The sequence below is a fragment of the Rhinolophus hipposideros genome (assembly GCF_964194185.1).
Source record: "Rhinolophus hipposideros genome assembly, chromosome: 8".
In the NCBI taxonomy this organism is placed as follows: domain Eukaryota; kingdom Metazoa; phylum Chordata; class Mammalia; order Chiroptera; family Rhinolophidae; genus Rhinolophus; species Rhinolophus hipposideros.
The window spans coordinates 18,619,932-18,764,110 of record NC_138054.1 but is presented as its reverse complement, the minus strand read 5'-3'; the positions used below and the strand labels follow the sequence as shown (position 1 = coordinate 18,764,110).

Genomic DNA, 144,179 nt, shown 5'->3' with positions numbered 1-144,179 from the left:
GGTCAGTGAAGTAGAACCAGTTGTGGCTTCTGTTTCCCAAAGTGGCCTTTGGTGGTGGCCTCTGACACAGCGAGCACGCTGGTAGTGCCAGGTTCTAGTTGGTTTGTTTAACCGAGTCCCCGGGTTTTTAGCTGCCAGAACCTACCGTCACCACTATCCAGGGCCTCCTAAGAGTGTCCTGATTCTCTCCTGTTATTTGGCTGCTGTGGAAAGCTTTCTTTGAACTTCATCTGAGACTTGTTTGGAGTACTTCATACATTTTGAAGGATAAGAACCTCCCAAGAATATGTTCACACAAAATACCCGAGGTATAAAGAAGCATATATGTACATGAGCGGTATTCATTTGGTTCATTAAACCATTCAGTGCAAAGTCTGACAAAGATGAGAGGAGCTGGCCCCGCTGATTAGCTCACTGACCTTGCTTTATTTTCCATACTCAAAATAGCCTGGGAAATGAAAACCTGAACTACTGCAGGAGATTTGCAGTTTTCATAGATTACATTTTTCTCACAGCCTGTACTTTGGACATTATGCCTGATAAGATGATTGTAAACTGTCTTTCTCTTGAAAGTCTATCTTTCAGTCTATCTAGTAATCACCTGGTTGATGATTATGAGAGTCAGAATGTTGCCACTGCTTGTCATTGTCTTCCTCTGGGTGTTTGGACTGGGCTTTGGTGCTGCAGGGGCTCACACTCCTTCTTTATGCCCAGAGCCGTCTTGCCTGAGCCACCCTCTCCATCTTCATCATCCTGTTCCCTCTAGGAGAAATCTGTGTCTTTATCTGTCTCTGGGCCCAGCTATTAGGAAAGTAGGGAATTGTCTGTACTCTGATTAGATTGTTTATTGCCATAAAATAGACATAGCATAACATTTACTATTTTAACTATTTTTAAGTGTATAATTTAGTGGTATTAAGCACATTCACAGTGTTTTGCAACCATCATCATTTTCAGATTTTTTTCATCATCCCAAACAGAAACTCTGCCCATTAAGCAATAAGTCCCCATTACTCCCTCTCCTAGGCCCTTGTAACCTCCATTCCATTAGTTCAGTGCAAAAGAAATTGAGGTTTTCACAATTATTTTTAGCCTTTTAAACTGCAGTTACTTTTGCACCAACTTAATACTTGTCTGTATGACTTTGAGTATTCTAAGTATCTCGTATAAGTGGAGTCACACAATATTTGTCTTTTTTTGTATCTGGTTTATTTCACTTAGCATAATGTTGTCAGGTTCATTGGTGTTACAGAATGTGTCAGAATTTCCTCCTTAAGGCTGAATCATATTTCATAGTGTGTAAACACCTCATTTGGTTTCTCTATTCATTCGTCGGTGGACACTTAGGTTGCTTCCATGTTTTGGCAATAATGCAGCTGTCTACACAGATACACAAATATCTGTTTGAATCCCTGATTTCAATTCTTCTGCGTATATACCTGGCAGTGGAATTTCTGGATTCTGATTACATTTTAAGGTACCACTTTCAGATCTGACTATATAAGTATTCTTCATCTTAATATATCCTAGTTCACTTAAGCATTCTCCACTTATTACATGCTAAAATTATAATTCATTTTTACATCAAAGAAAGTTTCAGTCTCTTTCATAGTGGTCCTATGCTTCCTCAGTCAATGTGTAATTGGATGCCTTTCAGCCAAGATGCAGCTAGATGTGTTCTAAGAAATTTTGCAGTACCCCTTATCCACTGTTTTGCCGTCCACGGTTTCAGTTATCTGTGGTCAACAGCAGTCCAAAAATATTAAGTGGAAAATTCCAGATATTTTGAGAGACAGAGAGTAGAGACCACATTCACATAACTTTTATTACAATATATTGTTATAATTATTCTTATTAGTTATTACTGTTAGTCTCTTACTGTACCTAATTTGTAAATTAAAGTTTATCATAAGTATGTATAGAAAAAAAGCATAGTATACATAAGGTTTGGTATTTGTGGTTTCAGGCATCCACTAGGGGTCTTGGAATGTATCTCCTGCAGATAAGGGGAGAAGACTGTACACCAGGAGATAACTTTAGGAACTCGTGGAACTTTAAAAGACCTGAATTTCTTGGCACTCTTGCATTTTAACAAAAGATAAACAGAGTGTTTCTTTTCAGAATTATTAGGAACTTGACATGACCACTTCAGTTACATATTTGATTCTGACATCTTTTTTATAAGATGATCAATTTACACAAGGGTGTTACCAGTATGGCTGCCTCATCGGGTGCTGTGGGCACAGCAGCTTCTCTTAAGAGTTGGGGCAAGGGCAGGGTAGAAATAACTGACATTTTAAATAAATGTTACTATTTGTACTACCGAATAGCTTTTCCTTCTGATTTTCCTCTCTCCTAGCCAAGTATCCTCTTCATCAGTAAGTAATTTCCACAGCAAACTCACATCTAAGTGTCTCTTTACAAGTGCCTCTTGCCTTCTAAGAGATAACACCGTTTGCTTTTGTTATTATTCTGGTGGCCACCCTATTCTCAGTGAATCGCTGCAGTTAATCAAGTGATGAGGTGATGAACTTTGTTTAAATGCAGTGAACATATATACACATTATCAGTTTTATGCCCCTGCCCACGGGGATATGTTGTTTGTGTTATCTCCTAAGGAAAGTGCGTAGGAAATCTTTTGCTTCCTCTTGTGAAATTCCCAGTGGATTGTCTCTTTAAAGTGATGGAGAAACCAGGTGTATTTACGAGGTGTGACAGTGAAGTTCTCGAACTTTTTGCAACAATGTTGCTAACCTTTTTTGATATCAGAGGGATTCTTCATTATGAATTTGTACCAACTGGACAACTGTTAACCAAGTTTATTATTTGAAAGTGTTGAAAAGGCTGTGTGAAAGTTAGACGACCTGAACTTTTCGCCAACAATTCATGGCTCTTGCATCACGACAATGCACCAGCTCACACAGCACTGTCTGTGAGGGATTTTTTAGCCAGTCAACAAATAACTATTTGAACACCCTCTCTACTAACCTGATCTTGCCCCAATGACTTTTTTCTTTACCCGATGATAAAGGAAATATTGAAAGGAAGACATTTTGATGACATTCAGGACATCAAGGATAATACAGTGATAGCTCTGATGGCCATTCCAGAAAAAGAGTTCCAAAATTGATTTGAAGGGTGGATTAGGCTCTGGCATCGGTGCATAGCTTCCCAAGGGGGGGTACTTCAAAGGTGACCATAGTGATATTCAGCAATGAGGTATGTAGCACTTATTCTAGGATGAGTTCACGAACATAATTGTCTGACCTCATACTTTATGCTGGCTAGTAGACAGGTCTGTTCTACACAAGACAGAATATAATCTCATCCAGGTACATAGCTTTAAACATCATTTTTATTCTGACTTCTTGTGTATCTAGACTGCCTTCTTGCCTTCCCCACTTTAATGTCTAATTGGCCTCTTAAAGTTAGCACATTTAAAACCAAACTCCTGATTTCCTCCACCAAAGTTGCTCTCCTCATTTTAGTAAAAGGCTAAATTCTGCCTCATGCTCAGATGTACAACATTGGTTTTCTCACTGATTACTCTCTTACCCGCACACCTCACATCAATTCATCAGCAAATCCCTCAGCACCAACTTCAAAATTTGTCCTGAATAAGATTACTTCTTAATATCTCTGTCCCCACGAGGCCCTTGCTTCTGTGTTTGCACCTGTCAGTCTCTGCACCTTGGGTATTCTTCTCCTGCATATCTGATGGATAGATTAGAAGCATTTGTTGATTTTTTTTTTCTTTTGGAAAGTATGTTTGAATGAGGAGTGAATTTAATCCTAATATGGAGTTTGTGTGTAAAGATAAATTTTCTTACAAGTATGTCCATCTATCTTCTGTCTTTTTCGAGATTGTCCATCTTACTGTATAGGGGAATTTCGTTAACCTAGGTTTTCTAGGTATTTGTTGCTGTCACTTCTGAACCAGCGAAGTATTCATTTCATACCCACCCACAACCAGCAATAAGAGAGAAAACTGTGCATGGAATATAATAGTAATAATAATGCTAAGTCAGTTTCTGTGTACATATGGAGACCTTGCTGCTTAACAATTTTAAATTTCTTTTTTTTCTGTCTTGCCCTCCCTGATCGAGCTTTTCTTAGATCATAGTGCTGTCCTTCCTATAACTATTTCCCTTGTTCTATTGTGTTTGTAAGAGAGACAAATGTTTTCTTTGAGCAAAGAAAGAATATTTAGTCCAACATAAATGCAAGCTTTATATAAGAGGGGCTATCCTCAGTAGAAATATTTTTATTGTTTATATATTTTTCATTTTACCTGCCAAGTCCTATTACTTCAGTGAGTAAAAATGTATCAAAGTACTGTACTTGTATTGGTTAATTCAGAGAAAAGGAGAACAAAGCACAGTAATACAGAACTTTGTATTAACAACTTTGAGAGCTCATATGGGCTCTCATATAGGCTCATGCCGTGTTTCCCCGAAAATAAGACCTAACCGGAAAATAAGCATGATTTTTCAGGATGCTCATGATATAAAATAAGCCCTACCTCATTTCCCTAAAAATAAGACCGGGTCTTATATTAATTTTTGCTCCAAAAGATGCATTAGGCCTTATTTTATATTACGAGCATCCTGAAAAATTGTGCTATGGGTTATTTTCTAGTTAGGTTTTATTTTTGGGGAAACACAGTAGCATAATTTATTTCAAGTCCAATACTGGAAGTTGTGCAGAGAATCCCAAAAATGTCTGTTGTAAGCAGCTCTAACAAGTATAGTAATTAGTGGCGAGAAAATTCCAAATTGAGTACAGGACCTGTTGGAACCTATATGTGTGACTTCTCGAAGCATGTTAATAAATGGTGTCTCAAATATTATGTTATTAGAAGTAGAATCTCTGCTCACGATGGTATCTTTCAGTGTTAACATTTATTCAGTGATCCTGAGATACTTTTCCAAAAGTTTTCAATAAAAATCATGTTGAGATTCTAGAAATACATTTTAAAGTAAACAATATTTGAGCACCTCCATCTGTCAGCTACTGAGGTGGGTGCAGAAGACACCACGGGACTGAGACATGGCTGACCTGAAAGAGCTTACTGTGTCAACTAAACACTGGCGGTTGTCCCCTGGGGGCTCCTGAGCTTCATACATCTTAGGGAAAGATTTTCGGGAGTTCTGCCCTCGCTGACATCCGAGATCAGAAATGACGACTGCTAGCGTATTCCCAGCTGCGACGCTGGTAAAAGGTGACACGTTGGGAAAGGGTTGATGAACTTTTATGTGAATCTTCAAGTGTCGCTTGTGGAGGATTTTCGTCTGCCTCCTTTTTGTTGTCCTTTGTCATTGTCTAAGCGGCTTATTTGAAAATGCGTGTTCCTAATGCAGTAATTGTGCGGAGGGCCGCCCCTGATCATCATGTAGTCTTTCCACAAACATGAAGAAAATCTAGACTGCCAACCACCAAAAACAAGCAAACAAACAAAAAACCAGGGACTCATTTCCAGCAGCCCCCAGGTCTGTGGAACAGGAAAGAAGTAATGGGATTTCATGTTTTAATTGCAAAGACTTACTGAATTCCAGGGGTGTTTTTTCTTTTTTTCCCCAAGTCAAGTTGTTGTCCTTTTAATCTTAGTTGTGGAGGGCGCAGCTCAGCTCCAGGTCCAGTTGCCGTTGCTAGTTGCAGGGGGCGCAGCCCACCATCCCTTGCGGGAGTCGAACCGGCAACCTTGTGATTGAGAAGATGTGCTCCAACCAACTGAGCCATCCATCCGGGAGCTCAGCGGCAGCTCAGCTCAAGGTGCTGTGTTCAATCTTAGTTGCAGGGGGTGCTGCCCACCATCCCTTGCAGGACTCGAGGAATTGAACTTCCAGGGGTGTTTTTGAACTTACTGTGGTTGATGAGTTTCTCCTAAATGAAGTGCCCTGACTTCATCCATTGTTTTATGAAGTTGTTGTATTAAAGACTTGAGGAGAATCACTGGTTGTTTTTTAAAATTGTGAAATATATCATATATACAAAAGTACATAAAACCCATGTCCAGTTAAAGACTGATGATGAAAATGAATGTCCACATACCCTCATCCAGCTGAGGAATCAGATTACCTACACTTCAGCAAAGGAATGTGGATGAAAGGAGTACTGCCCTTGCAGTATCCTCACTTTTCTGATTTTTGTGTTCATTATTCCTCAGCTTTTTTTTAAAAACAATTTTCATTTAGCTATAGGTTTGCAAACAATACATTGTTTAGTTTTGCCCTTTTGGGGGAAACTTTATGTAAATGGAATCATACTAAATATATTATTCAGAGACTTGCTGCTCTCGGCATTATGTTTTTGAGATTCATCCACACTGATGTTTATAACTGTAGTTCATGTTTTTGCACTGCTGTAAAGTATTGCATTGTACGGGTCGCCACAGTTTATTTTTCCATTCTCTAAGTGTTTCTTTACTGATATTTGGAAAACAATATGGATCCCAAATTCAGCAAATTAACTTGCCATTTAAAGCTTCAAGGTTAATTTCTTTCTGGCCAAATCCCTGAAGCTGGGTTAGGAATTTTCAGGTGGTTTGCTTTCATTAGTTGGGATACTGGTTGTCCTCATTTCTGGAGACCAGGTAGAGAATGAACTTGCGTTGACTTCTTCAGAGATTGTTACTCTTTCTTCTCCTAGGTCTGGAATCAAAGCCCTGTTCTTACAGGATCTTGTGGATGAGCCCTGCCCTGTGACTAGCACACTCCTTGTAGGGCTAATCTTTTTTTTTTCCTGAGCTCTGGGTAGATTGGGGCCAGCTAGAAACCAAAATGTATTAACTAGAACCAAGCTAATCTTTAGACACACTAAAGAGTTTTTCTTCCTGCACTTGGCTTTCCAAGGGCCTTTTCCATCATTTATTGTCCTGTTGCATTGTGCCTTCTACTAAGGGAGTCAGTTAAGGGACATTCCCTATGTTTAGTTTCAAAATACCCCTGTGGAAATGACCAGAGCTTTAATAAAACTTCAGCTGGTTACATTTATTTTCAAATTTGGAAATTTTCCTGGAACGATTATTTTAAGGGGTTACTGGTTTCATTATTATGGTCCTGTGACACTTTTGAAAGTAGGTCTCTGAATCAGTCTGTTTTTCATCCTTCACAAAGTGGAGAGTGAGGGTGTGTTTTTCTATATTAGCTGGTTGTTGATACTTGAGATTTGTTCAGCTTTCCTTAAAATGTGTTCTGTTGAACTGATGTTAATGGTTGCCGTAGAAGGAAAAATGATTCCGCAGTGAAATAAAGTTAAATCAGTGTTTTGCTGCAGGGCTTCTTAGAGCCTTTGATAAGCTGTCATGCTTTGCGAACATTTAAATGGATAGCTAGTAGAGGCAGGAGTTCAAAAACATGTTTGATTATAAAAAACCCCCACAGTGTATCTTGTAGTAATAATTTTCCTCTGAATACTCTGGGAAAGACATCATTAATAGATTTGTCATTGTTTACATTGGTTCCATCTACCTAGATCTCAGGATTGCAGTGGAACTTTCTCGTACCTTAGATGTGTCTATATATCTTGAGGGAGGATATAAACTTTTAAGGGGAAACTTATTTTTAGTTCACTTTTAATTTATATAGGCCAAACAGGTGAGAGAGAGAGAGAGAGGAGAATGGTGAAGAAGTATTTTTGTAAATTGATAGGAAGAATAGGTGTCATCTTTTAAAAGATAATCATTGCCCTTGGAATTGCATTCCACAAAAGTAGGAGAGTAACAAAAAGGGCCCAGACCAAAATTATCTTTTTGTGAATATCTTCAGGCCTAGGAAGATTTGTGCACAAAAACACTAATGAAAATGATTGCTCTTCCCAGTGATTGGAGAACAAAAATGTATCCTTCCTTCTACCTCTCCTCTCCCTTTTCCCCCTCCCTCCTTTCCTCCTTCTCTTTCTTTTTGGTAAGTGGGGAAAAGTAAAGATGAAGATGCCGGAGACACTGGTGTATCTTTTTTTTTTTTAAGGCATGTTTTATAACAGGTGTGTGCGTCCTACTGATTTTGGTGTATCAGGTGGATTTCATTTTGTGCCTTGCTTGGAGTATGTTTTCTTCTGTTTCTGTTCTATGTTCTTTTGGCCTTGACCATATAAAAAAGAGACTGAGACTGACATGAAAACTACATCTAATTATACCTTTTCAACCAAAATACTAAAGCAAAAAACAGAGAAGCTCAATTCTGGACAATTGAAAATTGACGAGAATCATTTTTCCAAAATAATTCCTATTCCAACAAATGTTCTCAACTCTACCTGTTGCTCACGTTCCCCCATGCATAAGTATTTTAATATAAGTTAATTTTCCATATACCTGGTGCTTATTCCTTCAAATAGCAGTCCTGAGCCATTCTGCCCCATTCACCTTGTGTCTTAAGCTCTGAGAGGCCAGAAGCGGCTGGACGGGATCATGAGCATTCGTTATTTTCTGTGTGGTGAAAGGAGCTTGGGTTGTTCTCTGCTTCCTGTCTCGTGTCACAGCGTCGGGCTGTCAGGAGACACCGTCCTACTGTTGCCTCCCTCCACAGCCTTGCATGTTGGCTGTCCTATCTGCTGTGTGCTGGAAAGCTAGATAACGGAGCAGGTCAAACCCGAGTGAGGAAAGCAGCCACAGAAGGAATGCATTAGGAGTGAGACATGGCTGACCCCTCGGGGTGTCGAACAGCTATTAATATTTCTGGTGCCCATAGGCTTTCTTCTGCATACAGGAGGGCTGGGACCCCTGGGGAGAGGAGCAATCATTATTCCCGTACCATGTAAACCCTGGATGAGCCCTTGGGAAATTTGTAGTCAACTAGTTTGCTTTCCAAAACTGAGTATGAATCCACCTTGGTTTGGACATCATTATCACTTTTGAAATTCTCTAATAGCCTTATCTCAGAAGCATTAAGTATACTTTACCTACACAAAACTGGCCATACATAGGTAATTATTGAAGAAGTGTTATGTCGTTATGTGATGAGACGTAGTGTGATGTTGTATTATCCTATTCCCTCTCCATTAGTATGTGTTTGAAATTTTCCTATGCTAATAAAGCATTTGTAAAAATACAACACTGCATATGTATTTGATTGGTCTTCAGACAAACCCCATAGAGTGGAGTTGCCAGGGAAACATAACCCTTGTCTCAAATGTTACTAGTAACCTGGTGATATGAGCCAAGGATCTCATATAATCATTTATTCATTTAACAGATGTTTATTAATTTAATTTCTAACAGTGTTCGAGGCACCGGGAACATAACAAGGAACAAGATAGACAAAGCCCCTGTTTTCATAGCTCTTGTAACTATTAGATCCAGAGGGAAGAGCTATAGATAAGTAGGTAGATAAATAAATAAACTAATAAGATGGTTTAACATGTGAAAGTTGCTGTGAGGAAAACAGCAGTGTGAGATGGCGTGTGTAGGTAGGGGAGTGCAGGCAGCAGCGGCACTGATTTGATAGCAGAGCTGAGAAAGTCCCTCCCAGGGGAGGAAACCCTGGGGAGGGCATTTTAGGCAGAGGGAGCTTCTTGTGCAGACACGCTGGTACACACATCTTCTCTGAGTGATGTGCTCACCTTTAGGCAGGCAGCCGCAGAGACTGGGCAGTCCAGCCAGCTCACCTGGCTCAGGTGCCCACGGAGGCCCAGAACTGGGAATTAGCTTTCCTAGTCAGTAGCTGCTTCGTTAGAGCTATGGAGTAATCCAATAAGCTAGCCAGTAAACAAATCCTTATTAAGAGGACTTTCAAATTAGTGGTTAACCAAAACAAAACAATCACTTTCCTGCAGTAGTAAAATAAATGTACCCAGCTATTTACATAAAAAACAGGCTACCCTTCCAGTGTGACTGTCATAATGGCCTTCTGGGGACATTCTGCATTCTTTCAGTATATAGTTCTGAGATTATTTTTTATGCACGTGTGTGTCTTCAGTAGACATTTATTGTCTCCTGTGTATTGAGCACTATGCAGAGCCACAGGAAAGCACCAGGATGGGTGTGAGCCACCTCTGCCTGGGGCACTCAGAGTGGGGAAGACATGGTTGTCTGTGACCAGGCCACATGCTTACACACGCCAGGCCTGGGGTAGATGACAGTGAGCAAAGCAGACCTGGCATAGCCCCGGCGTAGCTTAACTCAAAGTGGACACGACAGACAGTAAGCCACAACACTGACAAAGTGTGATGGGTGCCGTGAGGAAAACTGATAGTAAATAACAGGAGTTTGGGATGGAGAGGTCTGGGAAGGCCTCCCTGGGGAGGTGACACTCATGGGACGTGTGAGAAAGAACTGGTAGGGGATGGGCATTCCTGGCAGAGAGCAGCATGTGTGAGAACTCTGAGGCAGAAACGAGTCTTACGAATCCACAATGGGGAGAAAGGAGATAGAATGTGGAAAGGTGAGCAGAGGCCATGTCTAGTAGACAACATTAAGGAATTTGGTGTTTATTCCAAGTGCAACAGGGAGCCCTTGCAGGATGTTAAACCAGAAGAATGATAGGAAATTTATTTTCAAAAGATCATTTTGGCTGCAGGGTCAGATGTGGGGTTAAAGGAATATACTAACAAGATCCTGATCTACGTAGGTCTGAATCCTAGCTTGGCCATTTACTTAGTCTTATGGGCAGTTTATTCATCTGAGAAATGAGGCTAATAAATTCCACTTGGTTGTGGTGACAAATGAATAAGATGAGGTGTCCAGAACCATGTGTTATGTACAGAATATGCTCAATAACATTGGTTCCCTCCTTCCCATAGAGTAAAATACATGAGTAGAATGTGCTAGAATCTGTCTCCGGTGGCCTCAGAGACAGTGTCCTTGAGCCCAGTGGCAGCTCCATGAGGTGATGGTTACAGTGTCCAGCGGTGGAACGTTTTGTTTTGACGTTGATCTGGCTCATTCCAGTATTGCGTTAACAGTGGCGGCTTTATTAATAATTTGTTCCAGTTGAGGTGATGAGTTTAATCTAGCGAACAGATTTTTCTCGTTTTCTTGATGCTTTTTGAAGAAGAGAACTGAGTTGGGAAGGCAGTGCTCCTGTTGCTCTTTTATTGTTAGCTCTCAGTTTTATAGATGCTCCTTGGCTTTTGACTGGGTTATGTCCCAATAAACCCCCCACTGTAAGTTAAAAATATTATAAGTCAAAAATGCATTTAATATGGTACACCTAACCTACCGAACATCATAGCTTAGACTGGCCTACTTTAAATGTGCTTAGAACATCTACACCATTTCACACCATTGTAGTCAAAGAAAACGTAAGTTAAGCCATTGTAAGTCAGGTACTGTGTCTCGGGAGGAGAATCTGCTAACCTATTAATGCTTCTTGTTCATACTTTGGACTCTTAGACTAAACACATTTCTTCACCTTTACTTGGACTATCCTATTGTTTTGAGTCTCTAAATATCTGCCACAAATAAAGAGTTTCCTATGTAGTTTTGAGGAGAGCACTTAATTCTCAAGAATTCCATCCTGATGGCAAAAAGGTTTATTTGTTCTTTCTTTTTTTTTTTATCGCGTAAATAGCACATGCAAAGCAAATGCTGTGAAGTGGTTAATAGAAATAGGGGTAATAGAAATGATCTGGACATGGCAGCTGTCCTCAGGGAGTTAGTAGCTTGAATGCAGCCTTGTTGAAGCAATCCTAAACCTTCATGAATCGGTCTCAGACAGTGTAGTTGATCTCTGGGATGCTGACAGGCATTGTAGGAAGGTTACATGTGCGGTACGGTTAGATAGTTTTTGTTTGTGTTTTGCCTAAATTAAATTTTTTTTTAAATCAAAAAACTGTTTCAAGGGCCATTTTTGGTTCGAAGCAAAATTAAGTGGATGGTAGAAATCTCCCATATACCCCCCCTGACTCCACACACGCATGGCTTCTTCCCTGATTATCAACATCCTGCACTAGAGTGGTACATGTGTTACAGTTGATGAAGCTACACTGACCCATCATCATCACCGAGTCACCTAATCATCATCACCTGACGTACACTGCGATGTCCGTAGTGTACATTAGGTAGGGTTCACTCTTGGTGCACATTCTATGGGTTGGGCCAAATGTATAATGACATATCCATCATTACATCGCACAGTGTGTTTTCACTGCCCTTAAAACCCTCTGTGCTCTATTCATTCCCTTCTCCCCACTCCAGTAACCCCTGGCAACCACCGATCTGTTTACTTTCTCCATAGGTTTGCCTTCTCCAGCATGTCACATAGTTGGAATCATACAGTATGTGGCCTTTCCAGACTGGCTTCTTTCACTGAGTAATATGCATTGGAGTTTCCTCTATGTCTTTATAGCTCACTTTTTAGTGCCGTGGTTGCATATAATTTAAAGTCGACTCATGGGTCCTGCCAATGCTTTTAGATATACCTGGGCTCTGGAATCAGACTGTTTCTGATGTGCTGTTCACGATGCAAGTTTTCATCTTATTCTTCCTAATGTAGAGGATAACGTAGTCACGAATGCTCAGCACTGATGCGACTCTTGTCATAAACACATTGTTAGCAGGGGCTCGTGTGCAGCTCCCATGTCTGGATTGGGGATGGGGATGAGAAATGTCATCTTACCTAGTTAGCATGCTTCCTAAAATCTCTTTCGTATTAGAAATGGGATTGGTTAGAATTGTAATTTTCCCGCCTTCATGAGTCAACTCAATGTGACTTTGAAATAAAACTGTTCTGCACAGATATCTTACAGTGTATGTGGGCTGCTGAGTTAGGGGTGTCTTGGGCCCCCAGCCCTCAAAGGGGCAGATCTGGAAGGCTCCACAAGCAACTGGCGTCCGCAGTGACACCTGTTTCTATGACAGATGGAAAGGAGATTATAGGTAAAAGAAATGGCTGAAAGTGGGATTTTTGAATCACCTGTGTTACCCTGATACCTTTAATGGCTTTGCATATGTTAATTTGCTTAAACCTCACAATAACTCTGTTTGGCAGGTGAGGAAACCAAGGTACCAAGAACGTAAACACCACATCCAAGGTCGTCTCACTAGAAAGTGGTACAGGCAAGAATGAGATGAGACCCTGTCAGTCCAGCTTCTGAATCCCTGCTTCTCACCACCATGCTGGACTGGCTCTCATAAAAAGCCCTTGTCCATCTCTACGAGGATTATTCAGCTAATACCCCTGCATTCCTGAAACTGTTGCCTATAGCGTGATGCTTGCTTTTGACTCCCTAATGTAGGAAATTTAAATGTTGTTTACGCAATCATAAGCATGGTGTCATAAGTAGATGCTATCAAGGCACAAACTCTTAACATAAATGGAAAATTAATCTTGGAAATAAGAGTAAAACCAGATAGTTAAATGTATTGTTCTTCCAAACCACATATTAATTGGGGTCAAGTGTAGTAGTAGCAGACAGACTGAGCATTAGCCTGAGAATGGCCTCACAGAAGTGCCTAATTCTTGATTTCAAATCAAGCATTGGTGCTTTGTGCTTCATTTTTTTGAAAACCTGATTGCATGATACTTCTGAAGACACAGCAAGAATGTTGTGCAAGAGCCCTGCTTTGTCTGCTCAGTTGTATTTTGGTTAGCCTGGTGTGAGTTCTGGCCAGGCTTCCCTGACTGGGAATTGCAGCCATGGCAATTAGGAGCGGTAAGTTTGTGAAGAGGCCTGGAGAACGTTCCACAGAGGCCTTGCTGCCTGCATGCTGCCTGGAGGGCTGCGGCCCCACAGCTGTAGTCAGCTGTGCTGGTAGTCAGCAGGAACAATTCAGGTATTGGTTTCCTTGACAGTATTAGGGAAAAAGGCAGGAAAGCTGTTATAGATGGATAGTGATTACATAAAATAATGTCATATACCTTGTAAAAATTTCCATTTGCTTTGTATACCCATTTTAATTTTGGAACTATATATAACCCATCTGAGCATCATTATGTTGAATTAATAGTTACTATGGATATACTTGTGTATCCCCCTCAAGTATTGCACTTTTTTGTAATTGGTTTTTTGTTGTTTTTTTTTTTGGTTGACCAGTTGATTTTTGTTAACCAGTTGGAAATGAAAACTTTCCTCTGAAACTTCTCCTTGGTTTCTGGGCGGTAGTATTAAAACTCTCAGAAGGACCATTTCTTTCTCCTTTTTAATTCCAATCCATCACGTATGGGTACTTTTTAAATGTTAAAAGAGGGTGACATGGCGCCATTTTACCTCTAAAGGAAGGCAAGAGTGGCCAGCACCTTGGAGAGATTCTTATCTCTTTCAGGACCAGTAACAAACAGTTTATGGGCTGCCACAAGTCCTCAGGCTACACTGTGAGGGGTATAGGGCTGGGTGATATTTCTAGATTTTGTCAAGGTAGTAACCACCATAAAGGGGAGGAAACTGTTTCTCTACTCTCAGTACTTCTGGCCATCAAATGTGTAGGGGTTTTCCCACACAGACCAGTTCTTCAATTCTCTGCAGCACCAACTGGATGTCCTATAGCTCAGTTCCATTCTGACACTGTGTATCTGGAATTAGTATCAGATTCCGCAGGTTAAGGGCTCAGTCCCACAAAGCTCCCTACCCACCCCCACTTCAGATGCCAATCACAAGTCCCAGGTAATCACCTGGGTTTCTGATGTAATGGCTAGAAATGGAAGGTTACCATGGCCCCTCCACCAGTTGGATAATTTGCTACCACAGTTCGCAGAACTCAAGTTTACTTACTAGATTATCAGTTTATTATAAAAACATACAGCTCAGGAAGAGCTAGATGGAAAAGATGCATATGGCAAGGCATGGGAGCGAGGCTGAGACCTTCTGTGCCTTCTCAGGGCTTTCCACCCTCCCAGCACCTCCACATGCTCAGCAGCCAGGAAGCGCTCTGAACCCATCCATCTATTAGGATTTTATGAAGGCTTCATTATGTAGTCATGATTGATTAAATCATTCACTATTGGTGACTGGGTCAACCTCCAGCCCCTCTCCTCTTCTCCAAGGTTGGGGTATTTAGATTTTAGGCTCAACCTGAATGACATTCAATTTCTTTTATAAAAAAATATTTTTAGCCAACAAAGTTTTTATTAGAAGTGTATTTAGAGTTACTGGTCTCATAGTAGAGATGAACCTGACGTTAGGAGAGGTTGGTAACTCCCAGATTGGTGGGTGAGGCCCTTTAACAGGAGTTCATTGAATACAAGCCATTTGACGTCCACCATGAGGGCGGCAGTCAGTTCTACATGGAAGAGTCACCTATGCGGGTTCCTGCTTAATCAGTGCAGGTGGTGTGGCCCGTATCATTGAACTTGAGTTTTGCTGAGTGGCACACAGATTGTGCACAACTCTGCAGCCAGAAAATGATGAAAATAATTGAAACTTTATTGCATTATATTTACAAACTCTTGTAACCCTAAAACATTTTTGTTTGGATCATCAGAATTTTAAAATAAAGTTAATTATAAAACTTCAATTAATTAGGAAACCTCCATTGGGAATTGTAAGACTTTGCTCTTACTTATTTCAGAAGTTTATTGCTTCTGTTATAAAGTTGACACATTTTTTGTTGCAGAACGGCTTTATTTTTAAATTGCCTTGTCTCACTGTTCATTCCAGTGGACTTCAGTAGTGAAACTGTCAACCTGTAAATGTTCATCCTGTCCTGTTGGGCACATCTTACATTGGTGATATGATTCTGCTCTTTGGCACTCTGTTGGAAATTCAATGTGTTATTTTGGGAAAAGCAACCCAAAGCTGTCCGCTCCTTGGGTTCTGTTTCTGATGGTGACCCCTGACCTTTTATTGCCTGCATTTCAGGCCAGCATTTCAAGTCCTTAAACAGTGCTTCTAGGCTCTTCAGCTAGTGATATGGTGAATAACTACTACTTCATAAACTAATAAAATAAATGTTAAAATTTTAAATATTAGGTCATTTTTTAATAAAGACTACCTTTATAATTTAAATCATTATTCCTGTGGCCACTTTGTCAGCTGTCATGGGAATTTTATTGTACCCGTGTAGCGCCATGGGACCAGATGTCAAGCGTGATCAACCTGATGAAATATGCTGAAGTGTTTGCAGTTACGCAGCTGCTCTTGGCTCTTTGCTAAAAAAAATTAATATCGTAGTTTAATTCTTAAAAGGTGTCCGACTATATATGTTTATCTAATTATTGCTGAGGTTTCTCTCTCTCTCTCTCTCTCTCTCTCTCTCTCTATTTCTCCCTTCCTCCTTCTCCACCCCCCACCCCCTTTACTGTACCTGTTTTCTTAAAAACCTTTTTTTTTTCCTTAAGGGAAAAATTCTTGTTTTAGAAGTGCTCTCAGAGCCAGAAATCACTGTCATTGACAACATAGAGAGCATGTTTTTCCTTAAGATTTTTATGTTATAAATTCCTTTAAGGTATGCCATCTCTGAGGTAAAGGGAATGGCTTCTTTCAGGGCCTGGCGTCTCCTTCAAGGCCTGAGCTGGCGGTTCTGTAGCTGCTGGGTGGTCCTCCCAGCGGCTCACCCTCCACTCATTCTTACCTTCCCAGCAAGGACACTCAAGCCTCAAACACTGTGTATTCACTTTTATGCTGGAGTATTTTTTTTTTCTCCAAAACTGATTTCTGAACATTGAAAACATTTTGAACATCTTGAACATTTTTTAAAGAGTATAATGACCATCCGTGTATCCGATAGTGTGTTCCCATAATTATCAACATCTGCTGTCCTTGTTTTAAACATGTTTCCCTCCATTTTTATGGAAATAAATTTTCTCTATTGCCCCCCCCCCAAAAAAAAAAAAAGTGTTCTTCTTCTTCAGCTCAAGTAACTTTTTCCTAGATGGAGTTTAGTGGCGCTGTGTTGACATTTTGCCTGTATTGTCCAGGAAGGGTGTTTGTAGTAATGACAACAGTAGCATCTGACATTTATTGAGCAATAATTGTGTGCTAATGGTGTGGAGTATTACCGTTGCCACTGCATATAATCCTTTAACAGTCCTGAAGGAGTGCTCTCCTATGCCCATTTTATAGACTGAGAAACTGAAGCTCAGAGGGGTTAAACTTGCCCAAGGTCAACATTGTTAGATGATGGCAGAGCTAGAGTTGTTTGGCTCCATATCCTAAACCCCTCACCACTGTCGTATATTACTTACAGAAATTTGAGCCAGAAGGATGTAATCCAAATATACCCAGACATTAAACCACAAGTCTTTCCAAAAGTATAACATTAGTTCAAGTTTTCTGTTGAGTTTTATTGAAAATGAGAGCAGGTTAAGTAGAATGGTAATTTTTTAAAAGCAGTTTTCTTTAAAGGAATTTTGGGATTAGTAGCTTTTTAATTTTTTTTGTAAATGCATTTGGAATAAAAATTTTAACTCAACAGCATATTAAATATTAAGGTAATTGGAGCCATTTCCCTCTTCATTCATCTCCTCAGGCCTTTTTCAAGGCCTGTGATGGAAGCACTGTATGAAGTCATTCCACACATGCAGCAGGGGCTTCATCCGTACAGATGTAGTGGGGAGGCCGGGTGGGTGGCTCATCAGTCAACAGATCTTACAGATTCTGCCTTCCCCTCATCTCTTTGCTCTCTCCTTACCATCCTGCTTTTCTCTTGCCTTTGCCGTGGTGCCAACTTACATAGAATGAGGGCTGTGGTGGGCGCCAAGCACAGGGTTGTCAGGACATTGCTCACTGCTCACTCTGGATGGTGTGGGCTCAACCACACCCTCCTAAAAAAGATCTGGCCACGCTGTTCTCATTGTACAAGCCATCCATGGCACTTGCTCCTGGAAGAAGTCAAAGTCAGCGTGGCGCTCAGTGCTGTCTGCACTTTGCTTGCTGTCTGTTAGTACTGCTTTGTTGTTCTCAATTACCTCTGTCTGCCTGCTGCTCCCTGAACATATCCTGGACTCTCCAACTTTGTTTTTCAGCTGCTCCCTGCCTAAGATTTGCTCCCAACACATACACGCACATTTTGGTGGCTTTATTCATAGCCCTCTCCAGTGGTGATCAGTTTCCTTCTTCCCAGGGGGACGTGGGAGTTTGCAGCCTACTGCTAACCCCACACTGCCACACCATCCCTTCCTTTCACGTAACAGGCATCCATCCTTTGAGATTCTCTTACACGATCATGAAGGACCTTGACACAGACAGGCCTAGTTGATGCCATTAACCACGTGAATGACTCCCGTGGATGTGGATGAGCCACGTCATCGAACACCCGTCCGTCATTGAGCACCCATGGGTTGCTACGTGGGATCCTAGCCTAGGCTCAAGGAGCTTTCCCCAAATTCTGGTAGACTCCAGAGAGGAAACGTATGGAAGCTGTTAAGAGTGGGGCATGCTGCAGCCAGAGACTGTCTAGGTTTGAATCGTCGTGAAGCTACTGCCAAGTCACTCTGTGACTTTGAGCAAGTCATACAATCTCTGTCCCTTGTATGTCAGTATTTTTCTCTGATAAAGGATGATAAGGAGAGCCCTATAGGGTTATCACATATGTTAAATGCATTAAATCAGGTAGAACTAACCGAAACCTACCTGGCACATAGTTAGAATTCTGTAAGTTTAACTATTAATTAAAGTAATGACTATCCATTGCATGTCACAGATATACTGCTGTGCCAGGGTTAGCGTTTATCACCTGAAACATTCTACCTCTGAAATATTACATCGCACTCATTAACTGTAATCAGCATCTTTGTTCTTTAACCTTATTATTCAGACAACGCATTTTGTACCTTGGCTGTTTTCTCCCAGTCTGTTACCCTCCTGACTTTACTTCCTTTTCTTCCCAGCCCATGCCCTATCTGGTCTTCCCATTGATCCATAGCAGCCCCTTACCAGCCACAGGAACTGTGTTATTCAAAAGTCTCACAGTTAGCAAAATCCATAGGTGACAAGGTCAAAGTCTTATAGGAAATAAGGGATTAGGAGAAAATGAATTTTAAAGTGACACTAAACATGTATCATAAACCTGGTACAGTCCAGAAGGCATACTCTTCCAAAGCAAACCTGATACATTCATGTTAAAAGTCTGTTCTGATTGGTAAGACTTCCCTTGAATGAATGGTCTTCTTCATGTGTTCAGAAAATGTTGTTGTAGCTTCCTATAAACGTTATAATTTGCTGACTCTCTTTTTTCAGAAGTTGTCAAACCAGTCTTTGTCAAGGAATTTAATGTTTTTGGCATTTACATTCTTCTTGTGATAGGTTTGAAAGGCTCTTCAAAATGTCTATGTAATCCCTTCTACTTTTTATAATTCATAGAAGTACCTGTTGTATGTTTTAAATATATGAGTATGTTAACTTGTTGGTACACAAGCATATAAATTCCAAAGTACAGTTTATAATCCTGGTTGAAGATGGATAGACTTTCATACCTATCTGACAGAACCCCAACCCTGTATCATTCTTATGTCACCCTGTCTCTGTTTCTGTGGCCAAACTGGTGAGCTCGGCAACAGACTCAGTTCTATGACTCTCTGATCCTAAGTGGGCTATGTACCCCCATGCTTTTGGTACAGACAGTTCCCACTCCTGGGATCCCATTTCTTTGCCTTGTCAGCTTGGTGACTCTAGTCTGCTCAGTGGTTGGTTTTCTCCCTTGAGAGACTGACCCTCTTTCCCGCTCGATCGTGCCCTCTTTGGGGGCTGCTGCTGTGCACATCTCATCTATTGTCTGAAAGGCAACATGTCTAATTTATATTTGTAACTCAACAAAGTAGCACACAGTGGGTATTCAACATTTGTTGACAGAATGTAGCTCTTTGTTGCTGTCTTTGCAGTGACACTTATCACCATCCATTTAATAGTTACTCATATATCTTTTTCTATCTAAGATGTTCAGCTTCTTGAGGTCAAAAACTGTACCTCATTCCTCCGAATAGTCCTCCAAGTACCTATAATGTTCAGTGCGGAAATCAGTACGCAACAAATACTTGTTTGTTAACAGAGTTCTTGGACAATTTACGTGACGCAGGGCTTAGCTCTCTGAGCTGGAAGTGATCATCAGGGACGTTGTAAAGGTCACGTTCGTAGACTGGTCTTCAGGAGTCAAATGTCATTTAACTGTACGCTATACCTTTCAGATATAAGTTATGGCAATATCCAGCAATCAATGAATACTGACCAAATGGTCAGTACATGGAAGTGAAATTTCTATTTCAGAAGAAGACACTGATCATTGAAGTCTGGTATTAGGGCTTGTGCACACCGGGGTATTTGGCCATCTAAATCCTAAGTGGCTGACTATTTCAGTAGACTGCAGATGATGGGCAAAAGTCTCGTTGATCCAGAAATCTTTCAGTGTGAGGGGAAAGAATACCAGCGACATAGGGTTGTTGTAATACACTGTTTATACTGTTTTATTTATTTCACTCTCGTTAAAATTTGTAGGTCTGTACTACCTACTAAATAAATACTGAGTCTCATTTCAATACCTGGCCCAGTATAGGTCCAACTTACCAACTTACCTTTACCATCTTATTTGGACTGTGTGTGTGTGTGTGTGTGTGTGTGTGTGTGTGTGTGTGTATACTTGAGTCTCATGAAACTGAACCTGCATTTTTGAACTTAGTCAATCTCGGAAAGTTTTGAGGATTTGACCTTTGTTAACATCCCATTGAACTTCTTTGTGTGAAATGCTGGTGTAAAGAAATAATTATTTTTAAGTAAGTCATTGGAAATAGCCTACAATTTTTAACAGTCTCTGAGGTCTTCACTGCTATTAAATGTGAGCAGTCTAGCCCCAAAATTGTGGGATTGTGGGATTGTAGTGGTGCTCAAAGTAAATCCTCATATCTCGTTTATGTTTAACTCACTAATGTAAAAAATTTGTTCTCAGTTCTTAAGATATTTTCAGTCTTACATGAGTATGTGGCATTGGGGACAGAGATCATGAAATTAGTATGTGGCATGGCCTTTGCTATCAAGGGGTTTAAATAATTTTTATTTTATTTTATTAAAGTTTATTGTGGTGACAATTGTTAGTAAAGTTACATAGATTTCAGGTGTACAATTCTGTATTACATCATCTATAAATCCTATTGTGTGTTCACCACCCAGAGTCAGTTCTCCTTCATCACCATATATTTGATCCCTTTTACCCTCATCTACCACCCCCTCCGCTCTTACTCTCTGGTAACCACTAAATTATTGTCTGTGTCTATGAGTTTCTATTTCTCATTGGCTTGTCTTGTTCTTTTGTTGTTTTTGGTTTATATACCACATATCAATGAAATCATATAGTTGGGTTTAAATCTTAAGGATACATGCGATTCAAATGCTGTTCAGACAAAATAAGTGCTAAGCTGTTTAGTTGGCCATAGGAATACTGGAGTGTCGGAGAGGGGAAGGCCGAGGTGGTCTCAAACAATTGGTGAGGAACTGGGAGAACTGAACCCTGTGCTGGGGCTGGGAGAGTAAGAAGATTTGAAAAGGGAGAGCAGGGAGACCAAAGAGAGATTAAAAGCACGGAAATTACATGAATTGCTGGTGAATAAACATGGTGTGGGTGACTTGAAGGGATCCATTCATTGGCTTCCTCATTCGAGGAGAGAGTGGCAGAAGCTCCTGAGTTTTGCAAAATAGAACTACTGTCAGTGTAGAACTACACCTCCTATTTTCTCCTCCAATCCTGGGACCTAGAGACATTATCCTGCTGGCTTTTAAAATGTCAAATTCTGTTCAGTTTCTTTGCAATACACACACACACAATCTGAAAACTTACAGAGGTTCACATAATTAAAAACAAGGATTTTTTGAGGATGAATAAGAAGGTGGGCAGTAAAGAATGGTCTGGGGTACACAGGCCTTTAGCCGAGATTTAGTGGAATGCTGTTTTTCTAATGAATCAGCAGTCAAATCCATGTCTGCCGGTCAGTTTGGTCTGTTTTAAGGGATGGTTTTTGTAGTTCAGTGGATGTTTGCTTAGCCAGGGTTAGTATTCTTTCTGTACTGAGCCATACGGGTATCTCAGCAATAGACTGGGTCTGACTGAGTGTTAGACAGACTTTGTTGATAAGACTTTACTTATATATTTTTTATATTTTACTAATACAACAAATTTATATTAGTAATTATTATATATTATATTTACTTTTATATTTTACTAATATAATCAACAAAAGGCCATAATTTAAGAAATATATACTTAATATTGGTTATATTTCTCATAGATGTTTACATTATTATTCATCCCTTTTCATATGTGTATGAAAACTTTTATCTTTATATTGTAATATCACATTCGTTTTTTTCAAAAGATAGCATACTGTATTTGATTATAGTATCACTGATACTACTCATATTGGAAAAATTTTTCTTCACAACTACCAAAGAATGATATATATATATATATATATATATAGAGAGAGAGAGAGAGAGAGAGAGAGAGAGAGAGAGAGAGAGAGAGAGAGCGCGCGCGTGCGCGCTTCTGGGCGTTGGGGCAGTAAACTGGTCCTGAGTTTGGATGACTTAGTTGCTTCTGACCTGATTCACACCTCAAAAAAGGTTTAGAATTAATGAAGCACTCTTGTGATATCTTAAATGACTTAGTTTGCCTTCTATATAATAAGGATCCTTGTTCTAAACTAAATGACGAGTAAATTTGGGTCACAGCAGATGAAGTTAGTGACTTCCCTTTTTCCCCTGCTGCCAAGTGTCCATTTATTCTTAAAAACCGGTCCTTAGTGAGCAACACAAAAGATGGAAGCAGAATTATATTGGCATTCCCATATTGTGTGCTATCTTTCTAAGTGAAAGAGATACACTTTTCGAGTACTTAAAATGCTGAAGTAGGATTGGCTTCCTAAGAAGAATAACGAAAACCATATTGGAATGTAAACGAAGAAAGAGTAGCTTTATTATTGGACAGCTAAGGAGGTGAATGTTCTACTGGTTACAAACCAACATTTTTTTTTTTTTTTATGCTGGTGATGATGATTGTTTAGCTATGGCATGAAGGAAGCACACGAGAGCTCTGGGGTGATCCCTGGGGTTCCTGTTAGCATGTCCCGCCCTCTGCAGTTTACTTGGTTCATTATAGGCTAAATGGGAAATGTATAGCTTAACTTGGTCTATGCTGTTTCACACGATTGCTTTACTGTGATCCAAGTGACTTTTCTTTCCTTTGTTAAATAAAGCAGCGACTTCAATAGCTTTTAGAAAATAAAGAAGCAAAATAAGAGAAGGCTTAGTCAAATATTCTGCCTGCTCAGAACAGATGCTTTCCAGAGCAGTGTTCCACTTAAGGAAATTTCCTTGGCAGAAACCTCAAGTTTTATGTGTAGAGCAGAGATCCATGGCTTTCTTAGAATTAAAAACACTCATGCATTTTTATTATAACATCTATAAATGTTTATCTTGTTTTAAAGGGCAGACACACAGAATGTTGAGACTTGTTTGGAAGCTGCGAGAGATACCAGTTTATCAAGATAGAGTTCCCCTCTAAAACGTGAAGACAAAAATCACATTCCCCTTGTGCCTAACTGTCCAAAGTTATGACATAAGGGCTCATTTTCTTTCAGCTAATTCATGGAATTTCAAGAAGGTGACTTTTCAGTTTTATCATTATAGGAATGTGATGGTTTTCTTTCTCTAGATTTAAAAGTTTAGAGTTATCTACCTGACTGTGGAATCCATGGACAGTCCTTCCTTGCTGCTGAGCCCTGGGTTTTATTTGGGGCCCTCAGAGTTCTGTTGGACCCAGTGGTGGAGAAAGGGCATCATGTTATTTGTGTCTGTACTTTTTGATTTCCATGCCCTCTGCCCTGGGACATCCATTTTCTCATCCTCATGATTCCCTGTGAAAAAGAATTAAAGCCACTGGAAAAACTCCCCCATATCTATTTAACAATAGTTTCACAGTTATGAATTGATGATATTGGAGATTCCTTAAGAATAACCACATCAGGAAGGCCAAGACCTATCATAGGATCACATACCATAACAATCATATTTCAGCACCTTAATTTTGTACACGAGGAAAACATCTACAAAGGAAGTCAGCCTAATGGTTTGTTACTTTCAAAACTATTTCTCTTTCAGAATTTTCTCCAGGTGCAATTTCAGTCATTTTTGAGATATTTACATGTAAAAATAAATGTTAAAAAAAACGCATACGTGGTTGATGATGGGGGAAAGATGTAACTGTTTTTAAATTTCTATTCAGGATTAAAATACGTGAAAATTGTCATCTAGAACCATGATTGTAAATGGGGGAAATAATATATTTTAATACCAACTTGAGAAAAATTTAAATAGGAAAATTGATTTAAATGTATTTGACCACAGTATGATTGCAGCATCTTTGTCTTGATGCTCTTTTGTTGGCATTTTTTAGAATCATTAAAAATATCTCTGAACGACTGTATCTATTCTGTTAAACCAGGAAAGAAATTCATTATGCCTACACTATATTTTTGAGTAATTGTAAGAGTTTATCACTTCAAGCAGTGAAGTGAATTTGGCTTCTGATTTTTATGATGTAGAATATCTTTCAAATCATGTTATGGCAATGCTGAGTTTTTCTTTTCTTTTTTCTCTTTCATTGGTTCCTTCTGATGTGGCCGCTGTGTTGACAACCCTCTCTACTTCTGCTGCTGAAATTTTTTGTTTCCATCATTAAGGAAACCTCCTAAGGTAAGCACCGATAGTGGATTTGTCATTCATAGTGGCGAAGTGTGCAAAAATCCAGGATTTTATTCATCACAACAACCCACATGGAATACCTCTCCCCTTGAGAAGAAAGATTGGCATTCTAATGTAAAACTTAAACTGCGAACAAACAATGTTGGTAATGATATTAAATTAGAATGTTCCTCTACATTTACAAAGCACTTTCATACATTTCGTTCTTAGTATTAATGCTCTGGTCCTGTCAGGTTACTGTTTCGATTTTATTGATGATAAAATGAGGCTCAGAGAGCTGAAATATTAATAACAGGTCCTAATTCACAGACTGGTAAATGGAGGAACGGGAAATGTACAGTATCATCACCTAGAAAACGGAAGGACAAAAATGGTGACATCATAGAAGGATTATTGTCTGGACCAACCATCTTTTCTGTGTCCTTTTAAGAATAGTTGATATCATCAAAAAAATTCTCCAAACTTTGACATAGTTTCAGCCGTCCACCAACTCTGTGTGCTCCACTGGAGTTTCTTGTCAATCACAAATTCCACTAATTGGAGTCACCCCGCCTTGCTCTGGCCAGCCTTCGGTGGCATGTTTACCAGTGAGAAACCTAAAAGTTAGAGAGCAGGGGGAGAAAAAGAAGGTGAGAAGCAGGGGATCTGAATGACCAACTGCTAAATAATTGAAGGCTGATTTTATTACCAGTGAGCATTTTGTTGGGTATCAAAGGGACACTTAGTGCCAAAATGAAGGAGAAATTTGACAAGCCCCTGATAAATGATGCTGGTTATATCTTTGGTTTCTGAGATGTGATCATGACAGGCTGTATCCACACACATTTTATGGTCAGAATCTAACACGTGTTGGGTGAAGGTAAGGAATCCAGAATAGATTATGCTTACTTGCCTCTGGGATTAGGAGGGAAAATCTGATTTAGCTTTTGGGGTATGGAAACCCACTAAGATGCTAAGTGCTATCTTTTATATTAATGAAGGCAATATAGGAATTGCCCTTAAAACGAAGAGTTTCAACTCCAGCGAGGAAGGCACACATCAAATAAATAATAATGAGATCTCTTAAGAAAGAGGAAATATGTAATGTTATAGAAGTATAAGCATTGGCATCCTGGCCAAATCTGGGGGATTAGGAGGTTCTCTCTGAGCAATTATAGATGTGGATATAGTCCCTAAGATTTGTAACCAAAAATATGACTCTGCTTTTTTTTGTGGGTTCCCCTTATTTATGTGAGTTCCCTTAAGTAGCTCTTGCTTCCCTTCCTGTTGGTTCCTGGAGATTTCTGAATAGTCAATCTTGTGATAAATATTTAATTCTTTCCCTGCAGAAAAAAGGCAATGAAACCATAATCAATTCCTTATGTGGCTACTTAGTAAAGAAAAAGCACTGAAATGAAAAAGAGGCACAAAAACACATTTTAAAAAGTCACTAATTGCTTTATATACAGAAATGTTCTGGCTACTTTCTATTCAGAGTATATAGTTTAGTGGTTTCATTAGGTACCCTGCTGATAGTTCCTAAGAAGTGTAATGAAAATTCAAAATAAAATGAATGCAAAATGATCACATTTAAATATATACAGTGTTTCCCTGAAAATGAGACCGGATCTTATATTAATTTTTGCACCAAAAGACGCATTAGGGCTTATGTTCAGGGGATGTCATCCTGAAATATCATTCTGGGGCTTATTTTCCAGTTAGGTCTTATTTTCGGGGAAACACAGTGTATGTATATACATACATACATACATATATATATATGTGCATGTCATAAAACACATCTGGGAAGTATAAAGACTATCTTGAAATCAAATAAGTTACACAACAGTCAAATTGTTTAAAAAGATACTCAAATAGATAAGGTCTTTTCTTGCAGAAACTGGAAGTATTGAAAACAATGGGAAAGGGAAAAACGCTTTTAATGATGATTATATAAGAACAAAAGTTTATTGATTTAAAACAATGAGATTTTGACATGAATAATTAGCACAGGCATCAGAAAAGTTTTTTTTTTTTTTTTTTTTTTTTAAGATTTTATTGGGGAAGGGGAACAGGACTTTATTGGGGAACAGTGTGTACTTCCAGGACTTTTTTCCAAGTCAAGTTGTTGTCCTTTCAATCTTAGCTGTGGAGGGTGCCATTCAGCTTCAAGTTGTTGTCCTTTCAGTCTTAGTTGTGGAGGGCCCAGCTCAGCTCCAGGTCCAGTTGCCGTTGCTAGTTGCAGGGGGCGCAGCCCACCATCCCTTGCGGGACTCAAGGAGTTGAACTGGCAACCTTATGGTTGAGAGCCCGCTGGCCCATGTGGGAATTGAACCGGCAGCCTTCGGAATTAGGAGCATGGAGCTCTAACCACCTGAGCCACTGGGCCAGCCCTCATCAGAAAAGATTTGGTAGTTCAGTTTAACAAATAATTATTCATACCTGATCTTAGCATTCTAATGGGGGTTAGGTAAGGAACATATGCACAATATAAAATAGAATCAATCTTGTTAACGGCTACTAGAGGCAGAATATTTGTGGAATTCATAATATGTTCTGACTTCTGCATAGCTGAGGACAGATAGGACAGGACAAAATGTTAAAAACCTGTGCTTGAAGCCATTGGAAAAATACCAAATTAGTGAGGAATCATCAGACCAAGATCCAAGGGAAGGTGGCAATTTGGAGAGGTTAACCTGGTGTTTGAGTTCATGCCTTTCAATTAAAAGCAGCTAAAAGGCAGAGCAGTATTTCTGACAGCACTGCAGGACCTAAGGAACCTAAGGGCACAAAAATGTTGGAGTTCAGGGTCTGCCAGAGGTGGAGTCCTTGGTAAATGACTTGAGATGACAAACTGAATTGAGAGGAGCCTCGGATGGGGTATAAAGGTACAACAGAAGCAAACTAGTCCTCACATGGATTGCTGTGTGGTTGCAAGATCTTTGCGTGATCTAGAAAATCTCAAGCACTAAAATTGGATCAAAGCGATCCTAGAATTCATGTCCCATAGGAACCCAGCAGAAGCAAATGTAGTACTGTTTAATGATTTCATAAATGGTTTTAAATATACAATGCCTAGCACAAAATAAGAGGTAAAGCGGTGTATGACAATATAAGGCAACATGAACAAGAACTAGCAGAAATAATACAAAGTAGTAATAGACCCTACTTCATATGTTCAGATTGTCAGGCATAAACTTTAAAATATCTGTGCTTATTATATTCAAAGAGATAAAGCATAAGGTTATTGGACGGGACTAGAAATTATAAAAAGTGACAAAACAGATTTGGAAAATAAGCCAGTAGAAATTCTCACTCTGACAAACCCCAAACCAAAATTAAAAACTTAATGTTAGGTTTTAGTAGCAAAATAGATCCAGCTAAAGAAAGAATTAAATAACTATAGAATGTAGGTGACCAGAAAATCAAGTAAAATCATGTATAGAAGAGACAAATGGTGCTGGAACAACTGGATATCCACATGCACAGAAATGAATCTAGGTACTGACTTCTGCCCTTCACAAAAATTTAATCAAAGTAGATCATAGACTTAAATATAAACTGCAAAACTATAAACTTCTAAAAAATAAACACAGGAGAAATTAGGAGATCTGCGGGTTGGTCATAACTTTTAGATACAACACTAAAAGGATAACCCTTAAAAATAAAATTGATTAGTGGGATTTTATTAAAACTAAAATCTTCTGTTCTGCAAAGACACTGCTAAGAGAACAAAAAGAAAGCCTCAGACTGGGAGAAAATATTTGTAAAACACATCTGATAAAGAAGTGTTATCCAAAACATACAAAGAACTCTTGAAATTCAACAGTAAGAAAATGAACTACCCAGTTAAAAAATGGGCAAACGACCTGAATAGATGCTTCGCCAAAGAAGATGTACAAATGGCAAATACACGCATGAAAAAACATCAACATTACATGTTATTAGGAAATTGCACATTAAAACAACAATGAAATGTCACTACACACCTATTAGAATAACTAAAATCCAAAAATCTGACAATACCAAAGCTGGCAAGGATGTGGAACACTGGGATTCTCATTCATTGCTGGTGATAATGAAAGATGGTGTAGCCACTTTGGAACATAGCTGTGAAGTTTCTTACAATGCAAAACCTTATAGTATTGAGCGATCATGCTTCTAGGTATTTACTCAGATGAATTGAAAACTTCTTTCCACACAAAAACCTGCATGCGAGAGTTTACGGCAGCTTCATTCATAATTGCCCCAAACTGGAAGCAACCAAGCTGTCTTTCAGTAAGGAAGGGAGTGAATAAATGAACTGTGGTACATCTCTACAGTGGAATACTGTATGAGTTATCAAGCCATGAAAAACATGAAGGAACATTAAATGCATATTGTTAAATGAAAGAAACCAGTCTGGAAAAGCTGTAATACTACATGATTCCAACTATATGACATTCTGGAAAAGGTAAACCATAGAGACATTAAAAAGTTAGTGGTTTACCTGGGTAATGCCCATAGCACATGGCAGCTACACAATGTCTATTGAATGATTGAAGAAAGGAAATAAAGAAGTACAGATCTGGTAGGGCAGAAGGACACTCAACAGTTTAGCAGAAAGAAAGGTTCAAGTTCAGCTACATTAGTAGTCACCTTCATTAATGGACAGAGCCACTTTGCTGGAATCGACGCCAGAGAGCACTCTGACCTGATTCCATTCTTAAGACCCAAATGGTCTTCCATAATCCTGAGGCTGCTCTTAGCCTGATCCCAAAGGGGAATTGCCCGCTGGACCATACAAATCTCACCGCCAACTTGGATTCCTTTGTCATTAATTTGTGTTTTGCTAAGGAATGTTTTTTCACATAGTCTGTGTTTGGGCAATTGTTGAAATTATGTCTATGTGGTGATGGTAAATAATAATAATAATAACAAAAATCACCTACCTGCAATATTGTGTATAAGGATTTTGTGCATTTTTACTAAGAAATGTTCTAAGGTAGGAGTGCTGTTTAGGAGACAGGAAGGGCTGTCATTTTGAATATTTGGTTAAGTTACCACTGTTGTTACCTGTTATGCAGGAAAGGTCTCACGTTCTTTATATGCAAACTTGGAACTGTACTATTAGTTTTCGATTTCTATTAATAACTATTAATAGCCACGTTACATCCAGCACTTCCAATATGCCAAGCCCATTTTAAATCCAAATTAAAATGTAATGCAAACTTGGGTGCCTTCAGAGAGAAGACAAATCAGTGATTGCCAGGAGGAGTGAGGAAAAGAGGGATGAATAGGTGGAACATGTGATTCTTTCTAGGGCAGTGAAACTGTATCGGTGGGTATATGACATTACACATTTATCAGAACTCATAGAGCTGCACAGCTCAAAAAGTGAACCCTAATGTAAAGTATGGAGTTTCATTATTAATAACATATCAGTATTGATTTATCAATTATAACAAATATAACACACTAATGCAAGTTATTAATATTAGGGGAAACTACCAGGGAGGTGCTCAAGAAGAGCGGGTACATGGGAACTCTCTGTATTGTCCGCTCAGTTTTTCTGTCAACCTGAAACTGCTTTAACAAATAAAAAATTATGTAAAAATAAATGTAATTTGTCATACTAACAGAATAAAAAAGAAAAATCATATGATCATCTCAGTGCAGAAAAACAGCATTTGACAAAAGTCAGCACTTACGTATGAGACAAACTTGCAGCAAGCTAGCAGTAGACAGAAACCACCTCAACATGGTAAAGGGCATCCATTAAAAATCTATAGCTTTCATCATACTTAATGGTAAAAGACTGAATACTTTCCACCTCAGATGGGGAATAAGGCAAGGAGATATTTCAGTTTCTCACACGGATATAGCCACTTCTATTCAGCACTGACTGGAGGTCCTAGCCAGTGCAATAAGGCAAAAAGAAATAGGAGAAATTCAGATTAGAAATGAGGAAGCTAAAGCATCTATATTTACAGACAATATGTCATATACTTGGAAGATATTAAGAAATCTCCAAACAAGCTCTTAGAACTTATAGGTGTCAAGGTGACAGAAAAAAAAAAAAATTGTCGAAGTGTAAATTGTATTTCTTTATACTAGCAATGAACAATTAGAAAATAAAATTGAACAAAACCCCAGTAACTTATAGTAGTTTCAAAAATATTAAATACCTAGTGATATACTTAGTGAAAAATACACATGGCCTTTTATTAAAACCCCACGTATATTTGGTTATTTTATTGTAGACAGGTGTGCGAAGAGATGGAGGAAAGAGAGTGTTGGTTGTGTTCAGAAAATGACAAGGCATGGAGTCGGACTAATGGTACATCTAAGGGGAGTCCTGGGTGACTTATCTAGGAAGAAGATGAATGAAATCCAGCTTTTGAAGGCCTCGATGCCAGGGTTGGACCTTGATACCTTCAGTTTCAGAACTGTCTATTTTGAAAAAGCAGTGGCGTAGTTGGGCTTCCCTTTTAGAAGATTAATCTGAAAGCAGAGCACAGAATGAATTTGATTTGGTCAGTGGGAAGGCTAGAGCTGGTATTCTATAAACTGTGCCAGAAAAGTGGTAAGAAGAGCCTGCACTGCAGCAGTGCCATGGGAAGAAATATCAGAGCGTTGTAGAAATAAAGGATCCAGGACTTGGATGCTGACAGCATATGGGAGAAGACAATATAGCAAAAAGAGTCAGAGAAGACTGACGTTTGAAACTGAAAATTCAGCAGGAACAAAGAAGCAAGAGCTAGTCTGGTGCAGGGAGAAGCTGATAGGTTCAGTTTTAGAGTGGGTGGAATTGGAAATGATGGCGAAGCATCTGATGCAGGTGCCTAGCAGGCTGTACGAGGTTTGCGGTCTCTGCCCTAAAGGGTCACATGCATTCTTGTGGGGTGAGATAGGTGATGAAGGAAGGGACATCGGTTACGTTGTCAAAGAAGACAAGGTTAAGTGAAACAGAAGATGTGAGGGAACAGCGGCCAGCGCCTTGGGACCCGTCCTGCACTGGGTGTGGAAAGAGGAGGAAGGGTCCCCTGATGATGGGCTGCTGCTGGGGAGGGTGGCGTTGGAGAGGCTTTCGCTTGTTCTCCCCAAATTGGGTTTCTTCTGTTCTTAAAAGTTACTTTTTCTAGTGTTGTGTTAGGGCAAGAAACAAAACAAAGAGGATATTCTTCTAGTTGACTTTGAAAAGTTAGATAGAAAATATTTTATATAGCTTGTGTACATAACGTTAAAATAGAAAGGGAAATTTATACAAATTTACATTTGTATAAATTGTGTTGTACTATATATTTGGATTTTTCTCTTTGGTGTTACTTTGTAAATTTGTAACCTAAGTGGAGAAACATTTATTTCATTGTAGGCCAAGTGCATGCCTTCTAATTCTTTAACCAGTAGCATATTCTGCAGTGTTGTAGTGTGTTCTATTTTCCTTTAAAAGAAAAGTGAGCTTTTAGAGACACCTGCTTTATGCTTCCTTGTTAGTTTTTTTTAACTGCCCCCACCCCCCCACACACAACAAAGAGCCTTTGTCTCGTGTTTTTCCTTATCAGTGACTGTAGTTTTGGGTCCAAGGTTTTTGTCTTAAAGGTATTGCAAGCAGAGGTAAAAGGGAGAAATTGCTTGTTTGTTTAACCACTTTCTCATAAACTTTGGATTTTGGCAGGAGGGAGGGCAGAGGGAAAAGGTGTGTGAGTGGAGAATCACTGTGTTACTATGTGCTTTCTGTGTTGGAGAACAAGAAACTGTCCTCGGTGGTAGTAGCTTTGCTTTCAGAAGCTAGTTCCCGGCCTCCCCAGTGGCTGCTCCAATGTCCAGCACATCCTAGCATCCTTCACCTACCATGCTTTTGTCACGTCTGGCATAAGTGTCTTACCTTCCTGAGGAGCCACATTGAATGCATGCAGAGAGAAACAAGTGAATTCTTCCTCCTTTTTCTGTTTCCTTCTTCCCTCCCTTGAGCATTTCTGTGTGCCAAGTGAACACTGCAGAGCTGGAAATTTCTCACTTCACACCATTCATACCCTCTTATTTAAGACCAAGGAGATGGATGTTTAACGAATGCATTGGCCACAAGCATCCAGTAGGAGAGCTTGGCTCCACACCTAGGCCTTCTGAGTGCCAGTGTTGTACAGTTTCAAACACTTTCTAGTACACCACATGGTTGTAAAGCCATTTTTCTACTTTTTGGGTTTTGTGGGGGCAAAAGTGGGGGGAAAGAGTAAGAAGGGTTTGGGGAAAATATAAGTATCTGTAAGATCACTTTGTTTATGATCATATCCTTTTTTTACTCTGTTTGCGTATTTTTTCCTCATGATCATTGTGTTTAATATGTCAGTGTATGATTTATTTGAACAATCTGATCTTGTTAATTAAATTCACTTTAAATGTTTTTTATTTTATTTACAAGTGAGGTTAGGCACTACTGAACTTCCAGGTGTTTAATCACTCTTCTGTTTACATAAATTTGTTGACAAAATTGTGAACAGAAGAAAACGACATTACAGCGAAATAAAAAGGTTGGTTTTTGAAGGCAGTATCCTTTAACGAGGCATACCGATGTACTAAACACCTGGCTTTACAAAAATGACTGAAAAAAGGAGGGGGAAATCTTATTTAGTACAGCTTATGCTTTCTGAAGTAAAGTTTCTTTCAGACTTGTTTTACCGTCTGTGATTGCCATCCTTTTCCGTGGCCTCTACTGCTTTGCTCTGGGAATTTCTGAAAACGAAGTGTTGGCCTCGAATTTGGTTAAGTTCTACACTTGTGCTGTTCAGGACAGCAGCCATCTGTCCACAGGTGGCTTTTGAGCATGCGGTGTGCGCCTGGTCTGACGTGAGGTGTGTTGTTGTAAGTGTAAAGTACACCCCAGATGTCAAATACTTAGTGCAAGGACAAAAAGGAAGATAAATATTTTGGCTGATTGGGTTTAGTAAAATGTCTTATTAAAATTATTTTTATCTCTTTATTTTTTCAAGTGTGTTGACAAAAAAACATTTAAAATAACATATTTGGTATTATATTTCTATTGCCAGCACTGTTTCAGTCCAAACACGTGGCTGAGCAGACGTCTCAGCGTCCACCCTAAGGCCTCTGGTGCCTCTTTCCCCAGTTCAGTGCAGCCGCTCTCCCGTCGTCCCTTACATTTCTGCCCTTGTAGCTGGGTCCATGCATGCTGCAGCTGCATGAACTCAGTGGCGGCATGGCCTTCCTGCTGTGCCTTTTTCCTGGGCATCATTTTTGCTTATCCATTTAAATATCATTAATTAGATAAATATTAATTGAGGACATCTGTGAAAAGTACTGTATGAGGAGTTTGTGGTCTCAAGCGGTTCCTGCTCTCTAGAATTTATAACGTGGTCAGGAAGATTAAACACATATAACATTGTAAGGAATGGAAAATAAATTATGATAAATGTCATCCTTCATCGTTTCCGTACTTTGTGACTTCAGAGGAAGAAAGGCTTCTTAGCTAAAAGTGGGGCTTCATGTGTGACTAGGGTTTCAGAAGGCAGCAAACACGGGTTAGGAAGCAGCATGCATGTGAGGGACAGAAACAAAGTAGTGGATGTTAAAGGAAAACTGTTTCTCTACTCCCTACACTTTCGACACCAAATGTATGGTTTTCCACACCATGCAGCTCTGCAGTTCTCTTTGGACGGCAGCTGGGTGTCCTACAAGTCAGTTCAGTTCTGACATTAACCAGAGGTAGCTCAGATCCCGCACGTTATGGGCTCATCCCACATGACTGCCCTTATTTCAAACACTAATCATAAGTTGTGGGTCCCCAGGTTACCCACACTTCCATCTGACTGCTACAAATCAGGATTTCCCAAGACCCCTTCCTCAGGTTCGATAATTTGCTGCAATGGCTTACAAAATGCAGGGAAACGTGTACTTAGGTTCAGTGGTTTATTATAAAGGGAACAGATGAGCAGCCAAGTGAAGACATACTATCGCAAGGTCTGGAAGGGTCCCGAGCCCAGGAGCCTCTGTCTCTGTGGGGTTGGGGGGCCTCGCCCTCCTGGCACATGGATGTGTTCCTCAATCAGAGCATGAAAGGACCAGAAATGTCACAGACTGCATTTATTACACCCCATACCTGCCCCTCAGCAACCAGGGAAGCAGATTTTAAAATTGAATGATAAAGGATTAAATATGAAAGGAATGGAATATTTGAAAGAGTTAGAGTTGAGTTTATGCTAAATGGAAGCTCATGCTCTGTCATGATATTGGTCTAGGATTTGGCAGAACTAGTTTTTATTTTCAAATTCTTGAAACTTTGGATGGTTTTTAGGGTACTTTTCCTTTCAGTGCCTTTTTCCATGGGAGTATTGATATTCACAACTTTTTTCAGTCCTATAGTCAGAGGATGATCAAGCCTGGTTACTTCTTCATTTTACATGTCTCATATTTATTTCTTCTTGTAGTAGTTGGGAGTCTTTCAGCGAAAAGTGATAGGAATTCAAACTAGATGAGCCATGAAAATGACTCTGAGATTTCTCAAAAGGAACTCAAGGACAGGAAGTGGCTAGGGTTCAAATACAGTCACTTCACCTTATCTCCCCATGTTCTGTCTCTGTTCTCATATGTGTCCCCTGCATTTCTCTCTCTCACTGCAGGCCAGCTGTGTCTGCTTTTCTGGTCCACATGCTTAGGAACATAGCTTCAACATATCCCAGATTTTATATCATCACTTATTAATGAAAGACTGGTTTGACTTCCTTGGTTCCTAATCCAAAAATTCCGTCAGACACTTGGGACCAAGTGTGATCAAGGGATTATGGAACTGTGAGTGGTCCAACTTGAGCTGCTGCGTACATCTTCCCTGACTTCTCCCCTGAACATTATATATATATATATATATATGTTTATATATATACACACACACATATATATAATATATATGTATAAAATGAATTTATATGCTATATTAAAACATGGCGGCAACCCATGCGAACCAAATGGCTGGAGTGGAGGTTAGTATGGTTCTCCTAAGAAAAGGTGCTATTTCTAGAATAAATGAGGTAGGGTGTTCTGGGAAAAAAAAAAAAAAAGAGTGACTATTCAATACAGCTCCTCTCCATCCCCACTGAGCTTGGGTATTAGAAACTTTTACCTTCATCATAATGAGTTGCTAATTGGCTTCTTTTTCTCTTGTCTTATTACCTGTTCAGTCTGTCTAACACATTGCTGTTAACCGTGGTTATTCCAAAGTAGAAATACAACCCTGTCATTTTCCAACCAGCTGAATTCCAGCCTTTTTAATAAGGCACCTAAAGTCTTGCATGATCTGGCCTCAGCTGGAAAAGAGGTTTCTCTCTTTTTTCTTCCATTGCTCCCTGATGTTTGCACACTACTCCAGTCACACTCAATCCTTCCTTAGCTTTGTTACTTGTTAGCTTCACCCTTTACTTGAAATGCCTTTCCTACTTGTCTTTTCAACAGTTACCTTTCAGAATTCAGCCCAAGCTTTGCCTCTTCTAGAAACGTTTCCTAGGCCTCACCCCACTCCACCCTAACTCCACCCTGCAATGTAATTATTCCTGATTTGTATTCCTGCCAAACCCTATGTTGACTTCTATGTATTATTGCACTCTTTCCTTTCCTTGGTTACTTCCCTGTAATAGAGTGTGAGATCCTTATAACTACGGCACTCTTATTTCTGTCCTAACTAGCTCATAATAACCACTCAGTCCTATTAAATGGATTCAAAGATGAATTAGTTGAAGAGATACTTCTCCGTACGCCTTTAGAAGTTCGAACTGCAGTGCACTGTAGTACTTTGCACAGCATAGTTGTTTCCTACAACAGATTGTGAACTCCCTGCCATCATGGACAGTGCTTGTAGATGTGCAACCGAGGCTGTTTGCGTGCTTTGCGTCTTTAAAATGCTTTTGGCATCTTCATTGTCAGGCAATATTGACAGTTTAAGACATTGTTTGGTATGGATATATAGGCATGTATAAAGAAGATGAATAATTATAAAAGAGATAGCAGTTACTTGACAGCTTTTTAAATGGGATGCTTGTATCTGTCATTGGAACTCGGCAGCACAGAGGGTGATCATTCTGGTGCCTAGGAGCAGATATGGTCAGACACTGGCTGGAAGCAGTGTTGGCAGAGCTGCTTTTGCAAATAGCAGTGGTGAAGACAGTTCCGGTGATCAGACAGGCTTTCAGTGTTGGGCTTTCCTTTCAATTTCAGTCTAGCTTTGCAGAGATGAATGAAGTTAACTCTTCTTTTTTCATGACACTTCCCATCTCTGATATTAGGAAAAAGAGATGAGAGAAAAGTGTTGAAGCTTGGCATTAAAAGGGAAATTTTAACACGACATGAATATAATTTTCTTTCTTTTTTTTTTTTTTTTTTTGATTTGGACTCAATTCTCATAACAGTGTGATGCAATGTTAACACATTTGGTACGTGTATTTTATATTAATTGTACTCTCAAATTGACAAAATTGAAAAGTAGCCACAATACATTGGACATTGGCAAGGCAATATTTATAAAATTGGAGAAATGGGGGTTTGTGGAGAGATCTTGGGCTCAGTTCTCAAAGCAGATAGTAGCCAGAACAAGCTGTTAGTAGCAGCTGGGTCTGCAGATGTGAACAGTGGATTAATTGTGCAAAGGGAGAAGGATGATAGGGTAGACTGAGAGGAGAGAGACACACTCCTTCATGCAAACAAAGCAAGTTCACATAGAGTGGGGTTTTATTTCAGGGAAAGCCCTTTTGATTCTGATTTTGGGAGCTACCATGTTTCCCCGAAAATAAGACCTAGCCGGACCATCAACTCTAATGCCTCTTTTGGAGCAAAAATTAATATAAGACCCAGTCTTATTTTATTATAAGACCGGGTTAATTTTTGCTCCAAAAGAGGCATTTGAGCTGATGGTCCGGCTAGGTCTTATTTTCGGGGAAACACAGTAGGAAGTAGTGTGTTTTGCATTAATGCTTTTGACACAAACTGAATGAACTATAGCAACTCTTCCACTCAATGGCCATATGGAACTTTTTGGCCTTTTCTCTTTTTTCTATTTGGTTCAGCAAATACTGAGCACCTGTTGACCGTGTCTATACCTGTAGGGAATAAAATGAATTAGTACAGTCCTTGGCTCTGGAAATCTCCCAGCTTGATGAGAATATAAAGCATTTAGGATGGTGCCTGGTACATAATAAATACTCCATACTGTGCTATTAAGTGGGAGAGGAGCCCATCAGTAGATACTGTTAATACTGATAACATCGCTGCCGTATCCTGAGTTACCACTATGTACGAAGCATTGTATTAGTAGACATTTTGCTTAAATTCCTAGTCCTAATTTTATGTAAAATGCGCAGTTTACTTTGGTAAAGTGTGTATTAGACAGGGGGAACTATCAACTAAAACAACACAGAGAAGGGAATAAACACTTTTCAGAGAGGAAGTGGAACATTGGAGAAGGTGACATTTAGGTAGGTCTCAAAGAATGATTTGTAGCTTATTGGGCAGGGAGGTGAGGAGAGGTAGGGGATTACACAAAAGAGGAATTCTCTTCTATGTCTACGTTTTCTTTTCTGCTTTGTCCCTCTGGACTTCCCACTGTACTTAATATACCCAGAGGATTTCTTGGTCATTGGTGGAAGCTCTCAGAGCTGAAGAGATGGCCGACTCTTGACATAGCATGTAGATAAATAGGGGAGCTTGCTTCTGTCTTGTAGAATTCAGTAAACACACAATCATGTGTGAAGGGTGGCACCAGTCTTGTCACTTCCACAGGTGAAGTAAAAATGGAGACTTTGAGGTAGTACTGTTGTGTTATCTACCATACTGCAGTGCTGCTGAGGGATCCATACTTACTGTGTATTTTATTTTGAGCCATCCTATGTGAAAACACAGATTTATAAGATTATTTAATTACAAGGTAATTCACCAAAAAGTTTCTTTAAAAAATACATTCTCACAGTGTTTTTATGGTGGAATGATGGATAGTAAAAACATTAGGAAAACCAAGGTCTTGTCCTCTAAGAATTAATAATGTAGCAGAACAAAGGGCACTGTGCCCCTCCCCTCCCCTCGCCCCCTCCAATCTGGTTAGACAGGTATGAAATTCATAAAATAAGGAGTAGTGTCTTTAAGAAAGGTGCATAAGGGAGTGACATTTGAGATGATGTTGAAAGGTTTTAATAAGGAGAAATTGAGAGAGATGGGCTTTGACTCACTTCATAAAAAAATCTGATGTATGTTTGAAGATAGTTCTTGGCATAAAATTAAATTATCTTGAGAAAAGTATTGGGTTAGTCACTTTCTTCCTGGAGAGGGGCTCTGAGAGGTATTAAAACGATTTTGGGGAAAAAAAGTGCTTTTTTAATTTTCAAGAATAATCGTCTTGTGTTTTGTCCTTTTCATTAGCCTGTAATTGACTAGAGGACAAATGCCTCATACACGTTTGGAAACCGAGAGGTGGCAAATAGGTAAATACCTATTGATTGCTTTCTGGATTAAACATTTTACAAGTGGAGAGCATATTAGGGAAAACATACAAGTAGAAAGACTGAATGAAAGGCGATAGAGGAAATTCAATTGAAAATTCCTTTACATTTGGTTTTTATGGGTCAGAAAAGTGATGACCAGATCACATTTCTTAGAACACTGATGCCTTCTGGTTCTTCAAGAAACACAGAAGATTCTTTCTTCCATTTTTTTAAAATTGTAAATTGAATTTTGCTGAAATGCCATCAGAGATCAGACGTTTAGGTAAAAGTGGAGTTTGACTATGCTGCATTCTGCTCCCAAGTCCTGGAAACCCCTTGCCTCAGAATGTATCACTCCACACATTTCCCTTAGTAAAAACAGTTTGCAGTTACTTTACTAGTTGTTCAGTGGTTCACAAAGATGCAACACTAACATTTTTTAAGGGAATGATGAAGGTGGAGCAGATATAGACTGCAAGCTGCAGGGAATTAAATGCTGGTATGAATTTTACAAGTTGCAAATGAAGAGGAAGCAGTGGGATTCTGCGAAGGTGGAGTCACATTTTATTGAAAACAAGATAATGGTTTCAGATTTTAATAACTGGACAGCATCTGTACTTTTGGCTCTTTTTCTCATCAAAGGCTCTTGGAAGGTATGGATGCCTTTCCACGAGAAGTTCTCATGGTATTGATTGGCATTGATGAGATACGAAATTTATACTCAGTTTCCAAATTTATTATTTTTTTTACTCAGTGGTATGCATTAAGACGTCCCCCATCTCCCACACTTCAGTTAAGATACCAGTGACTTCATAATGAATAGATGAAGTAAGCTTTTAGGAATTCTAATGAAATGAGTTAGAAGTCTTATTTGACATATTTCTCTAATGTGCTGGCTTTGAAAAAAAAGATTTCCCGTCTTATTTTAAGTGGTCGGTTTCCAAGGCACAACTCTCAAGAAAATGGCTTAGTTATCTCTTTGAAATATCAGTGGAATATTTTGTGTTGGAAAATCAAAATTTCTGTATAAAACCTAAGAAAATCATGTCCCCTTTTGTTGCAAATCTTATGTCATTAAATTATAAGTTAAGTTTGGCCATGAAAAGAAAGATAACAGTTTGTAAATAGTTCACAGTACTAACGAGATTGCAAAGGAAATGAATAGACTACCTAATAACAAGAAATTATTTTAAACATCTTTAAAACTGTCTTAGTAGCATTCATAATAAATAATTATTCTAGCAACAGTTAAAGAAACAGTTGTTCTCATTTCTGTGCCAACTGCACAATACACGGGATACGGCCATACTTGTTTATCCTTGTGAACCATGGAAGATGGTGCCGAGGGGTACCCCAGTGCTCGTCTTGTAACCAAATCTGTATTTGACCGTTGATGGAACCAAGTTCCCCCCAAACATGCATCTGAAAGTAATGAAACATTTAAACATGTATCTTGACGTTTGAACCTCTGCTTATTCATAACAGTTCTCACTCACATCCACTCTGTGTTCTTGTCTGCATTCCAGCTCCTTCTCCTGGTATTATGTTTGTTTATTGAAAAAGATATTACAGCAGCTGCTCTGTATGAGGTACCGCCCCAGGCACTACGAGGTGCTTGAGATGCTGTCCCTGCCCCCAAAGGCTTCACCTTTAGAGTGGAGGGGAGACCTACACTGAACAATGGAGGGATAAAATAGGTCCCATGTGAACTCGTGCCACAGGAGCGACCACGTGCTGTAGGATTTCACAGAAGGGGTGATCACTTGTGGCATGCATTAAAGAAAAATATTACAAGAATTTTTCTATTCACTTGCTTTGAATTTTTAGGGAAGTCCCTCAAATTTCTGGGCTTCCATTTTCTTACTGGTAAATGTTTAGTAAAATAATAACCATGACTGATTTCAGGGATGAACATTCCAAAATGCCTGTGATTAAAGGTTGTGAAATTTGAGATATAATTCAGTTCAGGAAGAGGCCAGTATTTGGCGGGCAAGGAACAGTTGTATCTATCCGTACTGTCAGGGTCCTTTTCTCCTCTTCAGGTTTTTAACATTTGTCTGAATTCTAGGGGCAAATTTTTTAAATGAAAAATTTTTGTTTTTTTACGAGTAAAAACAACCTTAAGCTATTAACTGTTGGGAATTGATGTTGACATAGAATTTGGAATGATTATTTCTGAGTGATAGGCCCTGAAAATTTGAGGTGGATTTTTAAAAAATTTTAAGTAGCATTACTGTGAAGTGTAAATCTTTTCATCTCTCAGGAGAAGTGTTATGCAAAATATATAACCTTATATGCAAAATATCAAACTATTAAATAGGTAGTTATGGAATTTAAAATATAGGAAATAAATGATTATTTCACTTATGTAGCAACTACTAACAGAAATTCATTGAGTCTCTAGAGGAAAACAGTAATTTAAAAATTGGAAAATAGCGTCTATTGGCCATTTAAGGAGAGTGGATTTAGGTCAAAAGGAAAAGAAAATGTCCTGGGAATGAATGTTAAATGCTATAGGATGCCATTAAAAGGAGGTTGTGGAATCTCCTTTTCTGGAAACGTTTAAACCAAGACAGATCTTCATCTCTCAGGGGAAGTGTTGAGGTTTAGTCCTGCCTAGGGGCAGGAACATTAACTGAATTATGCCTGTGTGGTCTCTCGAGTTTTTGGGACAGCCCTCTGAATGCAGTAAATATTCCTTACTCTGTTGACTGAAACTGTTGTTTCATAGTTGTTCATTTTAGCTTTGTTTATTATAAAATCAGGGTGACTGTATAAGTAACAAAATTGAATTTGGACTTGAGATTCATGATGTAAGCTGTGTGCATATCTGAATCAGTTTTAAAAGCATTAAAATATATGTAGTGCTGAAACTGTTCACAGGGTAACTTAATCTTTTGATGATGTAGAAAATACTTGCTTTCATGCAAGGTCTCAATGGCATTAATCATTCAATAAATAATTATAAAGCAATTGCTATGAACGAGTCAGGTATGGTTCCTCCTCTCAAGGAACTTAGTCTACCAGTGGAGATAAAATATATGCACAGAGGATATACATGATAAGTGAAAAGTAGAATAATTGTGATAAGTATCACGAAAAAAAGGATTAAATAGGGTTATGAGAGTTCAAAGAATGGAAACTAATACCTTTGGATTGAACCAAGGAATGCTTACTGGAAGAAAAAGACATTGAACTGGGCCTTAAGGAGTATGAAGCATTTTGAGGGGTGAAATGAAGAGAACTCTGAGAGAGGTAGGGTTGTACCTAGTACTGCCTAGGTGCTGATAAATTCTGCTGAGGCATAAAGAAGTCTGGGGACATAGGCTGGGAAGGCCTCCTTGTGGCTAGTCTCAGATGTCAGGTCAAAGAGCTTGGGTTCTGTTTGCTCAGTGCTTAATATCCCTTGGAAATGATTAAGCATTAAAAGGTCCCTGTCCATGGAAGGTTTATAATTTGCTGTTTGAACTGCAAGGGAAAGAAAAGGCTGTAACAAGGACCCCAAGAAAGTAGCTGCTGAATCATCTGGGCCATAGTTTGCTGAGAACTACGTTGAGAAACACTGATTTCAAGGCATATTAACCGGTGTTACTCAAGAAAGCGTCTCCTCACCAAAATTAATTGGAGAAATTAAAAGTTAAACAGCTAAATGGGTTTATTTGCTGGGGGACTTTTCAGAGCCTTTAATATTGAGAATCTCAAACAGGTCAAAAGGTACAGCACTTCCAACATGATTTCGTATTTTTTCATGAATTGTCTCATGAAACTACTATTCCTTGGAGTACACTTAAGGGAACATTGCCCTATGCATCTGATGATGGCAGGAACATGAGTGGTGGTCACATGCGTGGGAAACGATGAGATGACAGTTCTTATGGCACATAGTAGGCATTCAGTAACTGTACAGGAAATTAATGCACGCAAGAGTGAATGATTGATATCTTAACAATACTTGGTACCAGATTACATGCTGAAGCAGAAGAAGGAATGGAGTCCAAAATGGGAATGTGGGAAGTTTTGAGCTTTGGTTATGCTAGAAAAGGTAGCATCATGGAAAGTTAGAGGAATTGGTTTAAATGAAAGTTGATCACTTTAGTGTTTCTTGAGAAGCTGTGGGAGCTCCAGCTGGAGGGTTACATCAAATGCTGGTACTGTGGACTTGGGAGAGAAGTTATTGTTTTTTGTCACTAAATTTATCATTAATTTTTTGTTGTTAAGACAAAAAATTGTGCTTGTTTAACTTCCAGATAAACAGCAGTGTTCATATACAACTAACTCTAATACAAGAAGATAACCATCAGTTTAGTCTAAAAGATACTTCAGGGTTAACAAAGCAACAAACCTTTGGTGTTTTTGGTTTTGGTTTTGTTTTGTTTTTTAAATCGGACAGTACCAGTACCAGGCATCCTCATCTTCATCAGTGAATTTTATTTTTTGCAGTCTGCTGTACTCATAGGAATTAACTTTTAAGTTTTTTTTTTTATTTATTCAGGTATTTGCCTTTGATTATTGCTTTTGGTCCATGGATGAATCTAATACTGCAAAATACGCTGGTAAGTTGACTTTCTTTCTGCAGTTGACAGTTGGGCCTCTGGCCTCTTCTTCCATTACATCTATTTTCCTTAATTATTTTGGAGTTCTGTTTTCCCCATAAAATTCACACTCATTCTTTCCCATTTAGTGCATGGGCTTGGAAGTCAGTAAAGATATGATTTCCGGTCTGCTCAGCCACTGCTTGCTGAGAAGCCATGGCCGGGATTTTTTTCAATCTCATTAAGCTTCAGGTTCTTCAACTGTAAAGTGGATATTAGTATCTTCGGAGGTACTCCAAGGAGTAGAGATGATGGGGAACCACATCAGGCCATAAATGGTACCTGTTGTGATTGTCACATAAGAAGAGATTTAGCGAGTCGTGCCTTTCCTTGTTGTTAACTTTCAGGGGATGCACTACTCATTTATATAAACAAAGCACAAGTGCTATTGATTTCTAGGACCCACTCACGTCCTGAGCGTTCTAAAGCAGTCAGTGGTAGTATGAACTAAAACTACACCTTCCCAGGGCAGCATTGCATCCTAGCCCCACATTTTGCTAGTGTTCTTTACTTGACTCATTTTATCCCTATTCCATCAAATACAAATGACTACTAATTTTATTACTTGTGACCATTGGTAAATCTTAACTTTTCCTAAGAGTTATTCACAATTACTTTAGCTTAAGAGGGAAGTGTTTTAGGGAAGGAAGGCTTTGATTCCTCCCCTTCTGATTGTGTCCCCTTTTCTTAGATACATAGGCTTAATGGGTGTTTTTCTCTTTATGTGTACTTACAAGAATATCAGCTGAATGACTTTCCCATTTAGGTAAAAAAAAAAAAAAAAAAAGGGAAAGAAAAACAGGGAAGGATGGAGATGAGTAATGTCTACTTACAAAATTGGGCAAGAAAATTTCTTATCCTTTAGATTTCCCCATTGTACAAATACTGTGACTGACCACCTTGGAAAAACCAAACTTCTTGCTTGCTATTCTCTCAGGTTTGTTTACATTGTAAATAATCTGTCTTCATTGTAAATAATCTGCCTACTAAATAGTTACTAGTATATTGGTTGGTTGGTAATTTGATTTCCTTTCTCTTCATTAAAAAAAAATAGCAATTCCTTCTTAACTGTGAACAGAAACATTAAAATAGAAGCATTTATTCTCTGATGGGAAATAGAGGAAATGGAGAAAGGGAAAGCACAGGTTTTCCGAAACCAACCTATTTGTCAGGCTCAATGAATAATGGCATCGTTGATACTGAATCAGATCTCTTAAGGCAGCTCTCAAAATGTGGAGGGACAGAGAGGTGGGGGAGAGGGAGAGAAAGCTAAGTGCGTGGATTGAAAGAGCAAAGAAACCATTCTAAATTTCATGTGGTGTGTAAAATGTTAAATTCTCAGTTGTATTTATGTTATGCTACCTATTAAAAGCTATAGCAAGAGCTTCAACTTGCAGGCTTTCCAGTTTGGAAATATAGTAGTTCTACAGATAGTATGTGTAATGGCATTGCAGTGAGTTGGTTGGAGTGGTGGAAGGCTGTGAGCTCCTAAGCCAGACTGCCTGGGTTCAGATCCTAGCTTTACCACTTTGTACCTGCGGAAGGTTGGGTGAGTTCCTAATCTCACGTTACTTCTGTTTCCTCATGTTAAGTAAGGATAATACTTCTGATCTCATAGGGTTGATTTGAGGACTCAGTGACTTGTTCATTTAGTACTTGGCACACAGGAAAAGCTCACGTAATATTTATTGTCTTTATCATTGTCAGATTGTAGCAGGAGTAAGGGTAGTTAACATCAGATCTTTGGAAAGAAAATACATTGTTCTGGTCTTTAGAAGGCCTGGTTTTGCCACAAGCTGCTAAACTTTGGGGATCTCTGCTTCCTCATATGTAAAAGGAGGAGGTAGGGCATAGAATGAGCTCAGATCTCCTTCAGCTCTCTGATAAAACATGAATCAGACATTTCATGCTGGCCACCCAGCTGTTGAAGTGGACTTTTCAGAGGCAAATCAAAGGCTTATTTGTTAAGACATTTGAATTGCATTGAATCATGCTTTGAGACATTTTACATTTTAAATATATTATCTTGTTATTACTACCTTTTGGGTTGATAGTCATAATAATGCTTGTCTGGCACATAGTTCTTAGTCTTTAAAGCAAAATCCTTGTGCCAGGGCTAAGGAAAAAAACAGAAGTAAACTACAGAATTCAGCACCCAAAACATGGAATTTCTGCATAAACCCACATCTTCCCCTGCAACCCACATATACATGCATGTAGACATTGATCCCCATTTAGAATTATAAAGTTATTATATTACAGTGAATACTAATAAACTTGAAATTGTCGTAGCAGATAATAGGTTTTTGTAAATGTTTGAATCACTACTGATTGCAATTAAGGCATTCTCAACAATAATTCAACACATTTGCCTGAAATGTGTCATATTAGTAAATAACAATGGCTTCCAGTGATCTTGCTTTTAATTTTTTTTCTTGTAAGGGGGTTATTTTTCATAAACATATTTTTCTGTAAACCTTTATACCCCAAATAAAAATCAGTCTGGTGTGGCATATCTGGGGAATAAATGTGGACATGGTCAGTTTTGGAGACATTCTAAACTTATTGACTTAGAAATTATGTAACAGTTCTCACCATATGGCATGTTGCTCAAATTTGCTGAAGCCATGTGCTTTTAGGCACTGTCAATACCCTACAATATAGGAGAAAGGTTGCACTTCTGCTTGGGTAGCTTTCTACTGAGAGGGCACAGCTGAGCGCCTCTGAGCCATGAGCTATTGCTGTGGGGAGAGCAGCCATGTTTGATTCCATTCGCCGGATGCCAGATTTTATGTGCTCAGAGGTAGAAATGATATCTGTTACACTCTTTAACCGTGCATCAACATTTACATTCTAAAGGCTGGCAGTAGGCAAAATAGAACTGATTTTTTAGCAGAGTTCCGAAATAGTTGTTTTAGCACGTTGTCCCGATTCATTATTTTACTATTCAAGTATATATGAAGCACTCTTCAAGTGCTTTGCATGGAGTAAATACTCAGAAATTGTTAGCTGTTAGATTTATCATAACTGTCGTTTTCCCTATGCTTATGCGAAGCAGTAGTGGTTGATTATTTGAAAAGTTTGTTAGAGGTTCATTATAAATGATATGTGCCATCTTAAAAGACATTTATGAAACAATCTGACTGTGGAATCCTTCTAGATTTTTCTTTTACAGTCTTTTATAAGGTATCTCACCCATACCTAATTTGACAATTCTTTTCGAGATTCAGCTTTTATCAACTGTTCCTAAGTATCCAACTTAGTTTTCTTAGATTCAGCAACTTTCTTTTTGCATTTGTTAATTAAATTATGTAATTACGGAGAAGTACAACCGAAATAAGCCAGTTTAGGAGCAAACACAACTGACCCTTTATAAGAACATAACTCAGCTGGTAGGAGTCCAGAGAGTGGCCTCCCAGCTGGGTGACTTAGCATGTGATGGGCGTGTGTGGGCCATATATTTCACAGATGGAAGAAAAAGAATGTTGGATAATTCAGAGACTTGGTAAGTGAAGGTCAGTTAAAAAAAATTTCTCTGAAATACATGAGTTAAGCTAATATTGTTACATTTTTAAAAGAATAGGTAGGTGTGTGTGCTTCTGTTTTTTCTCATCTCTATTTCCTGTTTTGTAATCCCACCCAACCCCACCTTCTTCCACACTTTCCTTCCTTTGTCCACTCTGTTCCTTAGAATATTTATTGGCAGCCAGTGACATCATTTAACTATATTTAAGACATCATTTAGGTATATTTAGAGGAGTAGATAATAACAACAATAGGCAATACAGATCTGGGCACGAGGTTCCTAGCACAGTGGGTATCCGTTTACCTGCAGCCTGTCATTTTATCGTTAATACACCCAACCAGGTAGAAACTTTATTGTCCTCATTTTATATGAGGAAACAGGTTCAGAGGCTCTCCCACCTGTGAGAGAGATAAAGCAGTGATAAATGTGGATTTTGGTCAGTGACAATGATGTGTGGAGATTCTGTGGATTCTACTGCAACCCCAGGCTCTCTTCTCTTCTTCCTCCTCCCAGGAGAGGCTGTGTTAAGGAAATCAGATTGGAGTGCTCTGGTTTGGAACCTAGCCAGCAATAACACTAATGGCATCGTCCCTTCTGTCAGAAGTTCTCTGGAGCCCCGAATGCCTGTGTTTGGTTTGGGCTTTGTTTTAACCTCCACTCAAGTGCTGTAAACTGTGTATCGCACAGTCCAGAGGAGATGTTGTGCCAAGCCTGCTTCATAGCAGAGACAGACAGTGTAAAACTCTCTCGAGCAGGTAGTGATGGAGAATGTTGACTGTTTAATAGTCGTTTTTTGTGAAAATACCCTCCTGAGTAACTCCAAAATGCATTCTCTACTGGACAACCCTCACAAGTAAGGTGTTTCTTTCCTTCCTTCTTCCTGGGCACCAAAGCCTGATGCCCTCCTCAGTGAGTCAGCCACTTTATCGGGCAACAAAAAGGAGCCAGGCTGCACCGCCAGCTCATGACTAGTCCCAGCACTGTCCTGGGGGCTGGAGATGTCTGTCTGGGTGAGTCACCCATGCCATCTGCAAGTAAGACTCCCAGGGACCGCAGTGCTGATGGCTCGTGGAACCTCTATCCTCATGGCCCAGTTTCTTGGGGTTCTTTGGCCACGTCCCTTAGTGACAAACGTCTATAGTTGATTAAAACTTAAACCTAGTGTCACCAAGTCAAACCTTAGAGCCTTAGTTCCTTTATCTGAACTCTGGATTTTGGTCATTGAACTTAAACCAGGTTTAAAGTCACTGCATGTGACAATTTCTGAGAGTTTCCTTATTTGAGGGAGGGGTTTACTGAAACCTCATCCAGGTTATGTGTTCCTTACCCTTCAGGTGTGTGTGAAGAACCTGTCTGCTCTTGTACTGTCCAGGTGCTCTGATTCGGAGCTGGGCTGCTTGCCAAGTTCAGACTCATCAAAATCACCATGGCTGTCAGCCCTGTTTAGAAATGAAAAACACCCTTACAAATGAGCAGGCCCAAGAATTCCAAATCACAAATATTGAGCTTAACTATTTTTCCCCCCACTCTGACTTCAATGAGAAAAGAAGGAAAACTGGAGACTGTTTAAACTGATAAAATTATCGATTGTGTTAAAATCTTGAATGTCCTTCCATGTAACTACTTTAAGAAAATGAAAAATATTCTGGGTGTATGTCATGTCCAGCCTTGTATTGCCCTATGTGGTGTTTTATTCAACCGAGATCTACATGAGACTTCCTTATTTAATGCAGGTTGCAAGTAAGACAGGGATATACCCTCCCATTTTGTTCTCGCATTTCCTAGAACATAGCCCACGGTGATGTTTTACCCTGTGCCTCTTCAGTAATCAGATGTTAGGCATATTAGGCAGGTGCATTTTCCCTCCATCCCTTCTGTGCTATGCTATCAGGGCCCTGCTATGTAGAGAGAATTTCCTTGGTTACTTGGCTCCCAAAGCACATGTCTAGTAGCTTTGTGTGCATTGCTGCTATTCCCTGTAGGGCCAGAGTATGCACAAGTGTGGAGACTCAGGGTGCTGGCTTTTCAAAGATCTGTATTATATGTGACTCAGGGCTGGATGGATCAGGTAGATAACTTTGCAGAAATTACATACAGGAGCCCTCTTTACTGTTCTGACATTGTGTTATGGGTTGCTTTGGGCATGCCTGTGTCGTAAGACTTCTCCACACAGTTATAGGAGGACTAATCATAAGCCCTACAGAGAAAATTGGCATCTTGGTCATGGTTACTAACAAGTGAGGTCAGGTTTGCCCTGTGGGTTCCCTGCACCAGGCACGTGGAGCTGACATCTGCAGAATGGCCACCTCCTCTCTGGCATCGGTCCTGCTGAAAAGCCACAGGCTCTTGGGATTGACATTATGGCTTTGCTCAGCTTGTCAGGGAGAGAGACAACCACCCCTATATCCTCCTGCCTCCCACCAGATTCCTGAGCTTTCCCTAATGTGCAGGTGCGCGTTCCCTTATACAAACAGCACTTCATTCTGTTTAAGTGTGAACTGGAAATGTTTAGGGTGGGGGTAGTGCTTCTTTGGTGTATTCCCTGATTCCCACTATCCAGCATTTAGCAGTTCTTTTTTGTGAACTGAGCTTCAAAAAGCAGTTGACAAGTTATTTTTTCCTATGCTGAAAAAAGGGGATTGCTGTGTTTAGAAAATAGAAATGAACAAAGCAAAAAAGGCTTCAGTCTTTTAGATAAATCAGACTGTCCTAACTAGACCTTATAAGGGTCTTGACATTCAATATTTTCTCTCTCTCACTGAGAGTAGTGTAGCCACCATTTGTGTTTCATAGAGAGCCGATCATGTTAAGGACAGGAAACTGTAAAAAGAGTCTATGGTACATTTTTACACTTTGGTTGATGGTCTGGCCTTTTAAAATAGTTGTTTCTTATTGTACCAGTGGTATCCTGAAAGTTCCCAAACTGAAAATTAAGTATAACTCCTGCCAGGAATTCATACAGCTAAAAAGGCACCAGAATATAAAATTAAGAGATACTCTATATCATGTTTCTATTCACAATTTTATTGATATGATTTTATCTTGTTTTTCCTCTTATACCTTTCTGAGATATCTTAATGTTTAAAAGAATGATCAGTATTTTTCCTGCACTGGAAACATGGGTTGGCATATGCTGGCCCAAATAATACTACTGTTCCTTCTTCCTCTCCTCATCATGACCCAAAACACACATGCCCTTAACACACATTACCTTCACATACACACTGAAGACACACACCCCAACACACACACACACACACACACACACACACACACACACACACACTTTTCTCTTAGTGGAATTTTAAAAGTGGGACTTCTAGGGGAGCTGCTAGAGAAATAGCAATAAATAATAATAAGTGATTCCTTTAAAATTTATTTTCTAAGAACACACTTCTTTCATCTTTTTAAAATTAAATTTATTGGGTGACAGTGGTTAGTAAAATTACATAAGTTTCAAGTGTACAATTCTGTATTACATCATCTATATATTACATTGTATGTTCACCACCCAGAGTCAGTTCTCCTTCCATCACCATATATTTGATCCCCTTTACCCTCATCTCCTTCCCCCACCCCCCCTTACCCTCTGGTCACCACTAAACTGTTGTCTGTGTTTATGAGTTTTTGTTTCTTTCTTTGTCTTGTTCCTTTGTTGCTTTCAGTTTTATATCTCACATATGAGTGAAATCATATGGTTCTTGACTTTTTCTGTCTGACTTATTTCGCTCAGCATTATAATCTCAAGATCCATCCGTGTTGTTGACATAAATGGTACGATTTCGTCTTTTCTTATGGCAGAATAGTATTCCATTGCGTATATATCACGTCTTTATCCAGTCATCTATCGAAGGACACTTTGGCTGTGCAGATGTCTTTTATCTTTGAAATTGAATTGCATCAGAGAATTGTTACAAAGGTGGAGGAACTTTTTTAAGTAAAGTAATGAGATGATCACCTGCTTCTCTACACCAGAATTAATTATAGGTGACTAAATATTTAAGGGATGATTCTAACAATAGATATTAATTACAATATATTCTAGACTTATAATGGCCAGGCCCTATGTTAAGGGTTTCACCTGTATTGAGTTATTAAATTGTATAGCAACCTAGTAGGTAGCAACTATTATTCCTGTTTTACGAATGAAGACCCCGAAAACTTGCCCAAGGTTATACAGCTGGTAAGTAGTACAGTTTAGAAATAAAACTGTACAAAATAAAAACAACAATGCTAGAAGAAAATGTGGGTGAATGCCTATATAATCCAAAAGGATTATGGAAGCATAACATATATCACAGGTGAAAATTATAAAGTGAAAGATGAAAGATTTGAATATGAAAGACCAAAGTTTTTGTACAACAAAGAACAACATAAGACTGAAAAGTAAATGACAGACTAGGGAAAAATATTTACAACATATGAGAAACCAAAGATTAATATTCTTAATATATGATGAGCATAAGTAAAAAAAAAAAATCAATGACTAAACCAATTGATTTATAAAAATAAACATAGGACCCAAATATTCAACTTATTGAAGAATGAATACAAATGGACAATAAACTATGGAAATGAACATTTTAATTTAACAAAACGAGAGGGTTCTTTTCCTTTTCCTATCGACTTAGTCAAAATGTTGAAGTTGTAGAAAAAAAGGACTTCCCACATTGCTAGAGGACTGAGTATTTGATTTTTTTGGAGTTTTCCTAGTAATGTCAATAGAAAAGTGTACAAAGATAAATATGTAAGAATAAATATTACAGAAAAAAGAAAAAGGAAATAATCTAAATACCTAATAGAGAACTGATTGCATAAGTGAAACATACCACGGAAAGCTAAGCAGTTATATAAAGAATGTTAAAGTTGAGGCATCTTTGCAGAGGTGGGAAGTGTTCATTATTTCTTGTCTTAAAAAAGAATAAATTTCTCTTGAGGCATGAAGCCATATAAAATGTATTCCAGTCTCTCTAGAATCCAGTCTTGCTTAGATTTATAAAAATACATGAGCCTGACAGTAGTTCTTTGTATTTATCCTTTGATAAATTGTGCTTCAAGTTAGTTATTTAAGGATGGAAAGGAGAAAAGTTCTTTCCAGAAACACAGAATAATTGTTTTCTATTTTTTCACATTCCATTTTGTGTTTCCCAGAATTTTCCTTTCCCTGTTATATTAGTAAGTAAAATTTTATTAAATATAGTAAACCTGAATTATATTCTGTCAAGTGTAAAAACCCAACTAAAAGAACTTGACTTTTTGGAAAGCATATGTATGTATTTAGTGGAAATCAGAGAGACAATTTTTTTCAGGACGTATTATTTTGTTTTAAGGTTCAGGATGTCAGCGTGGGTGTCAATAAAAGTGATTCTTATCAGATCATCCAATTAATAGATGCATATTACATTGACATGTCTATTAACACCGCAGTGCCTTATTTAACAAAGGCTATTGTAGTCTTTAGGGGCTCATTAGACTTTCAGAAACAATCCTACTTTGACCAAAGTTAACCTCTAAAACAATTAAACGTTTCTTTTTAAGTTCAACAAACAATATTTTGATACCTCAGTCATCACTAATGAGAAAAGGGGCCCCCAATTCAATACATATTAGTCTGAGAATAGCAGTGTCAACACAGAAATAAGGCAGGAAGAGTGCATACTGTGTGCCAGGCAATTTGCCAAGACGAAACACCTCCTATTTTCAAAGGAGCTCACAATGCAACGGTAGAGAAAAAATATAGTGCAGTGTGATGAATTCTGAGAGATTGTAGAAAATACCATGGAGGTCAGAGAAAGGAGCGATTGATTCCCAGTGTCACGCAGCATAAGTCACTGATTATGGATGGGCATCAGCCTTCACATTTGGGACCCAATGCAGAGACCCAGGCCCTTCCACTCACTAGTGACGTGATCTTGGACAAATGACTTCCTCTTTCAGAGCCCCAGTCTCCTTATTGATCCCAACCCATTCCTGCCGTATCTGGGTATTAAGGATTCAGTGATATAAAATACATAACATGCATTGCAACCAGAGCAGTTAATAAAAATTGATTCCCTTCTTTGTTTTTAGTAGCATAAATAATAAAATTATACAAATTAAGGAAGTCAATTCATATCTTATTTAGTATTTGCAATAATTTGGACATTGGCCTAAACTGAAATTTATTCTCATGTTTTTATATCCTGAGGAATCCTTGGATCATTTGGTTTATTTTTCATGTAATTTTAGTATACAAATCCTGGGTTTGCTTGTTTTTTCACTTGACACATCACAAACCTCACAAACCTATTTCATGTAGCTCTATAACATTCTTTCTTGTTTTTCTCAACTAATGATCTTTAGTTTAAAAGGCCATTCATACCAAGGAAAAGGAAACATTGTGATTTGCCCTTGAAAGAACATTGAGAGAATAATTCCTCATTATTCCAGCCTTCTCCGCATCAGAAGCAGAAACCAGAAGTATTCCGTTTCTCTGCTCTGGGAAGATACCAGTTCCTGATTGGTTAAGGACTTCAGGCTCTGTGTAGACATGGTCAAAGCTCTTTGACCACTGTGCTTCTCTGCAGTCAAGTCCTTTCATCAACTCAAGCTCTTGCTTTTTTTCAAGTTACTAAATATGAATTGAAATCATGAATTACAGTCAGGATGTTGGACCTTGCCAAGTCTTAAAGCGTCTTGTCCCCACCCTCACCCCACTCCCTTCCTGGGGGCTGGTTAACCAGTGTGGAAGATCAAACGTGATTGCTCCATTCGTCTGCTTGTGCCAAGAAAGCGGTGCTTTTAGAATGCTTTCTAATGGCACTTGGTCTGGCTGAGGACCACAATCCATCTCACAAGCCTGAGCATAGGCTGTGTTTAATTCCCGATCTTCTCACTACAGGGCTCAGCTCCAGATTCAAGGCTTGCCTCTTGGCATTGGCCTTGGGAACACATGTGGAATAGGGAAGATCCTTTGAGAAAATGTGTGAGAAAAAATACTGATGTGAATAAAATATCGTCAGATATTTTCTTAGTGAGCACAAGACTCGTGTTTAGTAGATAATAATTTTGCCAATACCTTATTCTCCTCAGAATATATGTGTGTGTGTGTGTGTGTGTGTGTGTGTGTGTGTGTGTGTGTGTGTGTGTCTTCACAACAAACCTGTTTGTTTAGGAAAGCCTCTTACGGTTGCACTGTTGTTGTTTTTTTTTTTTTTTTTTTTTTAAATAATCCACATATTCCGCCAACATGTGTTGAATACCTGTTAGGTACCAGATTCTGTGCTGGGTGGTAGAAGTCAGAAATAGAGAAATAAGGTATACAAATTTGGTGTATGTGTTCTTTCAATCCTTTTTTTTTTTGTTACTTTAGCATCCATAGATCTCTGTCTCTCTGTCTCTCTGTCTCTGTCTGTCTGTCTGTCTCTCTCTCTCTCTCTCTCTCACACACACACAAACACACACACACACACACACACACACACACTCACACTATTTGACATACGTTTTTACATTATATATACAGTCCAAACATGACTTGTTTTTACTGAACAGTGTTTTTGAATTCTAGTATTGTTTATACACATAGTTTTTTGTTTTTCACATGACCTGCAATATTCCATTGGATAAAATAGTCACATTTTACTGATTCACTCACTAATGGGCATTTAGCTTGATTCCAACTTACAGTATTATAAATAATGCTGCATGAGCATCCTTTTCCAGGAGTCCCTGGAGGTAGTGTGTCTCTAGGGTAGATGCTTCAGAGTGGGTCTAAGAGTGTGGGCGTATTCCCATTTGTAGGTACTGTGAGGTTTTCCTTCAGAATGGCTGTATTTGTTTATTCTCCCATCAGCAGCTTATGAAAATACATGTTTCCTCAATCCAGCTACATTTGATGTAGTCAAACTTTTATTTTTTGCCAATCTACTGGTCGAAAATATTATTTCTTGTTCTATGTTTACACATTTTTAAGTGTCCCATTCCGCAATCCACGATACATCACAGCATAACAAAGGACTGCTAAACTCAGATCCAACTTTGGAGAAAAGAAAAACACACACCCAAAAGCTTATGTTATGTTGCATTATTTCCAGATGTAAAAGGAATTGTAATGTAGCACAAAAAGGTTCATTGGACTCATTCTTTCAACAAACATTTTATTAAGCATTTTGTACTAGGCACCAGGATTACAAAGATAAACAGATTATAGTCTCTGACATCAATCAGGGAGTTCTCATTCCAGAGGAGGAAAGAGGTACTTAAACCAGTAGTTTCTGCAAATGCTGTAATAGTGAACGCTCTAAGGACTCGAAGAGCACAGAGGAAGAAGAATATCGTTGTAATTCTCTTAATGATGGGAAATGAATGTCACCAATTTCAAAGGGTAGTAAATGCCACCATAAGTATTTAGAAAGATTTTCATACTTTTACTGTTTAACCAGATGGTAAGATGCTATCGTAGTATATATAGTACATGACAGGAGACCCCCAAGAGCTGCAGTAAGCTCTAGTAGACAGGCTCCCGGAGGGGAACTTGTCTCTGAACCCCCAATGGAAACATCGGTGAGCGGACCCTGTGCTCAACACACAATGGACAGTTTCTCAGCACCTGGCAGGTACTTAGCACCATGCTAGATGCAGACTGCATGCACATACCAAGATGTGTATGACCTGGTTCCTGCTCATTGGAAGCTCAGAATCCAGGTGAGAAAACCAGAAAGTTCATTTTTAATGACATTTTTGTACTAACTCATGAGAAGAAACTAAATCAAATTTAAATGATGCTTTCATATGGCCTCCTGACAATGGGAAGGAAACTTTAATGCCTGGAGAAATGTCTTAGAAGGGAGTACTGGGTAGAATCATAAATTGATCCAGGTATAGTTTAGAAGAGTAAATGAAATTGCATACATTAAGCTCTTAATACTTAGCCCTACACATAGGAGGCATGCAATACACTTTTAACGTCTTTTTGGATTGAGAGAATGCTGGTAACTGGGACTCAGTTATTAATGCAAATATGTCAAGAAAAGCATTCTTTTTTATTTTTTTATTTTTATTTTTTTCTTAGGTCAAGAAGTGGTTTTCAAGTGCCTTGGGGAAGGAATTCTTGAAAAAGCCTTTCAAGGTTATAATGCTTGTATTTTTGCATATGGACAGACAGGTAAGTAGTGGCTTTTATTTATAACCAGTGATTAAATGTGCATTTCTTAAAACACAGACATAGAAAACACTTTGGGAAGCAACAAAAAATGCCTCTGACTTTGTGGGTTTAACTGAATTAGATGATCAAAAGTAACCCTCTTTCATTGTTAACGAGTAAAGCTAGTTTCAAACTAGTAAATGTCATTTTCCTAAATTATAGTTTTAACCTGTATTTGAACTAGAAAAATAATTACCAGTTTCTTAGTATAAATGTTATAGTAAAAACCTATTTTTTAAAAAAAGACTCTTAGATTATCCTACACAGAGAACTTTCACTAGTGTACAAGGTGATGATAGATTGCTGTCCCTAGGCTTGTGGCACAGTTGGTTGAAAAAAGCGAAACAAAAACATACTAGTATCTCAGCCATGAACTTGCTGAGCCACCAACTATAAAGATGGAATAAATCAATGAATCATAACAACACTGCCTATATTATCACATCACGGGACAACTGGGAGACTCAGATGAGAGAATATATGTATCAAAGCACAAACAAAATATTTTGTGGATAAATACTGTTAATGTTACTTGATAATGTATAGTTGAAATTTACTATACATACTAGCTTTAGTGGTTAAATTTGTACACATCCCCCTGGTATGAGGTACCTTCTGGATCTCACAATGAGAGTCAAACTGGAGGCAATGAGTGTGATAGAAGTAGTCAGAGGGCTGGGTTTCAAGGCCAGGTTTGCTACTTCTGCTGTGTGACCTTGGCTGATACATACAGATATCTTGTATGGTTGAAGAATAACATTTTGCTTCCTCTTGTGTCCTCCTTCTTTCTGCTTGTTCTTCTCCAGGCTCAGGAAAATCCTTCTCCATGATGGGCAATGCTGAGCAGCTAGGCCTCATCCCAAGGCTCTGCTGTGCTTTATTTAAAAGGATCTCTGTGGAGCAAAATGAGTCACAGACCTTTAAAGTTGAAGTATCCTATATGGAAATTTATAATGAGAAAGTTCGGGATCTTTTAGACCCCAAAGGGTAAGTTAGTGGTTAAAATTAAGCTTGTACTAAGGATAATAATTTTAAATGATCCTAGAGTTGAAATTGCAAGTGAATATACTTATTCGAGCCCTTGGTCACTACTCTGGTTTCACTTCAGTTACTGAGAAATATCAGCTCTCAAAGCCTGTTGGCATACCCAGTGTACATAGTTTGTCCAATATTCTTGTATAAAGTTGCTTCTGGATGCCATTTAAAAGATGTTTTTGCTATTGGTGTTATTTCGCCATCATGATTTATTCATTAAAATTAAGTTTAAAATGACCCATTGGTCCTTCCATTTATGTCAGAAAGCAGCACTTCTAAATTAGAGATAAAGTGGTCGAAGCATTGAAATGACCCAGCCTAGTCAAGTTGTTCTCTTCCCGGGCTATGTATACATTGGAATCATCTGGAGAGCTTTTTAAGGCTACAGTGGCCTGAGCCCCACCACAGACACTAGGATTTGATAGGCCCAGCGGAAAACCTAGGTAACTGTATTTTTTAAAAACTAGGTGATTAAAAAATAGATGAGTTTGATTTATAGAAGAAGGAGAGGGCCATTTACTTTTTTCTATTAACATTTTTTTACTGATTTAAAATAATATGTATTTATAGAAATTTTAAAAAATGGCAAAATGAAAGAAGAAATAAAAATGACCTATAATCCCACCATTCAGAAATAACCAATCTTAATACTTTAATGCATTTTGATTCTGTGTTTCAAATTTGTGTGTGTGTGTGTGTGTGTGTGTGTGTGTATGTTGAAGTCATTCTCTAAGTATAATTCAATATCCTGAATTTTCTGTATAACATAATGGACACTGTCTCATGTCATTAAAAAATATTTTAAGTGCTTTTACCAGCTGTATAATCAAAGATACAAGATCAAAATTATGGGTGGCAGGGAAGTGACCCAATCATAGGAAATGTATATATTTAAAGTTATGAATTATTTAATGCATATGAGAGAACATTTATAATACACGCAAGGTAAAAAGAATAATAAAATCAACGATTGCCCTCTTCACCGTTTGGCTTAATAAATTTAACATGACCTGTAGTTTTGAAGCCCCCTATATGTTCCTCTTGGATCCCATTCCATCCCTTACTCCTCTCCAAGGCAACTACTACTATGAATTTTATGTTTCTCATTATCTTCCTCCTCTTTAGAGTTTACACATAATTTTGCGTAATTTTCAACTTTGTCAGTGGCATCATAGTATATGTATCCTTTGGTAACTTGCTATTTTTTCCCCCTCAATGAGTTATTTGTTCTGATAATGGAGTAATAATACATTAAATTTTATTGCTCTTTAGTATTCCATCGTATGATAATACCGTAATTTATCCCATCTCCTGTCTTTTGTGTGGGTGTCATTTACTTACCAGTATGGCGCTCCTCCGAGCAGTCTAGTGTGTACGGTTCCGGTTTGCAGTGCAGGAGTTTCTTAGGGAGCATCCATGGGAAGAACTCTGGGTCACAAGATGCTGACTCTTCAGCTTTATTAGGTACCGCCAAACTGGTTTCCAAAGGGGTCGTGCCCAGTGTACACTCCCAGCAGCAGCGTATAAGAATTCCAGATGTCAGACTCCATCATAAGCACTTGCTGCTGTGCTAGACTTGCTTCTTCGTGCCCACGAATAGCATTAAAGACTCTGGTCGTGCAGGCGGAGTGAACTGAGGTCTGGATCCGTGTGCATCAGAGACGTGCCCTTGGTCCGCCCTGTTTAGAGTGCAGCAGCATTGCTTATTGTACTGAATTTTCATCCTTCAGATAAAGTTTCATCCTTCAGATAAAACCTACTTCATAAGGTTATTCTAAGATTAAGTGGGATATCTCTTAACGTTCTTAGGGAACAGTGCCAAGACTTTGCGAAGCACTCAGTGGTTCTTAGCTCCTTTTTTTCCACACTCGAGTGATGCCAAGTATTCACTCTTGATTTGAAAGGTGATTAATATCTGATGCCATGAAAAATGGTGACATATACAATATGGTCATAATGTATATAGCTTGATTTTAATCTCAATTATCTGTTGATAAGCTATTCAAAGGAATACCAAACCAGGTTTGCCATTTAAAAATTCAAAAAAAAGCCCCAAACTCTTCGCCAGTAGAGCCAATTCTAAATGTTAGATAAATATCAGTAACTACAAACAGCTGCTGTACTATAATACCACTTTCTGTGTAAAATTGTCAACATAGAAGCAGCATAAATCTATACAGACTTGCAAAAGTAAATTAAAAATAAAACACTTTAATATTATTCACTACTTGGTCAAAACTTTAAAATATTATATCCTGATATTGTGCTTATTTGTAAAATAACCTTAAGGTTAAATTTAGTTGTGTCGTGTTCTTTGTTTGGTTTTCTTTTCTTTTTCCTGCTATATAAAAACTGAAGTTAATTTACTAAAGCAAGTTGGCCTAACCTAGTATTCTGTGTGCCGGCTGTTTAGTTTGGGAGTAGAGATAGAATTTTTTAAATAGTAAGTTACTTTAAATAGAAATCAGAGTATAAAAGACATTCCTTATAATAAATGCTGTTTTGCTAATCTAAATAAAGTAGGATATTTTATTTCTGGGATATTTTTTGATCATTAAAAAAATTCTTTTGAAACTGCAGTCTTGGTTTATGAGTACTTAAAAAGAAAGAAAAGCTTCCCAAGTTTTTTCTGATTCATTCATTCCTTTTTCCTTCCTCCCAAAGGAGCAGACAGTCTCTTAAAGTTCGAGAGCATAAAGTTTTGGGACCATACGTAGATGGCTTGTCCCAACTGGCTGTCACTAGTTTTGAGGTAAGTGGTATTTTTTTTTTAAATGTTTAAATAAGTGACAGTAAATCAAAGAGTATAAGTGATGTTGAATATATTTTTATGTGAATGCTTTATAGCATACTGATACCATTCATGATCTCTGAAACCCAGTATCAGCACACCCCAAACAGGAAAAAAGGGCCTTGAATTACTCTTCTACCTGCTTTGTTGTGAAGGTTTCACAGTGCAGCTGAGAGGCCCAACGTTTTGAGCTTGTTGAGTATTTTCACTAATACCACTCTGTTGAAACTGTTCTCCTTAACGTTGCCATTGATGTCCTTCTAGACAAATTTGGCCAATGTAAACATATTCGGTAGTTCATTCAACACCCTCTCTTTGACAGGGTCTCCTACTTTCGTTTCCATTACTTTTCACTCTTCTGTTTTTCTGAATCGATCCTCTCTCCATTGATTGACCTGTTTCATTTTCCTAGTCCTTGATTTTAATGCATTCTTACCTCCTGACTTGATGTTTTACCCTTGTTTCTATTGTCATTGCTTTGGAAATCTCATAAAACAAACGGCTGTCTGTTGCTGAAGAATGCCAGCGAATGACTGAGTGATTACACCCCTATGCTTACGTGTGCTGTCTGTGTGTTGTGGCTGTCCCATCCTCATCTCAGCCTGGTACGACTAAAATTAACCTGTGAGGTAACTCTCTCTAGCCATGTAAATGAAGACATTTTTCAGATAGGTACTGGGCATATTGGGGTGGTCATTTCGTAAGTTATGTAAGTGTCTAATCATTGTGTTGTACACCTGAAACTAATATAATATTGTATGTCAACTGTAATTGAAAAAAAATTTAATTAAAAAATAAATGAAGACATTTTTAGTGTTGATTAAACCAGAGATAGTGTAGTCATCACTATAAAAACACTTAGATTTTATAACGAACGGAGGCTCTCTGGCATAAAGTTGCCAAGTCAGCACTGGTTCGTAGCTCAGTGTGATTGGAGTCAGTGTCCATCTCATCCTGTCACTTACTAGTAAGAACCAGGGAGCTTGTGATTTGTATCCCAGCTCTGCCTCTTACTAGGTGTGAGGAGAGTTATTTGACCTCAGTGAACTTCAGTGTCCTTGTATGGGAAATCTATAAAATACTTTTTTTATAGGGTTTATTCATCAAACATCGTCTGAGAGCCCATAGGTTCCAGGTGTTCTAAGGCAGGTGTACAGAGGTGAATAAGGAAAACTTCCTGTCCTTGGAGAACCACAGTGTTGGAGGGGGGAGGCAAATAAGTAAGCAACAGCTAGGTACACAGAGTTGTTAAGCCCAGAGAATTAGACTAAATTAAGGTAACCACTGTTAATGTGGTTAATGTGAGTATCTGGAGTGCTCAATAAATATTAGCCCTTTTCTCCCCTGGCAACTTACAAGGAGGGGGTACTTAATAGAGAAAGAAGACACTTGCAGGTTGGACAGAATGGGGGGAAAATTTCACACACTACTAGAAAGTGCTGAGGGAGGTGAAAGCGCAAAACATGCTTGATGGAGGAACGATACGGAGGTTTTTATGGTAGGGTGGTGACGAACCGGTCAGCGTTCATAATTAATACATATACCTGGTGGGCAGGACTGCGTGACTATGTTTTTGCCTCTAATATTTTCCTTATGCTTTGCCTCTAGGATATTGAGTCACTGATGTCTGAGGGAAATAAGTCGCGGACAGTAGCTGCAACCAACATGAATGAAGAAAGTAGCCGCTCCCACGCCGTGTTCAACATCCTCATCACACAGACACTTTATGACTTGCAGTCTGGGGTGAGGACTGGGTAGCTCCTTCGGTGGCAGGAAAAAAACTCAAAATATCTTCAGGGGAGACGTGTTTTATGGTTGGGTTCATCTGCTGAGAATTTTATGCCTGCTCTTCTGTTTTCTAGATGAGCTACTTGGCTTAAATCATTGAATTTCTTAGGTCTTTCTTAATATATAAGTTTTAAAAAAATACTGGATTTCTTATGTGCACTCCCTAAAGAGCACGATAATGTCACCATACAGCTTTTAATGTGTATCCTTTCATACTGAGACTCCCCTAAAACAACTGAGTCCACCTCATAGTTATTAAGGGATATTAAAGAGGAAACCACAACATTTAGCCTAAAGAATGTTTTCTCAAAAGAATAGGAATTTGACCTGAGTGTACAGGAATCATGTACAGTATTTCCTCATAGGCACATAAAATCTCCATCTTTATGGCTGTGTTCTGGAAAGCCAAGGGTGCTTCCTACCCAGTTGCAAAACAAAATGCTACATTACCACACCAATTAAAAATTTTACTCTGAAATCGCTAGGCCAAATAAAATTTCTCATCGTTAAAAATCTTGCTGAGAAGTTTGCCCTGTTGGAGCGGATGATTACTCAGGTGACAGTGCTGATGTATATGCAGACATCTGTGTGGTGTTTGCATTCATGGATGTTTTTTCTCTCTTGTTTCCTACAACTAGAACTCTGGAGAGAAAGTCAGTAAGGTCAGCTTGGTAGACCTGGCTGGTAGTGAAAGAGTGTCTAAAACAGGAGCTGCGGGAGAGCGACTGAAAGAAGGCAGCAACATTAACAAGTAAGGTGGCTGGCGCTCGCCTGGGGCATCACATCTACCTCCTGTGTGCCTGGGGGGACTTGCTGCAACCTAAGGAGCCAGGCGCTCTGAGCAGAGGTGGTTCAGGGTCTATGCCGCTTCAGTAAACTGGGTTGAGGGAAAACAGCAGCTTGCCTGTAATGAGATGCGTAACGTTTTTTTAAGTAAAGCCACATGGTGCAACCCCACACACACATTGTACAAACATTTAGTGTATTACTGTAGCTGATGTAGCCTTAGATCAATGCAAATCACAATTTTGTAAATCAAACCATGTAGTAAATGAATTTGGGGAACTTAACTCTGAAAAGGAAATCTGCTTTGATTCTCTTTGTCAGGCTACTACTGTTTTAAACATCAATACTTCAGAATAAAAATGAGCAGTTATTGAATTCCTGCTATTCTGCAGTCTCACTGTTTGTTATGGGTGCCTGCGGTGTGGCCAGTGATTCAGTGAAGGCTGAACGAGAGCGGTGGTGCAGGACGTGTGGGAGTTTGCCAGGGAGACAGGGAGACACAGCCATTCCACATGGAGCGTGCAGCAAAGGCGCAGACAAATGAAGGACCTGTGCTTTCCACAGTGCAGGATCCCAGATGGCGCCTGGGACGCATATGAGAGGAAGTCACTCTGCCTTCCACACGTGAGGTGGCAGAGTTTGCATTTAAGAGGGTGCACTCAGGCCAGGCCGCCTGCGTTTAACCCTGCCCCTCCCACTTATTAGGTATATATGCATATATCATGGGCAAGTGATGACACCTCTCTGTGCTTCATTCTTCTTGTCTGTACAATTGTGATAATAATGGCACCTACCTGATAGAATTGTTGGGGATTAAATGCCCATAACGTGCTTAGTTAGAACAATGCCTGGCACGTAGTACGCACTGAATAAATATTGTTTTTATAATTCATATAAACAGCATAATTGTTATCTTTATTCCAAGTTCAGCAGAAGGTAGTTTAGTTTGTACTTGTAGTATTTTTCTGTTGAGACATGTAACTTGAGGTTTTGTTTAGCACAGAAGGTAACAAGAGATAACATATTCAGGAACGTGTTTGTGCAGCTTGCATTTTTAAATATGTTGGCCCATTATAATCTTAGTATACAAAAGTTTAAAATTAGAAGTAAAATATTGCCCCCTCGATCAGGTGGACACAGCCACACTCACTGCAAAGATTGCTGTTTTAGGGAGTTAATCTTCCAGTCATCCTGTCTCCTGCTCTGATAACAAAGGATTTTGCTATATTTCATGACAAAGCGTTACAGGAGCCCAGAATGGCACTACAGCTCTGCGTTCTGAAATCAGCTCAGGAACCAGGATGGGAAAGCAGAAATGGGAGTGTGAGGGAGCAAGTATTGAAGAAAAGATTGTTTACTGGTGCTGAGGCCTGCCAGCCCTTGGCTTGCTGGTTGGGCTCGTGGCAAAACACTGGAAATTCTGTGCTGGAGATTTGTGGGTATGGCCTTGATGTGCCATGATCACTAACTCCTGTTGACCTCTTAGGATAGTGCCCAGCACATAGCAAGCTCTACATAGGTGTGTGCTAATAAAATAAAATAATACAATAAATTGCACCTATTGCCTGCGAGTTCCACAGATAGCTTTTTAAGCTTAAAATCAGTGCCCAGTTGAGTGCTAAAATTAAAGAAATCTCTGACATGTTCCCTAAGCTTTCTCTTGGCCTCCTATTTGGGCTTATATTGGTGGCCCATTAATAGTCCTCGTAAGCAGACCTGTCAGGGACATCACACAGACCGTCGTGTCTGTTTAATGGGCTATGGATTTAGGAGCTGCGTCTCTCCTCAAGCCCTTACGAGCCTTAAAGTACACATATTCCTTCATCTGGAGAGCTGAGGGGCTGTGTGACTGCGCCACCATGGCCTGGTCGGGGCCTGGTAGGTGCAGGGTATCAGTACACTATCTTCATAGGGAAACACATCTGAAAAATCAGTCTGCTACTCCACCTGTCTGTGGAGGGGGGAATGAGGACACCTTTCTTGTCTTCTGGAGACTGGCTAGGTCAACTTTCCTGAGAACTCATTTAGATCACAGAACACTCTCTCTAATGTCCCAAGCAGTGTCATTGAAAATGATTCCATTTTATTCTCAGCGATGGCCAGTCTTTAAATGCAAACAATGTCCATCTAGTGAGTATTATTCTCAGTCTCATTCCATTTCAGTTACTATGGTTAGTAATAAAGCATATACTAAACATTTCCCAAATGTGTCCTACCAAAGCTATTCTAGGGATATTAATAATATGTTGCTCCTAGGATTCTGTTATATAATTTGTGTTTTAATACAATAACTTATAAGCTTAATATTTCTAATGTTTCATGTGACTCAGTCCTCTTTTTCTTCTTCTTAAGTAATTTCCAAGACTCATGTTCATTTCCTCTTGGAAACCACTTTAAATGGGTATTGCCTGAAAAACTGAACATAAACTAGTACCAAGGGAGAATAAAAATGGCCTGCTTCTGTCTGTTATGTAAGGGTGGGTAGGGGGTCCTTGTTAGTGGACCAGTTGTACTTTTCAGGGCCCAAGTATGTGGGGGAAAAAAGGTCTGAATAGACGTCTTTACATTTAACATGAGAGACCCATAAAAAACAGCAAAAATCTTCTCCTTTGGCTAGAGTAGCTACATCTTTTGGGGCCTGTGCCCTTGTTGCCTCAGTATTTCCAAAAGCATTTTTGTGAAATACTAGTTCCTCAGGTGGCTTTGGGAAGAAAAGAATCTCTGGACAAATAATTTTGAGAAAGGCTACTTGTAAAACTTTCCTTTGGAGATAGACAGTGCTGAAAGCTCTGAGAAGTCTTGTGGTAATGAATCCCATATAACTTACCATTCCCTGAACTTATTGATGACAGAATTCTCAGTATAAGTTAAAATCTCCATAACAAATGTCCAGAAGAACTTGTTTTTGGAAACGTTAGTCTATACTTTATTATTACACCACAGCAGTTGAGATGGAAGTGAGATTGGGAATGATACTCAGTCGATGAATGTTGTTTGATTTGAACGATTTCCATCAGCCATCATAAAACAACGGTGATTGGAAATGAGGCCTATGCTATAGGTTGTTACGGTTTTCTTTCCTGTCAGAGGATGGCACAGTCTCTTCCCTATATTTTGCCTTTCGTATTCTTTGCATTTCTCCTTCACTGGTAAGAGTAGGAACTTCCTGGGGAAGAGTACTTAACTCAAATCCACGAACTTCATCATCTTTCCACTAATTCTTTAAAAGCAAGGTACTGCATTCTGCTGTAAGCAGCAGAAACCAGCTAAAGTGACAGCGAAATGATGCATTCATTTTTCTCACTTGGCAAGAAGTCCAGAAGCTGGAACAGCACCTTAGAAATGCTGTCAGGCACATATCTCTGCTGACCTCAGTGTGTGCACGTGTTGTCCTCATAACCTTAAGGTGATTCTACCATTCCAGGTGTGTCCACCTGTATTCCAAAGGAGGGAAAAGGACCACTGGCTTCTGTCAGCTGCTTAATGTACCTTTTCTATCAGGAGAACAATAGCTTCCTTGGAAGCTCCTCCCAGTAATGTCTTCCTACATTCATTGGCCAGAACTGTGTTTCATGGCTTCCCCAATTTGCAAAGGACACTGGAAAGTGGAGTTTTTAGCCTGGCACATGCTTCCCAGTAAAATAAGATTCTGTTAGTAAGGAAAAGGGGAAAATGGATATTGGGCCAGCACCCACAGAGCATACCAAAACCACCATTGAATCAGTCCTTTTTAGAAAGAGGTCCATGTTCTTCAGTATATTCTACTCTGCAAATACTTACTGAGTGCTTTCTATAAGCCAAGCAGTAATTGCATGGAGGAATATGTATGGCAATAGAGTTGTCACTGCCCTCGAGGTCATCACAATCTAAGTACAGAGAGATAAAGAAATAATACAGGCATGCCTCATTTTATTGTGCTTTGCTTATTGCGCTTCACAGATGTTGCTTTTTTTTTTTTTTTTTTTTTTTTTTTACAAATTGGAAGGCAAGACCCTCCACCAGCAAAAAGAGTATGACTCACTTTATTAGTGATACTTGCTTTATTGTGGTGGTTTGGAACCGAGTCTGCAATATTTCCGAGGTATGCCAGTAAACAGCTAACTGTGGTGAAGTTTAATAAATACTGCACTTAACAATCTTAGAAAATGATCATTGGAAAAAATAGGTAAAATAACATATTTGAAATAAACCCTAGAGAGTACAGATAACTCATATCACATCATATCCATTCCTACCGCGTTTCCCCCAAAATAAGACTGGGTCTTACACCATATTTCCCTGAAAATAAGACTGGATCTTATATTAATTTTTGCTCCAAAAGATGTGTTAGGGCATATTTTCAGGGGGTGTCTTATTTTTCATGTACAACAATCTACATTTATTCAAATATAGTCATGTCATCTTCTGGAACATCATCATAGCATGCTAAATGCGTCCATCTGACTGACAGTCTTAACTGGGGCTTATTTGCTGTATAGGTCTTATTTTTGGGGAAACACGGTAAGAACAGGAATCTGGTAGGTTGGAATCTGTAGGTTGGAGGAACATGCAGAAAAAAAAAACCCTGGAATAGTTAAAAGAATTGTCTCCAACTGAAAATTCTATTTTGATAATTGCAAAATGTGAAAAATGCCCTATATACTATATTAAAGTAGAAATATGTTTTTGCTTTATATTGAACTCCTACTTTCCTTTATTGGTTACATGTCACATGCAGTTTCCTTTCTGAAAGTTGTTACCTTTGGGAGGAATACTTGCTGATTTTTTTTTTTTTTTGATTAATCCAAATCATTCCCCATTGGCCTCACCCCTAGCCCCAGGTAACTACTACATCCGTCTCTATAGATTTGCCTGTTCTGGATATTTCTTATAACTGGAATCAAATAATATGTGGCTATATTTTTTCCCTAGTGTTTTGATAATAGATTACCACAAACTGGGTTGCAAAATTTATTTTCTTGCAGTTCTGGAGGCCAGAAGTCCAAAATCAAGGGAGCAACAGGGTTTGTTCCCTGTGGGAGCTCAGAGAAAAAATGTATTCCCTGCCTCCGTCCTAGCTTCTAGTGGTTGCAGGCATTGTTTGGCTTGTGGACGCATCACTCTAACCTCTGCCTACGTCTTCATATGGTGTTCTCCTGGTGTGTCTTCACATGGCCTTCTTATTCAAACTGCAGTTATTGGGTTAGAACCCTCCCTAATCCAGTGTGGTCTTAACTAATTTCATCTTCAAGGACCTTGCCTCCAAATAAGGTCACAGTCTGAGGTTCTAGTGGGCATGAATTTGGGACAGAGGGGCATTATTCAACCCAGGATGGTGGCCTTTTGTATTTGGGTTCTTTCACGTAGCATAATTTTTCAAGGTTTATCCATATTGTAGCATGTATCAGAGCTTCATTCCTCTTTTATGGCCAAGTAATCTTCCATTGTATGGACATAACACATTTTATTCACCCCTTCATCATTTGATAGATATTTGGGTTGTTTCCACATTTTGGTTACTATGCATACACTGCTATGTACTCATTTTTGCGTGAACATATGTTTTCATTTGTCTTTGGTTGGACTTGTTTAACTTCTAAATCTGTCAGTTATGATGTATGTATTTATGTCACTTTGTGGTAATGGCTGTTAGTTACCAAAATTCTCATTCACTTTCTGCCTTTTGAATTTGCTTTGTATTTCAGTGACTTTTCAGTGAGTCACGTATGGGGAATTATATTTTGTGGGAAACACACTTTCTCTCCTTTCAACTCAGTTTCAAATCTCTTGTTAATATTTGAAATTAAGCTATCAAGTCTTTTACTTGCTAACCTCCGGCCACTTGGTGATTTGTGCCCTTCCTTGTTTTTATAAATGAGTAGTAACATGTGATTTTTAAAACTATTTTGAGAGCATTTTCTCTTTGTGATATCATGTAGCTTTCTTTGTAATCCTGGGAGATCTCCTGAGGCTACTCTTTTCTGACTCCTAAAGTTGGGATCCAGTTGTTTTCCTCTTAGAAGAGCAATTGGAAACTTAACTGTGGCACAAGAGGATGGCTTTCATCACTCAGTGCCACAAATCTGTTGTCTCTGTGGCGCTCTTTTCTCCAGGTGCAAAGAACATGTATTAACCACCAGGGAGAGCTTAGTAGCCTAGACCAGTGGTTCTCAAACTCTAGGCTCCATCCGAATCACCTGGAGGGCTTGTGAAAGTGCAGATTGCTGGGTCCCACTGTAAGTTTCTGATTTAGCAGTCCTGGGCTGGGGTCTGAGAATGTGCATTTCTAATAAGGTCCCATACCACCTTTGAGAATCATAGGCCTTGACAACTAAATGTGTTTGTCACTTTGGGTATCCTTCAGCCAAGGCTTCTTAAAGTTTAAGAAGCATATGAATCACTTGGAGATACCTTTAACCGGTTCTGATTAAGTAGACCTGGGGAGACTTCCGAGCTTCTGTGTTTCTAACCAGCTCTCAGGTGATGCCAGTGCTGCTTGGAGTAGCGGGGCTTGAAAGAGTTAACCACATCCTCTGCTTGGGTAGTTCTTTCTGTCAACTATAATAAATCTACGTGAAATAAACTTGCCAGCTTTCAGCCGATGAACACTATATATCTTCTACTGTGTAGCAGAAGGGGACTCTGCAAGTTATGTGGTGATTCTGGGAAACAAAATTGAGGCCACAATGGTCCAGACTAGATCTAAAGAGTAAATGGTCCAAATTTGTAACATAATATTTGGAGTAAATTAAAATTCTCCAGTGTTTTCTTTTAAATGTACATTTCCAGGTTCTGAAATGTATGTCACAGGTTGTGTGAGCAGAATAGATTCGTAAAGATGTTCTGAATTCATTCTTTTAAATCAATGAAGTTACTTTTTGTTTTTTTTCCTCAGTTTCTTGGCAAATTAATGTAGACTTGATTGTATCAACTTTAGGGCTTTATTGTTCTGCATATTTTATACTTACTACATAGAAGGATTATTGTTTTATGAAAATAAAATAAACATGTCATAAAACTAATTTAAAAATTTTTCTCTTGGCAGATCACTCACAACCTTGGGGTTGGTTATATCATCGCTGGCTGACCAGGCAGCTGGCAAGGGTAAAAACAAATTTGTGCCTTATCGAGATTCAGTGCTCACTTGGCTTCTTAAGGTAATTCACTGTTCCAGTATTCTTTTCCAACTAAAAATTGGCTGTGTCAGAGGTGACAGCTGAAAGGTGTGTGCAAAGCTAACTAAATATACAGTAAGCAACGACAATACTGTACTGTTAACCTAATTCCTAGGAACACCGAATGAAAACTCGTTTCTATTGGTTTCTATTGCCTTTTATTTCATTATAGTGCTGTTGGATGGGCATTACTCATTGTTGTGACTATAGAGGCCACATTTCATCTTGCCATAAAGTTATTTATGAAATACAAGCCCATTTCCACATAGCATTTTCTTCACAGAGAATAATGTCATACATGCATGTTTACTGCTTTCATCATACATATTGTGCATGGAATGGGCCTTGTTTCCAAGATTCTATTTGAAATATTTTGCAGGACAATTTGGGTGGCAACAGTCAGACCTCTATGATAGCCACCATTAGCCCAGCAGCAGACAACTATGAAGAAACCCTCTCCACATTACGATATGCAGATCGAGCCAAAAGAATTGTTAATCATGCTATTGTAAATGAGGATCCCAACGCAAAAGTCATCCGGGAGCTGCGTGAGGAAGTCGAGAAACTGAGAGAGCAGCTCTCCCAGGCTGAGGTAATGTACAGCACAGGAAATGTTGTCAATAATACTGTAATAACCATGTATGGTGACAGGCAGGTACTAGACATTGCAGTGATAGTTGCATAAGGTATATAAATGTCTAATCACTATGTTGTACACCAGCAATATGGCATTATAAGTCAACTATGATTTAAAAAATAAATTAAAAAATCAAAAACCAGCCCGGTGCTCCCTGTAGTTGAAGTACTCTGGCCTGTGATATCTGAGTGGTAAAGACATGCAGGCTTGCTTGAAGTTCTAGGTCATCTCCATGTGGTTCAACATCGTGGTGTCAATTGGTGTCTACTGCACACTAAGCATTGTGAAGACAGCATGAGTAATGTAAGGCTTCTGTCCTACAAATTAACAGTCAAGGAAGCAGACAATTGGGAGAGAGTTGCTGCTACTGCCTGATTATTTGCTGTAGTAAATCAGTTGACCATTGAGGACACAGAACTCTTCCAGTGTGAAATCCTAAGAACCAAATGTGCTGTTTTTATTAGCCCTGTAGACTATATTTCCAAAGGGCCTTGCAGTTTACAGAGAAGTTAGTTAGTGTGTCATCCTCTCCTTAAGTCGTGGAAGACAGCATGATCAAGGATAATTAAAGGTTAGGAATAATTCAGAAATCTTTTATTTTTTTTTCATTTGTATCAGCTCCTGGGAGGAAACAAAATCAGTAAGTTGGCATTGCTGCCACCTTTTCTTGGCTTTGCCCATACTTTAGTAATCACACCCTCTTCCTAATGGCTGTTGCTTTATGTAAGTTACCGGGTAAGGTGCTGTCTCATTTGAAATAGGTAATGACTGAGATGGAGGCGAAGTACCTTAGGTGAAGTCAGAGGCTTCCTTCTGCATGCCAGGACTTGGGTGTGTACCTAAGGCTTTTGAGTTCACATTCCTTCAGACTACCCTCTTCTGACCCCACTTCAGTTGGGAGAGATTTTAGTGTGGGGAAAAAAATAGTAACAGCCATTATTTATTGAGCACTTTTGTACTAGGCACTGTTTAAATCCTTTTTATTGACTTATCTAATCACAAAAGTCATCAATGGGAGATAAAACAAGCAAAAGGAAGTGAAGTCAGGGATCTGAATACTCCATTAATTGGTGATCCTGGCAGTTGCCTTATAACTTTTGTTTACATGTCTTTCTCTTCTTCCAGGGTGTGAGCTTCTGTAGTTCAAGAAGCTGTGTTTTATTAACTTCTTTCATCCCTAACCCCTAGTACAATACTGATACTGGAAGGCACTTAGCACAATGCCTTGCACATCCTAAGTGCTCGATAAATGTTGCTCTTTTTGTGATTAGCATCATTATAATTGTCATTCAGTACATCGTGCATAAATTTTTTAATTGATGCAAAGAATGATAGCAAAATACCTGAAAAATCAAAATGCTGATAACATTTGAAGAGAGTGACCCAGGGAGGAAAGTGTAATGCTTCTGGAATTTGTTTAAAGGTGTATGATTTATTTCTTTCCTCTTGTCTCTGAATCTGCATTTCCACTGTGACCATATACTTGGGGCCAGTTGGCCAGAACATTGCCTGGCTGAAGGAGAGAGGAGCCATAGAGGGTTCACCCAGAATGTTCACGTGTACCCTTTTACCTAGCAATGAATGTCACTGTAAGGGTACGTTAATATTGTGAGGCTCGGCATCCCTGGCCAGCTTCCAGATCATTGTCACTTCAGCTTCTTGTCCCAGCTCTACCATCTTTCTGGTTCATAAGGTTATGGTTCTCTCTAGAGGCTCATGTTGTTATAGGGTGTCAAAACATACTGTTGCCAAGTAAAGGCCTCCCCAAATTTTCAAGCTGCATATGTCTGTCTTTAGACCCCTTAGTTGTTCTCACTGAACAAACTTAGAGGGAAATTATTGCTCTTTTAACCAGATGTCCTGCTTCCAAGTGAATAATAAATATGCTAAGCTTATATTACCATCAATATGTAAAGTAGTTTAAAGGGCCCTGATTGAAATTTTAAAATGAATGAGAAGAATCGTCACCTTCCCTGGTAGGTTAATATAACTGGAATGTCTTTATTGGTGATGTGCATTGATCTTTGTCACATTGAAAAAGAAATCTACTTAAGTAAACTTTTTTCTTACTTTCTATTTTGAAGATGAATTTTAGCCTCTTTTAAGTCTTTAAATGTGAAATTTAAGTATGATGGATAAAATTACTCTGTCATGATTTGTATCAGTTTAATTCAGGGCACTAGTATTTCTTTTTCTCCTTCAAATAGTAGCAGCCATCTGCCTCTTATATTTCACTTGATTAATAAAGGTCCAAAACCCACCCTGACAGTGTACAACTTAATTGCTTCCAACAGACTGTTGATAACTGCTTAAGAAGGACAATAAATGATTGTCTTGCTTATAATAGTGGAAAAAATTAGAAAATCAGATAGCTCTGGTTTCATTTTAAAGGCTATGAAGGCCCCTGAACTGAAAGAGAAGCTTGAAGAGTCTGAAAAGTTGATAAAAGAACTAACAGTGACTTGGGAAGAGAAGCTAAGGAAAACAGAAGAAATCGCACAGGTAGCTGGGTAATTTAAACCTAAAATATTGTGATTCTCTTTTATTTGCTATCTTTTCTGTATCGTGAGTCACTTGTCATCCTCAGAAAGTCCTTTGATAACCTGTTTCTGCTGAACTAGACACTGTAAAAATCAGTTTTAGGTGCTTTGTATCTTTTATCAGCTACAATTTGGTTCATACACCGGGGGTGCCAAAAAAATGTATACAAGTGGTCAGCGTTGCTCAAGCAGTAGTTTGCCGTAATCAGAAGTGTCTGGACCCTGATGGTAATCACGTTGAGCACCTCTTGTAATTGCAGAAGTCAAACGTGACTTTTATTCATCTTTTGTTATTGGTGTATATTGAGTATTACAATTTTAATCCAGTTTTCCTTTCTTAAAATATGTTTACTTTTTTTGGTACCCTCTGCGTATTTGCTAGAAGTGTTGGAGAATACTGAATTTGAACAGACATGATACAGAAAATATCTTTAATGTTTCCTGCTTTTTACATTTAAACAAAAATCTGTTTTGTGATTGTAGATCTCTTGGCATAGCACATGGCTACCTGACTGACAAGAGAATTTGTAACATACTGTACATCATAGTTTTTCCAAAGTATTTGATTCTCTGGGCTTGTTAGACAATGCCATATGAACTTTACTTGAGATAAACTATAAAACAAGGACTAATTCTGCATGTGTATGTGGCTTATGAATCTCTACACTATGCATTTCATAAATATTTTAAGCTCAGTGACCACTTGGAAATACTAGGCCATCCCAATCAAGTAGCTTGAAAGCAGTAACTGGGATCTAGTCCAGCTGTTTGCTTATGTTTCTTGTAGATATCTTTATCTCTCTCCTCTCTTTCTCTTTCTCTCTCTCTCTCTCTCTCTCTCTCTCTCTCTCTCTCTCTCTCTCTCTGTCTCTCTCTGTTGCTTTCTCTCTCTCTCACGCACACACAGACACACACAGACACACTCAAGCACACACCTAACTTCCTATTCCTCTTAGTTGCTTTATGTTTTGCCATAGCACTTAACAACATTGGAAATTCTATGTATTTACTCATCTGTTTTTTTATGGTCCATCTCTTTTCACTAGATTATAAGTTTTCATGAAAGAGGGGCATTATTTTATTTGCTGTAGTATGCTCGGCCCTAAATCAGTACCTGTTACATAAATATGTCTTGAATGAATAAATGAGTGAATGAATGAATGAATGAATGAATGAATGAATGAATTCAAGGCGCTCTGCAGTAGGGACCCACTCTGCTTTTCCAGCCCCATCTCTCACTGCTTTCCCACATTTGCTAGGGGTTCTTGGCCCCTGAACTCCTCCAGGATGCCCAGAGTCTGTACTCTGCTTTCCTGTGCCCTACCCCAGCACACCCTGCCCTTTTCTTGCTACTCCCTCATTTCTTCCTGTTGAAATTCTTCTGATTCAAAAACCACCTCCAGTGTATTCTCTTCCTTAAGCCTTCCTGGTCTCCTAACCCATCCTGTCCTCCCTCCTGTGAAGCCCGCAGCGTGTTCCTCTCCCGCGGCATAGGGCTCTCTTTTGATCCCAGTTACATGGTCTTTCCCCTCTACTGGACAGTAAGCCCCTTAAGTGCAAGGTGGTGGCTGGTTCCGCCTTGGTGTCCCCAGAACACTGTTGCAAGATGTCACACATTTTAGGCTGTAAGTAAACTTGGTTGAGCTGAGCGGAATGAGTAATTTCATTGGCATTGTCCCCAGAAACAGTGACTTACACTTTCCATGGATACATCTGGTGAATAGAGCAACAAATAGAGTTCCCAGCTTTTGTCTGCTTTGTGCACAGGAGAGACAGCGACAACTTGAAAGCATGGGGATTTCCCTGGAGACGTCTGGTATCAAGGTGGGGGATGACAAATGCTACTTAGTCAACCTGAATGCAGACCCTGCTCTCAATGAACTTCTGGTTTATTATTTAAAGGTAAGAGGTATATAAATACGTAGCTACCATCCTGAGTCAGTCATATCCCACTCCCAATTGGATCTGGATGCCTGGCCCCATGATTTTGCCTTTTGTATCTAGCTTAGCCCTTGTTAAAAGTAAGAGGATTCATGGTACAGTCAGGCCACCACTGAGAATGAAAAACAGCTGTTTTGTATTGTCCTGGGGCTTTACAGTTGGGGCACAGGTGGGTCACTGAGAGTGTCAAGGTGATCCCTGGCTGTGGCGACAAGGATTCTGGGGATATCTGGTTTTCGTCACAAAGATCCTGAGACGCTCTGGAGAGTCACAGTTGTGCTCCTGGGTAATTGTAAGGAGATTTCAAGATCAGCATAAGGCTAGAACAAATGCTTATGGTAGATTAGACAGCAAGGGTTCTTTTATATCTATCTTTTCTAGACCTCCATACTCAGGAAATAACTTTTGGTTCCATAATCACTGTCAAGTGTGGCGATGGGATGTGGCCTTTTGGATTTGGCACTTTGGCGTCAGGGTATGCCTCTGACCACGATGGATGGCTTATTGTAGCAGTTCCCAAACTGTTTAGCTTCAGGACCCATTTATACTCTTTAGAAATGTATTAAGGACTCCCAAGAACTTTTGTATATCTGAGTTATAGTGTCTGTATTTACTATATTCGATACTAAAGCTGACAACATTTAAAAATACAAACATGTGCAAACATTCAGTCCATTAATCTTCATAGCCATGACATCACACATCATGTAGCCTCTGAGAAACACTGCATACTTGTGATAAAATAAGAGCACAAAACAAATAATATCGTAGTATTTTTATTCCAATAGTTTTGACCTTCTGAGTCTCTTGAATGGTTCTGTGAGACCCCAGAGGTTCACAGACCCTATTTTTAGAAATGCTGGCTTATTTTGTTAAGGGAGAAATAAGACATCTGTTTGCATTAGGGTATCCCAAGTGACACAGGACACTCAGCTCACCATGAGCGCATTTTTAATCTTACAAACCATTTCCGAGTTATGGTGGTGTATAAATATATGTATGTATGTATTTAAATAACTGTCAAGGATTAGGGACCTAGGGACTTGAAGGCAGCTTGTACACACTGTCCACACACTAAATCTCTAAAAGCAGAGAAATTATCCCCTTGTGAAAGGTTAGATAGGCACCTTGTTCAGATCTGCTAGTGAATATACAAAACGCAGTGGGGAATAAGCTAGAATTGAAGCAAAGAGTTCAGTCTTCTGTCATCCTTTCTATTCTACTTTTTCCAGAGACATAATATGGCACAAATAGCCCCCGACTTGTTGCGAGTCCACTAACACTTAAGGTCTGTTCAGGAAATGATTAAGGGGTAAGGAATTGTTTCTGAAATCTTAGTTTTGGAAGAGCAGGCCTTCCAGTTTCTCTGCTGAATAGGGAAGTATTGTTATCATAGCGATTAAATGATTTTTAGAGTAAAAGGAAAAACAAAGGGTTCACAGTCCACATGTGTGAGGTTTGAGGTCCTTAGAATCACGCCAGTCTGTACATTGTACAACCGGCAGGCCTTACTATTCTGTGTAATATTAGTATTAGATGCTCAACTCTTTTTAACATTTTAAAAGTTACATATTTTAGATTATGCCTTTTGATGAACTGCTTTTAATGGTTCTTAAATTTCTATTGCTGTTTTCAAGGCACTTTTGCTGTTAACTCAGGTGTTCCTTAAAAGAATCTTGTTAAGTAAATTGATAATATTGTCCCGGTTTTGCAAAAAAAAAAGAAAAGAAAAAAGAAACTGAAGCTCAGAGAGTGAAATGGTTTGCCTGGGGTCACATCAGTAGTAAGCTGTCAAATTAAAATTGGAACTCAAGGTATTCTGTCAAGTCCGATTTCCTTATATTTTAAAGCAGAATCTAATCACTGTTGATCAGGGTATTTTTCTCAATCGTGTTTAAACATTTTTTAAAAATTTAGTGTGTTAAGGTAAGCTTTTGACTTATGTTCCCGATATCTTAGATCTCCTGTCTGATACGTTTAATATTATCATGCGTTTGCTTTTGGGTTATTGAACTTGATCATGATAAATTTTTGTTGAGTTACTTTAAGTGTGGGTGTTTTTTTTTTAAAAAGATTTTATTGGGGAAGGGGAACAGGACTTTATTGGGGAACAGTGTGTATTCCCAGGACTTTTTTTTTTCCAAGTCAAGTTGTTGTCCTTTCAATCTTAGTTGTGGAGGGTGCCATTCAGCTTCAAGTTGTTTTCCTTTCAGTCTTAGTTGTAGAGGGCGCAGCTCAGCTCCAGGTCCAGTTGCTGTTTTCTAGTTTCAGGGGGCGCAGCCCACCATCCCTTGCAGGAGTTGAACCGGCAACCGGCAACCTTGTGGTTGAGAGGACGCATTCCAACCAACTGAGCCATCCGGGAGCTCAGCAGCAGCTCAGCTCAAGGGGCCGTGTTCAATTTTAGTTGCAGGGGGCTCTGCCCACCATCCCTTGCGGGAGTGGAGGAATTGAACTGGCAACCTTGTGGTTGAGAGGACGCGCTCCAACTAACTGAGCCATCTGGGAGCTCAGTGGCAGCTCAGCTCAAGGTGCCATGTACAATCTTAGTTGCAGGGGGCGCTGCCCACTATCCCTTGCGGGACTCGAGGAATTGAACCAGCAATCTTGTGGTTGAGAGCCCACCGGCCCATGTGGGAATCGAGCCGGCAGTCTTTGGAGTTCGGAGCATGGAGGTCTAACCGCCTGAGCCACCGGGCCACCGGGCCGGCCCAACTTTCTTTAATACTCTGTTCCTAGGACCACTCGAGGGTGGGTGCAGACACCTCTCAGGACATCCAGCTCTTTGGTATAGGGATTCAGCCTGAGCACTGTGAGATTGATATTGCATCTGATGGCGATGTCACCCTTACTCCAAAAGAAAATGCAAGGTAAGAAAGTAAATGGCTGCCTAACATATGTTGTGTGCTTTAGTTTTAGAAGAACACCGCGCCTTTCTATCTATTTGCTTCAGTTTTACCAAAGTTAAGGCTACAGTGGGTCTGTGGGAATAGCTTTCCAATTATAGAGAGTTGGAAAGCAGCATTTCAAGCACCATGTTTGGAATAGGCTGCTTTGACTAGCTAGGTTGTTTTGGAGAATATACTTCTTTTAGCTGAACTTCAATTTCCTAATGTGGTAAGTGGGGCTGATAGTAGACAGAACGTACCATATTTTGCCATGATTATGCACACCACATTTTTTGCCCAAACTTTCAGGGAAAAACATTTTTGCTTTAATTTTTACTTCAAAATTTTATTTGTTACATTTAGGTGCTTGTTTTTTGTATTATAAAGTAATTTTAGCATTTATTTTTAAACATATTATGGTATAAGAAATTTCATGTAACAAATAATTGCAAAACACAAGAACAGATACAAGGTACAAGATATTTTATATACTGGTAACAAATGTATGATATTTATGCATCATAGAAGGCCAAGAACTCTTCGTTGCTGCAAGTTCGTCGTAAGTTCAACAAAACTGATTATCATATTCCAAGGTATTATTTTGTACATGGATATCGTTATTGATTTTTAGAGTTACACTTTTAATTCATAATCATAAATAAAAGAATTAAGAACATATATATTTACGTATAAACATGTAAAAACTTATAGATACGTATAAACGTATAAAAACTACATAGATACGGAATTAATATTACTCATGTGTAATGCGCATCCTTATTTTCCCCTCAAATTTGGGCAAAAAAGTGTCTATTATACATGGCAAAATATGGTAAATCACTTGTCTCAGTGCCTTACACATGTGAATGTTGAATAAAATTAGTTGTTACTCTGTGTAATGCATTATGTAAAAGGCAGTTAATCAGATAACTCCATTGTTTTGAAAAATTACTAAACCAGGCTATAATATGTAAATTTTGAGAATTGATGGGATAATATATTTACTTTTTCATTTCTATGAAATGATGTCGTAAATTTTTTAACAAAGAGGTATAAAGTTTAAATGAAGTTCTAAAACAATATTCATTAATGCATAAATATTGTAATTCAGAGAAATAATGTTTATGAAGAAAACATTACATTTATTTCAAATTATTGTTAAAATGGGCCATATAAATTTCTAAGTGATGCATGAAATTTTGTGGGTCTTATAGTGATATAATTATTAAGATATTTAATGGTGAAATACTATTTACTTATTCCAAATTCAAAGAGTTTCTTACCTTATACTGTATCCTCCTCTATTAGAAGCTCTGAATTGTTTTCATACTCTCCTTTTTTCAGCTTTATTGAGATATAGTTGACAAATAAAATTATATATATTTAAAGTGTACAACATGATGATTTGATCATATTCTCTTCTAACACTATGTCTGTAAATCATTTTAATCAGCAAATTTTTTTTCTCATAGCCAATTTTGATTCCAGTTTTTTTATCCTACTCTTTTCTTCCCCCCATCCTGCCCAATGTCCTTCTTTCCTGGAACCCCAGAGTAGTGGTTCATTCATTTAGTGTACTCTGCTTCAGGCTTTGTGCTGGGACTGCCCAAGTATAGGAACTTAAAGCCTGATGGAGGAAAATGTATAGAAGTTACTTTTATTATATAGGACAATAAGTTATTTTTCTAAAGTATTTTTTATAACTTGCAAGTCTGATTACGGTGGAAGTGTACGGTGTTTGTAGGACTGGAGAAAGGGAGATCAGTTAGGATATATTTTATGGTATGGTTATAGGACCACAGCAAGTGCAGTAAAGGTAAAGAACAAAATGTATTTGAGAATTATTTGAAAGTCAGCAAGTTGTAGTTATCTGCTTGGGGACAGGATGGGGACTCAATCAGTGAAGGAAAAGGAGAAGTCAGCAATGATTACATGTTTTTGTCTTGAGAGATCAGATAAATAGTGGTGCTGCTGAACCAAAATAGGGAATACAACAGAAGGAACACGTTTGGATGCTGACAGTAATGAGTGGTAATGAATTCTGTTTGGGATACTTTGAGGTTTCCTCGAAATACTGATGTGGCGATATCCAGTAGGGTGTTGGATTTAGTGCTGTGAAGCTATACTAAAGATACAGCATTGGGCGTTACCAGTTTTGCCTGTCGTGAAAGTAGATCTAGAGTTTGTAGTTGAAGGATTAAACCAATGTTTTCGGATGGTCTGAGGATAATCCATGAAGGAGCCTTAGACAGGGGAGCAGGGAGTAAGTAGGAGTCAACAGAGACTGGGCAGGATATAACCATGGAAGCCAAGGGAAGAGAAAATTTTAAGGAAGGAGAGGTCAAAATAGAAGCTAAAAAGATTCAATTGGGTGTAGCAATTAGGAAGACACTAGGAACCTTGGGATATTTAGGTCCCACTTAGCCATGGGTATAGAAGGAACAATGCTAAGAATAGATAAGGAAGGTGAGAAAGTGGGTCAAGAATTGTGGTTGTGAAGATGGAAATGGAATTGAGGACAGAGCAAGAGAAGGGCATGGGGTTAAGAGACTGTCATTATTTCTTCAAATCTGTACTCAAGTCCACTAACTAATTCGTTCTTTAGTCGTGTCTCGACTGCTGCTTAGCCATTCTGCTGAGTTCTTAATTTCAGTGTCTCTATTTTTCACTTGTAGAGCTCCATTTTTTATGCCTGGTCTATTGGTAGTTTTGTTTTTACTCCCTTGTATGTGTTTAGTAATTTTATTTTTACTTATTGTCTTTATTTGTGCATTCTCTTGTCTGAAGTTGTGGGGACTCAATCCAACTCTTTTGTATCTGCTGATAATCTTGCTTCCTAAAGCAGTTCATGATTTCTTAGTTGCACTCATCCTCAGCAGTTTATCTGTAGGAATTTTGTGGCCTGGGTTAGGGTACATAAATTTATGCAAAGAGGTTTTATATTTGTTTCTTCCAAGCACACCAGGCATATGTCCAACTAGAAATTTTTATGCTAGTTTCTTGGCTTGGGTGCATTACCAAACCAGGCAGTTTCCATAACTTTCTCTTTTTTTTATTATTGTAAGAAGAACATACTATAAACAGCAAAGTGAGATGTTTATATGTGTGTTCAGTGTGTGTGTGTGTGTTTGTGTGTGTGTACACCTAGACAGAAGTCTCTAAAGATACAAATTATCACAAGAGTTAGCAAGTAAGGGAGGCAAAGCTTATGGTGTTCCTCTCTCATTTGTTCTGGAACTGTTTTTAGTTTTATTCTAGAATAATACTGCCCATTAGTTGTTTCTGAGATAATGGAAAAGGTCTATAACGGCTAAGACCACTTCGGTAACCACTAGCTAGATGGTGCTCCTGAGCCTTGAAATATGGCTAGTGATAATCAGGAACTGAGTATTTTAAGTCATAATTCAGGTTTTAAAGATTGCCGAGTGACACATTTCTATGATTGATCATCTGCTATTCCTAACATTTCTGGAGGGCTTTTTAGATACCTTAGTAAACAATGGGCAATATTTTTCCTTAAAAAAGTGACTAATGAATATTTTTTTAGTTAGAAGCGATAGGTATTCTATAAAACTTTTCAAAAAAACAAACAAAAAACATCCTTTTGATAAATGTGTATATACGTATATGTATACATATGTATATATGTGTAGACTGATATATATATATATTCTGATTTCATTTTCCCATTTTGCACATGAATAAATAGGTTCATAATTGCAGACAGGTGGGATACGGACTTTTGAAGCTTGAGTTACAAAGTTGAGAGTCATTTTGATTGGCAAGAATAAAGGGAGCATGTTAGTATAAAACACAGCACTAAAGTTTTATCATGTTTATTTATGACATATTAAAAACATTTAAGATGCTATTTCCAGAGTATTTTTATAAAGACAAAGCTAGCCGCCAGATTTGAAATATTACTATGAAGGAGTGCTTATTTTCATATGTGAGTCCTACTTATTCCATTACTCTAAGCTTTAGAGTCCTGTAAATATTAGGAGCCAGATGAGATTATATGAGAAAAGTAACTTATTAAAATAATATTCATTATTTTTCCATTAGACTTCACCTGACAGTCCTTTAAACTTTAATTAATTAGTTAATTCTTTCTACCAACAAAACTTCTTTTTTAACTGAAGAAAATATTTATGAGAAGTCTAAAATTGTCAGTGCTAAAAAGTTCTGGAGGACTTTTCCTCTCCCTCTAAAAAATGTCACAGTGACTATGCTTTAACTTTGTTAAAGGATCAGTTGATGAGATCTTGTAATAAGAACGAAACCCTATGAAAGCTTTTGCAGTGGGTTATTCAGGCAGCTGTCTTCACAGCCCCTTGACAGCTGCACGTCCCAGACACGTGGGCCAGTGCAATCCGAGAGACATGGTGTACATCATGTGTGGTGTGAAAACAAAGATGGTCTCCCCACCCTCAGTTGTTTGTTTTGTTTTTATAATCTAGTAACTATTTGGGATTTAAACATAGTATTCTTTTTGTTTTCCCTAATTATTAGGGAAAATTTCAAACATATAAAAGTGGAAAAAAAGAATAGTAGAACGAACCCCAATATGTCCATAATCCAGCTTTAGAATGTACAAGTTGTCCGTGGACAATTTTGTTTAGTTTACATGTCCCCCCCATCACCTCCTCCCTCCCCTCTGAGTTATTTTACAGCAAATTCCAGACATTATGACTGTGCCATAAATATCTCAGCTTGTATTTCTCAAAGATGAGTATTCTTAAACATATCTTCAATATCATCATACCTAAAATAATTAATGATAATTCTTGATTAATCATCATATATCCAGTCGGTGTTCACATTTCCCCGCTTGTGTCTCATAAGTGTTCTTTTTCAGTTATTTCTTGAAATCAGGATCCAGATAGGATTTAACCTTTGCCATTGGTTGTTATGTCTCTTAGGTCTCTTTTAGTCTGTGGGTTCCCCCTCCCTTTGTTCCTCCCTGACCCCCCACTACTTTTTCTTTGCATTTTATTTGTTGAAGACCGCTAGTTTCAACACTCTGGTCCTTGAGTTTTCTGTCGTCATTTGGCTTGTTGTATCCCGTGGCATGATTTATCATCTTCCACTGTCCTCTGTCTTTCCTACATTGTTATTTAGGTACAGAAGCTTGATCAGATTCAGCTTACATTTTTACAAGAATATTCCATAGGTGGTGGTGTCTGTCTCCTACAGGAGCACATCGTGTCAGGTTCTCTCTCTTTAAAGGAGATTGGCAGCCCTTGATCATCATTGCTTCCATCATGTGTTTCGATAGTGGTTATACTGCTGCTGTTCCTTCTTCAGGTATTAGTAGAATACGTCTGTTAAGAGAAAGTTCCCCAAGTTATTCTTTGGCTACTGAGGCTGGTTTTTGTGCTCTTTACCATTCAGCTAACATTTTCCCTGATCTTCCTTCAGGTCCTGTGTAAATGGCACCCTCGTGTGTAGTACCACCCAGCTGTGGCACGGTGACAGAATCCTGTGGGGAAATAACCACTTTTTTAGGTAATATCTTTGTGTTCACTAATATTTTCATATACATTTTTTTTCTGTTATCTGAGTATAAAACAAGTTGATTTTCTCTAATGGTGAAAAAACCCACAGAATTAATTTACCTAAGAGGAAACGGCGAGATTGGTTGAAAGACTTTGAAAGAGAAACAGGCCCTCCAGAGCATGACCAGGACGCAGCCAGTGAAGCTTCCTCGGAACCAGACTATAACTATGAATTTGCACAGATGGAGGTTATCATGAAAACACTGAATAGTAATGGTAAGGCCCTCACTCTGGATTCATTCATCTCGGGCAGTTCTTTACCTCACACAGTTCAAGGAGGGATAAGTATGTATAAAAGTAGTGTCATTCTGAAATTTAGACACATAAAATTGCTAATGCCTTAAAAAGGCCATCAGTGAGGGGTGAATTAAAAATTCTAGGGCTTGATCTTCTCACTCAGGTAACCAGGAAGTGGGTGGAATCTCTTCCCTTGTTTCTAAGCCAGTTGTGGTAACATTTCCATGGTCCCAGAGTACTGAATGGCTGTGTTGGAATTCTTTATCAGACTTGTTACTGGGCCTGTCATTTCTGAGTCCTTCAGAGTATGAAAAACCCCAGGAGAGTATGAATCCAGGACTTTCAAACAGAGTCTAATGGAGGGGTTAAGTCACAACATTTTACTACAAATTTAACTGGAAATTATACCCCCAAATAGGCTTATTTAATATGCCCAGGTAACTTTTACAAAAATGATAGCTAAAATAAAAGGTTTTATGGGCTCTTTGCTTGACCTATAGTCCAGCTTGAGGAGAGTGAGGAAGAGATTCTCCTTAAAGAGTTATTTCTAGATCCCTCTTTCCAGAAAGTTTTCAATGTTTGTGTTAAAGTTCTTCCTCTCTATGTGTGAAAGGCAGTCCTTTACCCCTTCTTTCTTCTGTGCTCATACACAATAAAATACACACCACATTCTTTCCTTGCTTGATATTTTATAAATCTGCTGTTTCCTTTTCCTATCTCCCAGTTTCCTCATTGCCCACTTAGTACCTGGGAACTAGAAGCAGGACAGGGAAGTTCCCTTGTTACCAGGCACAAAACCACATTTCTGGGACGAGAACTATTTTACAAGAACACAGTTGAGGCTACATTCAGGAGCACCTGAACCAATTGCTTTCTGGACTTTGTCCAACCTCACGTTCCCATTTATCTGTTCTTTGGCTACCTGGGATCCCTAACTTGAACCAGGGAGGGACTCCAGGAACTCTGAGGGCCCTCTGACAGGCAGCTTCTCCCTGACAGGGTGCTTGGAGAGCATTTTGGTTTTTCACAATTGAGTTCTTCCCTTAAGTGTTTATTTTTTCACTCTGCTCTTTGAATAAGCCTATCTGGGGAGAATTTGAACATGGCTAGTGAATTGTCAGTCAGATCTCTGGCATATCAAATTGGGGATTCTTTTGCATGAAAAAAGATTTTGTCCTTTCTCATTATCTCTATTTAGGGATTTTTAGCCTCAAGGTCCCCTCTTTCTAATTATAAAAATGAATATGAAAAAAAGGCCAGATTGAGAAACAAGTGTAATGTATTAATATGAAGTATATAGAACATCAACAAAAAAAGGAGAAAAAAATTACTTCATGAAAGAAGTTTGGTAATTTCTCTTTTTAAACATTGTTAAGATTAGGGATTAAATTAGCTCCTGGGATTTTTGGCCCTGCCACGTTGCTACTTGCTCGTCACAATGGGAGAATCCCGAAAGACATTCCAAAGTGACACTCAGCCATCAGGATCACATTAACGGCCCATTCACTAATGTGCCTGAGCACCAGGCCTGTGAGTGAGGGTTTTGGAAGTCTGGATGGATGTGGGCTGTGACAGGCCAGTGCAGGCTCCAAATGTCAGGTGGAGAAACATCCATTTGAAGAGGGCTTATTTCTTTCGATGAGGTTACCAAATTCTAGACATCTCTATCCTCTAGCTCTGCAGAGTATCCCAGTGGTATCAATTTAGTCGTATATCATCCCCCACCACAGATTTCTAATTTGATCCAATTGCTAGCTTCTTGTGGTACTCATCGTAAACCCAAGAAACCAATGAGCATTTAGTAAGCATTTGTTAATTCCTCCAGTCCTCTTAGCCAAACCAATTAGTCATCAGTAGCCGGGCTCCCGGTATTCACATGAGTTATCCATTTGTATTCCAAATCAGGCCTTGCTCTCCAGAGTTCATTTTATCTATTTAAAAGTAATGTTTTCCTGTCCCCACCCCACCGCTTACCCAATTCCACTAGTAAATGGAGCTTCCCTCTGTGGGGCACACAGAAAAACTCGGATACAAGTGCTGAAATGCTGGTGGCTGGACAGTGTTGATGCGATTCCCCTCTGCTGTTAGGTGGCTTCCCGATAATAAGCCTGTCTGCCTGGTGGTCATCCCCTTGGTGGTCCTATTTGAAGATTCTCTTCCCTCTCCTGTGGTTTCAGACGAAGCTTCTCCACAAGCGCTGGGATAAAGGTTTTAACTGATTGGCATTAGCGTGAAGGAGCTTGGCTGGTTTGTAGCCGTGCTGCTGATTGATGCTGGTGCTCCATGCTTTGGCAAAATCTAACGTGATTGGGAAGAAGCTGACATTTTCTGCCTGGCGGAGTTACTCTGTATTCGTGATTGAGGAATGTTCCCTTTTCAATTAAGACCCCTGCCTCCCCATGTCCCAACTTCACTGCCTTCCCAGTGGTTAAAAACTCTTTTCCCCATGTATCTGTCAGCACGAAAGTGTTTTTGTTGTTATTGCTACTGTTACTACTGTGTTTCCCCGAAAATAAGACCAGGTCTTTGCTCCAAAAGATGCATTAGGGCTTATGTTCAGGAGATGTCATCCTGAAAAATCATGCTAGGGCTTCTTTTCCTGTTAGGTCTTATTTTCGGGGAAACACGGTAATGACTTAATTACTGTTAACTGCACAGCAATCAGAACATCGTACTTCCAGATATATATTTACCTGAGTTACCTCAATAATAGACTAGGATATAATTTTTGAGTCTCTTGAGTGAATAATGACCTGAAACCCAATTCATTTGAATTAAGAGCGAAAGCAAACCTCATATTTGTAGACAATAATGCCTCTTTCCCAAGGATTCAGAATTAGGAATCAGACACTCATCTGTTTCACAGAGTCAATTGTAGCTGTAAAGTGCAATTAAGGGGGCTGGTGAAGGGTCACAGAGCCTGTTTATTCCATGTGGGATTAAAAGTTTCTTTTTTTTTCCTCCCAAAGGATCTATTTTTCTTCAATTTAGTACTTTGGGCCCCTTGGTGTGAATTAATTCTAATTTTCTTTATCACTTAAATGCCCCGCAAACACCACCGACTACCACTCTCTGCTTTCTATTCTTGAGAACAGATAAATACGTTGGAGTTCATTTCATAGTTACATACCAGGTAGAGAATAAACTGATGAAGAAAAGAAATGCTCTGCCCAAAGTAAATGTGGTCTTTTCTCTCTTCCTAAAATACTGACCTCTTTGGTATCTTGGCCTTCGGCGCCAGGCTCACTGAGTTTTAAAACATTTCATTGAAAAGGAGAAAAGTGATAGGAGAAAAATAAAACTGTGGACAATTCTCTTAGTAGTTGATTGGTTGTTTGAGAACAGGCCAAATAATCTTTGGCTTCTGTCCGAAGGCATATCATAGAGTCAGACTGACTTGCCGATTAGGGTAATGTATTTAAAAAATAGGCTGTGTAGTGATAAAGGCTTGAAACTGGTTAATTCATTTGAAAAGAACATGTTATCAGATATGTCTAAGAGAAAGGTGTTTCCAGACTTGTGTTAGGTTCGGAAGTTAAAACAAACAGCCCTCAGCCCCTGTACCCTGTACATGTGTACCCTATACCCTGTATGGCATGGCCAGATCCAAATCCCCGGATAGGGCTTACTACCCTGTTTCCCCGAAAATAAGTCCTAGCCGGACAATCAGCTCTAATGCCTCTTTTGGAGCAAAAATTAATATAAGACTCGGTTTTATATCATGTTATATTTATATTATATTTATATTATATATATTATATTTATTATATTATAATATCATTTTATATTATGGACTGGGTCTTATACTAAAATAAGACTGGGTCTCATATTAATTTTTGCTCCAAAAGATGCATTAGAGCTGATTGTCCGGCTAGGTCTTATTTTCGGGGAAACACGGTAGGCTGCCCTGGGGCAAGCTTAGGGAGGGATGCTTTGAGTTGCTCTCCTTTCTCTATTTACACGTTGATTTGTGGCCAAGGATAAAGCTTGGTGAGTAGTAGGCTTGTTCATCATGGCAGCTGCTAAAGCAGTTTCCAACAGTTGTGGTGGTCACATTGCCTCTGCACGGCTTGGAACCCTGGGGTGAAATCCCTTCTACTTTTGCCACTTGGGATCATGTGTGTTTCTACACACCACTGACTAACATGTAGAAATAAGGATTAGTTATCTTATTCAGTGTCTTTTAGCAAAAAAATCTAGCCTATAATTTTATAAAATAGTTTGTTTTCCACTTTTCTCTCTCTAGAAAATATTCATAAACACTGAGTTAGGCCCTTGACGATAAAGCTCTATATAATTATAATTGGAAGGTGAGGACCTGTCCTTTACTTTTTAAACCTAAAGCCTAAATAGAGCAAAAATATATACTGTTTGAGAAATATAGTTTTAAAAAATTCTGAGAGAACTTTTCTTCTCTAGCCCTTACATTTAAAATTACTTCAGACTCCTGCAAAAAAGATTTATATTATTCATATTTTTCTCAGGAGTTTAGGGCTATGTCAGAAATTTTAATGCCTTGGAGTACATAGATTTTTACTTTATGAAAAAGATCTTACCTGTTCATGGTCTGCCTTTGTGTAGGGCTTTTTGTTTTGAAGGGGTTGGCAGGGGTGAGGTGAGGGGCGGTGGTGGTGGTTAATTTTCCATTAGACTCTATGTCAGGACTCTATGAAAAAAACTTCTGCTTTGAAAAAATGTTTAATTTTAGAATTTTATGTAAGCAAAGAACAGTATTGCTTTTTAAATATCTGCTCTTTAACAGAGTACTACTAATTCTGAGTAAAACATTAGAGGTTAGAATACCATATTTATTAATAAGTTTATGTCGGCCTCAGCCAGTTAGCTCTGATCTGCAATCACGTGTGATCTTAGGTCAGCTGTTTAACCTTTCAGAACCCCAATTTCCTCATCTTTAAAATGGGAATGATATCCACCCTTAGGTTTATTGCAAGGCTTTCATGAGATGATGCATGCAAAGGGTATAGTTCCTTTACCTGACATATAGCCAGTACCTAAAAGAATTATTGTTATTGTGGTTATTTTTATTAAAACAACTGACCTGTACGGTGCATACCACGGTATTTTTAAATTGCTTTCTACTTTTTGTATTGTTTAACACTTTTTAAAACTAACATGCTGTCTTTTTCTCTTAAGTGCTCATATAGAAAATTAGTACAGTTTATATATTTATTTCACAAACTGGTAGGGTCTTCTGGAAAAGTCAATCAATAGCTATCATCAGATGTTATATAAAATCCTCTTGTCATCTTAATCTCCTACTCTTAGCCTGGAAGTTACATTGAGAGTCAATATGCAGAAATACAACACAAATAGCACTGAATGACAGGCAAGTATGTCCATGAACAAGGAGGAAATTAGGTCCCAGGCTAGTCTGAGAATATGACTACATCTCCTATAGGTCCCCTGTGCTTCAAGGAAATGTTTATGTGATGGTGGTTTTTTTGTTTACTACCCAGATATTCGTAACATACTGTTTCCCTAGTCTACTCACTTAGAAATTCTTCTTTGTAAATGCGATCAGTGCCTTAATCTTTCTCCATGGCTTTGAGTTCATTGGTCATTACCAAGCTAATGTCTTCCCCCAGCCAATTAGCTCTTTAGGATCAAGTCTTACTTACATCACAGCCACCACCAGTTATAGTATGGCTCCTTTGAGCATGACCTATTAGTATCTTCATGCCTATTCACCACATGTATGTTGGTGACCTCTAGATCTGCAACATCAAAAAAAACATAATCAGAAAGATAGCCTATTTTTACAGGTGACTTACCTTCTTAGATATTAGCACCTGAGAAATTATCGGACCATATATTCAATCAATATTTTCAAATATATACTCTGATCTCTAAATTTGCTCTCACAGTAGAGAAATTCAGGAGAAATGAGATTTGTAGTTAAAAATCAGAAATATAAACTTTTTGTCATATACGAAAACTAATGCCAAAATGTGGATAGAAATTGACTATCGTCAAATTCAAATCTTGTGTGGCTCTATCTTTGACACTGCCCTCGATTTCATGATGGTTTTTTTCTCAGTGGATGGGATCCCATCCCCTTCTCCTCTACCCTCTGCTTACATAATAGATTAATGATCTATCTAAACATTAGGGTGAGCTCATCAAATTGAAGAAAGTAACATGGTAGATGTGAAAAATGTTTACATATAGGGAATTTATTTATAATGTTAGTAAAAAGAAAACTGAGAGGATTCCATCTGACAGGGCTGCTCAAGCCTCTCATAGAAAGCGTGCTGAAAGGCCGTATACTGGGGGAGGAACTGGTTCTTGCTGAAAAAGCACTGGCAGGCTACCTGTCTTAGCCACTGCTGAAGACACCTTGCCTTGTCTCTTGACTCACCAGACCCAGTTCAAAATGTGGTTCAGGTCCTGGAGAAACAATACCTGGAAGAAAAGCGGAGTGCCCTCGAAGAGCAGCGGCTCATGTATGAGCGGGAGCTGGAGCAGCTCCGCCAGCAGCTCTCCCCCGAGAGGCAGCCCCAGAGCAGCGGCCCTGACCGCCTGGCCTACAGCAGCCAGACAGCTCATCAGAAGGTGACTCAGTGGGAAGAGGAGAGGTAAGAACGGAACACAGGTGACTCAGATGCAAGGCTCCAGTGCTGTGGGGAGTGTGGGGAAGGGTCATGAGACATGGCAAAGGGGGATAAACCTAGCACAGGAGGAAATCTTAGTCCTGTATCTGGATTGTTAGCAATTGGCTTTTCTTTTAAAGGACATTAACCATCCTAAGTATGTTTACTGTTAGTTGTTAAAGACACACCTGCCCCCCCCCCCCTTACACTTCAGTAAAAATGGTATCAAGTTAGAAGGCTTAGACTGTTAGGTATTGAAATGGAAATAGTTTGAGTAGTTCTTTAGCATAAAGGCCTTTCTCCTTATTTTTTATTTCTCTTACTTTTGGGTCTATTTAAATATAACTTCAATGTTAAAAATCTCCTAAATGTGAATTTTTAAAATTTATGACTTTAGAATACTTCTATCAGAACTGAGGTGGTGGTGGAAGAAATGGTAATAATAACAATAACAATAAGGACAGTAAATTATTGCTAACTACTGCTGTGTTCTAGGCATGGTGCTAATTTTATTTAATACTCCCAATACTCTGTGCCATGGGAGCTATTATCTCTGTTTTGTAGATAGGGCAGTCAGTTTAAAAACACTGCCTAAATCACCCACCTAGAATTTCAGTTACTAGAAATTCATTTACTAAATTTCTAGTAAATGAAAAGGTCAGAATTTGAACCCAGGTCTATCTCTAGACCCATTAATAACTCCTGTCTCATAATTAATAGTAGTAAGAGCACCATCTGACATTCGAAGGGCATTAACATGTATCAGGTACTAAGTGCTTTACATATATTCATCCAGTCTTCACATTTGCTACTATATGTTACCATCTTCACCCTCGTTTCACACATACACATGAGAAAACTGAGGTTGAGCGGTTAAGTGTCTTTGTCCAATGTCATTTAGCTGGTAAGTTGGTACAGTGGGATCAAAGCCAGGGCAGTCTGACTTCAGCTCCTGCTCTAACTCTTGCAACCACGATGCATCTCTCTCAAGAAATGAGATACTTTACTTGAGCCACATCCAGGGAGGAGATGAGCCGTAAGAGGAGGAAAGGGAACCCTACCCTGCGCTAAAAGGCTCACCATAATAATGCATTTGAAGAGAAGAGAGTCAATTACATTTTCCTCAGGAGCTGCCTGCTCATCTCTCTGGATACTGAAGTATGGATATTTATCATGCTTGTATTATTCTTTATATCTTACTGTGCGTGGAAAAAACAGACAAAGCTTAGCAGATGGTGCTTTTTCTGTATTATTGCCTTTTCTACATTTACTATGAACTGGTGGCTTGAAGCAACAGCTAGCTAAAGGTAATTGGTATAATTGTACCCACTAATATCATTTCTATTTTTTTTGACAGCTTTCTTAGAATGTTTATTATGAAACAGACTCTAAATTACATTACCTGCTGATTGACATCTACTTTCAGCAAAAAAGCAAAGTTATCTGGTGAAATAATAGACAGCAAATTTTAAGAAATTCTAAAAAACGTGGAGATATTTTTAAGATAATCTTTTTGTAATGCACACATGTAAATTTTAAAAGAATTTTGTTGTATGATGCTTTATAGTAGAAAGAGTAAATATATTTTAGGCAATATGTTAAATGTACTTTCAGAAGTGATGAGAAAATATATGAATAAAATAGAATGAGGACAAAGGAACAAAAAATATTAGTCATGAAAATAAAACAAAATGAAAAGCACGCTCGTACATGAGATTGTCCTAAGGATACAGAAACTCCGAGATCATAAACTAGAATGCTTTTACATTGCTTTAAAATGTCTAAATACTTAATTTTATTTAAAAAGTTTTATTTGTCATTTTGCATACAGATCTGTTTTAATTATGTGCTAGAATAATAATTTGAAATTAAGGGTGAGTCTTATCCTTTAAAAAAGCAAAATAATTTTTCCAAAATTCTCAACATCATGCCTTTTAAATTTGTAGAAAAATAATTGGGTGATTTTTTTCCTTGATAACAAATACGTTATAAAAGACAAGCCATTTTGACCACTAGGACAGTTGGACACTCCTTAGTATTTCTATTTTAAATTTGATATGCACATTTTAAAGTGTTAAAAATACTTCATGGTGTTTGTTAGTCACTTATTTCATAAAATCGTAGCGTTAGTATTTTCATATTTGTTTACATAATACTTTTTTTTTTTATTAGTTTCAGGTACACAAGACAAAGTAATACTTAGAAGTTTATCATTTATGTCCCTCACACTGTGTGAACACCCCTCCCCCCATCCACTATCCCTCTGACATTGCACAGAGCCATTACATTTCCACTGTCTCTATTCCTAATGCTGTACTCCGCTTCTTGTAAGTATATACATATATATATATACATACATACATATACACACACACACACATGTGTGTGTATATATATATATATATATATATATATATATATAATTATAGTTGGCATTCATATTGTTCAGCTTCAGGTGTACAGTGCAGTGATCAGGCATCTACATCATCCCTGAGGTGGTCTCCCAAATGGGACAAGTGTCCATCGGATACCCTACAAAATCTTTACAACATTATTGATTACATTCCCCAAATTAATTTTCAAAACCCCGTGGCCATCTTGTGGTTACCGACTGTTTTCTAATCCCCTCACCATCCCCCTTATGCCCACCCCCCCTCCCATCTAGCAACCCTCAGTTTTTCCTCTTATGTCTCCAAAACTGTTTCTGATTAGTTCATTCACTTATTCTCTTCTTTAGATTCCGCATATAAGTGAGATCATATGGTATTTGTCTTTCTCTGTCTGACTTATTTCACTTAACATAACGTTCTCTAAGTCCATCCATGTTGTTGCAAACGGTAAGATTTCTTTCTTCTTTATGGGTGCGTAATAGTCCATTGTATAAATGTACCACAGCTTCTTAATCCAGTCATCTACCGATGGGCATTTCGGTTGTTTCCATGTCTTGGCTATTGTGTATAGTGCTGCAACAAACATAGGAGTGCATAAAGATTTTTGAATTGGAATTTTGGATTTCTCCGGATAGCTACCTAGGAGTGGAATTGCTGGATCATAAGGTAGTTCCATTTTCAGATTTTTGAGATACCTCCATACTGTTTTTCATAGTGACTGCACCAATCTGCAATCCCACCAACAGTGCACAAGCGTTCCCTTTTCTCCACATCCGCGCCAGCACTTGTTGTTTGTTGATTTATTGATGATAGCCATTTTGACTGGGGTGAGGTGGTATCTCATTGTGGTTTTTATTTGCATTTCTCTCATGGTTAGTGAGGTTGAGCATTTCTTCATATGTCTGTTTGCCATCTGTATGTCCTTTTTAGAAAAATGTCTCTTCATGTCCTCTGCCCATTTTTTAATTGAGTTGTTTGTTTTTTTGGAGTTGAGTGAGTTTTTTTATAAATTTGTGATATTAACCCCTTATCAGAGATATCATTGGCAAATATCTTTTCCCATTCAGTAGGATCCCTTTTTGTATTATTGATGGTTTCCTTTGCTGTGAAAACCTTTTTAGTTTGATGTAATCCCACATGTTTATTTTTTCTCCTACTTCCCTCGATCAAGGGGCTATATCAGTAAAAATCCTACTCCGGGTAATGTCTATGAAGTTTCTTCCTATATTTTCTTCTAGGAATTTTATGGTTTCAGATCTTACATTTAAGTCTTCAAGCCATTTTGAATTTTTTTTGTGTATGGTGTAAGGAGGTGGTCCAGCTTCATTTTTTTTGCATGTGTCTGTCCAGGTTTCCCAGCACCATTTATTGAATAGACTGTCTTTACCCCACCATACATTCTTGCTTCCATTGTCGTAGATTAAATGGCCATATAGGCATGGATTTATTTCTGGACTCTCTATTCTGTTCCATTGATCTATGTGTCTGTTTTTATGCCAGTTCCATGCTGTTTTGATTACTGTAGCCTTGTAGTATAATTTGATGTCAGGTATTGTTATACCTCCCACTTTGTTCTTATTTCTCAAGATTGCTGTGGCTATCGGGGTCTTTTATGGTCCCATATAAATTTTAGGATTATATGTTCTATTTCTGTGAAAAATGTCATTGCTAGTTTGATAGGAATTGCGTTGAATATGTATATTGCCTTAGGCAGTATGGACATTTTAATATATTCCTCCTATCCATGAACATGGTATGTGTTTCCATCTATTTGTATCTTCTTTCATTACTTTCTTGAGTGTATTATAATATTCTGAGTACAGATCTTTTACTTCTTTGGTTAAATTTATTCCCAGGTGTTTTATAGTCTTTGGAGCAATTGTAAATGGGATTTTTAAAAATTTCTCCTTCTGATGTTTTATTATTGGTATATACAAATGCAACTGATTTCTGAATATTAATTTTGTATCCTGCTACTTTACTAAATTCATCTATCAGCTCTAATAGTTTCTTGGTGGAGTCTTTAGGGTTCTCTATATATAGTATCATATCATCTGCATGTAATGATAATTTTACTTCCTCTTTACCAATTTGGATGACTTTTATTTCTTTTTCTTGTCTGATTGCTGTGGCTAGAACTTCCAGCACTATGTTGAATAGAAGTGGAGAAAGTGGGCAACCTTGCCTTGTTCCTGATCTTAGGGGGAATGGTTTTAGCTTTTCCACATTGAGTATGATGTTAGCTGTGGGTTTATCATATATGGCCTTTATTATGTTGAGATATGATCCCTCTATTCCCACTTTCTTAAGGGTTTTTATCATAAATGGCTGCTGGAGTTTATCAAATGCTTTTTCTGCATCTATTGATATGATCATGTGATTTTTATTTTTCATTTTGTTTATGTGGTGTATCACATTAATTGATTTGCAGTTGTTGAACCACCCCTGCATACCAGGGATGAATCCCGCTTAATTATGGTGTATGATCTTTTTAATGTATTGCTGAATTCTGTTCGCTAGTATTCTGTTGAGGATTTTTGCATCTATATTCATTAGAGATATCGGCCTGTAGTTTTCTTTTTTTGTGGTGTCTTTGTCTGATTTGGGGATCAGAGTGATAGTGGCTTCGTAAAACGTGTTTGCGAGTCTTCCCTCCTTCTGGATTTTTTGGAAGAGCTTGAGGAGAATAGGTGATAATTCTTTTTTGAACGTTTTGTAAAATTCACCTGTAAAGCCATCTGGTTCAGGGCTTTTGTTTGTTGGGAGATTGTTGATTACTGATTCAATTTCCCTGGTGGTAATTAGTCTATTCAGGTTTTCTGTTTCTTCTTGAGTTAGCCTTGGAAGGTTGTACGCCTCTAGAAAATTGTCCATTTCTTCCAGATTGTCAAATTTGTTGGCATATAGTTGCTCATAGTAATTTCTTTAAAATTTTTGTATCTCTGCGGTGTCTGTTGTCACTTCTCCTCTTTCATTTCTGATTTTATTAATTTGGGTCCTCTCTCTTTTTTTAATGAGTCTGGCTAAAGGTTTGTCAATTTTGTTTATCTTCTCTAAGAACCAACTCTTGGATTCATTGATCTTTTGTATTGTTTTTCTGGTTTCTATTTCATTTATTTCCGCTCTGATCTTTATTATCTCCTTCCTTGTACTCCCTTTGGGCTTATTTTGCTGTTCTTTTTCCAGATCCCTTAAGTGTGAAGATAAACTGTTGATTAGTGATTTTTCTTGTTTCTTTAGGTAGGCCTGCAATGCTATGAATTTCCCTCTGAGGACTGCTGTCGCTGCATCCCATAGATTTTGGGTCGTTGTCTTTTCATTTTCATTTGTCTCGAGGTATCTTTTGATTTCTTCCTTGATCTCCTGGTTGACCCATTCATTATTTAGTAACATGTTATTCAGCCTCCTCATGGAGGTGTGTCTTCCAGTTTTTTTCCTGTAGTTCATCTCTAATTTCATAGCACTGTGGTCAGGGAAGACAATTGGTATGATTTCAATTTTCTTAAATTTATCAAGCTTGTTTTGTTGCCTAACATATGTTCTGTCTTGGAAAATGTTCCATGTGTGCTTGAGAAGAATGTGTATTTTGTAGCTTTGGGGTGAAATGCTCTGAAAATATCGATTAAATCCAAGTGGTCCAATGTGTCATTTAAGGCTGTCCTTTCCATATTGATTTTCTGTCAGAAGACCTGTCCCTTGTTGTCAGAGGTGTGTTGAAGTCCCCTACTATGATAGTGTTACTGTTGATCTCTGTCTTTATGTCAGACAGTATCTGTTTTATATATTTAAGTGCTCCTATGTTGGGTGCATAAATGTTTACTAGGGTCATGTCCTCCTGTCGGATCAATCCCTTTATTATTATATAGTGCCCATCTTTGTCTTTTAATATGTTCTTCATTTTAAAGTCTGTTTTGTCAGATATAAGTATTGCAATTCCAGCTTTTTTCTCATTTCCATTTCCATGAAATATCTTACTCCAACCCTTCACTTTCAGCCTGTGTGTGTCTTTTGATCTGAGGTGTGTCTCTTGTATCCAGCATATACAAGGGTCTTGTTTTCTTATCCACTCAGCCACCCTATGTCTCTTGATTGGAGCATTTAATCCATTTACATTTAAAGTGATTATTGATAGGTACATAGTTATTGACATTTTTAAATTTGTAGTTAGATTGTTTTTATCTTTCTTCTATTTACAGAAGTCCTTTTAGTATTTCTTGCAATGCTGGCTTGGTGGTAATAAATTCCTTTAGCTTATTCTTTGCTGGGAAGCTCCTTATCTCTCCATCAACTTTAAATGATAGCCTTGCTGGATAAAGCAATCTAGGTTGTAGGCCTTTGTTTTCCATCACTTTGAGTATCTCCTGCCACTCCCTCCTGGCCTTTTATGTTTCTGTAGAAAAGTCATTTGATACTCTTATGGGAGTTCCCTTATATGTAACCCTCTGTCTTTCTCTTGCTGCTTTTAGGATTCTCTCTTTGCCTTTAAGCTTTGCCATTTTAACTATAATGTGTCTTGGTGTGGGCCTGTTTGGGTTTATCCTGGTTGGAAATCTCTGCACTTCCTGGGCTTGTATGTTGGTTTCCTTCATCAGGTTAGGGAATTTTTCGGACATTATTACTTTAAATATGTTCATAATCCCTTGCTCCCTCTCTTCACCTTCTGGTATTCCTATGATGCGCATGTTGTTGCGCTTGATGTTATCCCAGAGGTCTCTTAAACCATCTTCATTGTTTTTTATTCTTTCTTCTTTTTGTTGTTCTATTTGGGTGATCTCTGCTAACTTGTCTTCTAAGTCACTGATTCGATCCTCCCCTTCATCTAACCTGCTGTTAATTCCTTCAAGTGAGTTCTTTATTTCAGTAATTGTGTTCTTTTGTTCTAGGTGGTTGTTCATTATGATTTCTACATCCTTTTTTATGTCGTCTCTAAACTCTTTAAACATTCTTATCATCAGTGTTCTGAAGTCTGTCTCTGATACGTTGGTTACCTCTGTTTCATTTGGTTCCATTTCTGGAGTTTCCTTCTGTTCTTTTATTTGGGACATGTTTCTTTTTTTCTCCATTCTGGCTGACTCTCTGTGTTTGCTTTGATGTGTTAGGTAGATCCCCTAGAGTTCTTATTTCTTGCTGGGTTATCTTATGTAGTATGTGTCCTTTATATTTGACTTGCACTACTTCGTTCTTCTCCTCTGCAGGTGCTCCAAAGGTGACTCTTGTGTTGTGTATATTGTCCTGTTAAAGAAGATCTTTAATTGCTTTTTGGTTGTGAGTAGGTGGAGTTAACTCCTAGCTGAGTAGTTGTGAGACTTGGCTCTGCCCACTGCAGGGTGTTCTGCTGCGTGAGGGTTGAGCACTTAAATGTGATTTGGCCTCTATGGGCTCTTGTGCCTGCAGAGAATTCCCTCTGGGTGTGTCACTTGTAGGTCAAACCCGGTTTTACTCTGGTTTGGTCTGCAGTTGGCCTTTGGGTATATTGAATCTTGTGCCTCTTAAGCTGGGCCCTGGTAGGGCAATTTCAGAACAAAGCAAATCACCAAGCACCACCACCACCACCACCACAACAACAACAACAAAGAGAAAATCAAATACCTTCACATGTAAAAACAACTGACAACCCCTACTCAACACAGGCAAAGATATCAAAGATACAAAGACAAGACAAAACAAAACAAAACAAAAAGCAGCGCCAGTCTTGGCTTAAGCCCACCAAGTAATCTCCAAGTTATCCTCTGGAGATTTGGTCCGCTGTACCAAAGAGTCCTCTGCGTATTGTGCAGGCGGAGCCCGTCACCTCATGCCCAGAGTGACATTGGAACTGCAGATGTAGATGCATGGGGCTGGGGGGTCTGGATGGTAGTTTCTACAAAGTCAATGCAGTTTCTGCCCTTGCCTGCACATATGCGCACTGAGAGGAGCACCACCTGCCCTGTGTTCACTTCTCTTGAGTCTTAGGGCACTTCTTCCATGTGTGTGTGCGCGCACGATTTGTATGGAGGACAGGAGATTTCTGAGCTGCTGAAAGCCCAGAGCTGCATCTGCTGCTTACTGCTGATCCCTGAGAGTGCCTCCCCTGTTGTAATTGCCCCACCCTAAGCAGGCCAGAAAGGGTGGGGGTTGGGGATGGAGGGGTCTTGTCTCTCCCAGCCCAGCTGTGTCACACTCTTTCTCCAGGCCAGAAAAGGTGGTGGCTGGGGGTGGAGGAGTCTCTTCTCTCCTAGCCCAGCAAAAATCACACTCTTCCCAGCCTGTTCCCTGGGTCAGAGCTGCACGCCAGTCTTCCCAGAGCCTGAGCATTAAGGCTTCTCTGTAATCTGACACTACTCCTCAGTTCAGGGGCCAGTTTAAGTCTCTGGAAAGGCGGGATAGAATTAGAAGAGCGGGGGGGAGGGGCCCAGGTATGGAGTTTGTGTCCTTTGTCAGGCCTAGGGCTCCAATGGAGATCTCACTGATGTTATTGCCTCAAATGCTGGATATGCTGCCCCCTTGGCCAGAGAGATCAGCTGTGGGATGCAGGAAAAGAGCCCCCCTCCTAGCTTTTGTGTTCTCTGTTCCGTCCTGGGATCCCCTGCGTCTGTAGCTGTGGATGCCGGCTGTGTTTCCGCTGCAGATGTGGGCATGTTTCCACAGTCACAGATGCCAGCCGTGTCCCCACTGCCGCAGATGCTGGCCGCGTCTCCACTCCGCTCCCTTCCCTCTTCCCCTGCTTGCCCAATTTGCCCACCTTCAAGTGCTCCTTGCACAAGTCTGTTAGCTGCTCTGCATGATGAGCAGAGTCCTTTGATGGGTTATAGATGTCCTGTTTTTGATAAGATCCAGAGGAGAATTCAAAAAGTTCCCCCCCTCTGCCGCCATTCCTATGACGTCACTCTATCCTTTCTATTACCCCCTATTTACTTTTCTATATACTGAAGATTACAAAAGAAAAAAAGAAAATTATGCAATGGAAATGGTGGTTTGCTTTTATTTTTGTTTTCTTTTTTTGGTTGCTTTTAATTGTAGTGTTTTTCAGTTAAATGTCAAAAAATATTTTTTTACTTCCTGTAATTCTAGATAGATTCTCTTTGAGGTTCAAATTCTTAAAAAGAAACAGTAAAAAGGATGATAGTTTGAATAATGGTTACAATATCGATTTCACCAAGTGTCACTGGGTAAAATTAAGATGCCATTAATGGTGTATGCATATCTAAGAAGCGGGGACTCTCACCAAGTGAATATTGATGGCTTGTAAAGTATTGAAGAACTCATACCTAAGCTAATGTTGAAGATCTGAGAATCAAGTATATTTAAGAACTAGTGAGAATTGCAAAGAAGGCTGGAGATGTAGTTCATTCTTTCTGTAAACTTAGAATGCAGTGTAGAGTAAGATTTAAATAGGTGAAAATAAAATTATAATAGTAAATTTGAAAACAGTTTTATTCAACAATAGGAAGTGTTACAATCACATAGTTATTTATTTGTTGTTTGTCTTGTCCACTGGAAAATAAGTTCCAGGGGGCAGGGAGTTGGTTTCATTCATTGAAGTATCTCCAGCTCCTAGAAGGATGTCACATTTTCAAATGTTACATAATTTTAAAAATGGTTTTTAGTTACATGACGACATATTTGCTCCTCATCAGTGGTTACCAACAGATAGCGCACAGAACCTTGTGGGGAGGAGGGAAGTATTCAAGGTGATTTGGCAAAACTAGGTTGGAAAATAATGCCTGAAAGGAGTTTTCTACCACTTTCTAATAATATGACTCCCTTAAAAACAGGACTTTAGTTTTCTTTTGTTTTAGATTTTCTCATTTTATTTTCTGCTATACCACAGGGATGAACTCTTCCGTCAGAGCCTGGCAAAACTGCGCGAGCAGCTCGTTAAAGCCAATACCTTGGTTAGGGAAGCAAACTTCTTAGCTGAGGAAATGAGCAAACTCACTGACTACCAAGTGACTCTGCAGATCCCTGCTACAAACCTCAGTGCCAATCGAAAGGTAAGAATGAGAGCAGGATGTGCAGTAGTAAATACTGTAAGATGGATTCGTAAACCTGACATCCCAGAAAACACCCATGAGGAGATCCTGATGTGAGCCTGAGCATTCATTCTTTGTAAGACTTCCCTATAGACCTACTCTTGTATTTATGCCCTTAGTTGTGTTATCATCAGAATATGAGAATTTTGGTTGCTTGAGTGACTGGTTAATTGAAGTGCTTCCTTTAACACTAGAAATATATATAAGTAATCCCACCTGCGTTTCTCTTTCATGTAAGTGCCCCCCTCTGAAATAGGGGATGGGTATGTGTTTTGTTATAGTCCCATTTTAAGAGTGAATTCTTCAAGAAAGGAAGACTGGTATGTATGATACGTGTCTTTAAGTGCACAAACGGATGCTCTGTAGCCATTTGGATGTTTCCCATCATTTATTTTCTTTTAATTTGGATGTTTCCCATCACTTCAACTTGAAGAATTTTTCCTTTACGGAGAAGCTTTAAAGAAAAGTAGTTTTTCATCCATTCATTTTTCCCTCCAACAAGCAAGCCAGAAATGAGTCAGGGAGTAGTATCTCATCAGGCTGTCTGGGTTTTAGTCATTTGGCCAAGTAGTTCTCCTTTGAGAAATATATTCTAAGCCCATAGTCATAGAAGGGAACTTAAAGTTTTATTTGCTTTTCGTACAAAGATGCTTATCATAGTGTCATTTATAATAGCAAAAGTTTAAAGCAGCCGTGATATTGAACAGTAGACTAATTAGTCATATAAGGAGTATATCCACATAATGGATTGCTGTCTTACCATTAAAAATCACGTTTATGAAGAATGATCATAATGTAAAACTATGGAGAGAGAATTGTGATAGGAAATTTATCTTATTGTTTGGTTCTGATTGTGATAAAAAACTAAGTATGTGCCTGCGTATACACAGAAGATGCAAAATAAACCAAAATATTTTGTAGGTGGTAGAAGTTCATCTTCTTTTATATACATTATGGTTTTTTTTCTAAACTTGCTATATATTGCTTTAACAATCCAAAAAGTTATAACAAGATTTGTTTGTTTTTCTTCGTTCTGCAGAGAGGAGCAATAGTGAGTGAGCCAGCTATTCAAGTGAGGAGGAAAGGAAAGGGCACCCAAGTTTGGACCATTGAGAAGCTGGAGAATAAGTTAATTGATATGAGAGACCTTTATCAAGAATGGAAGGAAAAGGTTCCTGAGGTAAAAGTGACAAAATGTAAAGATTTGGTCATGTTAAAAGCAGAGAATATAAATGATTTAATCATCAGAACACACACACACACACACACACACACACACACACACACACACGCATGCACACAAGCACCAGTGAATATTTGTAGTGGTACTTGGACATTTATATTAGAAAAGTAAAGTAAAAGTGATCTTGAAAAGAGTGCTAAGTTGAATCAGTAATATATAATATGTGATCCCCACACAGATAGGAACTAAATGAAGAGAACACGTAGAGGATCCTTACTTGCCTGCATTTGACTACATTCAGGTGAAATGAAGTGGAACAAAGTAAATTTTGCTATTATGTCCGTGTTGTGAAAACTCAGATGGATGGAGTCAACATGGATCTTGTATTCCTTAGCATATGTTCATGCTCCCCTAGCTATGATGGCGTCTGCGTAGATTACTAAGAATAATTTTAGAGAACATAATTCATTTTTTGGACATTAGTAAGGGGAAAGAAAACTCAGCAAAGGAAGTGAGGCAAAGGGAATAAAATGATACAGGCTGCAGGTGGGGTGTGATAGGGAAGACGAGGCAGTACCTAAGGGTCGTCCACACAGATACCACTTAATTCCCCACCTATGTGCTCATTTTGTTATTTTTATGGACAGGATCCTAACTTCTTTACAACTTGTCTGAATAAATGTTTTAAAAAATTTTAAATGCGAGTTTTAAATCATGTAATTTATATCATATTATTTCATTTGATGTTTTGTTTTCTCCTCTCCTGCCCACCTGCCTCTCTTATCACTCAGGCAAAGAGACTCTATGGGAAACGAGGTGACCCTTTCTATGAAGCCCAAGAGAATCACAACCTCATTGGCGTAGCTAATGTGTTCTTGGAGTGTCTCTTCTGTGATGTGAAACTTCAGTATGCAGTCCCTATCATCAGCCAGCAGGGGGAGGTAATGAAAAGCCAGCCTCAGAGAAAATGATGGTTCAAATTTGGGTTTTTTTAAAATTTAACTTACATTCTTGAGGTTGATTGAGAAACTAGGGAAAATATGATCCACATCTTTTTCCTCCTCAAATATTAATAGAAACTATTAAAATTAAGTCATAGTTGTAAAAGTTGTAAGATATTTTATATTTGTGGTTCACAAGTTTTTTCTTTGCTTTAAACAAATTAGAACTCTTTTGGAAACCAGATTCAGCTCTGTGCCCCAAATTCATTTCTGTTTTAATCTCTTACCTTTGTGATACACTCCAATTCTCTTTCGGCCTCTAAGTGGTCTTTAAGAGACACAACTTGAGAGGATTATTTTGAAACCCGAAGTACTCAAATAAAACAAGCTTCATCATCCTACTGTTATCCCTTTTAAACTCTCATATTTCAGTTATTTAGATATACTGGCTTTGTGTGGGCCTAAGACATTTCAGAAAATGTTCAAGTTCAAACTTGTATTTTTTCCATTTTTTCAACTAATGTTTTAATTTTAAATTTAGTAACACCCTTATTTCCTAGCTTGTCTTTCAATAACATGCAAACTTGAAATATGGTTATTTTTTGTGATTTGAACCCAGAAACTAAGCTCTAGGTCCCGAGTTGTGGTGTGTAAGCACATAGCCAACCTTTTGCATGTGGACATTCTGTTCTAGAAGACCAGTGGGCTAGAGTTGTTTCCAGTCTTAAAAGTTGGCACAACTCCTGTGGCAAAGGGATGCAGTGGATGAGTCCCCAGTCAGAGTTCTTAAGCGAGGGTCCACGGTGGACTTGGAGAGTTCCATTAATCCCTCTGAATTTGTATTTAAAATGTATTTGATTTGCAAAAAGCACTGAAAAAATTTGAGAACCACCATCTTGTAACTATTTCTCTTATTCCCTCCCCTCTTCCTACTTCCTACTTTAAGCGTTTTTGTTTGTTTGTTTTTTAAAAACAATTCAAAGGAATTCTTTCCTTGTAACTTCCTGGCTTTGTATATGCTATTTCTCCTGGAGCAGCTCTCCCCCCATCGTGGAGCCTGTCTTCACCCTGCTTTCAGTGCCATTGTGAATTACAAGCTCGTTCTCTAGTCCCAGGAGAATAGGAACTCCCTGAGGCCAGTGGCCATGTCTGTTTGGTTTACTCTTGTTAACATAGCATTTAGCACAGTTTCCAGCAGAGTTAGTGCTTGATAAATATTTGTTTAATAGATAAATTTATTCCATAACAACCAGTACATATCTCTGTTATAGCAGCTAGTCTACATTTTTTCTTTTGTTTCACTAGATCTTTGCTTCTCTGTCTTTCCCCACTTGACTGTTGAGTGCCTTGACAGCAGAGCCCATGTCTTTATTTTGATACTCCCGTGAGGCCAGGTACTTATTTGATGAAATGAGTAAGTGAATAAATATATTCGTACATGGAAAATAGGTAACTCTAGGTATAATATGATAGTTGCCTTTAAACTATTCATGGGCTATCCTACAGAATAAGGATAAGAATGCAGATGACTCCAGAAGGCAACTTGCAGGGAGGTAAACTTGGCTCAAAATCAGGCAGAATGATTGGAGGGGCAGCCAGTGGAATGGACTGCGTCTGGGAGTGTTGAGCTTCCTGTTGCTGGAGATGGCCAAGCAGTAACTGTGGAGCTGCTCACCAGGGATATTGTAGAGTGCTTTCTGTCTCAGGTCTGTGGGACCCTTTTAACTCCAGGGTGCTCTGCTTCCTTGACCCAGGTTGCTGGGCGTCTCCATGTGGAGGTGATGCGTGTTACAGGAGCTGTGCCAGAGCGCATAGTGGAGGATGACTCCTCAGAGAACTCCAGTGAGAGTGGGAGTCTTGAAGTCGTAGACAGCAGCGGGGACATCATTCACCGAGTCAGAAAACTGACGTGCCGGGTGAGACGACCGTGACGCGAGGCTCAGATAAATGCCCATTTTACTTCAAAAGCATTTTGTAGAAAAGCTTATGAGTTTTTCATGGGGCATAGGAAAAGTTAAACTTCCTGACAATAAATACCACAGTGGACAGTACTTTTTCAGAAGTATATCAGCTTTTCTGATGACAGTTGCATGATATTTCAACAGTCTATGTATATTTAGCATGCAAAGATTGTGTGTTGCTCCGTGAATTATGCTTTTCTAGTAAAGGTGGCACCTATGTCACAAACTCAGTCATTTGAAAAATTTTAGAGGGATGTGTGCATTTGTTGCCAAGTTTATATATACTGTGGTTATAGAACTATGGTACAAGTTTCATTACAGATGGAACCCTTAATGAAATGATGTCAGATATTTTCAGATGTCAAATGGACGACTAATTTGTTTATTTCATCACTTACATTTTTGAGGTAGTTGACATAAGAAAAGAATACATAGTTTAATGTTTTCTTTGTGGGAGTTATATTTGCTTTTTTTTTCCTTCTCTTTTCTTTTTAATCTCTACAGGTAAAAATTAAAGAGGCCACAGGGCTGCCCTTAAGCCTCTCGAATTTTGTCTTCTGTCAGTACACATTTTGGGACCAGTGTGAGTCTACAGTGGCTGCCCCTGTAGTGGACCCAGAGTTGCCCTCCCCCCAGTCCAAGGATGCCCAGTACAGCGTGACCTTCTCGCACTGGAAGGTACAGGTGCCATTATAAAAGGAGTTACACGGGAGGCAACAGATCTGGGTGTAGGTCAGAATTCTACATGGACTTTAGAAGTTTTCCCCATAAGAATGTTTAACAAACGTAATGCCTTTCTTGGGCCTTTTAACCTCAAAATGTACTGGAATATAATTTTAAAAAATTTAAAAGTATTTAAAATAAAATCTGAAAGACCTCTAATCAAAATCATATTCCCCAGAAGTGTGATCACCAATGACAGTTTGCTGAACTATTTTCTGTGCTTCACAACTTTTATACTCGTATGCATGTGATAAACATATGTTCACACAAATAAATAGGGATTGAGAACATACACTCTCACTGTCGTGTAACATAACTTCTTAAAACACTTTTCTTACAAGAATGTGATCACATTATATATATATATTGCAGAATTGCATCTTGTTATTTTAATATATGTGGATAACTTAACATGAGTTGCTATAGGTATTTTTCATTCTTTTGAATATAGCATAGCATTCTAAGCATAGCATTCTAATGTACCATATACATTGTGAAAGAAAATATAAAATGGGAAGAGTGAATTTTTGGTGAGTATTTGACAGACCTACTTTGTGACATCAGCTATTTTTCCTGGTCAACAACTAATTTCTGACAGATGGACTTTATCCTCTGTGTTATTTAGTTTTTCTTTGGACAGTCCTCAAGAAAAGGTACTCAAGACCTTTTTTTAACTTTCGCAAATTGTGCCTATTTCTGTTTAGTTCTACACTTAGAAAGCAAATCTATATCACCATCTATAAAATTTTACATATGTAAAAACTACTAAGTCTTTCTTTTTCTGAAAGTAAATAGCCCACATTTTTTTTTAAACCTCTGTTTTTTTTTAAACCAATCTGTTTCACAAAATCTTTATTAATAATATTTTGTTTCTGTTCTCACAGTACTCTTTTAAATATTCACCATGTTTCTTTGGATCTGAAAAGGTGCTTATTTAGAAGGATGAACTCTGAATTTTAAGCACGTTCTATTAGATTGGTGCAAAAGTAATTGCAATTTTTGCAATTATTTTTAACCTTTTAAACCGCAATTACTTTTGTACCAACCTAATAGTTAACAGCTGGCTTCATAAATACTGATCTCAGAGCCCCTGGATTCAGTATGTGACCTTGGGATTTTTTTCATCTTTAAAATATGTAGATTATACGTTGATTTTCCTTCAAAAATTCTGATTCTGTCTCCAAATAAAATAAGAAGGTAAATAGTATAAGGCTAAATCTATATAGCACAGCTCTTGCCAGGAATTAGAGTCACAGAGTTCTCTTCACCTGAGATTCCAGTGAGATGCTTATGGTAAGAAAATTGGCTTTATTCCTTGCCTATGGCTTTGTTCTGCATGATTTGCTGCACTTAGTCAATTCAGTATTCATTGCCTCACACTAATCTGTGTTTAGAATGAGGAATTGGGGTGGTAAGAGTTTAAGAGCGAGAGCACAGAATCATGAAGATAATCATATAAAATTTAATTTTATTATTGGCCTTCTAAGCCATAACAAGAGCAATCAAAAGTTCCTTTTCTGATGCGCTGATTAGGCTATGCCAGCTGAAAGTGTAGTCCTGTGGAACTAGGAATGAATGGGGAATAAGGGAACAGAGTCAGCTCTGCAACCCAAAGCGAGCAGTGTAATGTGGGACAGGTAGTGTCTTCACTTATAAAAGAAAAGCTTTGTGGTATATGACCTCATAATATATCTTCCAGAGTTAATATTCTGTGATTCTTTACGGTTTTCTATTAAACAGTAGAGGTGGTTTTTAAGGTTGAGATCAGGCTACTGTATTCCAAAGTGAATCTATATACAGCTGAAAGTTAAAAAGGAAATTTCATAGATTCTTTACGCATAATTCTTCTCCCTCTTTCTTTCCTCCCACTTATCCCAGGACTATGTGGTGAATGTAACAGAAGAATTCCTAGAGTTCATTTCAGATGGAGCTCTGGCAATTGAAGTATGGGGCCACCGGTGTGCTGGAAATGGTAGCTCCATCTGGGAAGTCGATTCCCTTCATGCCAAGACAAGAACGCTGCATGACAGGTTTGTACTTGGCTGTGAGCTTTAGACACAGGGTCAAGGCCAGCACTTGGACAGTAGTTAAGAAAACAGATACTCTGAGCCTGTTTCCTCATTTGTGAGATGGGAATGATGAAAGGAATTACCGGGTATCAAAGAAATTCAATGGGGTAAAGGAAGGCTTTTCAATAAACAAGACTGAAATAACTACATATCTATACTGGGGGAAAAAACACCCAATCTTTATTTCTATGTGACACCATACACAAAACTTAATTTGATAGGCATCGTAACCTTAAATGTAAAAGATAAAACTATAAAACTTACAGAAGAAAGAAGATATCGAAGGATATCTTTTTATAAAGTTGATCGTTTGCCTCTTTTATGATCCAGTGATCTCTCTTCTAGGTATTTACCCAAGAAAAAGAAAACATAAGTCCACAAAGAGACTTAGACACAAATGTTTATGGCAGCTCTATTCATAAATATCCCAAAACCACAAACAACCCAAATGTCCTTCAAGTGAGAATGGATAAACAAATCATAGTATTATTCATATACTAGAATATTACTCAGCAATACAGAAGAAAAAAGACTATTGATAGTCATTTGGATGAATCTCAAAAACATGAAGAATTAAAGAGGCCAGAACTAGAAGAGTACATACTAACTACTACATGATTCCATTAATATGAAGTCCTAGAATAGGCAGAACTAATCTATGAGTTTACATGACTGCTTCAGGGAAGGGTATGGGGGGGGCATTGAATAGGAAAGAGCATGCGCAACCTTTCTGAGGTGAGGGGACTTACACAGGTATGCCTTTGTCAGAACTCATTGAACTCAGTGCTTGAGATCTGCACCACCAAATTCGGGTTACCACCGCAATAGAGTAAATAAGAAGACCTTATACTATACGGTGGTTTTGAGAGTTAAATAAGAAAATCATCTATTTATCATCCATAGCACAGGTCCTAGCACATAGTAAGTGCTCACCGAATGGAGGCTTATTCCTAATACATTCACTGGACAGTGGCGTTGTTGTCTGTTGGAATGTGTTTCTGCAGGTGGAGTGAAGTAACCCGCAGACTAGAAATGTGGATCTCCATATTAGAACTGAATGAGTTAGGGGAATATGCTTCAGTGGAACTCCATCAAGCGAAAGATGTCAATACAGGAGGCATCTTTCAACTCAGACAGGTACTGCGTTTGTTTTTGTTTGTTTCATGGTTTCTCTCTGTTCCGCTCTTACACAGTTGCTGGAATTTTCTGGTTATTTGTCTCTTTGTTCACTAATCTGTTTCCATTCCTTTATCCTGTTCACCTGTCTCTCCCTCCCCATTCCCATTCCTGGCACCCATTTCCACATCCCTTCCTCATCCTACCTACACCTCTCTCTACAGGGTCATTCCCGGAGAGTGCAAGTCACAATAAAACCTGTGCAGCATTCAGGGACACTGCCACTTATGGTCGAAGCCATTTTGTCAGTATCCATTGGCTGCGTGACTGCCAGGTCCACCAAGCTCCAGAGAGGGCTGGACAGCTACCAGGTAAGACAAACAGATGTGGAATAGCATTTAACAAAGATTGATTGATGCAGAATTAAGGCAGTCAGTGATCTGTGATGGAGACCTGCTTGGGAATCGAACAGAACTCTTTGCCTTAACCGTGTATCTGTCCCCCATTCATATTTCCATCCACTGCCTTTTTGTCTACATTTAAAATACTATATTGGCTTAGTGTTGATTCATAATAGTGTTATTTATAAACATTACATTTTAATGCTATAGTACTCATTTACTTTAAGCAGGTCTTATTTTTTATCTGACCCAAAGTATGTTGGCTATGTAGCACTGTTGTCTGGCTTGATCCTTTTTCATTAATATAAAATTGCCCCCATACACTGATGTAATTAACCAGCTGTTTGAAAGCTTTCCTTTTTGTTTAAATTAAAAGTTGTCCTCATGATCCTTTTTGTCCATGAAATCTCTATTTACTAAGTCTTCTGTTTTCATTTAAAAAAAATTAAAACATGGAAACCCCTAGGAATTGATCTTCTTATTACCAGTCACATCTCTTCAGTATTCCTTGAGAATAAACTTTACGATTAGGAACATGTCCGCAGTGGCCTGAAAGAATGCATGTGCTTCACTGGGTCCTGTGTACGTTCACATATGAACTGGGGACTGGGAGAAATCAGACCATTAAGTTTGAGCTCCCTCACTCCCACATGTGGATGGAGCACTCTCCTTGTCATGATGGGGAGGAAATCTTTCTCTGTGAAGTGTGGGCGTAAGTCCAGCCCATTCGGAGAATGATTCATCTTCTATCTCCGCTTCCTTTTGGCTTCATGGCATTCGGGCAAAGGCTTTTCTGAAAGTTGAAAACATTGGCTTGGACTATTGGGCCTTAAGGAAGGAGTCACTTTGTGAGGCACTGCCTTCCCTATCTCAGGCCAGACTTCACACACGCTTGCAAAGCCTGGGGCAGAGTATAAATGAAGGTGTGGGGACAGAGTCTGCTGTTCTTGGAGGCTCCACAAGACTTTTCCTTGTGTGTGGAGTAGGAAGTTGGATTGCCTGTATTCTTATCCCAGTTCAGTCCTTCACTTGGCCGTCACCTTTGCGATGGCTGCAGGGCCTGGGGGAAAGCACTAGACTTGTGTGGGAGACCCAGGTTTTTAAGTCTAGTTTGGCCTCCCAGAAGGCTTACCTTGACTGGGTAATTTAAACTTCGAGTTCCCTTTTTCTCTTCTCTAAAACCATGAGGTAGATGTAATAATTCTCTGAAGTCCCTTTCTGCAGTAAAATATTCTGGCTTAATGAATCTCTGATCTTAGCTAAAACTGAATCGATGTGCCCTAAACCGATTATGGATCATCAGCTGACTAAATGTTTCCATTTGAGGAACATTATAAGGATTGATTATTTGCAATGTTTAAAACAGCTCTAACTTTTGAGTTAAAACTGATTTTTGTCAAAATTTGAGCTCTCAAGTATCAGCCTTTCCTCAATACTAAACATTTTTTGAAGAGCATAGTACCAGTCATGCAGATTTAAACGGTGGCTGTTTTAAAGCTGTCCTTTCTTTCTTCCATGCTCAAGGTCATGTCCAATAACTTATTTTGTTGACATAGCACCTTAGAATTATTCCCCTGCAGTAGCTCAAGTCAATCTAGAATATACTGTCTTCCCAACAATTACATTGTGAAGGCTCAGGCTAGTTTTCAGTAAATAGAAGTATCTCCTTAGTCTAAAAAATAATGACCAATTAGAGCTATTTGTACTTTACTCATTAATATAGGGAATCAATTCAAGAAAAATTACTTCAATGTTAGGCTTGCATTTAATAAGTCCCTTATTCAGATGATAATGCTAGTTACCAAACTAAAACAAAAGTGTATTTTGAAGTCTATGCAGAGAATAATTTTAACTGTATTTAAAGCACTTTTTAAAAGCAGTATATTTTAAAGTATTAACTCTGCAATAACCAAAAAACAAAAACAAAAAAGAAAGAAGGTTGTTACATGGCCCAGCATTCATTTAGAGTAGAACCTGCCTCCATATGGATGAATATTCTCTACAAATGGGATTTCTTTTATCCTTGTTTCTAAGTAAAATTGTCTGAACTAAAACCCTTTTATTTTCAACATGATAATTTTGTTTTGCCGTGTGTTTTTGCCGAAATTATTATTTTATATTATTATTGCAAAAAGTTGCTGTGGGTTTAAGGCAGTTTTGATATATCTCAACTGATTGGTATGGATGCCTGTGTGTATAATAGTGGATAATGATAGACCCATATATTCGATTTAAATAGTAGACTGCTTGTTGCAGTAATCTAGTTTAGAACCTTGTGTGAAGATAGCCTTAGGTTCCCCAGTGGGCTTTCACTGTGATGATTTATCATGGAGAGTGGTGGGGTGCGGGGAGAAGAGCAGTGAACTGAGAGACTGCAGGCCTGCCCCTGCTGTTCTGTGTGGGACCTTGGGTTAAATCATTTCATCCTTCAGGGACTTAGTTACTTCCTGGCGAAGACTCAGAAGTCGAGCAGTGGGATTTCTAAAGTCCTCTCTCTGTCACTGTCTTTCGAAGCCCACTCTAAACCTCATTCAAATAGCTCGCCCAGAAATATGTAGCAGCCATTTGCATAACAGCCCGGCGGTGTTGGTACCTAGTTTCATCTAGGAGAGATCTTGTTTTTAAATGACTCCTTTCTGTATTTTTTTTTTCAAACTTAAATTCCTGAAGTAATTATAGACAAGGGAATTAAATCCACTAAACCTTTTTGAGATTCGACTCAATGTTGTATTTTGCAGGTGTTGTGTGCTGTCCGTTGTAATGTGTGTATTAAGCTTCCAGAATTCTTTTCCTTGTGTGCTGTTTGAGAAACAAAATGCATGTCCTTTGTGTTTCTTTCTTTCCTACCAGAGAGATGATGAGGATGGTGATGATATGGATAGTTACCAGGTATTGCTGCTGTCAGTCCTGGGGCACAGCTGCTGCTAATTGCCAGCCTCCGCAAAGCAGAGGGTGGGGTGGAGGAAGGAGGAGCCCAGAGCAAGAATATGCAGTTTCTCACTTGCTTTTGATTTGCTTGAAATGTAATCAAGGATACACTACTATCTCTGTGGATTTCTCTCAGTTCAAAATTTATAACCAGATCCTGCACTTTTGCTATGCTGTCTAGCTTGTAAAGCCTTTCTAAACAAAACCATTATCACTGTATTAAGTTGATGATCTTAAAATTCATGATGTGATCCATGCATATTTTCTAAGTAGACTGTCTTTCCTGTGAAAAACTGCACTTAGCTCCTTACATCTACCGTGTTTCCCCGAAAATAAGACCTAGGCGGACAATCAGCTCTAATGCATCTTTTGGAGCAAAAATTAATATAAGACCCGGTCTTAATTTTACTATAATATGAGACTGGGTATAATATAATATAGTATAATATAATATAATAATACAATAATATAATATAATATCGGGTCTTATATCGATTTTTGCTCCAAAAGACGCATTAGAGCTGATTGTCTGGCTAGGTCTTATTTTCGGGGAAACATGGTAGGAGAATATCATTATTTTAATACGCCGTTTTACTTTAAAAGACTTTTGTTGGATAAGGAAAGTGAAGACAGTATATGCACACAATTTTTTTGTTTCGTTTTATTTAGCCAGTTTTCTTTTCTCATTAGGGTCGAGATTAGTTACCCCTAACCTGGAGAATTTAAACATCAGCTATTTCTTTTTGGAAATTTAGAAAAAATTTGTGTGCAAATGTGAACTGTTAACTAGTCAGCACTGACTGGCCTGCCATCCTGGAAGGTGCGGGAATGACAGTAGCCGGGGCAATAAACCGAGATGAAATGTTTGGATGTGGTTCCGGGCTCTGTGCCGATTCTCCACGTGAACTTTAAAAGCATGTTTTCCTTGTGTGCCTTCTTATACCTAAAACGTGGGTACATTGTAGGTGGAGCCTCAGAAGTGCTCAAGTGTCTGCTCTTAATGTAATGTCTTAAGGGTTAGACTCTAATTAAGAAAGTCAGAACATTTTGAGTAGAATTGATGGGTTTCTTTCCCTCCTCATAATTTTATTAAGAAAGAAAAACAAATAAGCAAAAACAAACTTTAGGGGAAATACCAGTAACCCCTTGGATTTCAGCAACGCCACTAACTCACTCCTGCGGCTGGCTGTGCGCTTCCTGCCACTTGTCCTCTTGAAGTCCAGTGGCTGCTACAGGGAGTTCTGAAAGCATGGCTGACTGCATGTTGGGCTTTTGCATGGGAGATTTTCGGTTAGCCTCACGAGGGTCATGGTTGGAGGTACAATTGTGGCAGTTGCGAAAGGTTCTCTGCTGATCTATAGTTTGCATTTCAGAAAACACACATTATCAAGCCAATTGAACAATGAACTCTGAAAATGCCTGTCGTTTTCCATTTCATTTGCTGTTACACAGTTAGAGCTCTCTCCATGGTGTCTTTCAGCTTAGAATTCAAATCCTTTAAATGAATCACTGCAATTTAGATACACACACATACATACACACACCCCACGGAAGCATCATCCAACAGCTGCTGTAGTCTGAGCCTCTCTTGCTTTAAGTATAAATTATGCTTTTGGAAATCGAGGGGCTCTGATTTCTGAGTAATGGGATCTTTGATGAGCATGCAGTGTTACTGAGTCCTCTTTGCTTTCTTGCATAATAATCACACAGCAATATTCAGTTGGTCTTTCCTACTGAAAAGCTTCCCAATCAAATAAACATCTTCTTTTAATACAAGAAATAGTTGTCTGTGTACTCTACAGAGAAATGCTTTCCTTCCCTGATGTCAGGAAGAAGACTTAAACTGTGTAAGAGAGAGGTGGTCTGATGCACTCATTAAACGGCGAGAATATTTAGATGAACAGATTAAAAAAATCAGCAATAAGAAAGGTATGTGAGATTAAACTCTTTCCTGGAAGTAGCTTTCTTACTTGTAGACAATGGTAGTAGACTGCTTTCTTCCCTTCATTGAAAAATAGTATTTTTTTTAACCTTGTAATGATTATAGATCTTAGTGAATCATATTGTATAGTGTTGGTTTAAGAAGGCTCTGAAATTGAAAGTAATGAAGTTTCATAAAACTCTCAGTTAACTGTGACATTAAATGTTAAACTCAAATTTTGTTTTAATGACTGAAGATATGATCAATAAAACAGTATGTCGATAATGCAGTATTCCAGGCTCAGAACTTGGGACTGACAGCAGCTAAAAGGTCCCTTGTGAAACCACAACACTTGGCAGGTCAGCCCCAGCTCCTGTTGGCCAGTAGCCATGCACTCAGCTAGTTCAGAGTAGCCTGAAGCTGGCCTACAGCTCCACCCACCACCACCCCATCCAACGATGCAGATTGCTTATGCTGGCAATGGCATCTGGGATTTCAAAGTAGCAGTATTCTCTTAAAAGCCTCAGGCTCTCATCCTGACGTTATGATCCACTCATTGTGGTTAACTGTGCACCAAAGGACACATTGCAGATGTTAATCCATGTCACGTAGAAGTTAGCAAAAAGTCTCCCTCGGTGAAACATCTTCACTCAACGTTCTTGGGGTCAGTATGTGTCTGTGTTCCACCTGCTCGTGAAAACTCACATAGACTGTGCCCAGCTTGCTCCAAAGTTGGATTATGAATAAGAGGATTTCAAAATATATCAAATCCCGTTCATAATGAACATGAAGGAAAATAAAGTTAGTTTTCCAGAGTGAGGTAAATGGTATTTTGTAATCCTCTATCTTTATAAACTGGTGTATAGTTTTATAAAGTGGTGTCACATCCATTATTTCATGTGACCCTTCCAACAAGTGCATGAAGTGGATTCTTGTATTATCCCTTTTTGACAGATCAGGAAACTGGACTCAGCTGTTGAATAGCTTTCCCAAATTACAGAGCCAGTACAATAATCCAAGTCTTCTAATGCCTGTTCCAGCGCCCTTTCTACTCTTCCTGGTTTATGGTCTGTTAAACTAGTATTGTAGTCTCTGAGCACGCCTAGGTGCTAAGGCTTCAATTACAAAGTGTCAGTTCCTTGTTAGAATCGTAGTTGATGTTGAAGCCATGTGTGGATATCAGGAAGTAAAAACCTACTTGGTTTTAATGTAGAAATTGTGCTTTCTCCCTCCGTGTTGCTCATCCCCTCGTTTTGTCCCACAGAGAAAACGGAGGATGATGTGGAGCGGGAAGCACGGCTTGTGGAGCAGTGGGTGGGGCTGACCGAGGAAAGGAATGCTGTGCTGGTGCCAGCGCCGGGCAGCGGGATCCCCGGGGCGCCCGCTGACTGGTGAGTCTTTCTTCTGTGCAAGCCTCACAGGTTGGTGCGGATGGCCTGTGGAAAGAGTCATGCGAGTGACTTTCTAGGGTTGTCGCAGGAAATGTGAAATATCGTGAGCTGCTCCGGAAAGGGCCACTCATCTCTGGTGCTGTGTTCCTTTTGTGCCTCCCCACCACAGCCAGCTTCCTCTCACGGGAAGCCAGACAGCATTTCTGGCCTGGCCAGGAATCAGATACCACACTTCTCCATTCCTCTGCATGAGCAACTTGGACATGGGTAGTGATTTCCAAAAAGTCTCTTACTTTGGCTCCAGAGGAGGGGGTTCCAGGCTGTGCTTGAACAGGGCAGAAAACCTATCTCTTTATTTGCCCTCGTGCTTTCTTAGTTTGATCACCAACATACAGTCACCGCTTAAGCACTACATAAACTACGATCAGTCGATTGATCTGTCAGTCCTGATGCTCGAAAGAAACAGTGTGGTAGCCTAGACTCTGGAGTCAAGTAGGTCTGGATTTAGCTTCTGGCTAGAGCTCTTAACTTGCCTTAACTTCTCTGTTAAATTTCCTTAGCTTTATTCCTAGTCTATTAACAGAGCTATCTTTTTGGTACTGTTGTAAAGATTAGAGATAATATGTATTTAAAATACTTTATTATAGTGCCCATTCATTAAATGGTAAATACTAGTGCTTCTTATTCTTATTATAAGAATATGTCCTAGGCATTAAAGAGAAATCCGATTTCTTTTTAACACAAAATGTATGTGCTCAGATAATCTTGGATCGGCATAGAAACATTAGTGATGTTAACTTGTGTCTGTAATTGATTTCATGATGTTATTACAAAACTAGAAAATCTGAATTGGCAGGCACATAATTTGTAACCTGATGTTTGTCCCAGCAGATTCTCCTCTTGTGGGGGATTCCTATAGGCTACATGCTGTGTGTCAGCCAGCCAGCCACTTGTTGTAAACAGCCAGCTCAATCCCAGTCGTGTTCTGCTCCATGAGGCCCACTTTGGATAGTTCTTCCATCAGTCTCTTTCATTTGAGGTGTTTCCAAACTTCAGATCATCTTGAGTGTTTGGAAAATTAGTGTCCTGGATCCCATTCCTAGTTATTCTGATTTGGAAGCAAAAGGATGGGGACAGGGCTTACATTTTAAGAGGCCCCATGCACTGAGTCTGCTGCAGATGGGCCAGTTTTTGACAAAACACTGCTTTGGTCTGTTTTATACACAACCTTACCTCCTTTCACACATCTTTTATTCTGTCCTCCTTTGAGCTTTTAAAACATTCCCCCTTTTGTTCATTTCCCCTGGGTTCTGACCCTGTCCTTGTGTCCACCCCTCACAAATTCCATCTGTTTTTTTCCATTACTAGAATTGTTTTTAGAAAAGTTTCAAATAATCTTTGTTTCAATTAATTATATGTAATTCATATAACTGGTAGTTCTTCACATAAGTCACCCAATTCCCATGATTTTTGTGATTAGGAACATCAAGAAATGTGAAAATATTTCATGAATAGAACCTGTATTGCCACAGTAGATCTCCTCTGCGTCTGTTTCTCTTTGGTGTCTGGTATCTAACAAGGCGTAAAATGCATATTTGGTTATGATTAAGTTTTGTTCTTAAATTTAGGATCCCACCACCTGGAATGGAAACCCACATACCAGTCCTCTTCCTTGATTTGAATGGTAAGTAGACCCTGACGTTCCAGTGGATATCACATTTAATTAAGGTTTGTAAGCTATTCTGACCCATATGATTTTGTTCCTTAAATCACTGTGCTAATTTCTCATATGCCACGTCAGGTGACATTTTTAGTCCAACCAAATATACACAACCGTGTCATGTAGGATCACTAGAAGACCGATGTGGGTATTTAGCCTTAAAAAGAGAGCACTTGGGAGTTTGAGAACTGCACATAGAAACATTAAAGCAACTATTTATTACTCTAAAACATGAATGCACATAGGAGTGACCTGAGAAAGTAATCACCCTCAGATTCTCAATCTTTAAGCGTTGCCAAGGGCCTGAGAATCTGCATTTCTGACTAGGGCTCTTTGCTCCCCACCTGCAATAGTATTGATACCATACCAGGATCATATTTTCACCCTTCATTAAGGGTTGCCCTTTATTATAGCAATTAGATCAAACCTGGGCGAACCTAGAGTAATGCTTTTCCATGTTCGAGCAGTAAAATTCCTTTTCAAAACGAAATTTTAAATGGAACCCCACGTTCAGAAGACAAAGGCAGGGTTGCTGAGTTTGAAGGTGGGTGGGCTCTGGCAGGTCCTTCTGCAGGATCCTGGGTATCCTTAGTACATAGCCTGAAAACCGCTCTTGTGGAGGGAAGACCAATAGTGGAAGGAGGAAGGCAAGCGGGGCTTGGCTTTGGCCCTTTATTTGGAGAATATGTAAAAGCCTAGCAGTTGACTATGTGCTCGTGAAGTGGTGAATCCTGTTATCGGAGGTGCGCAAGTGAAAGCGGGATGATCACTCCCAGAGATTTGTGCAGGGTGAACCCCGTACTGGGTAGGGCATTGGAAGGAGATGACCTGCAGATTTGTCCCAAGTGCTCAGAACGTTGATTCCAAATTGATAATTTACCTTCTCCAGTCTCTAATTTAGTGCAAGTTATGTAAGTAGGATAACAAACACCAGGTTACAGGAGGAATTAACACCAGAAAGCAGTGAAAGTCTAAGGTGTGTTTATGTAGTGAAAACGTTTGCTCCTAGGACTATGTATAAAATATATGCAGTCCATTTTACAGGAGACTCACAAAGGCTTCTTTTTGGCTCCCATAGTTGTTTCTGTAAAGGATAAAAGGTGTTGTGGATACTGAAGTGTCTATTTCAACTGCAGGATAAGGAATAAAAGAAAAAAATTAAAATATGTTACATATAAACTTCGTCTTTATAAAGCATATTTTAAAATGTCTGGTGCTTAACTAAAAACTTGACTCTTCCTCGCTTTCGTTTCTGTGCCCTGGACTTGGTTAGCGGATGACCTGAGTGCCAGTGAGCAGCTCGTGGGCCCCCATGCATCGGGCGTGAACTCCATCCTACCCAAGGAGCATGGCAGCCAGTTTTTCTACCTGCCCATCATAAAGCACAGTGATGAGGAGGTAATTGGCCCGAAGGTTTTTTTGAAGGGCTTCACGTTAGTGCACATGACTGTGGGCCTCTCTGTCCATTAAACTTCTATGGTCTGGGAACTTCAAAACATAGAACTTGTGTGTTGTCATTCAAAAAAGGTGAGGGGAAATATCTGTGATTCATTTGAGTTGCATTTATATTCTCTCTCCAGTGTGTGATGTATAGCTGGTACACCTGAGTTGCGTCTTGTTTCCATCTCCCCATCCTTCTCTCTATCTCAGGTTTCAGCCACAGCCTCCTGGGACTCCTCGGTGCATGATTCCGTTCACTTGAATAGAGTCACCCCCCAGAATGAAAGGATTTACCTGATAGTGAAGACCACAGTCCAGCTCAGCCACCCGGCAGCTATGGAGTTAGTGTTACGCAAACGGATTGCAGCCAATATTTACAACAAACAGGTAGTAATGGGGTCTGGTTCTGCTTTTGCTTCTGTGATCTCCAAGTTTTCTCCTTCTCCTTATCTCAAAGTAGTGTTTTATGGTGTTAACACAGTGGGCGTGCAGATTGTTACCACGCTGGCCAAGTTCCGGTCTGATTCTCATTTATGGAACATAATGGAGCCTGAGGATAGCAGAGGAAAATGTCCACCACCAAAGGACTTTTCCACGTTGACCGATCTGAGACCCATAATCCCAGGTGGCAGTGGAGCTGTGGCATTTCACTGTTTGAAAAGGGTTAAGTGCCAGGTCCATGCAGAGTAATGACAAACCAGGGCAGAATGCAGTATCCAAATCAATCACTATCTGGATGCCTCCCCAGATCTCATCTCAGAGGTGCTGATCCTGTCCATTTTTCTTCTGATTGTGCCAGGAAAGACTGATTAAATCCTGACGAGATCTAAAGGAAGGCAGCAATTGGAGAGAGAAGCAACTACAAACGAAACCCCTGAATAGGCTGCACATTCTGTAATCTGCCCAAATAACAGCTGGACACTAGTGTCCGTCGGGGGTGGACACAAGGATATTTTGGTTCCCCCCCCCTTTTTTTTTCTATTTTACTGACTATTGTGTGTATTTCAAAAGCATAGTGATTGATAATGCTTTTGCAATGTAAAATACTAAATATCTTGTAGTTTCACATCACTCAACTCAGCTTTCTTTTTCTACCAGAGTTTTACCCAGAGTTTGAAGAGGAGAATATCATTGAAAAATATATTGTATTCTTGTGGTGTAACCTATGAAATAGTATCCAATATACCAAAGGTAAAATATATATATATATTTAGAACTATCAAAATATAAGTAATGAAGAATGTGTTCATTCTCAAAACTTTTAAATCATTTTCTCACTGCAGTTTTGACAAAAAATATTGTTTGTGTACAAATACTATAATCGCCTTCTTGTCGCTTTAGGCAACAGAGGAGATTGAGGACCGGGAAACTCTGGCTCTCATGGCAGCGAGGAGTGAAAATGAAGGCACGTCGGATGGAGAAACATACATTGAGAAGTACACGCGTGGCGTGCTGCAGGTGGAGAACATTCTGAGCCTTGAACGGCTCCGGCAGGCAAGTAACTGAAATGTCTGGACCAGAGGAGTCACCAGCCTTCACCCCAAATGGACCAAGATGAATTTACTGAGCAAACACCTTCTCTCTAAGTCTATCTGAGAAAGAAAACTTGTGGAGCGATCTCATTAGACAAAAGTTACTTTGACAAAATAATAAGAAAAATTAAAATAATGACCACATCATTGAATACCTTTTATATGAGCTCTGTGCCTAAGCAATTTAGCTATATTAGTTTGTTTAATCTACAAGGTAATCCTATGAAGTCCATACTGTTATAATCCCCATTTGTAAGTGAGAAAATTAAGGCTGACAGAAGTTAGCTAACCTGCTCAAGGTTACACAGCTAGAAAGTGGTACAAAGTCAGATATGAACGGAGAATGCTTGACTCCAAAATCCATATGCTTAACGCATACTATCTCCCTAATTTTCGGATCCACATTAACTTCTGTGGCAGTGACCGGACATTCAGGTGAAAATAATCCACAAAGAAATGAAACTGTAAGATGGGAGGTGTCATTTCATACAAACAATAGTTGAAGTTATGGAAAATGTGTTTTGACCAACAAGACTAAGATTGGCATCTGTCAGAAAAATCTTCCTTTAGTGAAAGTCCCACCTGAATTGCTGCATGAGGAAAACACAAACCACCTAAAAGTTGATTGTAGTTTTGCAAGTGAAATATATAGCCAGAGGTATTTCTTCTGCCCACCTATATAAAAAAATCCACAACATATAAATGTCTTTACTTCAGCAGTTTTCCTGGTTTTATTTACGAAAATGGTTTTTGATAGATTAAGAAAAAAAAAATTTAGCGGGTACAAAAAATATTCTAGTTTTGTAAATGTGGGGGACCAAGTAGTGTATAGGATTGAAGTGATCTTCATTTGTGTATTTTTGCAATCATTCACAATGTGCATGTATTACTTTTGTCATCAAAGGAGAAAACTAAATGTCATTTTTGACTTTACAGGCAGTCACAGTCAAAGAAGCACTTTCCACCAAAGCTCGGCACCTGCGGAGGAGCCTCAGCACACCAAACGTGCATAATGTGAGCACACCCTGCCAGGGTCTGCGGCTTGCGTGATGTGTCTCGGGTTGGGGTGCAGCACATGAGGGGACCTGAAATTGGCGTTTACAGGCAGGGTAGAATATTTGGCACTTGTGTGGGCATCCCCAAGTGCCACACCTGCTCCTCTGTGTGTTCTAGGGAAGCACATCAGAGAGCACAGCTATGTAACATCTTACAAATAGGAGACAGAGAAAATGAGAGAGCGAGAGCTATTCTTAGGAAATTTGTAGCTAGTATTAAAAAGAAGAGTAAAAAATTGGGGGAACAATCATGTGTCTTAAAATGGAAAGAAAGTCCACCTATGAAATCTTCTGCGTCCCCCCCCCCCAGAAAAAAAAGAACATAAATCTGAACACGACTCCCTAGATGTAACTACTAATATTTACAAGGGGCAGAGAAAATTGTTAAATGACACCACAGGGATTCAATCAGTAACATCCCGTTTGTGGAAAACTTTACAGGAAAAATGACCTAGCGAAAAGGGAAAACTCATAAATTAAAAGAGATTTGCAATCTATATCATCCAATTGCAATGTATGTACTATTTTGATACCCATTCAAAAGTAACTGTGAAAATGTTTAAAAGAGAGGAGAGGGATTTCTTATTTTTAAGAAAGAGAAATATTTATGGATAAAAGTTTTTTAAGTTAGTAAAAGAAAACAAAAATTTTAAAAATGATACTAAATATTAGAGCAGAATTATAATAAACTTCAATGAAGAAGGAAATAAGATTAGAACAGACGTGTATGGGATAGAAAACAAACAATACAAAGAATCAATAAAACTGAAGTTTTTTGAAAAGACTGGTCAAATGGACTGACTTCTAGTTAAGATTGTTGGGGGCCAAAAAAAAAAAATATGAGAACATACAAATATTGGAAATAAAAAGGGGCTTATTACTACAGAGAGAACAAACAGAGATTTAGACATCATAAGAATAAACCCTGAATAATGTTATGTCAGTAAATGTAAAAGCTTAAACAGAGGAAACTTTCTACAAAAACAGAATAAAAAAGAAGTAAAAAATCTGAATCTAGTTATCACCATAAAGAAGACCTTAACTCATGGAGAGCGAATGACTATGTTCATTGATGGGAATGCACAATAACAAAAAATTGGCACATCTCCTTAAACTGAGCTATACATTCCCAGCATAATTTCTTTTAAGATTTGATAAGCTGATCCTAAAATTCCTATGGAAGAGCACAGTTGAAGGTGCACATACCTTATCTTTGGCCAGAGATTCCATGCTTTAATATATGCTCAGAGATTCTCATAGATACACAGGCTGTATTTAGAACTAAAGGATGCTGAAATAGTTCACATGTCAGTACTGGCAGGATGCAGCTAGACTGGTACTGAGGGGCAGCAACAACATTTATCTCATCATAGTTTGTCATAGAAACAAATTAGAAGGAGTCTGGTTGTCCATCTAGACTAGAAAAAATAGTTAGACTGTTGAGAAAGATCTTAAGTAGTAAGATACCACTTTATATGAATCATCCTGTATGGGAATAGTAAACCCCAGATTTAGGGTAGTCATTGTTGCTGGGGAGGGTGGAAAAAAGGAAGAGGGGACCAGTCAAGATGTTGGAGTAGGTAAATGCTATGTTTACCTCCTTTCACAACTGCATCAAAATTACAACCAAACTACAGAACAGCCATTGAGAATCACCTGAATTCTAGCTGAACTGAAGCCCTGGAACTAAGGACATACAAAAGAAGCCACCTGGACACTGGTAGGAGGAGCCGAGACGTGGACCTGGCTGGTCCCACACCTGCATGTGACCATTAAAAATCAGGAGGAATAGCTTCGCTGTGGAGGTCCCCCCTGGAGGAGCAAGGGGTCCCAGCCCCACACCTGGCTACCCAGACCAAGGTTCCAGTGCCAGGGAGAGAAGTCCCCATAACTTTTAGATGTAAAAACTAGCGGAGATTGTGGCTGAGTTAGACGAGGGTGGCTGCAGACCCAGGTGCTCCCTTTGTTTAAAGATTTTTATTAAAAGATATAGCTAACATACAACATTATATCACTTTGAGGTGTTTATGACAGTTGTTTAACTTCTGTATGCCTAAAGAAGTGATCACCATAAGTCCAGCAACCATCTGACACCATACTATGCTTTCACAATATTACTGACTATATTCCCCATGCTGTAAAGCCACTCCTCTTAAAGGGCCTGCACTCGGACTTACTCTGAGCTCTAGCTCTGGCGCAGGGGCTCAAAAGACACCAGGGACATTAGACAGGAACTGAATTGTCTGGCTTTGGGGCGAGGAGTGGAGGGGCAGCTTTCTCCAGGAGGGAGGAGCTGGCAGAAGTCATTGTTTCTTTGTTGAACTGTTCCCCCTCCCAGTGTGCAGATGCCATATCTGAGTCTCCATCAACCTGGCTGATGCCATTTGCCCTTCCCTGGGAATCCCTGTGACCTCGACCCATATAACTTTCAGGCACATCCAAACTGCTTCCAGTGGCTTTTCCATACAAACAGCCTGCTTTGGCTGATCTTTCCTAAAGTCTCTTAAACCCAGGCAAGTAGCATCTGGCATCAGTGTGTCCTGTACCCCTAGCTGAGCAGCCCTCAGCCCAGCACTAATGACAGCCAGCCTCGGTTTGTGGCTTGCCTCTCGAGGTACCTCCAACTCCAGTGCAGGCAGAGGCCATCTGCAGATTGCTTTGTGGCTCATGCCAGGTGGCCCCAGACAGGGCACAGGCTACACCTAAACTTGGCCTTTGGCAGGGACCCTCCCAGGAGGCCCATGGGATGGCACATCCAGTAGTCATCTTGGACTGAGCCACAGTATTACCCAGTCACCTCTCAAAATGACACACCCAAAGGGCAGACTGTGCAGCCACCAGAATTTTACTAAAGCGAATCCTGCTCCGTAGGGTCACCCTCTGTACCATAGCTCCTGCAGTGTAGTCATGTCATGGCCACTCCTCACAACCAATCAACTTGAGGGTCAATCCCTCTCTTTGATATGTGAACAGCAACCAAGGCTCAGCTACCACAGGGCACACACAACCCAAATATGGGACACACCTGGGGTGAAATTAAGATATTTCATGAAAATGGAAACAACAGCAACCAAAAGCAAGGGTAGCAGTACTTATAAGAGACAACAGAGACTTTAAAACAAAGACTATATAACGAGAGACAAAGAAGGACCCAGTGATTTCACTTCTGGGTATTTATCCAAAGAAACCCAAAATGTTATTTTGAGAGGACGTGTGCATCCGTATGTTCACTGCAGCATTGTTTACAATGGCCAAGATGTGGAGGCGGCCTGGGTGTCTATCAGTGGATGAATGGATAAAGAGGAGGTGGTACATATATACAATGGAATATTGCTCAGCCAGGGAAGGGAATGCGTTCTTGCCGTCTGCAGAGGCGTGGATGGACCTGGAGGGGATTGTGCTGAGTGGAGTATGTCAGACAGAGTAAGGCAAATGCGATATGATTTTGCTTGTATGTGTAATCTAAAGAACAATATAAACAAATAGACAAAACAGAAACAGTCTTGATACAGAGAACATTTTGATGGTTGCCAGATGGGAGAGGTTTTAGGGGGAAATGTCGAAAAAAGGGGAAGGGATTAAGTAGAAATTGGTAGTTACAAAGTAGTTATGGGGATGAGTATAGCATAAGGAATGTAGTCCATAATAGGGTAATAACTATGTGTAGTGCCAGGTGGCTATAGACTAGTCAGGGGGATTACTTCTTAAATTAAATAAATGTCTACCCACTATACTGTACACCTGAAATTAATATAAAGTAATATCGAATGTCAACTGTACTTCAAAATTAAAAGGGGGGTAAAAAGGTTAAATAAAAGGAAGACAGGAGACTGTCATACAGGCTTCACACGTATGTGTGACATATTTCTTTATATGTGTATATATTAAATTTATGTTAAATATATAAACCATATTGATTAAAAAAAATCCATTTTCTTATAGGTCTCCTCCAGTCGACCGGACCTTTCTGGCTTTGATGAAGATGATAAGGTATGTATCTTCGGGCATTGCTGGGTTATTAGCAGACTCTAAATCTGGCAAATTAGGGAATCTTGGGTGTTTTTAAAATACATGGATTTCTCATCTTAATTTTATGTAGAGCATTGTCTCCACATGTCCATTTCCAAGTTCAAATACTTGAGGTGAAATTGCTGTGCGCTCTCAGTGTTACATTGTGGAGGACATAATCTAGCATGATACGACTTTCCATACCAGGAGAATACCATACATAATTGAATGTGTGGTTATGAGTCTACCTCTATAAACGATTTAGGAACATATTACGTCCACCCAAGCAACATCATAATTATTTCAAATGGGTAAAATTAGGGGTTAAAATTAAGGGTCTTTTACAATGTCACCATATTCAGCCAATATTTCTTAAACATGTATCATTGTAAGTTACCAAGCTAGGGACTGTGGATGATTTGGAGTATAAACACAGAATATGTCCTACACAAATTTCAAATCTAGTCCTTAGTGGCAACCAACTCCGGAGAAGTTGAAGTAAAATAAGCTTGTATGCTAGATAAGAGGAGTTTTCTCCCTTCAGTATAGCAACATCTTATGACAGTTTGATGCTTTTAAATCTCAGGTATATGTACAAGGTGTGATCAAACAATACGGTGATGGTTTAAATAAAAAAAATTACACAGGGCCATGAATCCCCCTCAAAATCCCCCCCACCCCCACACTTCAAACACAGTTATCCCATCGTTCTTGCCATTTTCTGAAGCAGTTCTGGAAGTCCTCCTTCATGAGTGTCTTTAGTTGTGCTTTGTGGCTGCTTCAATGTCCTGTATCATTTTGACTTTGGGGAAGAGCCAGAAGTCTCACGGGGCCATATCCAGTGAATAAGGTGGATGAGGACACACTAATGTTTTCATTTGACAGAAATTGCCACATACCAGAAGCTATGTGTGACACGGAGCGTTGTCATGATGGAAGATGATTTACAGCACACTTTAAAGCACACCTCTCAACCGTAGCTCACACCTGACTGACAGCACTGAACAAGTTGAAACTTGTCACACATTGTTATTAAGGTTCGACGTGCTGCTTTCCCTATTGAAGATCCCTGCCTTTCCATTGGATGGCATTCGGCAGCAGCATTCACTGTATTTTGTGATCACACTGGAAAGGCTCTGTGTCACACATCGCTTCTGGTATGGCAATTTCTGTCAAATAAAACCATTATCGTGTGTCGTCATCCACCTTATTCACTGGCTCTGGCACCGTGCGACTTCTAGCTCTTCCCCAAAGTCAGAATGATTCAGGACATTGAGGCAATCAGGACAGTGCAACTAAAGACACTCACGAAAGAGGACTTCCAGAGCTGCTTCAGAAAGTGGCAAGATGATGGGATAAGTGTGTTCAAAGTGAGGGGAGTATTTTGAGTGGGATTACTGGCAGTCTGCATCAATTTTTTAAAAAATTTAAACATTCACCGTATATTTTGATCATACCTCATAGAGTAACCATACCACCAAGTTTGCCTGGAGCAGTCCCAGCTTATGCCTGCTACCCGGGTAAAATTATTAATGGAACCATTTCACTCTGAAAAGTGTTTCAGCTTGTTCTTAAATTTTCCAGTCACCTTATGTGCATACCAAATTCATAAAAGTGACAGCTTCTGGGGATGGAGGAAGATGAGTGGGACCTGTATGTCACTGTGTTTATAATGATTTATTAAATCTTGAACAAATACAATAAAATATTATCATCAGTCAGTCACTCTAGGTGTATCTTGGGTGCGATAGTACTTACCATATTCAGCCCTTTTTTGTGTTTAATACATTTCATTTAAAAATAGAGTACATACTGTGACTGAAAATAGAAAAACCTCAAATCTGATCTTTATTTCTCATTTTAGAGGAAATTAATTACAGTTTGACCCATATTTTAACTTCTAGGGTTGGCCAGAGAACCAGTTAGACATATGTGACTACAGCTCCAGTTACCAAGATGTAGCATGTTATGGAACTTTACCCAGGGATTCACCTCGAAGGAGTAAAGAAGGTAGTGGTGATACTGTTTTTCTGTATTATTTCTTTATAATTTCTTAGAAAAGGCATGGGGTAAAATTCTCTTTTAGATGGCGTGTAATAAAATAGGAGGCTGAAATTCTAGTTTGCTAGGTGATCCGAAACTATCTTCTTGAATAGAACATATTATGTTCACTTACTTGATTTATTTTTGCTTTGTGTCCAGTGTATCTTCCAAATAATACTAGGCCTTTGTGTAACACTTTAGAATTTTCAAATCGTTCTTCATACAATATTTCCTGAGTTGCACATCAATTTTGAGATGCACAGAAATCTTATTACATTATGATTAGACTTCATTCTTTACCAAAAGAATACCACCTCTGTCATGGTTTTGTACTCAAAGGATGTTTTAGGAGAACACGTCTCTTAATCCTAAAGCAATTTTAGAAATGATACCAGAAAGGAGTTTAATCAATGACAGCATTATTATTACCTTACTATATGATCTTTCAGTGCCATGAAGGGAACAGCATTGTTCGGATATGTAAATCGACGCTATTACTTTAATCCTTAGTACTAGCGAATTGGGGAGAAAATATAGGCGGAAGAAAAGAGGCCCGAAAATGTAAGAAATGAGTAAAAGCAAGAAAGAGGAATTATTCTTCCTTAGTCATTTGGAGCAGGGTGGCTTGAGGAAAAAAGGGGCTTACAAGAAAATTTATACAGTATTCATTTGTTATTTATTGTGGCTTTACTTGCTCTCTGCAGTGAAAGGTACAAAAGTTGCCATTATTGATTTTACAATCTAACTGGACACAATACGTATATGTCATTGTCATGAAATAAGTTGAATGACAATGTGCCAAAATGCGTGTGCCAACAGTAAGGGCTATGAGGATTCAGAGACTCAAAATCAGCATGTGTCAAAGTTGGTCTGGTAACTGGCGCTTAAGCTACGTCTTGAAAAGAGGGTAGAAAATTTGGTTTCTGCTTTCTTTGATGACTCTGTGACTTTGTAGTTTTATCTCCATTCTTGCTTACCTCTGTTTTAATTCTTAGCTAAATATTAGCATATTGATTGCTTAGTGATACCAGATATTCCTGTGGCTAGGTTATGCCCTCATTTCCTGTGTACTGATTGAAGTGCTCTGTGCCTAGAAACCTATGCCTTTTTGTCTTCCACAGGTTGTACGTCAGAGAATCCTCATGCCTTAACAGTCAGCCCTTTTAAAGCATTCTCTCCTCAGCCACCAAAGTTTTTCAAGCCCCTAATGCCTGTTAAAGAGGAACATAAGAAAAGGATAGCTCTTGAAGCAAGACCTCTTTTAAGCCAAGAGGTAAATGCTTGACTTGTCCGTACCGTGTAAAATAGAATGGAAGTGTGTTGCCTGTGGAGAAGTAACAATTTGCATTAACAAGTTTGATGCTGCGTGTGGACATGTATGGGTCCACTCCATGGGTCCCATCTGGAGTACCTCTTTCTCAGGCACGCAGGGTCGTGGCAGAATTTCATTTGTTGTTATTGCTGTTGTTTTCTTTGTGTTGATGGCTTTTCAAAGTATTTTTATCTTTCGAGTGAGAAAGAGGTGTTCCTGAGGTGTTTTGAAAATATTAAAGGTTTTTTTGTGTTGTTTTTTTTTTTTTTTTTTTTTTGTATTTGATAAAACCAGTTATGTTATTTGCCATAGAATCTGTATAGTCTTGTCTGATTTCATGGTTGGTTTTACTCCAGCCTGCAAAATTGTTTGCTGCACTACTCACACATAATAGAAGTGTTTGCATTGCTCTTCTAACTTGCACATACTTAACATGTATTTCGGCTGTCATCGTCTTCTGTGTGTGATGCATCTGTGTGTCTTAACCTTTGCAGAGCATGCCTCCATCTCAGGCACATAACCCTGGCTGCATTGTACCCTCAGGAAGCAATGGCAGCAGCATGCCAGTAGAACACAATAGCAAACGTGAGAAGAAGATTGTAAGTTCTGGAACCATTTCTGTCATATTGCCTGGTGGTGGGTTTAAGGCCCTTTCACAGATGATTCAAATACTTGAGATAAAATTAAGATACGCATTGGGTCTGCTTTTGTAAAAGAAAATGTGACCATTGGTACTGAAATTTTGCATGAACGTGGCCATGACCTGTGATTTTTTTCCTAAGTGTTCGTTCTATGTTATTTTATTTATGTTTTGCTTAGTATAAATTTGCTTAGGTAAAGGGAAAGGGGCACTTTTCATGATTCTAGTCTTTATAAACAAGTGTAATTAAGAGATCATCTTAACTAACATTGAATCTTTCTGATGTGCCTGTCCATATTGGCCAGATTCTGAAGTTAATCTACCTAGAGGAATTGCACTTACTTGGAGTAAGTAACTGTGCATTTAGCTGTGGGTATGTTTGCAAGCTTTTTTTCTGTTGCCTGATGCTATTGCCAGGATTGTTCTGTAGTTTGTAGCCAGCCACACTACAACCCATGGTCACCCACCACCGTTATCGCTACATCTCAGGTAGCCTTTTTTAATTTGCTCGCCAAATATATTCCAAATCCCTTGGTGTCAGTCTCACAAATACGACAAATTGTTTTTAAAACACTGTATACCAGGCACTTTGGATTATAAATGATACCTCAAAACAAAAACAAAAACAAAAAAAAACCCAAAACAACTGTATATTCTCAGACCTGGAAAGAATTCTCTAATTTTGTGTCTAGGCTTTTGCTCTCATGTGGCTTTTCCTAGACTTTGAAAAAGTAAAGCAGCTTGGAGCAAGAGGAGGCTGCTCGACGCTGATGTCTGTGTGCTGACTGCTCTATGGGCAGCGTGTGGCAAGTTTCCCTTTTCAGCTCCACATGTCAGAGCCATTGCAGAGGCTCATCAGTAAGAGGCCCCTTAACAGTTCTAGAACATGCTGCTAAAGCACGCCCTGTGAAGCTAACTGGGATTTAATCCGGATGTGCAGTTGACCACTCTGTTGCATGCTGGGAGTGCGAGTGAATCCTAGGACATGACCTTCTCATCCTGTGCACTGAGGAAAGGAGAGGAGGCACTATTTTCCCCTCACCTCTCTGTCCCTGTCCACCACCTTTGCCTCTGTTTTCTCCCTGTCCCTGTCCCCCAAAGTCCTCATCCTAGTTCCTGCTGGAGAAGAGGATACATCAGTCTCCTCTATGTTTTGGAATCTCACTGAGCTGCCCAGTCATCCACTTGGCCACCCCGTGCTTCACTAATAAGGACTACAGCCTGGGCTAGCAAGGCCAGGTGTCTAGGTGGTGACCTTCAAATCGCCTGGCTCCATGGCCGACTGGATGTGTTTGTGACATGGCTCTTACCAAATTTGTGCGCAGGCACAAATTTAAACCCGTTTTAACAATACATTTTGGTAGAACACACCATGAAGAGACAACTGGATGACCATTCAGGTGCTGCCTACCAGATAGTTTCACTGTTCACAGAGTTTGCCTAGTAGATTTTGTTTAAAAATGTTCAAGGGATAGGAAAGAACTACCTCCAGACTTGTAGTAGTAGAGGGTAGGAGAAAGCCAGATTCGCCTGATCCGGGAAGTCTCATGTAGCAGTTAGAATCTGTTTGATGGAACATACCATGAAGTCCACTGCGTAGGGTTTGAGGAATCATTTTTCTTCTGGGATCTTACTTGAGAGATTGGCCTCTATTCTTCTTAGAAATTTGGCTCACTGAGCACTCTTTGTCTCTGAAGCTATGGTACTGTTTGATTTATTTTAGAGCGCTGCTTTTCCAGGGTGTTTTGGTAGATTTTAAGGGTATTGCTTGCTTGATCTGAGCTTCCAGTTTCACTTGGGGAAGCTTTAACTTTATTTCTCCCCTTACAAATGGATATAAACTATTTTATTCCTTTGTTCCTAATTTGCTTTCTTTTCCACTCTTGAAAAAATCTGAGGATGAATCAGTAGTTCAGTCTGATCAAGGGAGTTTGAAATCATTTTTGAGAAGCAATACTGAGACATTATTCCTTTCATTTTTTAGCCCATCTGATTACCAAAGTGACCTGCAATTCCACATAAAATATAGTAAATACAGCTGCTATGCTTGGTTCTTAAAGCACTATTTTGTTGTCTGATCAGTTGGGAAGATGAACAAATATACTTCATGTCTTGTTTGGATAAGATGAAGGCATTGATAAGCCTTTGGAGTCTTTTAAAGTCATGGAGCAGATTGAGAAGAGCAGAAAGCAAAGCCTTTCTCCCTCTTAGGTCTTGCATAGACAGCATATGGTTTATTGCTCCCATTTGCCATCCAATACAAAAGGCTTGTTGAGTGACTTGCCCAAGGGCTCACCGTTAATGAGAGTGTAAGAACAAAAGCTAAGGGTAGCGAATTGGGGGTTGACGCCAGTGACCCCAAGTGCTGCCAGAGGTAATACAGTTTCAGTCACCCTGCTGCTGTTTCTCCAAGGGACTGTCCACCCTTTAGCACCACGGACAGAAGTACCGTGCATGCTCAGCTGATACAGCCCTTCTGAGAACAGACCATCAAGATGTTTTGTCTATAGGCAAATATCAGCTGCATAAAGTAAACTGCAAAAATCAAGTCATGAAGACTGTAGCTGGAGAGAAGCTTGAGAACCTCACTCTGTGAGGTTCTCCACTTTTAGGTGGGGTTTTCATTCATTTGTCCTTGAGACGTAGTAGGAAGATACTTAGTTTAGTGTTCTTTACGATTGATAAATAATATTTCTGGAATAAAAGTCTATCTAACCAAATTCCTTTAACATACAGTTGAAGCCAATTAAGTCCCCTCTTTTTTTACTCCTTAAAGGCAATAACTTGACAAAGTTTCAGTCTTCTACATGTTGGAAAATATTTCATCTATATTCATTTTCTTTCTTCTGGAATTAGTTATCCCTGCTGCTTTGGCTCTTTGGGTCATTACGCCATCCTGACCCCTCTCCCAAATGCATAACTATGTACTGATCCCTATTTGAACTTAATGTCTAGGGGTTTTTGTAGACTCTTCAGAGTTACAAAGGTCATTCTAATCATTGAGCAATATTTTTTTTTTATCTTTGTGAGTTTGATAAATGCATATCTATTTCTACATATTAAAATCGTGATTAAATATTTCATTCAGCAAGTTGTATTTTTGGATGTCAGGCCTTTCCTCAGTCTCCATAATAAATAACTCCAGGCATAAAAAGGGCCGCAACTGCAAGTTACTTATTCTCAGCTTCAAATTTGGTTTTCCTTGGAATAGTAACTTTTTAGTAATTCATTGCATCATGGACTCTTGTCTGGGGGAGTTACATTTCTTTGCCAGCTTAAATCAAAATGAAATATGAGCGATACAAACACTTGAAATTCAATTTTGAGTCTAAACAAGTCAAGAATCTAGAAAATGTAGATGAAGGCTACTGATTCAGATAGTTCTGTCCAATCTTTGCTCCTCTATAAACACTCCCCCAACTCTAGGGAAAGAACATTCTACCCCACCCCTTTTTTAGAGGTGCCACTTAATTTAGAGTGAAGCTCAAAGTAAGATGGCAAAAGATTAGTGTTGCCCAAATTTTTGTTTTGCTGATTTCTGGAACTTTGTTGCTGATAATTGATATTCACCTTTGTTTAATAGCCAAGGAATTATGACTACTGATGCTTTTACATAATTTATATTCAAGTTACTTCAAAAACTAAGAAGTGTTGAAGAGTATCAGCTATTTTTAGATATTTAGCATCTTATGAGATGAAAAAGAAAATATTACTATAAAATTCAGTAGATGAAGTGTATGCTCATTTGTGAACTACCACCTGCCCTATCCTTGGGGTGCAGTCTCTCCCCCCTGTCACCACCCCTTTTCTCTCCCCCACCTCTGTGTCCCTCATCCCACACCTCTCCTGCCTCCCTCCTACCCCCACTCCATCATGTGTCTCTCTGCTGAGTAAGGTTGATGTTTTGGTTCTAGGTCTTTATAGTCACCTGTTATACTGCATGAAATTTCCATCCACCAATGCAGTTGTCCAGCATTATTCTAAGAACAAGACTTGAAAGTCCTAACTCCATCAAGGCAGGGATCCTGCCTGTTCTTGCTCAACATTAGTATTCCCACTTCCTGGGACGATGGCTGGCACATAGTGGGTGCTTGATGCTTGTTTGTTGAATGAAAGTCACGTTTCAAAAGAGAAAAGGAATACGCTCAGTATCATCAGTGTTTACAAGGTTAATTAGAAATGACTAGGTAGTAATATCAATTATTTTTGTTTGAAAATAAAATGCCCATATGTTTTACACTGTTTTTCACAAAAATATGAAAGAATCCCTCATTGGGAAGAAAGATTGGGAGTTCATAACACTCATTTCTGCCTATTTACCAATCTTTATATAGAGAATTCTAAAGCTATTTGACAAAGAAGATTTACATTTAAATCTTGTCTTCCTCACTTTCTAGCCAAATCCTCTCTCCAAGTTTCTCAAAACGCCTCCAAAAGTAATTGTCAGATTGCTAGTATTTTACAGCCTTCCAGTATTTAATATAATACTGAGAATGGGTATTGAAATTGTGTTCTTAGCCCTCTTTCTGTTGGGGCCTTATTTGACTGCTGTTTCTCCCATAAAATAGCTCAGAAACTTTTCATAAATCACCTCACTTGTCTGTACTTGGCTCCCCAAGGTGAGGCTTGTAAGAACAAGTGAAGCTGCAGTTATTCTCTGCTGCTGGCTGTCCATCTACTCATTTAATTAGATAAGGGACAACATCAAAACTGAAAACCAATCATGAGGAACTAATTAAGCCCACTGCACTTTGTTCCATCATTTGTCTTGAAACCAGAGGAGGTAAGGTTTCTGATTAGCATTAAGTAAACACAGGAGAAATAAATCTCCTTTATATTAGGTGATAATGGGTTTGACCATCTCAGAATAATGTGCCTGTATCCACAATAGGGGACAAGATTTAACCAAACTCAGAAAGAAAAAAACAAAAAACATTAAACATGTGGATTCCTTTAATAGTGAAGTATTTAAAACGGGTCTCAACAATACAGTGGCTATAAGGAGCTCTTGACTGACTTCTGCTTCATTTCTGTAGGACTCTGAGGAGGAGGAAAACGATCTGGAAGCTCTTAACAGGAAGCTCATGGGGTCACGGCCTTATGTACCTGTGGAGTTTGCCGACTTCAGTGTTTACAATGCCAGCTTGGAGAACAGAGAGTGGTTTTCCTCTAAAGTAGATTTGACGAACTCAAGGGTCTTGGAGAAAGAAGTGTCCCGTAGCCCTACCACCAGCAGTATTACCAGTGGCTACTTTTCCCACAGTGCCTCCAATGCCACTCTGTCTGACATGGTGGTTCCCTCTAGTGACAGTTCAGATCAGCTAGCCGTTCAGACAAAAGATGCAGACTCCACTGAGCATTCTGGACCATCACTTGTGCATGATTTCAGAGCATCCTCAATCACAGAGTCGACAGAACTAGAGAGAGGCTTGGTAGAGGATAAGATAATCACGGTGCCACTCAAGGAAAACAGTGCCTTAGCCGAAAAGAGCCCATCATCCCAAAGCATCCCTGAGCAAAGCTCCAAAATACTCTGTAGGACTGGCTCATGTTCACAGCAAGATGTGTGCTCCAGGAGAAATGGCCAACTGGCCAGAGAATTCTGCCCCAGAGGAGTGACCATAGAGCACACCACAAGCATCCTTGAGGACCACTCTTTCACAGAGTTTATGGGTGTGTCAGATGGGACAGATATTGATGATTTGACAGATTCTTCCACTGGAGAGATTTCTTGCAGGAAGAACCTAGCAAATAAAATGGATACTAAGAGTGTCTCAGATGGGCCACAGGACTCTGGCCAGAGGCATTCCTCCACAGGGAATGACCAGGTAATAAATTCCAGAGACATTCCTTTGGGTTCTGTGCTGTCACTGAGCACGCCTCATTGTGCCCCAACCCCCAGAAGCCCTTCACTTCAGTGTGTTAGTAGGAAAGAGTCATTCCGATGTTTCTGACAGTGGGCAAGCCCACATGCTGCCCAGCTGGCTTGCTGCGGGGAGCAAGTCTGCAAGTCAGCTGCGTGGTGTCAGAGTGGAAGCATATGGGTTCTATTGAATTCAGCATTCACATACATTCACATGTACAAGGATTCGTCGGTCTCGTTCGTTCCCCTGGTAGCATCTATCGTATTTCACTAAATCAGTGATTTCTTTGCTTATTATATACACCATTAGTTTAGGTATCATTAAGAAAAAATACTTCCAATGAAATTACATCATGTCAGGAATTGTAAAGACTCAACACAATTTCAGAGATGTGAAAATGTGGGGGAAAATAACATGCATCACAGAATTGATAAGGTACAATCATTAAGTGCCCATAGGATTAAAGGTGCATTGGGGAAGTATACAAGAATTCCTGAAGCAGTTGGAGTTTGGGCTTTGGAAGTTACCCAGGTCAGTTTATTATGTTTAACTTTCATATTGGAACAAAATGCAATTTTGCTTTTATGTCTAAGGAAAATAGTGAATTCTGTATATAAATAACAGATTGACCACTTCTGAGCGCTCTGCTCCTGAGTGCCGCCATTTCTTCCCTAAAATTGAGCATCACTATTTTGGTTCAGCACCCCGAGGACAGCTGTGGAAGGGGGTGGGAGTGCCAACAGTTAGCAAAACAAAGAGCTGACTGAACCCAGAAAGCAGCTCGGTGGAGGATAAGGTCACCTTACCCATAACTGTTCTTACAAACCAAACACCCGTTTGTTTAAAAGGCTTTAACTTCCTCTGCACTGACCTTCCAGCAGAATCTGCATTGCTGGCTGACATCAGCTTTTCGGGCCCTCTTCTAACAAGTCCAGGGAGGACTCGGGCCAGAAGTCCACAGGCTCATTCTTCATCCTGGGACTGTGCTCCCGAACCTAAATGTGCACTGAACTCCCCGGGGGTGTCTGTCAGGGAGGCGCCTCTTCACGTTTCCATTCCCAGGTTCACTGCACCCACACCTAAGATTTCGCTTCACTTTGGGTAAAAGAGGAGTGTGGTTAGGAAGAGGCATAACCACCCCCTCATTTCATTGCCTGGGCTATTGAGAACTCAACAAACAGGAATAGAACCTGGTTTTTGCTTTTTGTAAGTCTCCAGAATAGTCTGTCCCGGCCAATGATCTTTTATAAAAAGTGAAATTTATAATAGAAAAGTATTTGTTGTATTAGAGTAAGGTGGGATAATGGTGAATTTTTAAAAATTTCTTTAGTGTTTTTATTATTTTGGTTTTAGTAAGTTTTGACACTGTTACAGTGTGAGAACTTTTTAAGTAGTCAAGTTTGAGTTTTGTTCTCACCTGACGTGACTTAGCATGTGGGGCAGAAATAACTAGTTTTTACTTTAACTTTGGGTCTTGCTGTGCTTTACTTTTCCTAGAAGCTTCACCTGGGGCCAGCTTTCTCCCTTGTAGTGTCATTTCCAGGACTGGATTCCATAATAAACCAGATCCTGTGAGACCCTTAAGGAAGAACCCTAGGGTGGGGTCACCGCCGTCATTCGTCATTCTGAGGGTGGTCTCTGTGGGTGGGGAGGGGCGGTGGGGACAGGAGCTTGGACTCACTGGCTTCTGCATTCCAGGGAAGCAGGCCCTCGACCCTTCCATGAAAGGCAGCCAGCACTTCGTCCGCAGGACCCTGCATCTTTCTGCCAGGTCGCGCTGAGACAGCACCAGCCTCATCTTTCAGACATGCTGCGGCCCAGCGGGACCTCAGACCAGTGTGCAGATGCCATGTGCTTCCTGGACCGCCTCCTTTCCCTTCCTGAGCAGGAAGAAGCAGTGGTTCCTTTGTCACCAGGGTGAATCGACAGCTTCTGCCTTTTCCAGAAAGCCAGAGAACCGAAAATGCTGGATCAATGAAATGGCAGTATTTTTGTTTGCACTTACTACACACCCCACTGTGTAGAAATCTCCACAGATTCAAACAAACTTATTCTTGTACAGTTTTAATCAGTTCTTACTGTAGAATCTGGAGTTGATACCCTAATTTGGTTTTTTTTATAAATAATATATTATGTATATGAAATGTGTGTCTATAATATGCCTCTAATAAGAGACCAACAAGACTGCGCACTAAAATGCAGATAAAAGTGGTTTGTAGAAAATCACAAAGTACTGAACTTTGTTACAAAGCAACTTGGGCGATCTTATGTTCCTGAGCACATGCAAAAGGATTTTATTGCTGAGAACAAGGTTGCACATCCCTCTTTGCAGAAGAGGTTACAGAATGCTGCTCTGTGTAAGCAGAGACCCTACACAGGACTGAACTATTTCGCTGTCCACTCGTGTTTTATGTGTTCATATGCTTTGACTGCAAGTTTGGTGCCACACTCCCCTTGGCCACTAGGCCATGCACTGCCATTCTGTCCTGTTTCCTAAGAAACTGAAAAATCTCACAGCTGTGTTCTTTGGTCTTCCACCTGGGCTGCCACCTGCTGGCCTGCCATTGTATTATTACCCCTGAAAGGGACTGGGGCTCTGCCTCCAGCATTTCTGGCACCTTGGTTCAACCCAGGAGGCAGGTAGAGTGGGGAGAGCAGTATTACTGTAAAACCACAAGACACACCAAGACTTGGATTGGAGTGCAGAGAGAGTGTGGAGTTTTGTCTCTTTGTGGGTTTGTTTTGCATTGGTAGGTTTCTCTGTAGTGTGGTTTTGCTGTTGCTAGCTTACTGAATTCTGGAAAATGCTGAAGAGATGGAGTGAGGTATACCGTTCATGGGCACCCACTTCACTGTGTTTGCAGGAGATGATTGAATACAGATGACCCTGCTGTCCATCTCTTCATTTGTAAAATTCTCCCAGTAATGGAGACATTGTGGGCTCACATGTGCAGAAATTTCTGCAGAGGAACTTTATGTACCTAATCCAGAGATGCCTGTGCCATTGGTCTGGATGTACAGCAATAAATGTGTTGTGAGAGTGAGAGCATGCGTGTAGCCTGCTGGACCTTTTTTCCTTAATGGTTAGCATCAGTAAATGAGTAGGGTAAGGAGATTTTAATGGAAGCTGCTGTTCATGATTTTTGTGTATAGTGAGCTGACTGTAGTATGTTACCATTGTCTGTTTTAAAAAAGAAAAACTAATTTATATCCATTTTGAATCTTATTTTATTTACTTGGTACGTGTGTGTGTGTGTGTTACAATACAGACCGTCTAATTGGGATTTTAAAACAGAAGGTGTATGTCTTTACTGACTCTGCCATTAGTTTGAAATCTGATATTCCACACCTGTATGTCCCATGTCCCTGCTACTTAGTAATAGCCAACATTCATTGAGGGTTTAGAGTATACTCAGCACTGTTCCCAACATTTGGTATTTATTATCTCATTTCATCCTTTCTGCAACAGATGCCATAGATACTATTATTATTAAGTGTCTGTGAATGGAAAACTAGTGTAGAGGGCTTAGTGATTGGGAGAGGGTGGTAGAGCCCGGATTGCACTTGTGCTTCCATCGGTCCGTCCTCTCCTTGTTCTGTCTGGTGACATGTCACAGAGCAGCAAGCCTCTGGAAGGGAGGACTGGACATCTGCAGAGAGCGGCAGTGCTGTGGTGAGTGTCAGAAGTTCCAGACTGACCAATACTGGGGGGCAGTAGCTGTAGCATGTAGGACAGGGTCTGTGATACGTGGCACGATGCTGAAACGAATCTAGAGCAAGTAGCAGAGCTGGCACTGCTACCCATGAAATACCGTGTTTCCCCGAAAATAAGACCTAGCCAGACAATCAGCTCTAATGCGTCTTTTGGAGCAAAAATTAATATAAGACATAAAAATTAATATGATAGAATATGACTGGGTCTTATATAAGACTGGGTAAAATATAATTAATTTTTATATTATATTAATTTTTGCTCCAAAAGATGTGTTAGAGCTGATGGTCCGGCTAGGTCTTATTTTCAGGAAAACACTGTAGTAGCTAAAGGTAGCTTAATATGAAAGATGTGTCTTTTTTTTTTTTTTTCATAAATTTATTTATTAGTTTCAGGTGTACAAAACAAGGTAATACTTAGACGTTCATCATCCATATCCCTCACACTGTGAACCCCCCTCCCCCCATCCACCATCCCTCCGACCCCACACCGAACCATCACATTATATATATAAAATTATAGTTGGCATTGAAAGATGTGTCTTAAAATGGTATTTCAGAGTCTTTTCAGAAAAATCTCAGTTGTTTACATTAGCCTTTTTGAAGTGATCAAGAATTAGATGTAAACTTTTTTGGATAGAAGAGTGTTTTATGTAACTGTGAGGGGAAAGTAGGGAGGGGAAATGAGCCTAAAACTTACTTGAATTTTGTAGAATGGGGGTTGGCGTGGACAGCAGCTATGTATTAATAATATTTACATTATCACAACTACAAAATGAACACATTTTCATTGCCTTTACTAGGGTGAAATCAGTAGTATTTGGTCGTTGATTTTGTCATTACAACTATGGTAGTGTAAACTGCTTTGGGGCATCTTTTATGGGACAGTTAAGTATAATCCTGTGTTTAACAGTTAATTTCCAAAGTACACTATTATCAGTGTCGTCATCTTTCTATATAAGTATTTGAACAAACTTTTTCTCCTAGCAAAAACATAGCCTTGTGTTTCTAGGGCATCACCTTATGGGCAGATTAACTTTATAAAAATACGATTACGATCAGGTTAATCAAGATGCTATCTTCTATTAAACTAACCTGCTCTAGCAGTACTTACGTATAAAATTACAATATTCCAGCTTTAGAAATATATTGGGAAAAAGGACAGCTAACTGCATGATTAAGCTTTATTTTCAAAAAGCAAAGCTTCCCTTAGTGGAATTAAAAAGCCTGAAGACAAGATGTGATTGGGTAAGTTCTTGTTCGCTTCTTTTCTGGAACAAGAGCTAAAGACAGACACGGATGCTGCAGGTTCACAGTCACAGTGAGAACGTTTGTGGTTCAGCCTTGAACTTGTTCGAGTGACACTAGCACAAGTGTCTTTCTGTGATGTGAGCCTATTTCCTAAATTGAAACATAACCAGAAGTCAATCTGTAATGTAGAGCGGTTTGGTTCAGACTTTGTCCTCACCCAGAGGACAGGCAGTGTGTCCCAGTGCCCTGCAGCGTGCCAGCGGGCAGCTGGCGTTCCTACATCATCCTGCTACTGGGGGGCCTGCACTGGGGAAGAATCCACCAGAATGTGAGAACAGCAGGACACAAACTCTGCCCTTTAACACATTATGAACTGGAGCTGACAGGAGTGAAAACGAATCCCAAAGGCTAACTTTGACGTGCTTGTCATTTGTTTCTAATCCCGCAAGGGAGGGTGAAGACCCTTGTAGATCTCAGTGCCTCTTAAGTATCATCTCCTCCCACCCTCCCCAATGCAGGGAGTTAATTTCAGTTGAAATAAAATGTAGTCTTTATCTCTCTGAGACACAAAGTCTGAGACACAAACTCACCTCTGTGTCTTCCTGGAAAAACCAGTTATTTTCCCCATGTCTGAGGCTCACCGGGTGCCGCTGTCATTGCACACTGTTCTTAGAAGACTGCAGTTCAACAGGTGTTCGGGGAGCCTCACTCTCTGTGATCTGAGCCTCCCTGGCAGCAACCACCAGCTGGGAGCAAAAGGGAGGTCTTCTCAGTACCAGTTTGTCCCTGAGAAGGGAACTCGAATCCTTATGGGCTCCTACTCATGAAAACAGCGAGAGTCTTGTTAATAGAACAATGAATATTTTATAACAAAACCAGTGTAAAAAAGGACCCCATAAATATATTTTTATAATTCATTTTCATTAATAGCCAACTTTATTATCATAGGCTCACAGCTGATCTCCCTTAATAAAATTTGTAGGAATAAATTTAATCAAGGAGGTGAAAGATGTGTACACTGGAAAGTATGACATTGATGAAGGAAATTAAAGACAAATAAATGGGAAGATATCCTGTGTTCATGGATTGGAAGAATGTTACTAACACGTCCATACTACCCGAAACTATGTGGAGGTTCTATGCAGTCCCTATCAAGATTCCAATGGCATTCTTACAGAAATCAAAAACATCCTAAAATTCGTGTGGAACCACAAAAGACACTGAAGAGCCAAAGAAATCGTGAGAAAGGCAAAAAGCTGGAGGTATCACACTTTGTGATTTTAATCTGTATTTCAAACATAATCAAAACAGTATGGTACTGGCATAAAAGTAGACACAGAGACCACGGTACCAGAATCGAGAGCCCAGAAATAAATCCATGCATGTGTGATCCACTAATGTTTGACAGGAAAGCCAGGGATGCTCATTGGAGAAGAGTCTAATGAATGATGATAGGGAAATTTAATGCAAAAGAATGAAACTAGGCCCCTATTTTACACCACTCAAAAAATTTTATGTGAGAGGTGACATGCGTTAAGTAAACCTTTTGTGGGGATCATTTTGCAATATTGACAGATACCAAATCCTGTTGTACGCCTTAAACTTATACAAGGTTATATGTAAATTATGTCAATGAATCTGGAAAAAAAAATAAACAGCTGATCTGCCTGTCTAACCTCTCACTTCTCCCATACTCCCTGTAGACAAATGAGTTAGATCCTCTGCTCAAAGAATAGTAAATCTCTGCCGTGCACCATGCCTTTCATTTGTGTTATCCAATTTAATCCTTGAAAGACTATATTATATACATCTCCATTTTTGAGGTGAAGAAATGGAGAAGAGATTTGAGACAATGTCTCAATGTCAGACATTAGATGATTGAATAGCAACACCAGACCTGAAGTCTGTCTCATGGTAGAGCCCAGCTCCTTGTATTAAATGATCCTAATCCCATTTGATCTGACTCCAAACCACCTTTTCAGGTCTACTTGTTGAGCCTACTCTCATCCCAGACTAAGTGTAGTATCTTTAATAGGGTTTCTAGGTGGGCATTCCCGCCCATTCTCAGGAATTTTTTTCCCTTTCCCGTTCTCGAGAAAAGTTGGTCAGGAAATCGGGAAAATCGACTTCTTGAACCTAGTAATAACCACAATGGGAAATAAACGTACAATGGGAAATAAACGTACTGCTCACAATGTATCTCTCAGACAATTTTCCTATTTATCGGTAGGCTTTCCGGATGGGAATTCCCACCCATTCTTGGGAATTCTTTTTGCTTTACCGTTCCCAAATCCCAAGAAATGTTGGTTGGGAAATTGGGAAAATCGGCTCCCAGGTGGTTGGTAGTATCAGACGTCACTTTGTGGAAACGATTCATCTTGAAGAACAGAGAACAGTTTATATCTCAGGACTCGGGAATGGGAAAGTGAAAAAAATTCTTGAGAACGGGTGGGGATTCCCATCTGGAAACCCTAATCTTTAATAATCTGTCCAAACCAACCTTATCTATGTGTCCAAGATTCATGCTCTGCCATCTAAATGTACCCCTTGCGCTGGAGCCAAGACCCTCTTCATTCCTCAAAGGCTAGTTCAAATTCAGCTACTCAAAAAAGCTTTCCCTGATTCCCCCCTGCCCCCCCCCACACCCAAACACCATTCCCTCTTTGCACTTCTTTAGTATTCAGATTTTCTCTCCGAAGTTTTTCTTTTATATTGTAATTGTGTTTCCATGTTTTACTTGCAATTAAATGTTCAGTTCCTTTTCCATACTTGCACATCACTACTGTTCCTTGGCGCTACATTTGGCACAGGGTTTTGCATATGAAGATCTCTTAGATGTATGTCAAATTTTACATTTTCAATTTTAAAAAAATAGCTGGTGTGAGTTCCACTTATATTTCATGCTACTAGTTTGCTTTTTAATTGATGTTTGTAGAAGGAAAGTATCCTAAGTATGCAACAGTTATAGTCCTGGCTTTGACTGCACAGCTCAGTGGAACAAACATACTGGAATTCTCTGGACTCTTGTATGGTCCATTGAATGAGGGCTGGACCCCATGGTCACCAGACATTTCTAACGGTCAATTCCCACAGTCTCTACATTTTGTGGATTCAGGCTTTGAGCCTAACTCACCCACTTTCCTAAATATAATGCTGTCTATATGTAATTAATATTTGTACACTTTTGTTAGTGGTAATATACTACTTACTTCTAATGTGAACTGACTGTATATGTAATAATTGTAACCATTTATTGCGTTTCCAGGAAACATACTAAGTGCTCTACATAAATGATATAACAGCTCCATAAGGTGGATTTTAAAGTTTCCATTGACTCATCCAAGGTCAAGGTAGAGAGTGGCAAAGCCAGAATTCCAATCCTCATGTTTGATAACAAAGCCCTTATATGTTAATGGAACATTAATGAAACTATGTTATATGTATATATGTTAATGGAACGTTAATGAATCTATATGTATATACACATATGTATATACATATATATATGCATATGTATGTGTATACATAAACACACTCACATTTTTTTTTGCCATTTCAACCATCTTGTGTACAAATGGGTGGCAGGTAGCACATTCATATATCAAACAGCACTCACCTCTAATTCCAGAACATTTTATTTCCCGCCCTACCCAGCCCCCTAGTTGCAGCCCCTCATCTGTGTTCTGGCAGCGCAGTCACCCACACGTGGCCTCTGCGCCTGGCTATGTGTCCTGTGGGAGGGAAAACTAAGGGGCCTTTTGTTTCCAGGGCTGACCTGCCTGTGCTGTCGCGTGTCTGTCCTAGTGAGAGTTGGAGCTCTGCAGTGGCAGCTGGCGAGGTGGCCCCTAGGCCCTGCCCACGTCCCAGACATCACAGCCCAGGACGGGGGCAGAGGGGCACCCACGCGCGTCCTGAGGGCCCGCCAGCTGCCCGCCACCCTGCTCTGGCGCCAGCTGTGCCGGAGGCTCACGCAGCCTTGCCATGGCACGCAGAGGCCTGCAGAGGCCTGCAGAGCAGCAGGCGGCCCAAAGTACTTCCGTTAAGAACGGTCAAGCAATGAAGAGCCGAGGCGAGGACAGTTGTTGCAGCCAGCTCCACAGGAGGTAAAGGCTCAAGTTCCCACCACACCCTGAGCACTGGTCACCTTTCTCGGTGGCCTGAGGCGGCTGCCAGCTCTCACTGGCCCAGCTCAGCTTTCTCTCCTCTCTGAGCCTTATCTAGCTTCCTGCTAATCAGGTGCCTTCTCAGTGTCCCTGCCGCCAGCATGTGGGCTTAGTATTTCTTCTGCAGGAGGCAAGGGACAGTTAGGGGCTTC

General features: G+C 39.2%; 1 protein-coding gene across 10 annotated transcripts; it reads left to right on the top strand.

The window, feature by feature from the left end:
- Positions 1-43,480: 43,480 nt before the first annotated feature.
- Positions 43,481-138,190, top strand: KIF13A (kinesin family member 13A). Of its 10 annotated transcripts, XM_081057678.1 has the most exons (39): positions 43,481-43,537; positions 56,155-56,247; positions 57,093-57,273; positions 59,986-60,073; positions 61,721-61,855; positions 62,539-62,651; positions 69,711-69,822; positions 70,220-70,432; positions 72,869-72,979; positions 74,785-74,919; positions 77,698-77,828; positions 83,268-83,354; positions 83,454-83,620; positions 85,730-85,849; positions 90,024-90,237; positions 100,453-100,615; positions 101,694-101,834; positions 102,629-102,778; positions 104,533-104,694; positions 105,244-105,417; positions 107,341-107,492; positions 108,536-108,668; positions 108,872-109,018; positions 111,899-111,937; positions 113,806-113,905; positions 115,162-115,288; positions 116,917-116,972; positions 118,282-118,406; positions 118,659-118,835; positions 119,547-119,639; positions 119,790-119,946; positions 120,921-120,994; positions 124,978-125,025; positions 126,948-127,053; positions 128,208-128,359; positions 128,893-128,997; positions 129,344-129,385; positions 134,075-134,866; positions 136,601-138,190. In XM_081057678.1, exons 1-39 carry the CDS (start codon positions 43,507-43,509, stop codon positions 136,625-136,627), a joined length of 5,373 nt encoding a protein of 1,790 aa, XP_080913804.1. In that variant the 5' UTR covers positions 43,481-43,506; the 3' UTR covers positions 136,628-138,190. The 10 variants fall into 10 exon arrangements, with proteins under 10 accessions (XP_080913804.1, XP_080913808.1, XP_080913812.1 ...); XM_081057682.1 differs by lacking the exon at positions 85,730-85,849; XM_081057686.1 differs by lacking the exons at positions 85,730-85,849; positions 128,893-128,997.
- Positions 138,191-144,179: the final 5,989 nt, after the last annotated feature.

What these genes read in the sequence shown, in the direction of transcription:
- KIF13A (XM_081057678.1), top strand. Translation starts at nt 43,507, where the DNA reads ATGGATGAATCTAATACTGCAAAATACGCTG. An exon ending in GAAAACACTGAATAGTAATG is followed by an intron (nt 83,621 to 85,729) that starts GTAAGGCCCTCA and finishes CTCTGCTGTTAG; the next exon opens with GTGGCTTCCCGATAATAAGC. An exon ending in AGGAATTGCACTTACTTGGA is followed by an intron (nt 129,386 to 134,074) that starts GTAAGTAACTGT and finishes TCATTTCTGTAG; the next exon opens with GACTCTGAGGAGGAGGAAAA.